This window comes from Schistocerca americana, chromosome 3, assembly GCF_021461395.2.
Source record: "Schistocerca americana isolate TAMUIC-IGC-003095 chromosome 3, iqSchAmer2.1, whole genome shotgun sequence".
NCBI lineage: Eukaryota > Metazoa > Arthropoda > Insecta > Orthoptera > Acrididae > Schistocerca > Schistocerca americana.
This window is the reverse complement of record NC_060121.1, coordinates 703,265,731-703,409,909: the sequence shown is the minus strand read 5'-3', so window position 1 is coordinate 703,409,909 and position 144,179 is coordinate 703,265,731. Positions and strand designations below refer to the sequence as shown.

General features: G+C 40.8%; 1 protein-coding gene across 2 annotated transcripts; it reads right to left on the bottom strand.

The window, feature by feature from the left end:
• Nucleotides 1–24,890: 24,890 nt before the first annotated feature.
• LOC124606660 (tumor protein p63-regulated gene 1-like protein) lies at nt 24,891–137,686 on the bottom strand. Of its 2 annotated transcripts, XM_047138665.1 has the most exons (6): nt 137,362–137,686; nt 128,479–128,689; nt 122,835–123,011; nt 93,340–93,477; nt 63,166–63,299; nt 24,891–25,437 (listed from the first exon to the last, which is right to left on the bottom strand). In XM_047138665.1, exons 1-6 carry the CDS (start codon nt 137,612–137,614, stop codon nt 25,229–25,231), a joined length of 1,122 nt encoding a protein of 373 aa, XP_046994621.1. In that variant the 5' UTR covers nt 137,615–137,686; the 3' UTR covers nt 24,891–25,228. The 2 variants fall into 2 exon arrangements, with proteins under 2 accessions (XP_046994621.1, XP_046994622.1); XM_047138666.1 differs by lacking the exon at nt 93,340–93,477.
• Between the last annotated feature and the right edge of the window lie 6,493 nt (nt 137,687–144,179).

Below are 144,179 nucleotides of genomic sequence, written 5' to 3'. Positions count from 1 at the left end.
CATTTGTGGTGTCCACTAACACATATGAATAACCACTTTTAAATTAGCACAGTTTTTTAATAGCACTTGCAATTAACATTTAGATAAAGTTGCTGGCAAAAGAGTAAACTGTTCATTAAGCAATTACTCAAATATAACGATATAAGGTATTGATGTTTTGTTCATTTGCTCTGTAATTGTGGTGGATACAATGTTCTGACAAACATTTGCATAATGAAACAGATATAAAATACTTTGTAAATCAACAAATAAAATACATACAGATACATAGCTTTCTGGGGTGACAGCTGTAAAGAAATGCTATCCTGTGAGATATCATTTGTTGAAATCACATGAAGATAATTAATAGTTGCAAACAGGCATTGATATAGATCATTGGGGACATGTTGAAACTGTGTGGCCTGGCCGGGACTGGAACCTGGGATCTCCTGCTTACATGGCAGACGCTCTATCCATCTGAGCCACCGAGGGCACAGAGGATAGTGCACCTGCAGGGACTTATCCCTTGCACACTCCACGTGAGGCCAACATTCCCAACATGACCACACCACTACATTCATAGTGTGCCTAATAGATGTTTGATCATCACACTCATTACTCGTAGCACATTAATCTACCAAGGCCCGCATGAGTTGGGGCATAGTGTGTGCTAGATGGATAGAGCATCTACCATGTAAGCAGGAGATCCTGGGTTCGAGTCCCGGTCAGGGCACACATTTTCAACATGTCCCCAATGATCTATATCAAGGCCTCTTTGCAGCTAGAGTGTCGATTTAACTATCATTCCAGTCTAGAGAAGCTGCACTGTCATCAATGGTATCTGTTCTTTTGGGAACAGTTACTACTTTCATATATAATTAAAAGCTGTTAACTCAGAGGTTCATTGTGTAAATGTTTATTCATTGTGAAATATTAACTTCTATAGTTTTAAAGATACTGTTGTGTCATTAATGCACCTTGTTTATCTGAGATTACCAATGTATTCAGATTTGCTTTAATACTTGATGTGAATTGTTATAGACTCTCAGAGTGCTGTAAGAAGCTATCTTTCAGTTTGTCCAAGACACTGATATGTCTTTGAGCATTGTCTCCTGTACAAAGGCTATATGAGTGACAGCCATCAAAATTTTATGCACTGAGATTTTCCATATTTCCGACAATGCTGCTAGTCTCTGTAACTGGACTCATTCATAATGGTTATCTCATTGGAAGTTGATACTGCTGTGGTGCCCCTGAGACCTGGTCCCACTAGCGTTCACCCGTACAGCAAATTTGTCTAACCTCGTAGCAATTGTAGGCAGCTGATTACGTCACCTATATATTCATAAGTGTTCCCTACTAGTTCAAGTCTCCATCTCACAGTGACTCATATTCTGCAGTTTCAGACAAAGATATCTTGACGATACTGGAAAGAGATATTAATGGCCATACATTAGAGGAAACAGTGTGTCTAAAATACATTGGGTTGTAGCTAGATAACAAGCTAAAATGGAGTCAACACACAGATAAATTAATAAAAAAAGATCAGTCTTGCATGTTTTGCCCTTGCAATTACAAGCAGTTGAAGATGGGTAACGGCTTATTCTGCATTTTTTTCATTCCAAGTTGTCTTATGGAATTACCTTCTTTGGCTTTTCAGCTAAGGAAAACACAATTATTTGGAAAAAGTTGTAGTAATAATGATATACAAAGCAATTAACTGAACTTCTTGCAGATATCTATTTCAAGATATACCAGTTCCTATGCTGTTCCACGTATATATATGGCTTGTTTGCATTTTATTACTGTTCATTGAAACTGTTTCAAATGAACTGAGAATGACAAAACATCAATACAAGACACAAAAAAATGAGGGGTTGTGATAAAAGATTTAATTATCTCCTCAAAAAAAAAAATAAAGCTATGTGACATGTTAGTCTTTCTCTACATAACCACTATGACACATTTTTCTGAATGATGGATGTCTTGGTGGAGACCTTCATTGTAGAAGTATGCATTGCAGCTGTTCATGAAAAGCCCCTCTTTGGAAATTACCTCTCCATCATTCAGAAAATGCCTATCACATAATGATGTCTTCATCCAAGGCTCATAAACACTCCCTGAATAGTGTCCAGCTACACTTTGTCTTGACAGTTTCCTGCCACCTCTCAGCAGATTTCAGGAGAATGAAAACTGGCATTCTACGGATGGGGGTGTGGAATTTCAGATCACTCAATTGGGTAAGTAGGTTAGAAAATTTAAAAAGGGAAATGGATAGGTTAAAGTTAGATATAGTGGGAATTAGTGAAGTTCAGTGGCAGGAGGAACAAGACTTATGATCAGGTGAATACAGGGTTATAAATACAAAATCAAATGGGGGTAATGGAGGAGTAGGTTTAGAATTAATAAAAACATAGGAGTGTGGACAAGCTACAACAGCGTAGTGAAAGCATTATTGTAGCCAAGATATACATGAAACCCATGCCTACCACAGTAGTACAAGTTTATATGCCAACTAGCTCCGCAGACAACAAAGAGATTGAAGAAGTGTATGATGAGAAAAAGAAATTATTCAGATAGTGAAGAGAGATGAAAATGTAAGAGTCATCTGGAATTCGATAGTAGGAAAAGGAAGAAAAGGAAAAGTTGCTGGTGAATATGGAATGGGGTAAGGAATGAAAGAGGAAGCTGCCTGGTAGAATTTTGCACAGAGCATAACTTAATCATAGCTAACACTTGGTTTAAAAATCATGAAAGAAGGATGTATAAGTGGAAGAGGACTGGAGACATGGGAAGGTTTGAGATAGATTATATAATGGTAAGAAAGAGATTTAGGGACCAGGTTGTAAATTGTAAGACATTTCCAGGGGCAGATGTGGACTCTGACCACAATTTATTGGTTATCAACTGTAGATTAAAACTGAAGAAACTGCAAAAAGGTGGGAATTTATGGACATGGGTTCTGGATAAACTGAAAGAAACAGAGGTTTTACAGAGTTTCAGAGAGAGCATTAGGGAATGATTGACAAGAACAGGGTAAAGAAATACAGTAGAAGTATAACGGGTAGCTTTGAGAGATGCAATAGTGAAGGCAGCAGAGGATCAAGTAGGTAAAAAGATGAGGGCTAGTAGAAATCCTTGCGTAACAGAAAAGATGTTGAATTTAATTGATGAAAGGAGAAAATATAAAAATGCAGTAAATGAAGCAGGCAAAAAGGAATATAAACATCTCAAAAAAGAGATCGACAGGAAGTGAAAAATGGCTACGCAGGGATGGCTAGAGGACATATTTAAGGATGTAGAGGCATATGCCACTACAGTCTGATTTAAAGTAGTTGTCACTTGATGTTTGTGCTGCGAAGTTGCGGTGTTGTCACATCAAGCACTGTCTGGAGGCAGCCGCCTCAGCGCATCGCTACCCCTGGCGATAGAAAATCATTTTAAATCCTGTATCTTCTACAAAAAGTAAGCAATAAATGTCAAACCCACATATGATGTATAACTCTACAATGTCTCTCAATCTGTCAAATATCTATTCTTAATTTTAATGGTTCAAATGGCTCTGAGCACTATGGGACTTAACATCTGAGATCATCAGTCCCCTAGAACTTAGAACTACTTAAACCTAACTAACCTAAGGACATCACACACATCCATGCCCGAGACAGGATTCGAACCTGCGACCATAGCGGTCGCGTGGTTCCAGACTGAAGCATCTAGACCCGCTCGGCCACTCCAGCCGGCCTTAATTTTAATTAGGACAAGAGTTACGTTAATTTGTTTGAAATCATTTAAATTCTCGATTTCGCAAACAGCTTCTAACTTATCACGTCACTACTGAATAACTATTGTTGTCATAGCAAAATATTTTTTTCCATTGATTATCAAAATAATGCACTCGGCAAAGAATCCTTAAAAGTTTTCATAGTGCATTACGTTTCCTGTATAAAAATTTCTGAAAACAGCATTTTTAAACAACCCTATCAGTACTGAACTTGAAACAAGTATGACGTTTAAAATCTCTATCTCCTGTAAATATTATGTAAATATTTTGAAATTTACGTACATTATCAGTCTCAGTGGTATCTATAAGCATATCAAATATCTTTTCTTAATTTTAATTAGGGCCGTTGTTACATTAACTATTGAAGTGTGAGAAATTTTCCTGTCCGGAAAAGTTTTCTTCTTTAGATTGCAAATCTCGAAAACTATTACACACATTGAATAACATCTTGGTGTATATACAAAATGAAATTGAATTAAAATTACGTCTAACTTACCGTAAGGAGATGACGAGAGCTGGCCAAACAGTATTTCTTAGCCTCATAACAAGAATAAGAATTAATCGAAATAAATTCACAAACACAATATTTAATGGCAGTAAGTACATTAAACACTAATCAGGCAATGTGAAAACACCACTTAATTCTGAGTCAGTCAGTGGAACTATCCGTGTCGCTCCTCATATTGACAGACATAATCAAGTCTTCGACACTTTGTTGTAAGATACCTTCATTGTTCCATACATCCTGTATTACTCCTTTCACGTGATGGACTACCTTCTGCCAGTCTTCTGATGTCACAATTTCAACTGCCTCTTTCAAAAGTCGTTCCACTTTGGTTAATGTGGATTTCTTATGTTCTGCAGCAATATGCCGTTTAACCTGAGCCCAAATTAGCTCTATTGCGTTGAAATGGCAATGGTAAGGAGTCAAGCTGAGCACTTTATACCCGTATTTTTTTGCTACTTCATCCACAATGTTAATCAGGTTCTTTAGCTTGTGTTGCGATACAAGTTCTAATAATTCTGCCCTTGTCAAATTACTGTCGAACTGTACCTTGTATTTCTGTAACCAGCTAACAATGTTGTTTTTCCTCATTGTCTTTGTGGGTGCTTTATCTTGTATTACTGAGTGATAGGGAGCGTTATCCATAACAATGATAGAGTTTTTTGTTAAGTTCTGGAGCACACAGTCTTCAAACCATTTCACAAAAGTATTGCGGTTCATCTCTTCATGGTATTCGGAGGTCTTATTTGAAATGAATAGCAGCAGACAATTTGGAATTAACCTTTTGAATTTCTGGCATGTGCTACAATTATCCTTTCTCCTCTGCCAATCGAAGCTGCCATACTACCGCTGATGGTACCGTCTGTCCAGCCTTTTTTTAAACTGTGTCCTGCATTCACCCACGTTTCATCAAGCCAAATGATATCATCAAAACTTGTCCCCACTAATTCTCTAAGAAAGCGGCATCGCCAGGCTACAATATCTTGGCGTTCCATTAGTAACTTCCTGCCAGAGATGGATTTATATCGGAATCCTAACATTTGCATGACTCGTAACAAAGACGATTTACTACCCTGAAACAGGTCAGCCACTGTGAGTGTAGCATGTAGCTTTCTGAGTGTTGGATACTCCTTCCTCGAATAAAATGCATATGTTTGACGGCGAATGGCATCTTCCTGAAAAAGAGTCAAGTTTTGTGACCCTCTTCTCTAGTCGACTCTTTTTCCCAGATGTCTCCAATTTAGACGCTTCACTTGAGCCTTCTTTCGTGAATTTCTCCTTGCATATTCTTATTACTGATCATTCGCTAACTTGCAGAGCAGCTGCAGTTCGCTCCACCACCTTATCCAAAGGAATGAGACGCCCCCCTGCATCCCTCTCCCTCTCAAAATACTCCCTTAAGGAACACACGTATTCACGCACCTGACTGCGTATAACGACGCCATGTCCGCCACTTTTTGGAGGTTTCTGAGGAGTGTGCAGCCTCGGCCTCTCTCTCTCTTGTGACTGCTTTCATCAGACATCGTAAACACGTGAAGCTACAAGTCACTCAAATCTCTCACCCGCATGCCTACAACGGCTCGCTGAGGACTGGCTGGCACAATGCCTTAGTCAGCTCAGCAGAGTGAAGTGGCAACGCAGTGGCAGCCGACAGCGCCGGCTGCCATTGGTTTATTGGTGGTGGGAGCCCTGCAGCCCATTGCCTGTCAAGTGACAACTAGTTTAAATAACAGTATAGGCATAAGATAGATACTGCCTACAGGAAAATTAAAGAGACCTTTGGAGAAAAGACAACCACTTGTATGAATATCAAGAGCTCAGATGGAAAACCAGTTCTAAGCAAAGAAGGGAAGGCAGAAAGGTGGAAGGAATATATAGAGAGTCTACACAAAGGTGACGTGTTTGAAGGCAATGTTATGGAAATGGAAGAGGATGTAGATGAAATGGGAGATATGATACTGCATGAAGAATTTCACAGAGCACTGAAAGACCTAAGTCAAAATAAGGCCTCGGAAGTAGACAACATGCCACTGGATCTACTGATAGCCTCGGGAGAGCCAGCTCTCACAAAACTCTACCATCTGCTGAGCGAGATGTATGAGACAGGCAAACTACCCTCAGACTTAAAGAAGAATGCAATAATTCCAATCCCAAGGAAAGCAGGTGTTGAAAGGTGTGAAAATTATCAAACTATCAGTTTAATAAGTCACAGCTGCAAAATACTAATACTGACACAAACCCTTTACAGACGAATGGAAAAACAGGTAGAAGCTGACCTTGGGGAGAATCAGTTTGGATTCTGAAGAAATGTTGGAACACATTAGGCAATACTGACCCTACAAATTATCTTAGAGGATAGATTAAGGAAAGGCAACCAACATTTCTAGTATTTGTAGACTTGGAGAAGGCATTTGACGATGTTGACTGGAATACTATCTTTCAAATTCTGAAGGTGGCAGGTTTCAGATACAGGGAGTGAATGGCTATTTACAATTTGTACAGAAACCAGATGGCAGTTGTAAGAGTCGAGGGACATGAAAGGGAAGCAGTGGTTGAGAAGGCAGCGAGACAGGGTTGCAGCCTATCCCCGATGTTATTCAATCTGTATATTGAGCAAGCAGTAAAGGAAACAAAAGAAAAATTCGGAGTAGGTATTAAAATCCATGGAGAAGAAATAAAAACTTTGAGGTTCGCCGATGACATTGTGATTCTGTCAGAGACAGCAAAGGACTTAGAGGAGCAGTTGAATGGAATGGACAGTGTCTTGAAAGGAGGATATAAGATGAACATCAACAAAAGCAAAACAAGGATAGTGGAATGTAGTCAAATTAAATCAGATGATGCTAAGGGAATTAGATTAGGAAATGGGACACTTAAAGTAGTATATGAGTTTTGCTATTTGAAGAGCAAAATAACTGGTGATGGTCGAAATAGAGAGGATATAAAATGTAGACTGGGAATGGCAAGGAAAGCGTTTCTGAAGAAGAGAAATTTGTGAACATCGAGTATAGATTTAAGTGGTAGGAAGTCTTTTCTGAAAGTATTTGTATGGAGTGTAGCCATGTATGGAAATGAAACATGGACGATAACTAATTTAGACAAGAAGAGAATAGAAGCTTTCGAAATGTGGTGCTACAGAAGAATTCTGAATATTAGATGGGTAGATCACATAACTAATGAGGAGGTACTGAATGGAATTGAGGAGAAGAGGAATTTGTGGCACAGTTTGACTAGAAGAAGGACTAATGAGGAGGTACTGAATAGAATTGAGGACAAGAGGAATTTGTGGCACCGTTTGATTAGAAGAAGGGATCGGTTGGTAGGACATGTTCTGAGGCATCAAAGGATCACTAATTTAATACTGGAGGGCAGCATGGAGGGTAAAAACCGTAGAGGGAGACCAAGAGATGAATACACTAAGCAGATTCAGAAGTATGTAGGTTGAAGTAGATACGGAGATGAAGACACTTGTGCAGGATAGAGTAGCATGGGGGGCTGCATCAAACCAGTCTCTGGACTGAAGACCACAACAACAACAACAATGCCCATTATGTGAAATTAAAACATCAGGTTTTGTTGAATCATGTGTTAGAAACTGTAAAAAGTGTGTCTTACTGTGATTTAGCTCTAGTTTATTTTCTACAAGCCTTGAACTTATGTAATGAAGTGCACTATTTGAAACTGAGCCAAAGTTGCACACAACATCCTTTACTACCAAACTAGCGTCATCAGCAAACAGAAATATTTTGGAGTTACTAGTAACACTAGAGGGTATATCATTTAAATAAATAAGAAACGGGAGTGGCCCCAACACTGATCCCTGGGGCACCCCCACTTGAACGTACCTCATTCAGACCCCAAATCACAGCCATTCTCATCACTGTGAATAATGGCCTTTTGCTGTCAGTTGCTAAAGTAAGAGGTGAACCAATTGTGAGCTACTCCCCGTATTACATGATGGTCCAACTTCTGGAACAATATTTTGTGATCAACACAATCAAACGTCTTAGGTAAATCAAAAATAGGCCTAGCATTCAAAATGTTTAGTTTAACCCATCCAGTAACTCACAGAGAAAAGAGAATATAGCATTTTCAGTTGATAAAGGACTTCTAGAGCTGAACTGTACACTTGATAGCAAATCGTGTGAAATAAAATGATCAATTATACTTACATAGACAGCCGGATGGCATAGAAATAGGTCTAAAATTGTCTACATTATCCCTTTGTCTCTTTTTACATAGCAGTTAGTCTCTGTACCTGGACTCACTTATATTGTTTACCTCACTGGAAGCTGATACTGCTTGTGGAATTTGCCCCTTACAAACATATTCTAATAGTATCACACAAAAATCTCTTGGCATCAACTTGTCCAATGATGGTTGTGTCTTCACTTTTTCAGCAGCTGTAAATTCACATTTATGCTGCTTGCTGTGCTCCTTTACTTCAAGTGATAGAGATAAACCTGGCACTCAGGGTGATCAAGCAGCTATGAAGCCATTATGACTGGCCTGACACAGCTGCAACATTTCCACTGTCGCCTTCATTTGGTGGGCCTTTTGAATGGATGAGGGCTGTTGCAGAACCCAGCTGATCATGGCCTTCACCATGTTCAGTATGTTACGCAAGATGCTGAAAATGGATCCATGACTGGTTTCACTTTTTCCACTATCATCACGATTATGAATACACCAGGCTATCATCGCTAGTGCTTTTCTTGTGTTTTACAGTTTTTCACAGTGAGGTGGTCTGCCAATTCTTTCTTTGGCATTCAGATTTCTTTTACCCCTCTGGAAGAGTCTGTACCATCTAACCATTATATCATATGATGAGGCATTGTTGTCATACAAATCCCTCAACTCAGCCCAGATCTCCTTAAAATCCAGAAAATGAGTGATCACATGCTACTCCACTTTATAAATGGGGTGTACAATTTTGCTTTGACACTACTATAGTCCGACCCACGAACAATGGTGGTTTGCGCATGTGGAGGCACAGACGGGGATTGCATTGTTGATGGTTCCAAGTGACAGTTGTGGTATGCGCATGCCCATGCTTTCAGCTTGAAGAAAGCGCGTATCCTGAAAATTATGTCCCTCACTTGCTTATGCAGAATTTATCACTTACCATCACAATCAGCAATGACAACTCAACAGATGGAATCAAAATTCACCAAACAACTTGCTATGATCCCATTTAATGCTCACATTAGTTATGGCACTTATAGCAGAGCATTCAGAACACTACTGGGTGATTTCAACTCAAATCATACAGGTCATGTCAGCCTGTGGTCATAAATTTCTCTTGAAAAAATATATGTTAGACCTCTATATGATAAGTGTTAAGAAATAAAGTATTTTCATTTTAGCTTAATTTCTGTAAATGGTACGGCTCTTTGAAAAATCTACATTTTGAAATAACCCTTAAAACATTAGAGAACAAAAAAAAAAAAGTAACTAATAAATCAAAAGTACTGGAGACCTGGCAGATTTTTTGCATTAAAGCTCTCTTAGTACCTTGAAATTTAGTTGACAGCCTGCACACTAATGGGCTTCTTTTAAATTACAAATTTTAGACGAAAATATGAAATTTAAGTTAATTTTTCCAATAAATTTTTTTTAATTTGGAAAGTCACAGAACGCTATTTTTTCTGTCATATTCCCAGATACTACTGATGTAATTATAAGCAGTATCTTCTCTGCTCCAGTTATCTATACTATACAAATATTTATTAGGAAAAATGTAAAAATTGCATTTTTATGAGTTTTTATTAATGATTTACTCGAAAACCCACATCCAACAACTTTTGAGAATTACATAAAATATTGTTTGGTTAATATGTTAGTAGTCAGTGCAAACACAGAGGGCAATATTTTTCTGTGTAAAGTATTAAAAATTTTTCAACATTCTGCAGATTTCACATCACTGAATTTCTAGTGTAAAATATGCATGTTGGCAACACTGTGCCCAGTGCTCTTCTGTTTATAACAAACGAGCAACTATTCTGCATCAAGTTTTGTGTTTTGTGTCTTTCTGAACTTTTCGTTAGATACAATGTCTGTGAGGAAATACAGCCAGCAGTGAAAGAGTGAGGTGTGCGGACTATGAAGAAAGACACAAGAAGGTGATGTTTAGAAAAAGTGAAAAATACTTCACAGTTGTTGGAAATCTGTCAGAGGTACTGCAGAAACATCTTGGTCCTCAAGTAACAGTATTGTGCAGGAACTGCTACACTCACTGCAAGAAGAAATTTTGTGACAAGTCACCTGAATGATCATTGTCACCCAAATGAGAAAGTGAAGAAGACAGTGCAGATATTTATATTGCTGGGTGTGAAATTGTTGATGCGTTGAATATTAGCACATCTGCAGTAGCCCCTACTATATTCCCCCTTAAACGTTCAGGAATGGTAAGAAGCACAAGAAGAAAACAGTATGTAAAAAGAAAAGTGTAAGAAATTGAAACAAGTTTTACACAAGTAGTTCTTCAAAACTTTGTGAAATACATAATGTAGACGCACTTGGTGCAGAACCTGAACATGGTAATATGTGCACGAAATGTGATGTTTGGCTTCAAAACCTAAATACGGCTATCTCGGCAGCCACTTGTACTGAGGTCGGTTACAGACACTGATACCAGGCAGCTATGCTAGGCAGCAGGTAGAGAAATACATACGCACTTCCTTATATTATTTGATTTCAAAAGCTTGTAAAATAAAGAGTGAGGAGGGTATTTGGGCATGCCCAGATTCTTACTGTGGGCATCCACTGCAGGATGGTATTCTTACTATTGCTCTGGAATATTACCTAAGTGATGACAAACATTAAAACAGCCGAAACCCTAAGTAGGTTGATGTTCTCTCTGTTAGTGAAAGGGTTAAAAAGGTAAAGAGATATACAGGGTGTTTCAAAAATGACGGGTAAATTTGAAACGACAATAAAAACTAAACAAGCAGCGATAGAAATACACTGTTTGTTGCAATATGCTTGGGACAACAGTACATTTTCAGGCAGACAAACTTTCGAAATTACAGTAGTTACAATTTTCAACAACAGATGGCGCTGTGGTCTGGGAAACTCTATAGTACGATATTTTCCACATATCCACCATGCGTAGCAATAATATGGCGTAGTCTCTGAATGAAATTACCCGAAACCTTTGACAACGTGTCTGGCGGAATGGCTTCACATGCAGATGAGATGTACTGCTTCAGCTGTTCAATTGTTTCTGGATTCTGGCGGTACACCTGGTCTTTCAAGTGTCCCCACAGAAAGAAGTCACAGGGGTTCATGTCTGGCGAATAGAGAGGCCAATCCACGCCGCCTCCTGTATGTTCCGGATAGCCCAAAGCAATCACACGATCATCGAAATATTCATTCAGTAAATTAAAGACGTCGGCCGTGCGATGTGGCCGGGCACCATCTTGCATAAACCACAAGGTGTTCGCAGTGTCGTCTAAGGCAGTTTGTACCGCCACAAATTCATGAAGAATGTCCAGATAGCGTGATGCAGTAATCGTTTCGGATCTGAAAAATGGGCCAATGATTCCTTTGGAAGAAATGGCGGCCCAGACCAGTACTTTTTGAGGATGCAGGGACGATGGGACTGCAACATGGGGCTTTTCGGTTCCCCATATGCGCCAGTTCTGTTTATTGACGAAGCCATCCAGGTAAAAATAAGCTTCGTCAGTAAACCAAATGCTGCCCACATGCATATCGCCGTCATCACTCCTGTGCACTATATCGTTAGCGAATGTCTCTCGTGCAGCAATGGTAGCGGCGCTGAGGGGTTGCCGCGTTTGAATTTTGTATGGATAGAGGTGTAAACTCTGGCGCATGAGACAATACGTGGACGTTGGCGTCATTTGGACCGCAGCTGCAACACGGCGAACGGAAACCCGAGGCCGCTGTTGGATCACCTGCTGCACTAGCTGCGCGTTGCCCTCTGTGGTTGCCGTACGCGGTCGCCCTACCTTTCCAGCACGTTCATCCGTCACGTTCCCAGTCCGTTGAAATTTTTCAAACAGATCCTTTATTGTATCGCTTTTCGGTCCTTTGGTTACATTAAACCTCCGTTGAAAACTTCGTCTTGTTGCAACAACACTGTGTTCTAGGCGGTGGAATTCCAACACCAGAAAAATCCTCTGTTCTAAGGAATAAACCATGTTGTCTACAGCACACGTGCACGTTGTGAACAGCACACGCTTACAGCTGAAAGACGACGTACAGAATGGCGCACCCACAGACTGCGTTGTCTTCTATATCTTTCACATCACTTGCAGCGCCATCTGTTGTTGAAAATTGTAACTACTGTAATTTCGAAAGTTTGTCCGCCTGAAAATGTACTGTTGTCCAAAGCATATTGCAACAAACGGTGTATTTCTATCGCTGCTCGTTTAGTTTTTATTGCCGTTTCAAATATACCGGTCATTTTTGAAACACCCTGTATGATAAGGTTAAGGTACATTATAGTCTTCCTAAAGCCTTTGCCACACTTTGCTGTTGGCAGACGCTTGTATGAGCACTGTGTTTTGTTGTTGTATATGGCGCATTTCCTTTGCAACCTAAGTTTTTTTTCCCCTCTCATTCACGTTTTGGTGCTGCAGCATTATTCTGCAATAGCGGGATACAGTAATATCCTTTGTTAGAGTATTGGTTCCTACCAGTCAAAATCACAAAAAAATTATCTGAAAACTAAAACAATGAAAAATTCCCAGAGTTCTAAACAATTCCCGGGTTTTTCCCAGATGAAAAAATTCCCAGGTTTTTCCCGGATCTTCCGCTTGTCCCGGGTCATATACACCCTGTTTATTATACCCCATGGTCCTGCCAATGCTTTCAAATGGCCATCATCAAAAGAACAGTGTGCATTTCTCATTTCCCAAGTACTGTTCTTGTTGTATCAACCTTGTCCGCATGCAAATTCAGCTCGGCTACACAAGTTCAATGAGAAGCAGATGGGAAAAAAACCTCTTTTCAACAGCGCAGTGTTCATTGATACACAGTAGGCAATTTTAATTCATAGAAAGTCATGGAGAAGTAAAATCATAGAGGAGACAATAATAATTTGTGAATAATATCATAGAAAAGAAAATGGGTATACATATTCTATATCTCATTTTTGTTATATACTGAGGGCCAAAGAAACTGGTATACCTGCCTAATATCATGTAGGCCCCGCAAGCATGCAGAAGTGCTGCAACACCATGTGACATGGACTTGACTAATGTCTGAAGTAGTGCTGGAGGGAACTGGCACCATGAATCCGTAAGAGTACGACGGGGTGGAGATCTCTTCTGAACAGCACATTCTAAGGCATCCCAGATATACTCAATAATGTTCATGTCTGAGGAGTTTGGTGCCAACAGAAGTGTTTAAACTCAAGTGTGTTCCTGGAGCCACTCTATAGCAAATCTGGACGTGTAGGATGTCAAATTGTCCTGCTGGAATTACCCAAGTCTGTCAGAAAGCACAACCAACATGTATGGATGCAGGTGATCAGACAGGATACTTACATACGTGTTACTGTCAGAGTTGTATATGGGCATATCAGAGGTCTCATATCACTACAACTGCACATGCTCCACATCATTACAGAGTCTCCACCAGCTTGAACAGCCCCCCGGCTGACATGCAGCATCCGTGGATTCATGGGCTTGTCTCCATAACCATACAAATCCATTCGCACGATACAATTTGAAACGAGACTCGTACAACCAGGTAATATGTTTCTAGTCTCAACAGTCCAATGTCGGAGTTGAAGGATCCAGGCGAGGCATAAAGCTTCATGATGTGCAGTCATCATGGATACACGAGTGGGCCTGCAGCTCCGAAAGCCCATATCGATTATGTTTTGTTGGTGGTTTGCACACTGCTACTTGTTAATGGCCCAGCATTGAAATTTGCAGCAATTTGCAGAAGCGTTGCACTTCTGTCACGTTGGACAATTCTCTTCAGTCGTCGTTGGTCCCATTCTTGCAGGATCTTTCTCCAGCCGCAGCAGTATTGGGTACTTGATACTTTACTGTGTTCCTGATATTCACAGTACACTTGTGAAATGGTCATAAAGGAAAATTCACACTTCTTCACTACCTCGGAGATGCTGTGATTGTTCATGTGCTGGCTATAACATCACATTCAAACTCACTTAAATGTTGATAACCTGCCATTGCAGCAGCAATAACAGATCTAACAACTGTGCCAGACACTGCTGACTGCAGTGCCCTCTTCTGCCTGTTTACATATCTCTGTACTTGAATATGCATGCCTATACCAGTTTCTTTGGCACTTCAGTGTAAAATGCTTTCGAACAAAATTGTAAATTGTTTTCCCACTCACTTATAATGTTGTAAAGTAACTATTTTGATTGAGAAATATCAGTTTTGCATGACATTTACTTAAAATCAGCGATTAGTTTAAATATTTAAGTGTAAATGTTTTTTAGACCTCTACCTAAAAAATTTCTCACATTTTGTACAGACAACTACTGCCCACTCTGACTGTAAATTCCCTAAGTACAAAGACCAACTAACACACCATGAAATTTTTAGAACATTTATGATGGGGTTTTGGAGAAAATAATTTCCAAAAAAACCAAAAAAATTAGATTTCTTCATCTTTATGTACTTTGACAGCTTAAGAATTTCATGTATTAATGACATAGCTGACAGTTAATAGTCCTTCCACTTTATCATTTGTCAAGACAGTTAAAATCATGTGACTAATCGTATTTTCAAAACATAATTTTGAAATTCACAAAAAGTCTATTTTCCCAAAAAAATTAAAATAAAAAAAGCCCGGAAGTGTGTATGTATTAATCATGCCTCATAGTATTGGGAACAAATTATTTACTGAAAATAAATTCAGATCTCTACCACTTTTGGTTTCTTTATCACAGTTTTTCAATTTCCCCTTTTGTTACGACGTCTTCACCAACACTCTCATTTAGAGAAGTCTGTAGGATTTCAACAAATCACCAGAAAAGCAAAATATTGTAGTTTCAGAGATGCATCATGTGGAACTTCACCATATATTTTTTTCAGCAGACTTTGAAATAGTTACATGACACAGCATATGTAAGCAAAACAAGCCTAACATGACCACCATCGTTCATGACTCCAACTATTACGGTATGCTACTGCACTGTGGCATTATACAGTATTGTGGCATGAGGATTTCAATGTGTGTCAGGACTGGAGACTTGTACCTGCAAACAAACCAAAAGTTAATTACATCACTTTATTTGGTTAAAGTGATTGTTAAAACTTTATGACTACTACTTATGATTTCAATGCAGACTTTGCCTCCCATTCTAGCATTCAGTATTCTGTTGCAAAATTGTTTCAGAAGCTCCCATTAGAGACAAGGTACAATCTTAGGAATTCCTATCAGTAAAAGAAAAGCTACTTTGCCAGCCACTTATATGCTAACATAGATTCAAGTATGGAAAAACAGTATTAGCTGCATGATAAGTAGACATGCTTATACAAGGAGTAAAGGTAACGAACATCCACATAGTGTATTTCAGCATCAGCAAAATGTAGGTGGCCACAATAAGGTACCATACAGATGTACGTCTATTCTTCACTAATTTCTCTGAAGAAGAACACCACTCACAAATTTAGCAATGTTTTCTGTTTTGTACTCCTTCAATTACTTTTGAGCCAGATATGACTTTTCATTACCATAAGTAGTTGTGTTTGTTGTAAACAAGTCTCTATTGTTACTAATGTAGGTTACTTTGGTTTTTTGTTAAATATCAAAAGTGGCTTTGTAAATATTGATCTCGCAGTAGGTGGCAAAAATTATTTACTTAATGTAAATGCAGATGCAGCAACTATTTGTGAAGAAGAGGCTTTCCTGACAAATTTACAATGTTGAATAGTGTCAGTACAGAATGAAATAGCACATATCAGTGTAGAATTGGTCACATTGTGATCTTATCAACTATTATTGTTTCTGTATGTCAGTTGTGATTGGAACAGGAAAGGAGGTAAATGAAAGTCATGATACAAATGTCCTCCATCACATATCAAAAGGTTCTGTATTTGTAATGTGACGAATCATTTCATTGGGTTCTATATCCATTGCACATAATCTACAAACAGCAACAATTACGATGCTGTACAAATGGAAGGAAAGCAGAGCATCACCCGATTCATTCAGAGGAGTGGCACTACAAAATGCTTCCTTCCAAATATTTACAAAAATGCTCAACATGACTATTTGATACAGTTGAGGCAAACATTCCAAATGTCAATTTGCCTTTATGAAGGGCAGAAGCATGGTACAGCAGTAAAACACTTAATGAATCAAATAGAAGATACACCGACACCAAAGGGGAATGTAGCACACAGTCTCTGTAGAGCTCAGGAAAGTGTTCAACTCTGTAGAGAGAGGAAAACTAATAGACAAACTGAAAAGAATGAACAAAAGTGGACCCACTTGTAAGAACAATTGAGGAATGCTTTCAATAAAACATGATCCAGATAAACAACAATGTAGAACTCTCAAAGAAAATTATCATATGAATAAGTTCTCTGAGGAAGCTCTGAGCCCTACATAGTTCAACATCTATACAACAGATGTGACAAACATAACAAAGAAGACTGTGTATGTGTGGATGGATATGTGTGTGTGTGTGTGCGCGAGTGTATACCTGTCCTTTTTTCCCCCTAAGGTAAGTCTTTCCGCTCCCGGGATTGGAATGACTCCTTACCCTCTCCCTTAAAATCCACATCCTTTCGTCTTTCCCTCACCTTCCCTCTTTCCTGATGAAGCAATCATTTGTTGCGAAAGCTTGAATTTTGTGTGTATGTTTGTGTTTGTTTGTGTGTCTATCGACCTGCCAGCACTTTTGTTTGGTAAGTCTCATCATCTTTGTTTTTATATATATTTTTCCCACGTGGATTCAACTTTCTTCATAGCACCAGAAAATCCAGTTACTTCATACCATAGGTTCTGAATTAATGAAACATTAAATTTTTGTTTGTGAATCAACTTTTTGAATTGCATGTTATACAAAAGGTTTTGGGATACTAAGAAATCAAGGAAAGGAATACTACTTTGTTAACAATTTATTTTATTAAAAATTCAAATTTGATGCAACAGTATTAAAATTATGATTCCAATTTCAACATTATATTGCACCATCAATACTGTACAATGTACCTCAAAAATTCAAGCCATGTAATTGCTTTCATATTTTCAAAATGTATATAACCTCAAGTCCAATGCTGTTGGACACCAATCCAGAGATTTGGTGCTCAGTCTCAGGCATATCAAAAATTCTAGAATTTAACAAATTCAGAGACAAACACACCTATTAAATATGTTCAGAAATTTCATAAATGGTGTACCAAATTACATTCTATTTTTATTAGTATTTCTGAATTAATTTACTTGAACAATATAGAGTTTAGCAGATGATGATGATGATAATAAGTCTTTAATTATATATTATCACAATGCCAAATATATTTTACAATATCACACTCTTTAACAGCAAACAACTTTGAATGATATGTTTCTCATGGGTTACTTGTTAAAAAGTTTCAATGAAACATTTATTTACGGATTAGGCCATGCAGTAACAAATTGTTTAGGCATGTAAGCTACTTCAGTGACCTAACATATGAGATCATAGTACATTAAAAAGGATATTAAAAAGGATAATATATTGCTTCTATCATAGCATGGTTATAGTATATGGACATTCAAAATTTGCAAAGAGAAAGTTCAGGCAGCATTTGGAATAGTCATATAAATTCACAAACACCTTTTTTTTTTTTTTTTTTTTTTTACATCCACGTAATGTTTCTTCTGCACAGTTGGGTGTCCGAAACTTTGGTTATTGCTTCAATTTAGCCTTCAAAAAGGTCATCCACAATGAAAGGTAACAGTGTACATCAGCTTTGTCCATCTGACAAAGCAGTGACAATCAGTAGTAGCAAAAGTAATTGTTAACCTAATAATTGCTTGCCTCACACTATTGCACTTAAATAAATCCTTATAAAATCAGCTACATCATCCTCTCTAATGACTCAAATAATTCCAAGTACGTGGACATATCATTTAATCTACCAAATCTAGACACTATTCCTGATGATTAATGTGACTATGACCAAAATATTCATACAAAATATTGAAAAGGTACACTTACGAGCATTCTTAAATTGAACATAAATACATCTATCTGACATCTATTGTGTATCATATAAATAATTATAATTGGTGTCAAAACTTTTATTGCACTTCTCAGTTTCATTATTATTTACAACTTCAATTCACGTCACTCACGATAGTTATAAGAAGCAGAATTCGAACTATAGCACAAAAATAATGATATTGGAGAAAGCTCAGAATGAAAGAAATCAAGTTAAAGGCTCAGTTTCCTCATTTGCGATTGCAAGTATTCAATTCAGGACCCTCAATCACATCATAGTCAGTCCACACACTTTCATTATCCTTGTTGCCAGTTATGTTTCACTATTTTAAGGTGTGGGCTCTTATTTCTGCCAGTTTTACTATCAGCTCTCACTATTACTATCAACCCACATTACAATTATATAAACATACTTATCATGTGAAGTGTGTGTACATAATATTTCACGTGAAAGAATACTACCAATTGAGTAAAGCAGCTAGTGTTTGGTGCTATCCTTTTACACATGAAAGTTCTACTCTATGCACCAAACACTACCAGTTTTTCTCATATGGAAGTAATACAGAAGTATTATTTCACACGAACACACACACACACACACACACACACACACACACACACACACACACACACACACACTTTTGTTTCAGTTGTTCCATTACGAACTGACATAATTTAGGGTTAAAGCAATGGCTTCTCTGATGTGTGCATCAATTGAGATCTAGATTCCCCTAGAGAAGTAACAGAGAATTTGCAATTCATTCGTGTATTTGATGCAGGTGACTGATGACTGATGGCATTCTAAAAAGGTATAGTTTCATACTTTAAGATATACCACGAAAAGGATGACTATTAATTTCCAGTTAAACTGTTTATTAAAAATGGTGAAAAACTTTAATTCATTTTTCAGCTTTAATAAGAACTCGTGTCTTATGAAATGTGTTTAAACTCAAGTATGGCAACACCAAAATTATTTATTTTCTTTTTTTCTCAAAAGAGATTGTGATATTACAAATCAAAGGTTAAAGACGCAATTTACAAACATGCTGATGTACATTTTGTGAAGAAACTTTGCAAACTTTCAACTTGCAGTGAAGTGGGTAATAACATTTGGAGGTTTGTAATTATATGGGAGACATATGAAAACATCAGAATTATGTTGTCATAATATTTTTCACTCCAAACCCTTCCTTTTACAAAAGCGTAATAAATAGAAGACAGTGAAGCACTGTCCACAATGCATATTGCACTTTATGTTTATTTCATTCATATTTCTCTAAAAAGCACTCAGTTTATTCAGGGTTGAAGTGTGAATCAACCAGCTTATACCTTTAATATAATAATCTTTCTTCTAAGTTTAATAAGTATTTCTCTCAAGTGCCATTCCCATTTTATTTGATATATTTACACACATGAGTATTATTATTAACTACCAATACCGAATGAGTAGAAATAATTTCAAAAACAAAAGACAAAGATAAGATAAAATTTTCTTTATTTTATGAAGAAAAAATGTCTTATTTTAGTAGTTCAGCATCAAATACTTCAAACAATTGATACTGTTGTGTTTCTCAATGAAATTACTCAAAGACCAGATAGAGCTTACTATGTGCCTTTCACCTAACTGAGTAGGTCTCAGTCTTCATTCAGCAGAATACAGTGTGTATTTCTTTATTAAGTAATTTCCTATGACATTTTAAATTTTATAAATAGAAGTGTTACTAAAATCTCAATCATCTGATGCAGTATTAGCATCAAATCTTGATTGGTGATCAGATAGCCTTCATGTATGTAATTTATTAATTTAGAATATTGTAGAAGTCTATATCATGAGACTCATTTTCCATTTGAGTAAGGGAATACTGTGTTCACAACAGGAAAGTCAAGTCTTATAAATAATAAAGAACGAAATAAAGAGGAGACAGATTTTGAGCCTGACAGGAGCAGTCACAAGGTGGCATGTAATCAGACCAAACTGACTTCAAGGCTGATCACCAGCCTGTGTGGAAATAATAGACACAGGGCTCAAACAAAAGAGGAAGGACAACATGTGAAGCTGACAATGCATAGCAAGTAAAACATGATTAGACAAAAATGCTAAAGATACCAGTCTTGAAAGGACAAAAGTATTAGATGTGTGAGAGAAAGAATGAGGTCTGGTGGTGGGGAGTCAAACATGTCACTGGTGGGCAATGAGCACTCAAGTTTTTGTATGAACTCGTCAGTTGGCTGTAAATCAAGGTCATATCTATTCCCCACCCCCAACCCTTTCTTTTCACTTAGTTTTTTGGTATGCCAACACTCACTGTGAACTAATCAGGAGACACACCCACAATTTTACAACACTACTGGGGTAGAAGATTTTAAAGGGAAGAGAGCACAAAAATTTAGCGACAGTATGTCCAGTGGAGATGATGTGGTTGGTTAGTTTGCTTCACCAGACATCGAGGCAAAGATTAAGATGTGCGCTATAAAATGCTGATATGGAGATAGTTCTCTGTTGGTTTTCTGGGGTATTGCATCTTGTGTGGGAGTTTCTGTGAACATATGGAATGATGACAAGCAGTCATCGCCACCATACAAGGTTGTGGTCTCTCTTTGGAGATACTGTGGTAAGGTCAGCAATTTCCTGTAGTTGAAACTGTAGAATAGACTTCACCGTATTTACTCGAATCTAAGCCGCACTTTTTTTCCGGTTTTTGTAATCCAAAAAACCGCCGGCGGCTTAGAATCGAGTGCAAAGCAAGCGGAAGTTCTTAAAAATGTCGGTGGGTGCGGCCACAACTTAGTTCTGCCGTCGAATATATGTAGCGCTACAAAGGCATGCTTTGTAGGCACAAAGATAAATACAGGCACCAAAACCTCTGCGTCAGTAAATAAATTAAAAAAAAAAGGTGGAAGACAAGCTTTTTTTCTCCGCGCCGAGTTTCGACCACTGCATTTTCATACATTATCCAACGAAGTAAATACAAATTCCGTATTGTTCATCTTCAAATGTAGCAGCATTTCAATGTACTAAGAAAACCCGACTGGCAAGAATGTTTAGGATGTTTGTCAATATGGCTAACTCTACGTTCTGAATTTTTTCCTATCTGTGAGAAGAGATGGTTGCTAATAGGAACTTTTATAAATTGTGAATCACATGCAGTATTCTCGTCACCATAAGAATAATATGAATATAAACATTTTGCCATGTATTGTTTCGTGTTTGCTGCTATCTCATTTAAATCCTGTCTGCGTAATAAACCACAAAACTAGAGTGAGACAACAGCAAACGCGGAAGAATATACATATCATGTCATGTTTATATTTGTATTATTCTTATGCTAAACAGTGATACAGTCAGAAATGAAGCGAAGCAATTGACTAGATTTTTAAGTCTAAGATGACTAATTTCTGTGCAGAATGTAATGTAATAAAGAGGCGCCTGCAAAGATTTTCAAACGGAGAAACATTTTCGCTAAACTCTCGTTCAGAACATCTATCATACACAGTCTATTATTTGGTTCTTGATGATCATTATCAAAGAAAGCAGCAGTGTAAGTAACAACAAGTAGCAGTCTCTTGCCATTGTTTCGCTAATGAGACGATTCCTCTCTCTCTCTTTTTTTTATTTGTAAGCGGCGGTAGCGCGCACAAAAGCAAGCCATGCCGCGATCGGCGACAGGCCGTAAACACGCAGTATCAGAGTACGACAAACAATGCATGACACAGTACAGTAATGCATTTTCAGCGTAGAGTGACGTAAACACCTATAACAAAGAAAACTGCGCTTATCAGATCAAAGAAAAATAAGCAATCAATTCAAACCAGACGAAGCACGTGAAAAAGGAAGGGTGCCCGTATAAATACGGACGGAGCGCCTGGCGCATAGCAATGGCTACCTGATAAAGCTTAACTGCTAAGCTTACGACTCAAACCAAACTACTGTAGCTGTACCGTCATTCATTCGACCTAAATTGTCTCATATTACAGTGGACCAACTTTGTTTCGATTTGGAGATGCGGCCTAAAACTTTTCTCTCACCTTGAATTTCGAGTCTCAAATTTCAGGCGCGGCTTAGATTCGGGAAATTTTTTTTTCCTTGATTTCGAGTCTCATTTTTCAGGTGCAGCTTAGATTCGAGTGTGGCTTAGACTCGAGTAAATACGGTAGTCAACTGTATCTTTTGAATCACTTATTCTAGTCATCATTAAATCACCGATAGGTACCTCAGGGAATAACATCAAGACAAGTCAAGTTTCTCTCCCATCTAGTTAAAGCAGCTGAATCCCACAACACGAACCTGCTTTCTTCAATGTCAGACATAACCACTCTTGGGATGTGACAGTACCAAAATGACATGTTTGTGTCTAAAAACAATTAATTCAGTTTGAAACTAGTTTATGGAATTTATATCCAGAATGAGATCATTGTAAGTCAGTGTCTGTGCCTTTCATCATTCTCTACACATATTATGAAATGATGCATATAAACCATGGCACCCCCTACATGCAAAAATCATTTTTTTGAGATCCATAATGGGAAGGTAAAATTTCAATCAACAATTACAGCATTACAGTTGTTTAAGAGACAGAACTGCAGAAGACATAGCAGATATAATAATTCTTTTTGGTTAAGCTGTTACAATAATGAATTACCTAAATGGCCATTTTATTTCTCTTCCTGACTAGGACATGACTAGGTACATGGTCAGCTTTTCTTCACTCTCCTCTACATACAATTTGCTTTATAAGTTTGTACAATATAATATATGTACATCTATTCAAAAATACAACTGAAGCTCATAGTGTATATCTTAAATTTCCTAAAACAGGAATTAAAAATGGGTAAACATTCTTACAATCTAGATGGAATTTTACAATAATAAACAACACACTCTCTCGAGAACACATAAGTAAACTAAAAGTAGAACTTTATGAGTTTCAAAATGTATGATGGTTTCACAATAGCATGGGCCATACAGAAGTACAGTTTAGCTAACAAAGAATTATTTGTGAAAACATCATTTTGATTTTACTCCATTTTTAAAGAAAACTGTTAATCATAGGAGTTACAGGTCATGGTTTTCCATATAGGAATCATGGACTATGAACACTAAAAGAATTAAACAGTCTGTAAATTAGGTCCTTATACTAGTTATGTCTCAGTAAATGATATCACTTAAGAGGACACTGTAGAGCACAAAATGTAGAAGACAAATCAACCGTCAATAACTACACTCCATGACAAAGCTAAACTGCAATTCTTCATGCAATTCATATTGTGAATAACACCTTCAAACATACTGTTTGATGCATTACAACACAGACATAATCTGTTACACAGATGACTTACTGCTTTTGTTTAGTTATTTTGGTAACGCAACATCTCAGACAACAGCTCAGTCCAACTAATTCTGATATTCATCAACATCATCAAGAAGTGAAAAGCATTAGAAAAAAATAAGTATTCAGAGCATTACTACTGAACTACTGATGTTAATTAAATTAAACTATGTTTAGGGACACGCCAAAAACTATTTCCTATTTCAATAGTCTTCCAATGGTTTCAAGACGTATTAATACACATGATGTACAGAAAATTCAGTATCATAAATTCAAGTCAGTGGATTTCCATAATGAACAAGGCCACTGACCTATTCCACAGTTACAGTCAGTAATTGGGTCTGGAAATCAACAATTTTTATCCCATAAACAAGATGACAGTAACACAAAATGCGTCTAACTGGTGGATTTCAACATTTACACTAGCTTCTTCAACGCGAAAATTCATGGCTTTGGCTGAAAACAATCAGGCAGTATTTTCTTTTTCAGTTCTTTTTGAATGCATTGATAAACTGCAAATATTCAATTTTACTGTCCATTTAAACACCCAATACAATTGGGCAATTTCAATTTCATTTGTAGTATAAAGTAAGTTTAAAGCAAATTTTTTGTTAAATTCAAAGTTTAAATTCATAATAAAGGACAGTATAATATTTTGGGACATCATATACTGAATGATTCTGTATATGCCTGCTGAAAGATTAAGCCTGAAATGTAAAGTGTTAACTTATTTTCAACATAAATATCACACCTCTGTATCTACTCACATATTCAAATACAATAACAAATAAATACAAACAGTGGCACATCAAATAAATATGATACTTTATAATTTTATGTGAAATTTTAAAATTGGGTTAAAGAAAAAGCGCACTACCATTCCTGGTTGTTCAGTACATTAGTCTTCACTATCTGTCATGTTAATTTGCTTTCACATCAATGTAGTGTCAAGGACTACTGTCTAATCTTAAGATTGACAAAACTATGATTTACAAAATATTTCTACAGTGCAGCATAAATAACTATCAATTGTAAACATAAACAAAATCTGTGCAAAAAAGAATGGCAATAACACCACCAAATTTTACACCTTACAGAAACAGCAGATTACTGCTAGTATATAATACAGCGTAACACCATACAAAGTATATTTAAATAACAGAAGCTACATTTCAAAATTCCAAAAACTTGTCATACATACAAATTTTTACCCACAACAACAGTCACACATGTCAAAACATAATCATGTAAAATTCGAAGGCAATGGAACCTAAAATAGTAGTACTTCTGCCATTATACTATTATACAGGTAGTTTTTCAAGGATTAGTAACACAAACAAATAACTTTACGCCTTACATGTCTGTTTTGAGGAATTTTGAACATAGGAACATATTTTTGTAAATTAATTACTGTAGATGACAGTTGCATTAGCCTGCCTGTCAGCCCCGGAGAAAGTTTCGTCCAGGAACAATTAAAAACTAAATTTTCCACGTACTTTAAAGAATCCTAAAGAATTTTTGTTGTGTATTACAGAACCCAGGCCAACATAATTCTGAAGCACGATAGACTTGTGTTCCACTCTGCATACTGGACCATCAGCCTCCTTCTGTATGTGTTCCACAGCATCCACAAGTTTACGTGCAAAGTCTTCAACATCATACATTTTATTGCTATCACCATCTGAAATTAAACGCAAAGAAAAAACTTATTTTAGTTTCGGTATTAATCCGCATAGTAATTAAAGAGTTAGCTCTATTTAAATGAACATTAACAAATAAACAGTGCTCCTTAGTATGACAAGAGAGTTAGTTATACAAGTGACAGTAAATGATAAAGGAGAGGAATGGACAAAGTGAACAATGGGAAAGGATGGACCAGCAGGACTGGCAGGATAGCAGCACACAGGCTAGGTGCCGGAAAATACAGGTATGAGTGAGGCTGGGTTAGAGGACCAGAGTGGCGGCGGTGGTGAAGACCAGTGGGTGGAGCTGAGAATGGGGATTACTTGTGTGAGGATGGGCATTTAGCAGGGCGGGGATTAGCGGGGCAGGGTGGGCATTTAGTGTGGTAGGAGTGGGGGATTTGCGGGTCGGATCGAGGTGGGGGATTAGTGGAGTGAGATTAGAGGATTAATGGGACACGGACAGGGACAGGAGATTGGCAGAGTGTGTGTGTGTGTGGGGGGGGGGGGGGGGGGATTAGTGTGGCAGTGGTTGGGGGATTAGTGGGGTGGAGCTGGTGGATTAGTGGTGGGGGACTAACAGTGTGGGGGTCAGGGATTAGTGGCACAGGGTTGGGGGGGGGGGGGGGGGGGCGTTGGTATGGAGAAAAGGTGAGGAGATGAAGACAAAGGGGAACAGACGAGGAGGGAGCATCAGGAGAGAAGAATATAAACAAGGTGAAAACAAGACTGAATGAGAGAGGATAACAAAGAACGGAGAAACAAAAAGGGAAGTGAGACGGGAGGAACAAGGAAGAGACGTGAGAAAGGGGAGCACAATGGAGGGAAGTGAGAAAGGGGGGAACAAAGAAGAGCAATATGAAAGGTAGGAGAGGGGGGAGGGGGACAAAGAAGGCGAGTGAGAAAGGGGGAACAAGGGAGAGCAACGAGAAAGGGGGACACAAGGAGGATGAGTGAGAATGGGGAACAAGGAAAGGGTGTGATAAAGGAGGGGACAAGGAAGAGGAGTGAGAAACAAGGGGGGGACTAAGGAGGGGAAATGAGAGGTAGGGGGAATGAGACAGAGTGAAAAAGAAAAGAGAATAAGAGAGTGCGGGATCAAAAAGCATAATGGGAGAAGGGGGACCAAAGATGATGAGATGGGAAGGAAATGGACACGGGGGACAGGGAGAAATGGAGACAGGAGTAATGGAAGTGCAGAGATATGGATAGGGTGGGATGGATGGATAGGGTGGGATGGATGGAGAGAGGGAGAGGGATGGAGAAAGCGATAGGGATGCAGAAAGGAGGTGGATGGAGACAGGGCAAGTAACAGTCACTAGGCAGCCAAGAGAAGGGAATATACTGTGGGGGGTGCAGTGGCTTGCGTTGGGACCCATACGGTGGCTTAGGGGCTCACAAAGGGACCCATAAGTGGGCACAGGGACACTGGACGGGACCCACATGCTGGTGCAAGGCCCTGTGAAGGGCTCTGTCTGGGGGTGTAGTGCCTCATGAAAGACCAGTGCAGGGGCAAGGTGGCCTTGTGAAGGGGTTGAATGCAGGGATGTAGGGCATCCACACAGGAGTGAAGAGCCTTGTGAGGGGACCCATGAAGGAACATACAAGTTTGACCCATGCAGGAGCATAGGAGCTAGGGAAGGGGCTCACAAAGGGACTTGTGTCGTGGCATCAATGTTAATGAATGGACACTAGAGGCTCATGAACTGACTTGTGTGGGGATGGGGATGCGTAGGGGCACACAAAGGGACCAGTGCAGGGCCATAGGGACTCATATGGCTGCGTAAGACCAAGAAACACTGCATAGGGCCATGCTAGGCTTTGTAGGCCCATGTGTGGCCAAAAAGGGCAAAGCAGGGCCACGCGAGTGTGCATCGGGTCATGTGAGTGTTTGAAGGGCCAGATGCAGGGATGTGAGGCCATGTGCGGGGGCATAGGGCCACGCCCAGGGTCATAAGGCCAAAGGCAGAGGCACTGGACATGTGTAGGCACTGGACACGTGCAGGCACATAGGTAAATGTGAAGTAGGGTAGGTGACTATGAAGGGGGTAGGCAATCATGAGAGGGCTTAGGTGATATGCTTATGTTGCCCCGTGGGGTCACAGTGTGTTTTGGGGAGGCATTAGTGAGGATGTATTTGATGGGCATAAAGGGATGCATATTTCTCGAGTAGGTGAGTGTGTTGGGTGGGTGTTCTCATGTGGTAGGCATAATGTTGTTCAGTTGGCATGATGATGTTTGGAAAACATGATGGTGTTCAGAAGGCATGATCTCTTACAGGAGGCATAATCTTGTGTGAGGAAGAGTGGTTATAATCATGGCGAGTTTATGGGGTTTGTAGGGGGTATGACATCTGTAGGGTGGTATCCACATCTACATCTACATTTATACTCCGCAAGCCACCCAACGGTGTGTGGCAGAGGGCACTTTACGTGCCACTGTCATTACCTCCCTTTCCTGTTCCAGTCGCGTATGGTTCGCGGGAAGAACGACTGTCTGAAAGCCTCCGTGCGCGCTCTAATCTCTCTAATTTTACATTCGTGATCTCCTCGGGAGGTGTAAGTATGGGGAAGCAATATATTCAATACCTCATCCAGAAACGCACCCTCTCGAAACCTGGCGAGCAAGCTACACAGAGTTGCAGAGCGCCTCTCTTGCAGAGTCTGCCACTTGAGTTTGTTAAACATCTCCGTAACACTATCACGGTTACCAAATAACCCTGTGCCGAAACGCACCACTCTTCTTTGGATCTTCTCTATCTCCTCTGTCAACTCGATCTGGTATGGATCCCACACTGATGAGCAATACTCAAGTATAGGTCGAACGAGTGTTTTGTAAGCCACCTCCTTTGTTGATGGACTACATTTTCTAAGCACTCTCCCAATGAATCTCAACCTGGTACCCGCCTTACCAACAATTAATTTTATGTGATCATTCCACTTCAAATCGTTCCGCACGCATACTCCCAGATATTTTACAGAAGTAACTGCTACCAGTGTTTGTTCCGCTATCATATAATCATACAATAAAGGATCCTTCTATCTATGTATTCACAATACATTACATTTGTCTATGTTAAGGGTCAGTTGCCACTCCCTGCACCAAGTGCCTATCCGCTGCAGATCTTCCTGCATTTCGCTACAATTTTCTAATGCTGCAACTTCTCTGTATACTACAGCATCATCCGCGAAAAGCCGCATGGAACTTCCGACACTATCTACTAGGTCATTTATATATATTGTGAAAAGCAATGGTCCCATAACACTCCCCTGTGGCACGCCAGAGGTTACTTTAATGTCTGTAGACGTCTCTCCATTGATAACAACATGCTGTGTTCTGTTTGCTAAAAACTCTTCAATCCAGCCACACAGCTGGTCTGATATTCCGTAGGCTCTTACTTTGTTTATCAGGCGACAGTGCGGAACTGTATCGAACGCCTTGCGGAAGTCAAGAAAAATAGCATCTACCTGGGAGCCTGTACCTAATATTTTCTGGGTCTCATGAACAAATAAAGCGAGTTGGGTCTCACACGATCGCTGTTTCCGGAATCCATGTTGATTCCTACATAGTAGATTCTGGGTTTCCAAAAACGACATGATACTCGAGCAAAAATATGTTCTAAAATTCTACAACAGATCGACGTCAGAGATATAGGTCTATAGTTTTGCGCATCTGCTCAATGACCCTTCTTGAAGACTGGGACTACCTGTGCTCTTTTCCAATCATTTGGAACCTTCCGTTCCTCTAGAGACTTGCGGTACAGGGCTGTTAGAAGGGGGGCAAGTTCTTTCGTGTACTCTGTGTAGAATCAAATTGGTATCCTGTCAGGTCCAGTGGACTTTCCTCTGTTGAGTGATTCCAGTTGTTTTTCTATTCCTTGGACACTTATTTCGATGTCAGCCATTTTTTCGTTTGTGCGAGGATTTAGAGAAGGAACTGCAGTGCGGTCTTCCTCTGTGAAACAGCTTTGGAAAAAGGTGTTTAGTATTTCAGATTTACGCGTATCATCCTCTGTTTCAATGCCATCATCATCCCGGAGTGTCTGGATATGCTGTTTCGAGCCACTTACTGATTTAACGTAAGATCAGAACTTCCTAGGATTTTCTGTCAAGTCGGTGCATAGAATTTTACTTTCGAATTCACTGAACACTTCACGCATAGCCCTCCTTGCGCTAACTTTGTCATCGTTTAGCTTCTGTTTGTCTGAGAGGATTTGGCTGCGTTTAAACTTGGAGTGAAGCTCTCTTTGCTTTCGCAGTAGTTTCCTAACTTTGTTGTTGTACCACGGTGGGTTTTTCCCGTCCCTCACAGTTATACTCGGCACGTACCTGTCTAAAATGTATTTTACGATTGCCTTGAACTTTTTCCATAAACACTCAACATTGTCAGTGTCGGAACAGAAATTTTCATTTTCATCTGTTAGGTAGTCTGAAATCTGCCTTCTATTACTCTTGCTAAAAAGATAAACCTTCCTCCTTTTTTTATATACCTATTAACTTTCATATTCAGGGATACTGCAACAGCCTTATGATCACTGATTCCCTGTTCTGCACATACAGAGTCGAAAAGTTCGGGTCTGTTTGTTATCAGTAGGTCCAAGATGTTATCTCCATGAGTCGGTTCTCTGTTTAATTGCTCGAGATAATTTTCGGATAGTGCACTCAGTATAATGTCACTCGATGCTCTGTCCCTACCACCCGTCCTAACCATCTGAGTGTCCCAGTCTATATCTGGTAAATTGAAATCTCCACCTAAGACTATAACATGCTGAGAAAATTTATGTGAAATGTATTCCAAATTTTCTCTCAGTTGTTCTGCCACTAATGCTGCTGAGTTGGGAGGTCGGTAAAAGGAGCCAATTATTAACCTAGTTCGGTTGTTGAGTGTAACCTCCACCCATAATAATTCACAGGAACTATCCACTTCTACTTCACTACAGGATAAACTACTACTAACAGCGACGAACACTCCACCACCGGTTGCATGCACTCTATCCTTTCTAAACACCGTCTGTACCTTTGTAAAAATTTCGGCAGAATTTATCTCTGGCTTCAGCCAGCTTTCTGTACCTATAACGATTTCAGCTTCGGTGCTTTCTATCAGTGCTTGAAGTTCCTGCCTCAATGCGGGCAGTATCTCGGGCAACCACAGTCGTAGTCCGATCGGGGAATGCGTGGGATGAGCTGGCCATCCCCGACAGACCCCCATCCGGACGCCAACAGTGATGCCCATTGGCAACAACCTCAAGCTGTGTGACCGAAGCCAACACTGCCTGAAGCTGGGAGCGAAGGGATGCCAACTCATCCTGCATCCGAATGCAGCAGTTGCAGTCCCTATCCATGCTAAAAACTGTTATGCAAAGAAAATCTGAACTAATCTACAGAGAGCGCAAACAAATCGACACAAAATTTAAACGGTTATTAAAATACAAGATTGTCTAATAAATGCAGTAATGCTGCTACTTGCGCACTGCTGACACACTGCTCGGCGGCGGAAGGAGACTACGCGATTTTACATTATTCAGGTACTAAAACATGATGCTACAACTCTCAAATACTATAATACGCCTGAAATTTATGAATTAAACAATGCAAGTACCAAAAACACGCAAAGAAATTAAGAATTAAACTATGTAACAAATGAGCTAGGAGCATACGACTTGCTGCTGCAGCTGCTTATCCAACGGCGGCAGGGAGCACATGGTGTTGGTATGGGGTATGAGGTCAGTAGGGGGGGCAAGAGGTTAGTATAGGGGGGCAAGAGGTCAGTGTATGGGGGCAAGAGGTCAGTATAGGGGGGAGGGGAGCAAGAGGTCAGTATAAGGGGGGGGGACAAGAGGTCAGTATAAGGAGGCGGGGGCAAAAGGTCAGTATAAGGGGGGGGGGGGAAGAGGTCAGTATGGGGGGAGGGGGCAAGAGGTCAGTGGGTATTTTAAGTCACTGGAGGGGAATGTGGGTTAAGTAAAGGTATGGAGCCACTGAAGGGAAGTATAGGGCGTTAGGAGGGTATTAGGTTGTTGCAAGGAGTAATGGGTCATTGAGATCGAATGGTGCAGTGGCGAGTTATTGGATCCATAGGTGAGTATGAGGGTCATAAGAGCTTTAGGGCTCACACGGGGTGTGAGTCAACAGGGAGTATTAAAAAAAATGTGTGTGACACAGATACAATACCATACTGTTCACAATCTACACACAGAAGAAGCAATGACGGAAATAAAACAAAGGTTCATAATTGGGATTATAATTCAAGATGAAAGAATAACGATGAGTAGATTCACCGATGTCATTGCTATCCTGAACAAGAATTACAGGACTTCGACTCAATAATCTAATGAGTACAGAATATGGATTGAGGGTAAACTGACGAAAGATGAAAGTTATATGGAGTAGACTAAATGAGATTCACTACAAACTTAACATCAAATTGATGACTATGAAGTACATGACATTACTCAATTCTTCTACCGCAGAGGGGAAGGTGGCTTCGAGCAGGGGGATGGCTCAACTGCAAGGACAGCACCAGGCTGAGTGTGCCTCAAGGTGGAGAGGTGTGGGAGAAGGCTGAGTGCCAGCAGATGAAAGGACCATGGTGTGCGTGCAGTGCAGACGTGGTGGTGGTGGTGGTGGTGGTGGTGGGTGGGGGGCGGGGGGGAGGTGAGGTGAAGCACTGGTGAGATAGAAGGGGGTGGGGGGCAGTGTGGCTCCAGCGGTGGAGGCAGTGGCGCTAGAGGGAGGGGGGCACGTAGGCAAGGGGGGGGGGGGGAGGGGGGCACGTAGGCAAGGGGGGGGGGGGGCACTGTGCTGGGGAAGGAGGATGTTGTACTACGGGAAGGTGGGCTGTGGTGCCACAGAGGCAGAGAAGCAACTGAGATCAGGTTGGCACAAAATCTTATCAGCCAGATCATTGGCTTCAACTTAGCAAGGCCTAGAATACTGTCATAAAATTATTGAAAGCATAGGAAAAAGTTAACATCAGGCAAGAAACAAGGAAATGAGTTCTTTACAATATTGTCACATAGAAGAAGGTGTAATTAGATGAATGACAAACACTAACTTCACTTAACAAAGGTTTATTCAGCACTTGCACATACAAGAGTGCAGACCGAACTGCCTCTGGCCAGAAAACATACCGTGTATAAACAGTTACAGAACATTCCAGTACAATGATTCTCGACATTTGTGGATATTTCTAGAATGTACTCAAACCGAATACAGAAATTAAAATTTTACAGTTCAGGTGAGTTTTGAACACATGAACCTCCATGCAACAGTCTAGTAGCATAACCACTACACCACGGTGACTGTACTACTCAGCTTCTTCTGTGACATTGCTCCCTCCTTAAGAGAACAGTGTCTCGGCGTTATGTCCTCCTGGTCTGGGAATGAGTCATCGGTCCTGCATACTCCACCTCCCGATGACTCATGCTCGCCCTGGCAGTGATCTTCTTAGAACCTCCTTTGCCGCTACACTCTTCATCACCTTTCCGCTTGTTGCCTGTCACTGGAGCTTCGAATTTACCCCGGATTGCAGGATCCTTATATGGCTTCATTCGAAGGACGTGGACCGTATCTCTGATCTTTCATCGTCTTGTGTTGGGGTCGAAATCTTCAACTTCATTAGTAACATGAGACAACTGTTTTACAACTTTGTAAGGTCCAAAGTATTGCCTGAGGAGCTTCTCAGAGAGACCATCCTTCTGAAGAGAAGTGAAGATCCAGACGAGGTCACCAGGCTGGTAGACAACAGGGCAGTGGCTTGCGTCATACCATCGGCAATAGTTTTCTTGAGCCTGCAGCATGTGGAGTCGAGCTAACTGCTGGGATTCCTCAGCTCTGGTTAACACCTCGCCAATGTAGTCATTGTCCACATCATCAGGATGTAACGGAAACACAGTGTCCATTGTTGTAGTCGCCTCACGCCCTTGCACCAAGAAAAATGGCGTAAATTCTGTGGTGTCTTGTTTGGTGGTGTAGTAGGCAAATGTCACGAAAGGTAGCACCTCATCTCAGTTGCTCTGCTCAACATTGATGAACACTGATAGCATGTTGGCCAAGGTCTTATTAAGGCGTTCAGTAACCCCGTTAGTTTGCAGGTGATAGGCAGTCATCATGTGATTAGTAATGTTGCACTGACGGTTTCTCTCTGTCACAAGATTTGATTGAAAAACTTTCCCTCGAGCCATAATTAACAACCTTGGGGAACCGTGTTTTAGTACAATTTCTTCCATGATGAATTTGGCTACGTCGAATGCTTCCGCTGTTTTCGTGGCTTTTGTAATGGCAGAACATGTCAGATAATCAGTGCAAACAATAATCCATCTACTGCCACTAGCAGATGTTGGAAATCGGACGAGGAGGTCAATCCCAACATGCTGGAAAGGCGTTTCGGCTGGTGAAATTTGTATGGGTCGGCTAGGTGGTTTCTGAGGAACTGCCTTTCTCCACTGGCACTCTCGACAGTGTGACACATAGTGACGGACACTCCTAAATAAACCTAGCCAGAAAAATCTCTTGCGGATCCTATTGTATCTTAATAAATTCTAAATGTCCGGCCTCACGCATCTCGTGGAATTTCGGTAGAACATGTAAGAGGTAGCCACCTCTTTCCAAATGGATCAAAGTTTTTCTTGCAAAGTAATCCATTAACTAACTTAAATTGTCCTTTCACATCCTCTGACCAATTTAAGGCTAGCATAATTTGTGGTGTCATCATTCTGCTCAGCAGAGAGAACCTGGAGTGCAGCGAGACAGTCACTATCTTCATCAAAGTCTTGATGGTCTTGTACAGGGTTTCTTGAGAAACATTCGGCATCTTGGTATTTTCTTCCACTTCTGTACACTATGGTAATGTCATACTCTTGAAGACACAGTGCCCACCCGGCGAGTCGTCCTGTTGGATCCTTAAGGCCTGTCAACCAATAAAGTGAATGATGGACTGTAACAACTATGAATGGCCTTCCATTAATATACTGTCGAAATTAGCACATGGCCCAGATCATATCAAGACATTCTCTTTCTATAGTTGAGTAGTTTCTCTCGGCTTTTGTAAGTGACCTAGAAGCATCCGAAATTTGCACCAGAACACCACCGATCCAATACCCACTGTCATCTGTGGGTAGCTCTGTAGGTGCTCTCTCATCATACAGACCATGTACAGGGTCAGTCATCAGAGCTTTTCGCAGCACATCGAAAGAATCTTGTTGAGCACCACCCCAGATAAATTTAGCATCAGCTTTTAACAATTCTTGGAGTGGCCTGGCTTTGATACAAAAGTCTTTGATAAAATGACAGTAATAAGAACATAATCCAAGGAAGCTTCTTACATCTCTAATACTTTTAGGAATAGGAAATTCCGTTATAGATCTCACCTTTTCTGGGTCTGGCCAAACACCTTCATTTGACACAAGGTGTCCAAGTATTTTGATTTCTTTTGCTGGATTAAGTTTCAGTCCACCTTGTTGGAGACACTTAAGAACAGCCCTCAGTATTTTTACGTGTTCATGAACTGTCTCAAAGAACTCTATAATGTCATCTAAATAACAAAGACACATTGTCCACTTCAAGTGCCTTAGAAGATTATCGATCATCTGTTCAAAAGTTTCTGGTGCATTACACAAACCAAACGATATTACCTTAAACTCGTACAGGCCCTCAGGGGTGGTGAATGCAGTTTTCTCACAATCAGCCCCATCTACTTCGATTTGCCAGTATCCCGAGTACATGTCCATGGTTGAGAAAAACTTAGCTCCCTTCAGACAATCAAGCGTATCGTCAATTTGTGGAAGGGGGTAAAAGTCCTTTTTAGTTACCTTATCAAGCTTCATGTAATCAACACAAAAGCGCCAACTGCCACCCTTCTTCCTGATGAGAACCACTGGTGATGACCATGGGCTCTGCGGAGGCTGACTGATGTCATTTTTCATCATTTTCTCTACCTCGTAGTGAATTATTCGACGTTCCGTTGCTGACACACAATATGCTCTGGCTTATTGGTTGATTGTCTCCAGTGCTAAACCATCGATTTGTCTAATTTGCTCTTCACCTGTGGATTGAAGCATTCAGAGAACTCTTGAAGAATGGCAAGTAGCTTCTTCTGTTGTTCCTTAGTGAGATCTGGTGATAGTCAAGCTAGAAGATCTTGTCTCGTAGTGGAAGCACCAATTTCCCCCACAGACTCAGCATGGGAGGTTTCTACAACGCTCAGCTGTTTGGCAATTAATGGCTCAGCATTTGCTAAGCACATGCGTCTTGGAAGAACCTGAGGTTCTCGGCGACAGTTAACTATCCACAATTCACCAAATCCGTTCTTAAATGAGATGGCAGAGGCTGGGATGACCAAATTATTCTCCAGTGGTATGCTTCTCTTACATTCCACTACAAGATCCATGGGTTGATACATGGCATGACACATGACAGTTACTTTTCTAGTGCTGACTGCAGGAATGATCACTTCATCCAGTACACACAGTCTCCACACACTCGGATGCGCATCTTCCTGTCCACAGTATCTCATCACGTCTAACATAATCTTCGCATGACCACAATCTATAATTGCCCGAGAAGCTACAAAAAAGTCCCATCCGAGAATGGCGTCATGACTACACTCTGCACTCTTGTAAGATGACGAATTCTAAGGGCTGTGTATGGCCACTTACACCCACACAAATGACACATCTTCCTGCAGGTTTTACATATTTCCCATTAGCCACCTTCAGCAGAGATGTCTTGTTGTCGACAAATACGGTTTCCTGAAACTGGCGATGGTACTTCTCCGGAATGACTGAATATGATGCTCCAGAGTCCACAAGAGCTTGGGCTCGTCGGCCATCGATGAGGCTATCGACGTAGTTTCCTATCATTTTTGTAGTGATCGATGGGAGAGGATTTTTCTCTTCGGTGGCCTCACCTCCAAGGAAGGTCGCACCCTTTAGTTTTCCGGGTTGCAGCGGCTAGGTGATCGGCTGGAGCTTCTAAACAGTGATGGAGACCTTGACTGGTGTGTTGGGGAGCGTCCTCTCCAGCGGCTAGCTTGTGGTGACGGTGACCTATGTTGTCCTGCACCCACATCTTGTTGTTCATCTTCGTCGTCCCGGAGTTGGCATTGGCTAAGATTGGTCTGCTGTCTTATGGTGCAGACACTGACAATAGCACACTACATGTCCCAGTTGTCTGCAGTGGTAACATACAGGTTGGCTATCCTGGGTCCTCCAGATGTCAGTCTTCCTTGGTGCTCAAACCGTTCCTCATCCGGCATTGTAGGAACATAACTTCGCCTGGGTCTCAACTTTTTCACCGTTTGAAAGGGAAATGAAGGACGAAAGATTGATTTCAATGTCTGTCTTGATTTTTTGGTCCCCGTGCAATCCAAGTGCCTTCTGAACTCTCTCACTACCTGACAAAGAACAGTTGTGAAATCAGTTCCTTCCTCCATCACAGACATCGATACGACATTTGGAAGCTGTTAAAACTTCTTGCGTGTAATTCTTTTTTGATGCATTGTCTCGATATAGTGGCACCATTTTACGAAGTCGTCTGCCGTTGAAACCTCCTTCAGGAGTAGAGCTTGATACATGTCCTCAGCAACACCCTTTATGAGACGTGCAACCTTACCTTCCCCCTTCACTCTAGGATCCACTATTTTACACAGCTCCAAGATGTCATGAATGTAGGATGCCGTAGTTTCTCCTGAACACTGTGACCTGCACTTCAATTTATCTTCACCTTGCACTTCTGTCATTGTGTGTCACCGAAATACTTACGCAGTTCCGCCTGGAATACTCCCCAGCTGGTGAACTTCTCCTGGTTGTTGTCATACCATTGCTTGGCAGTGCCCTCAAGTAGAAAAATATGTTCGCCAAACACACCATGTCATCCCATTTGTTAAATTTGGCTACACGCTCATATACCTTCAGCCACTTGTTAGGATCTTGGCCATTGTCACCTGAGAACCCAGAAGGATGTCTCATGTGGTGACACACAGTTGCTGTCAACATAACATCCTCTTCTTCTTCTTCTTCTTCTTCTTCTGTCTCTGATAGACTGCAATCTGCTGAATATGGCTCGAACTCAGGTTTCTCACCATGTAAATGGTGGCTCTGTCACGACCTGATGGGAGCCATTGTGTCGTCAATAATGTGCGCTATCACAAGTTCCAATACCCAGCGTCTCCACCAGAACAATGTCACGTAGAAGAAGGTGTAATTAGATGAATGACAAACACTAACTTCACTTAATGAAGGTTTATTCAGCACTTCCACATACAAGAGTGTGGAGCGAACTGCCTCTGGCCAGAACACATATGGTACATATATACAGTTACGGAACATTCCAGTACAATGATTCTTGACATTTGTGGATACTTCTAGAATGTCTCGAACCGAATGTAGAAATTAAAATTTTACAGTTCAGGTGAGTTTTGAACTCATGACCCTCCATGCACCAGTCTAGTATCATAACCACTATACCACGGTGACTGTGCTACTCAGCTTCTTCTGTGACAATATATCTACTTACTACACACTGCCTACAGGACTGAACAATGAACAAAATGCCTTTAACCATTCAGGGGCACCTGGGTAAAAATGGCACACTTAATGCCAACTGCAGAACTATAGAAAGGCAAAAGAGGGGATAATTTAAATAAGTCAAAGGAAATCCCTGATGTGTAGAATATATTAGAGAGTATACGATATGCTGACCTGTTACATTCTTATACTACTGTACAAGAGAAACCAGTACTAGTATAACCAAATGCAAACTGACTGTGCTGGTTAAGCATGAGATTATATAGGGTAATTTCTGTCTGAGATTATTAACTTCTGCTGTATATGATTCCTGACATTCTCATAGCACTGCATTCCATGTTCCACTGACTGCTGCCTGAATTCTTAATTCCTCAAACAACAGGTGCGGCTTTTTAAAGGTTTTTATTTTATTCTATGACCAGTTTCATGTAGCTACATTGGGTAGCATACGATACACACTGCCACTATAACAGCATAACTAAAACTGACTGCTCCTCATCCAAAGGGTGTGTACCCGGAACCAGGGTGCACTATCTCTTGCAGCACCACACCAAGTTTTGGCTATCGCCATGTGATCTGTCACCTGCAGCAATAAAAAGACTGACTCTGCTTGGATCTGACTTGATTGTAGGCTGGTTCATCTACAAATATTTCACATTTGCTCTATGTTTATAAAGTAACTTATTCTTTTTTTGCGATTTCTAATATTAATTTTCTGTCCTTACCATTTACCTGTCTTGTTATCAATGAAGCTTGTTTGTTTTCAGAACTTGTTCATGGCTATTCCTTGGTTTACTATTTTCTGTAACTCATATTGATCAATAATCACTATCAAAATGGTAGTTCAGTGACTAACAAGACTTGTGTATTATATACACTTGACAAAACATTAACGTTTCTGTTATTCTTAAGTTCTTAAAACAGTGGGAGCTCAGGTGCCAAAGACTGTTTCCACACCCATCGCATGTGAACCTTTCAAAGAGCAAAGAAAGAGTGAGATTTGAACAGATTTTCAGAGCGTTCTGCGTGATTGACTAGAATTTAAGATCTTTTATTCTGTATGGACAAAACAGAAAAACTTCAGCTATTTAAAAATAAACTTTGCTCCATTAAATAGTTTGGTCTCACTGTTTTTTGGTGACACTTACCTGCATCACTAACATTGCCATAGGAAATGCCACATACTTTATGTCTTGTCACACATTAAAACTAGAAGAGCCACAGCAAAATAAGTCAGTGCCACAACACCGCAATCTCCAATCACACAGGCAACACATCAAGAGATCAAGAAACAGTTCAGTAATAGCAGTGGTGCAATCTTCATCACAGCAATACACACATTAAAGGCTATCAAATTCATACAATATTTTGCACCTGCTTTCATCACCTATTTTGGTGTACCTGGATGACTAGGTTTAACCAGGAAACTCTCACCTCATGAAAATTCTCTATTATACTGTGCATAGTTGACCACTCAAATCAAATTCACACAAGTGTATCAGAACACCTTCTAAATATATATGATTCAGTTACTCGAGTTTTCCACCATTATTGCCAACACACTATCACCCTGATACAATAATCAAGCAAATCCAGACATGCAATTAACTACCGAAGCTATTCATAAGCAAATAAATCATCGAATCACATCCGTTTGCAAATGAAACCACTACAGAATTTATACTAATTTCTGGTGACTTTCATGGCATCACAATTAAAGATGCTGTTGACACAGAATCCAACACAAACTGCTTGAAGCACTGGACAAAGGTCTCCTTCCAGGATTAGATTGTGTTTCAGATTATTCATTCCCTCATTCATTCATTCTTTCTTTCACTCACCAATAAAGTGATGAAGAGCCTTCATGAATGTAATACGAACCAACAAGTAACAAGCAATCACAAAAATTTAATTTGCACACTGTAGTGCAAATAAACAATCACCATACTGGTTAAAGATATTTGTGTTTATGCCAGCTTAACTCAACCATGTAAATGAAAGAAAGTTGCTACTATAGGAAAAAGTCTGCTGCTTTTTCATAATATTAAATAACAGCTATGTATTTGCTTTCATAGTTTAATATTTACTTGATTAGAGTGGTAGTTTTCAGAGAAAACAATTACCTATATCTGTAAATACAGAGTTTGGTTTACAGTTCACTATTACCTGTCATGCAGTTTTAGACTGAATGCCACTACCTGCCAGGAATATTAAATTCTTGAATCCAGATAATAAGATAATATATAGAAGGTGTTGCTAATGAGATATTTTTTAATTTACTTTTGAGTGTTTTTAATTTTCTTTTGAATGGATAAAAATTCACAATGCCATGCTAAATGGGAGCTGGTTGAACACTTTTGCATTAGAGTACATAACTCCTCTCCCAAATCTAGACAAAAATAACAAAATCTACAAGAAAATAATTTGTGTCTCATTCTATAATTGTGTAGCTGAAAGTGATTTTTATCAACAACAATAAAAATCATTAAGGAATAAATCTATTGGGAGAATAGCGCGAGAATTCTAAGATGTTTAATAATGCTTCACTTCCAACTACATCAAGTGGTATAAAATCCACAAGATTTGGCCAAATACCCCTCGGCTAATGCCGACTGGTGACTGTCTTCAGTTGCTGCTCCTGTCCTTATACAACCGCATTGCCATCTGTGACATCACTGATTCTCGTCCCAGTGCCATATAGGGTAAGGTTTGTGTTGTGTGTCCACCATATCTTCTTCTTCAACCTTCTGATGGCAAGCTCCAGGCCACCATCTATACTGATAGTGTTGCCACAAATTTTTAACTCTGTCACTTCTTTTATGATACTATCCCAGAAACCATTAGTCCGTGTAATAGCATATGTCTTGTCAAATGCATTATGATGTCTGTTTTCTAGAACTTACTCTGCTACTGCTGATTTGTCACAGTTCTGTGCAGTAGTATGCAGTCTATATAACACAGAAGTGTCCACACCCACAAGGTATTTTATATACTCCTACCATCCTGAGGCTTACACTGTCTTTCACAAGCCTCATGAAATTTTGCTGAAGTCCTGAAGACCGAATCAATTTTATGTTTCTTTAGGAGCCAGCTCATCTTTCCTGTTACTGTGCCACAAAATGGTAAAAATGTAAGCTCCTTCAAGTCCTCCTCAGGGTCCTTCAGCTTGTGTGTTTTCAGAAAGGTGGCTTGTCGAATCCAATGGTTGTTGTAGCCATTATCCACGAGTACTTTCTGTAAGTGGCTCAATTCCTTTGACAGGTTTTTTAACATCTGAGACGATTTTGCTCGATATACAAACGTCCTCAGAACAGACGTTTCTGTGACTGAAGGTGACAGCTGTTAGCATGCATATTTTGGTCTGTGTGGGTGGATTTCTGGTAAACACTGTGGATGAGACACCTATTTGTTTTATGGCAGAGAAGGATGTCAAGGAATGGCATGGCACCATCTCTCTCTACATCCATCATAAACCTGATGTTGTCATGGATATTGCAGATGTGGTCCAAGAACTCTCCCAGCTTTTCATGTCCATTAGACCAGACAACAAATGTGTTATCAACATAATGATAAAAGCTACTACGCGTTGCAAGAGCCTTGTCCAGAGCCATGTGCTCAGTGTACTTCATAAATGGGTTGGCTATAACTGGAGCTAATGGGCTCCCCATTGCGAATCTGTATGTGGTTAAAATATTCTTCATCACATAAAATATAGGATCCCATCAGAGTGTACTTAAATAAATGGACAACAGTGTCATCAAATAACTGGGGGAACAGATCTACAGCATCTTCGATGGGAGTGTGTGTTAATGACACAACTTCAAAGCTGACTATAATATTTCCTACTCCAAGATTTGCAAGCACTTAATTCAACTGATGAAGTCAGATGTATTCTTGATGTGGTGCACGCAGTGATCTATGGGTGGAGTAAGGAGGCTGTATAGATGTCTTGCGAGTCTATAAGTCAGTGATTCAACAGTGCTCACAATGGGACATAGAAATGTGTTGCTCTTGAAAACTTTTGGAAGGCCATGCAATGTAACTGGTGGAGGTTCCCGAGGAAGGAGATTTTTAATGAAATTCTTTTTCAGTGAAGGCCTCTTGGGAAGCTCTGACATCTTCCTCATTGTTCTGTATGTTTGGCCCCTCGATAATTTTGGACATGCATCCTCCTCCTCCAGTATCAAACGAATCTTCACGTTATAGTCGGTTCATTCCCTAATGATGGCTGCATCGTCCTTGTCAGCTGGCAGGACTATGGAGAGAGGATCACTGCAGAGTTTGTTAAGACCATTATGTCCAGCTCTTGCCATGTTCGAGGATGGAAGCTTAGCTGTGGAAAGAATGTGGCTCGTTTCTCAATGAATTTATTCCGCAGTTTCACTGTGCACCTTGTGAACTGTTGGTTCCATACCACTTATTATCGTCAGCAAAAGTGATACTCCATGGTGAAGTTGCAAAATGAAGTTCTTTCTTAAGAGTCAACATGCCACCCACATCAAGCTTCTTGTAATCATGTTGATAATGGTGCATTCTGTTGTTTTCCATAATGCTCCATGCTATTGCTATCAAACTGGGCTGAATTCCCCTTTCTGCCTATACATGAAATTTTTTGTGCTACTGTGGTTGTATTAATCCATACCCAATTCAAAGCTGAGAATGACTCGGCCAGCCACCGGTGGACGGCCATTACCTCGTGGCCATTTGTGTCCAACTGCTTCCTGGTGTGAACTACCCTCTCTGACAGCAGGTTGAATCTGACATGATAAAGTAGTCTCTCGGCTGCAGCAGTGTGATATGGTGACTCATGAAGGCAAAACATGGAACTGTCTTCTCTTCACGGCAGCATAGTAGGAAGGCTAGAGAGATCAATGAATTAGCCTTCTTTAACCTGCAGCTTACCCAGGTGATGCTGCATCACGTTTCCTCTCCGTACAGGTAGGTAATATACAAATGCATAGATTCACTGTGAAATGTACAGATAAAATTCTCTTGAGCTTCCAGCTGGTTTAAAATTCACAAACCTTGGGCCAAATACTCATCAGCCATTGTCAAGTGGTGACTATCTTTTGATTGCTGCTACCATCCTTATATAGCTGTGCTGCCTTCTGTGACACCACTGGTTCTCTTCCAGTGCCATATAAGGCATGGCTACAAGAACCACCAGATTTCGCAAGCCATCTTTCTGAAAACACCTGAGCAGAAGGACCCCAATGAGGATGCACGAAGCTAGTATTGTTGCCATTCTGTGACTCACTAACAAGAAAGAACTGCCGGCTCCTAAAGGAGCATAAAATCAATTCAGTATTCAGGGCTTCAGCAGAAATATGAGAACTCATGAGGCCTCTGAAAGATGATGTAGGTGTCAGAATGCTAGGAGTATATAAAATACTGTGTGGGTGTGGATAGTTTTATGTTGGGCTGACTGTGTATACTACTGAACAGCAATGTGCAGAACACAAGAGTGACTTTTGCCTTTGATGCCCTGAGAAATCAGCAGCAGCGGAGCCTGCTCTAGAAAATGGATATTGTACTGCATTCAGCAGACATCTGTTATTACACAGACTAATAGTTTCTGAGATAGTATCATAAAAGAAGTGACTGAGATAAAAATTTGTGACAACACCCTCAATAAAGATGGTGGCTTGCAGGTAAGTGTGGCTTGGGACCTGGCCATTAGAATGTTGAAGTGGGTGCGGTGGGCATGCAATACAAACTTTACCTTATATGATGCTGGAATGAGCAGCAGTGATGTCACAGAAGGTGGTGTGGCTATGTAAGTACGGTAGCAGCAACCAAAAGACAGTCGCCACTTGATAAAGGCTGAGGAGTATTTAGCTGAAAGCTCGAGGATTTTAAACTTGTGATGCAGCTGATTCATGGATTTTAAACCCTTGATGCGGCTGAAAGGTCAAGAGAGTTTTATCAGTACATATCACCATGAAACAATGCATTCATATATTCTTAATGCTTGTTTCTCCTGAAAAAACACTTTGTTTGCTTTGTCCTGTAAGACAATTCAATTAGTAACAAAGTGCACCTTGGCTTTAGGTCAACACCATTATATGTGTTGATGGCGACAGACCTAGAGTCATTCATAGAAAGTCTACAGTAAATAGTGTGTAAATACTCAGATCTTGCAATACTAACTGGAGGTGACTTTAGCCCACTGAGTACAGACTGGAACATCTATGGATTCATAGCAGGGTTACAGACAGTCAGTCTTGCGAAGTATTTTTGAGTATGTTTACTGGCACCTGTTTTGAGCAGCTAGTTCGGGAGCCCACAAACAATGCACTTATCTGAAAACCATTTAGCTACAAATAGGCCGGACCTTATCAACAGCTTCAGTATAAAGATGGGGATTATCACTACAAAAGTTAATAAATCAGTCAACAAGGATAGGAGAGTTTCTGCTACGTGTAATGACTACACTCTTGTAAGACGACAAATTCTAAGGGCTGTGTATGGCCACTTACACCCACATGAATGACTCATCTTCCTGTAGGATTTACATATTTCCCATCAGTCACCTCCAGCAGGGATGTCTGCCTAGTAAGAGGATTAAGGACAGAAAAGACCCTAAGTGCTTTAACAATGAAATCTGCAAAATGATGAGGGAGCAAAGGCTGTTGCACTATAAGTTCAAAAGAGAAAACAAATGAACGGCATAGAGACAGAAGTGATGACACTTTCTGCAGGGCCTGACCATCATTCTGCAGGACAATGCTCAAGCAGGTACAGTGCAAGCTGTTACTGATTTTTTGACTGATGGGGTTGCTGAGTGCTGTACCACCTACTGCACTTCCCTGACTTAAGCCCTTGTGAGTTCAACTCAATTTCTAAACTGAAGGAAACACTTCATGGCATTCGCTTCAGAACTGCTACAAATTTGTCGGGCAACAGACCATGCCACTCGAACTGTCAACACAACTGGCTCTGCTAAGAGTATCCTACAACTTCCACATCACTGGCAATGGGTTATACACAATGCTGGTGACTACTTTGAAGGTCAGTAAAACTTTGAAACACGTATCTATTTTGTACGAGTTGTAAATCCATAGTTGCCACTATTAGAGTTCCAACTCTTATATAATAGATTTGCTTGAGACAAAAGCTTATACTCCTGAATAAGCACAGTTTTAGTAAGCATCACTCGTGTGAAACTCAGCTTGCTCTTTTCTCACATGACATACTGCAAACTATGGAAGAAAAGCAAGAGGGAGATCTCATATTTCTAGATTTTCAAAAAGCCCCACTGCAGACTTTTAATAAAGATATAAGCGCATGGAATGGATTCCCTGATATACGAGTGGCTCAAAGATTTCTTAAGTAATCTAAACCAGAATGTTATCCTTAACGGTGAATGTTTATCAGAGACAAGGGTACTGTCAGGAGTGGCCAAGAGGTCCTCGATGGTGAGTGTTTATCAGAGACCAGGATATCGTCAGTAGCGTCCCTGGAAAGAGTGATAAGACTGCTATTATTTTCTATATACATAAATGATCTGGTGGACATACAGGGCAGCAATCTGCACTTGCTTGCTGATGATACTGAGAAGGTGTCATAGTTGAGTGACTCTAGGAGGATACAAAGTGACTTAGACAAAATTTCTAGTGGGTGTGATGAAAGGCAGATAGTTCTAAATGCAGAAAAGTGTAAGTTAATGTAGATGAGTACAAAAAGCAAGCCCATACTGTTTGGATACAACATTAGTAGTGTTCTGATACAGTCGCATCACTTAAATTTATGAGTGGAACATTGCAAAGCGAGGTGAGTATTGCGGTAGGGAAGGCGAACGGTTGAGTTCGAATTATTGGGAGGATTTTGGGAAAGTGTGCTTCATCTATAAAGCAGACCACTTATAAGAAACTGGTGCAAACCATCCTTAAGTACTTCTCAAGTGTTTGGGATCTGCACCAGGTCGGATTAAAGGCAGATATCAAAGAAATTCAGAAACAGACTGCAAGATTTGTTACTGGAAGGTTTGAAGAACATGCAAGTATTATGGAGATACTTGAGGAACTGAAATGGAAATCCCTGGAGCAAGGCAATGTTAACATTATTGAGAAAATTTAGAGAACCAATATCTGAAGATGATTGTAGAACGATTCTACTGCCGCTGACTCACATTTTAAGTAAGGACTACAAAGATAGGAGACGAGAAATTAGGGTTCATACAGAAGCATATAGGCAGTAGTTTTTCCCTTACTCTTTTTGTGGGTGAACAGGAAAGAAAATACAATTAATGGTACAGGATACCCTCTGCCACACACCGTACAATGGGTTGTGGAGTATGTAAGTTCAGTGAAACCCCTATTTTACGTTTTCTTATGGTTCAGACTCAAAAAACGCAAAATTTTGGAAAATGCAGAATCAAGGAAAATGTTCAAACACCAAAAAATATGAGCAAAAACAAATGAAACAGGGATATATAATTAGAAATTGCAATCCTTTTCAACACTTTGTATAAAACTGTCTAGTGAAGGAAACTAAATGTTCAGTACAATGTTTATACAGTAATTTGTGGTAATAAATTTCATCAGTTCTTAAAATATAACAGATGTGTAACAACTGTAAAAACTCACCAAAAAAATTGAAATTGGTATCTGGGTAAAAGGCAAACAAACTGTTTTCCAACATGCTATGACCACAAATTATACGTTCACAACACGTGTTTTTGAGAGATCATCCTTTGTGCTCACCAAGAAAAAAGCAAAAATTGATGAACATATTGAATTAAACCAGAAACATCACCCCAGCTAAGTTGTTGAACCATAAGCATAAATGTGGACATCCACTTAAGGACATACTTTGTCACCATTGCTGCTATAATGTCAACTGGGGAAGTATAGTTATGGAGATTGAGAAAATTACTTAAATGTCCTAAAACCGAAACTTATGTTTCAAAACTCAGTTAGCAATAATAACTAAATGTCTTTTATTATCATCTGAAGTCATAGCAAAGCTCACAGTATGTAAAATCACTTAATTGGAATTTTCTTTCCAAAACTTTAATTACTCTATGTTAATAGTATAAAAAAAATCATTATTCAAAATTATTATTTGCTTATTATTTTGTTGTGTGAACACATGGGAATGTATGAGAGAGTGTATGTGGGACATACGTTAATACTTAATGTCATTTTATGTAAAACCTTATAAAATTGGACCGTGGGAAAATTGTATTGCAAACACGATGTAGACGATGTATGTCAGTGTATGCTTGCTTTTGTAAGAGGGCAGCCAGAATAAAAGTTGGAAGCGGGGTAAGTTTCTATATTAATTTAAAGATCATTTTGCATTTCGTTTTATTTTATTAAACAATATATTAGAAATTGGAATTATAATGACGTAAGTGACTATCTGATTAGTGGTTGGCTAAGGCAAGTTTTGCCGTGAGAATGATCTGGAAGGATCATTCTGATTAGTCACTCAGATCAACAGCCAATTAGAACTAAGCTGTTCCCAGGTGCAGATAGTTATGTAGGCAGAGAGGAGAGGAGCATCGAGAGAGTCTTTCACTAGCCTGCTTCTGGGTATCACCATGATAGATGTCCCCGTGAAAATAATATGTAAAATTAAGAACTAGTGAGTTCATTGCATTTAAAACGTGTCATGACTAAGGTGGCTTAAGTTATGAAGATTTTGAGGAAATTTTGATGTTTATGAACAAGTTAGTTAAAGTTTTATAAGCGTGTGATCTTTTGGTCCTAGAGACAATTCCGCGTGGCATATTCCATGTTCTTTATGGAATACTTTGGCGAGCACTTCTGATATAGAAGACCACTGAAATGACCGAATGTTCAACTCGCTAACCGGGTCGGACTTGCAGGAAATCTGGCTGCTTTTACATGTGTAATATGTTGGACAGACAGTGAACTTTGTATGATAGAGTATTAACATAGTAAGTACGGACTTGATAGCCATTCACGTGCTTCCTTATGAATAAAAAGACGTTAATAGAATTTTCAAATGCTTACTGCAATTAAACTGCAATCTCTTACCACCCGAAATTTGTGAAAATGAACTTACAGGAAATGATTTGCAACTTGAGTTACGTGGCCTCTGTGTGGTAGGTATTAGGTAGTGGTTTCACCAACACTGCTTTACACTGCCTAGCGTGTATCTACTACTGCAGAGTGGAGGGACGTCAGAAGGAAGAAATATGGAGGTAGGTGAACTGTTCGATGAAAATGACAGAGAGAGAGTAAGGAGATGACAGAACGACAGACTGACCCTGCCCCACTGCACTATGTTGGGTGCATTCTCAGTGATGCCACAATGAAGCATAATCTATATACGAAAATACACACACTGACATCCGCAAAACTCAATAACTTTAATGTTTAAAGACTTCTGAGTGATTTCTGTAACCCAAATTAATGAACATTTTAATTAAACTGTGTTGTGATAAACAAGTGGCGAGGAAAGTCATTCTCATCGAAACAAGTGTTTATTGGAAACGTTGGTGCTCATTGTGGACTGAATTAGTCAAATTACTTCACTGTATTCTGCTCTGATAAACTGTTACAGTATTGATTGTGAACTGTGACATTTCCATGTAAATGTGAACTTTGTTTTTTTGCCACATTTAAATATTAATTTGGTGCATTAGTTCGTTGAATGTTTGTATTGTATGCTGGTATTCTGGTTGCTATAGATTTATTTATCGATTGTCATTTTTTTCTACTTTTAGTTCACTGTTGCGGTCTGAGTTTACACATTGTTATTCTGTCCCTTGGAGACAGTAAGTAGAGCTGTGGAGACTAAAGAATGGAATGCCAGGTGGAGAAATCAGAACATTTCCGATATATCTTTCTGTTTGAGTTCAACAAAGGGGTCACAGCAGTGGAGGCAGCCAGAAACGTTTGCATCATTTTTGGGGATAATGCCATTGGACAGAGTACAACAAGAAAATGGTTTCCGCATTTTAAGGAAGATCATTTTGACAGATTCTGCATGCTCAGGAAGACCTTTGGAGGTCTATGAAGATTGTTTACACACATTAATCCACAATGATCTGCATCAGTGTACTCAAGAACTGGCTAACGTGGTGTGGTCATACCACCATTATGTGATGTCTGTATGCAATGGGGTAGGTCCAAAAATTTGGTGTACGGGTACCGTATGCTTTAAGTCAAAATCACTAAAATCTGTGGGTGTCCACGTGTGTACCTTTGCTTGCTCATCATCAACGGGCTCACGAACAACACCGACCATTCCTACCCTGTATCGTTACTGGTGACGAGAAATGGTGTCATTATGATAACACAAGGAAAAGAAAGGAGCGGCTGAGCCCAAATAAAGCAGCAACTTCTTGTACTAACACCTGCAAGCACCCACAAAAGATAATGTTATGGATCTGGTGGAACAGCAATGTGTGGTGTGATATAAATTGCTTCCCCGAGATGTAACCATCTCTGCTGACATTTATTGTCAACAACTGAGACATCTTGCAGACACAGTCCAAGAACACAGCCAGGAAGACTGTGTGAGGTGACGCTGTTCCACAATAACACCTGCTCACTGTCTGCTACTGACAAAAAACACTATACAGGAGTTAGATTGGCAAGTCATTCCGTATCCACTTTATTCACCTGATCCTGCTCCCTCAAATTTTCACCTTTTCTACTCTGTATGAAACAACTTTCAAGAAACTTCATTTCTGAATGAAAATGGCTCGAATAGTTCTTTCCCTCAAAACCACATGATTTCTACAGTTGTGGAATTGAAATGTTACCCCAGCTTTGGCAGACTGTTGTAAATAGTGAAGGAGTGTGGATTACTGATGGCTTAAGTTTCTGTCATGTGTATCTGTTACATTTATCCAGCAACCCAATAGATTAAATTCGCCCCCGGACTTTGATTGTTAGATATTGTAGGTGATAATCTGGTTCAGTGCATTAATATATTTTCATGGTTGACAAATGGTCACTATTAATAATAATCAAACTTCATAAAGAATAAATGCACGAGTTAATGCAGTCTTATGTACATTTCTGAGCAAACATCAGCCTGCACTCATTCAGACTCAAAGCACTGAGGTGAAATGGTGTTAATGAGGAGAGGCTATGAAAACCAGATCAGTACTGCTAAAAATGGATGACCACCCAGCTCTGTGCCTCTGGTGAAGTGCCATCACCTGCCGTAGTGCTGCAGCCTATAGTTCAGGGTTCATCTCTCTGTGCACCACTGTCTGTCCTCAGGTCACTACGTCACTGCCATCTACAATGTAAGCTACCTTTGCTGTTGCTTGCCACTGGCTGCCTGCTCCGTTGAGGTCCACATCTGCTGCTGCTGGCTCAATACCCAGTGTGTCAGCAATGTTGAGCTCAGCAAGCCATAGCCTGGACAGCATGTGTATGCTGAAGGCTTTATGTTATGCCTACCTCACCTGCTACACCAAGAGGAAATGACAAGCCAAGCCATTAGTTGTCCAAATCAGATGGAATAATAAAGAACTGTTTTGGTCATTCATTGCTTCTCTGCAATTTGCTGCAACATCCTCCCCATTTGCACAAACCTGAGATGTCACAGATGGGAGACGAATGCCTCCTGAAAAGCACCAACATGGATCCCACAACCCAGCAACAGTCATCACACTACCAACGACTACAGTAGATAACGAACAAGAGCTAAAGGTCACACTGCACTGATACAGGTAACCACTCCTCTATTTTGCACGCTAGTCTAATGTTATTCACATAAATTCTTGAAGTAAAGGCAGAATTATGAGGGCGAGCTGAAAAGCAATGCCTCCAAATTTTTTTATGGGAAAAGTCTTAAAGATTTTCAAATAAAACAAGTGTAATTAACAGTGTCCATCTTTGTTCTTCATGGCTACATATTAATTTCTCAACATAGTCACCCTGGGGATGAATAAATTCTCCTAAGGAGGGCCCAGTTTCTTGATACAGCAATTGCAGAATGTCTGACTTAATTGACGAAGCCACAACCTCACCTCCGCTTGCAAGACTTCATCACCATCAAAGTGAAGTCCTCAAAGGTGCTCTTTAATTATTGGAAACAAATGGAAATCAGATGATGCCAAGTTAGAATTATATTGGGTAGGATCAATGACAATGAACTCAATGCATCAGATTCTTGCAGATGTCATAGCGCTTGTGTGAGGTCTGGGATTGTCATGCTGAAAGAGAGGGTGCTCCATGTATCGACAAACTCTTCAAACTTGAAACTTGATTACAGCATGCTCTTTTTTTATTATTATTTATTTTATGGCCTTCATTGGACCACTGTAGTCAAAAATACAAAGTTCTAAACAAGTTGTTACACATAGATACAATTTGGTTTGACAATAACTTAATATATTTAGGTAATATGATTATTAGAGGCTATTCTTATATGAAAGGTGTTTTGCTCTTCTGTCTGCCCAATATTTCTTCATTCTTTCAGATATTTTCTTTCTTTCTTCATCTGAGACAACTCTTCCTGCATTCCTTTTCTTGATTTTCATTTGTAGTCTGGTTTGCGGGTCTTGCAGTATTCTGGTTTTCTCTGTCTTGTTTTTTTAGGTCATCTACTGTAATTTGAAGTTCTTTTATATCTTCCTTAATTTCTGTGATCCATTTAATGTCGCTCTTGCTATTCCACAATTTTTGTATTATTTTTTACTAATTCTGTTTTCTGGAGTTCTCATCAGATGTCCAAAGAATGAGATGCGTTTCTTCCTGATTGTGCTCATGACTGGTTCTATTTTCTTATATACTGTTTCATTTGATGCTATTCTCCAATGTCCATTTATTTTATACTGTTTATTTATACATGTCCTAATTATTCTTCTTTCTATTTTTAGTATTCTGTCAATTTCTGCTGTATTAGTTGTTTTGAAGATAGTTTCAGCTGCATACGTTATTTCTGGCTGTGCAACTGTTTTATAGTGTTTTAATTTTGCATCTATAGATAGGCTTTTTTTGTTGTATGTGGTTTTGGTAATGTAATTTGCATAATTCAGTTTTTTTATTCTATTTTGCCATGGTGGCTTCTCATTTAGATTGTATGTTATTATTTCACCTAAATATTTAAATTTATCAACAATTTTGATTTCGTGTTCTCCTATCGTAATTTTGTTTGCAAGTGGTGGATCAGTTAGCATAATGTCCGTTTTTTCAAATGATATTCTAAGCCCTACTTTCTCTGCTATTTCTTGTAGTGGTTTCACTTGTTGCCTGGCTTCTTGAACGGTGTTGGCTAGGAGAGCAAGATCATCAGCGAATCCCAAGCAGTTTAAGCTAATATCATCTTTTGCACTTCCAATTCTTATCCTCTTTTGGATTGTCCTTGTACCATTCTCTCATTATGTATTACAGTGCACAGTTGAAAAGTAATGGTGATATGCAGTCACCTTGTCTTAAGCCTGTTTTTATGAGGAATGGTTCCAAAATTTCTCCTCTAAACTTCACTTTTGATTAGGTGTTGGTTAGAGTGAGTTGTATTATTTTAATTAGTTTTGGATGAGTCCTAGATCTCTTAAAATTTTTAATACTGAAGGTCTGTGGAGACAGTCATATGCCTTCTTAAAATCTACAAATGTTATTGCCAGAGGTTTGTTCCATTTCTTGTAGTATGCCATAATCAATTTTAAACTAATTATCTGCTCTGCACAGCTTCTCCATGGTCTGAAACCTCCCTGATATTCCCCTAACTCCTGTTCTAATTGCTCCTTGATTCTTTCATATAGGATCTTGGATAGAATTTTATATGTGAAATCTAGGAGAGAGATTCCTCTGTAGTTGTCTGGGTTGCTCTTATCTCCCTTTTTGTGTAGTAGGTGGATGATAGCTGTGGTCCAATGTTCGGGAAATTGTTCTGTTACCCAAATTTTTGTTAGAGCCATGTGTAAGGAGGTCTTGACTGTGTCACTTGCATATTTCCACATTTCAACAAAAACCTGATCTTCTCCACATGCCTTATAATTTTTTTGTTCTTTAAGAATTTCTTCTACTTCTTGGAAAGTTGGAGGGTCTAGTTTGTTAGGTTTGGTTTTTATTGGGGTATTTATGTTGACTTGTAAGGGTTCTTTGGTTTCCTCACAATTCAGAAGTTTGTAAAATGCTTTTGCCATGATTTCTACATTTTCCTTGTTACTGTGTGTCATTCTTCCATCTTCATCTTTCAGCATTAGTGTAGGGGCCTCATATTGTTGTAGTTGTTTCCCAAAGGTTTTGTAGTAGTTCCTGGAGTTGGTTTTATGATAATTACCTTCTATAGACTTTATAATATCTTTATGAAATCCTCTCTTGATTCTTCTAATATTTTGAGTGAATTTTTTTCTTTCATTTTTTAGGTTGATGGCATTTTCTTCAGTTTTATGTGTTTGAAACTTTAACCATGCTTGGTGTCTATCTTCATGGAATTTGTCACATTCTGATGTCCACCATGCATGTTTCCTTCGTGGGTTCAAGGGAGCTAGATTCTCTGCTTCTTTTTTAAGATTAGGCACTAGTTGTTCTAGATCACCTGTTAATTTGATGGTTTGTGTTATTTGTTGGTACTTATTATTTTTAATTAGCTGATGTGGGTCAAACCTCCTTTTTATTTTATTAGTTTTTCCGGTCCTCTTCTTTAACGGTGTGAATTTGATTTTAATTTTAACCATATAATGGTCTGAGCCTGTGTCTACTCCTCTCAGTACTTTAACATTGTGGATCTCCTTATGAAAATTTTTGTCCATACAGACATGGTCTAGCTGCCACTCGCCCTTCCTCCAGTCTGGATGTTTCCATGTTTTAAGTTTACTTGGCTTCCTCTTAAAGTATGTCGATTTAGATATAAGGTTGTGTTCTCTGCAAAGTTCTACAAGTCTTCGACCGTTTTTGTTTGTAAATTTATGTGGACTCCATTTTCCAATTATATCTTTATATTTCCTTTATATTCCCAACTGAGTATTGAAATCTCCCAATAAGATTTTTACATTCTTTTTATTTACTCTGTTCACAGTTTGTTCTAGAAGGTCCCAAAACTTATCTACCTCTTCTTTTGTTTTTGTTAGACAATTTTTTTCATTTGTTGGGGCATGAGCATTTATTATTGTATAGGTTTTATTCATTGTTTTAAAGCTTAGAGTCGCAATTCTTGGTGATACTGCTTGGAAATCCGTTACTGAATCTATTATTTTTATGTTTACTAAAAACCCTGTTCCAAACTGGGGACATTGTTTCATTGCCCTCGGTCCTGGTTTCTCATTATAAATTCTGTATCCTTGTGATTCGAATGGGTCCTCTGTGGTGTTTCTCATTTCTTGGATCCCTGTTATTAAAATTTTTTGTTTATTTAGTTCATCTGTGAGCTCCTTGAGTTTTCCGGTCTGAAGTAGTGAGTTTATGTTGTGTGTTGCTATATAATTTATTTGCTCATGTTTAATCTTCTTTTTGTGTTTTAGTGTGCATTTGGATGGTTGCAAACGCTCCGATTCGTTGCTGTCTTCTAGTTGACTACCCACCGAATCCGATGTAGCCTTTTCCTGCCTTTTTGAGCAGGACGGTGGAATTTTTTTCCTAAAAGACCTTTCCATTTTTGACTGTCGAAGGTTGTCAACCTTAGTTGGAGCAAGCTCCGATTTACAACTCCGGTTGTTAACCGCAGAGGGTGTGTTTGGTCTGTGAGAGCTATTTTATTTCACTCAAGTCCGCCAGTAAACCGGTGAGGACTTCCCTATGCGCCACCTGGGACGCGCCACGTAGGAGAATCACCTCTCCTCCTACTATGACAGCATATTAAAAATGGTTCAAATGGCTCTAAGCACTATGGGACTTAATATCTGAGGTCATCAGTCTCCTAGACTTATAACTACTTAAGCCTAACTAACCTAAGGACATCACACACATCTATGCCCGAGGCAGAATTTGAACCTGCAGCAGCAGCAGCAGCAGCGCAGTTCTGGACTGAAGCAACTAGAACCGCTTGGCCACAGCAGCCGGCGCTCTTTCTTACACACCAACACAGTTATGGTAAGCATTGTCATATTACATGCTACAATTCGGAGCCTTCTAGCAGCAGAGGGGCACAAATACGTAGGTATTAAGAATAAATATGTCGAATATGTCATTTAAAAAGCTCTAAGTTTTCACATAAAAAATTCGAAAGCATTACTTTTTAGCACACCCTCATCCATAGATGGTGAAGCAGAACCTACAGTGCATAAACAGTTAGCAAGCCCCACATTACCATTTGTAACTCAAAGAAAGTTCTGTGAATGTGAAGATTTCCAATTTACAAATATCACGTAGTTAACAATAGATACCTATTTCATTCCCAAGCTTAAGGGATTGTCAATGAAACTTACAACTGCATACTTGCAATTATCAGTTGATGAAACACCCACGAACATAATGATAAGAGACATAGAACTAGGCCGGCATTGCTACAAGCATCAATCTTTAGGCATAAATAATGCAACCACAATTTTTTTTAAGCATTTAGGCATCAACAACTACATCATACTTCGCAAGCCACCTAATAGTGCGCGATGGAGTGTACTTTTTGTACCACTAACTGAGCTCCCCAACCCTGTTCCACTAACGAATAGCACGTGGAAAGAATGATTGTCAATAAATCTCTGTATTGGCTCTAATATTTCAAATTTTCTCTTCTTGGTTATTACGCGAGACATGTGGGAGGGGGCAGGAAGTAATATGTTGTTCGACTCTTCCTGGAAAGTGCTCTCTCAAAATTTCAATAGCAAATCTCTTCTTGGTGCACATTGCCTCTCTTTTAACATCTGAGAATGGAGTTTGTTGAGCACCTCCGTAAAGCCTCTGTACCAGCTGAACAATCCTGTGATGAAGCACCCTGCTCTCCGTTGAATCTTCTCTCTCTCTCTCTCTCTCTCTCTCTCTCTCTCTCTCTCTTGTATCAGTCCTACCTGGTAAGGATCCCAGATAGATGAACATCACTCAAGAATCAGTCAAACAAAGCACCTTACAAGTCACTTCCTTCATGAATGAGTTATGTTTCCCTAAGAATCTCCCTATGAATTTGGGTCTGGCATTTGCTTTTCCCACTATTTGTTTTATGTATTCATTCCATTTAAGGTCATTCTGGATAGTTACTCCTAGACACTTTACAGTAGATACTGTTTCCTGCAGTTTGTTATTAATAGTGTAGCTGCACAGTAGTGGGTTTCTATTCCTATGTATGCGCAATATGTTACACTTATTTACATTCAGGGAAAACTGCCATAGCCTGCACCATTCTCACTTCTCTGTAGACCATTCTGTAAATTGTTACTATCTTCTAGCATTGCTACTTTGTTATAGACAACCACATCATCTGTGAACAGCCTTGAAGGGCATCCAACACTTTCTATTAGATAAGTTATATATATCGTAAACAATAAAAGTTCTATCACACTTCCTTGGGGTACTCCGGAAATTACCTTTACATCAGTCAATTTGCTCCAGTAAGGGCGACATGTTGAGTTCTATCTGCTAGGAAGTCTTGAATCTAGTCACAAATCTGCTCTGATATTTTATAAACTCATAATTTTTTTCACTAGACGGTAGTGCAGGATGGTTCAAATTGAGATGAAGCAGCTGGGATTTTTTTTACTTCCCCTCTTGTTTTGCCATCTGTGTCCTTAAAATTCATTTTTTCACTTCTAACTAATTACTATTAACATACATGAGTATAATCTGTATTTTCATACAAGAGAAAGGTTGGCCCTCAGTTTTAAAGAATATAACACCAGATCTAATTTTGTGCTTAGATTTATGTAGGTAATTGATTTTCTAATTTATTTTGGCTATTCCAAGTTAAAACTTTCATTACAGAGTGAAATCAGTAATTGTTTCGTAACTTAAACTCTATTGTTGACATATAAACAAATATAAATTCTGCACTAATGATAAACATTTGGAAGACGAAATGCTAGTAATATTAAAATTATCTATTTGGCTCTATTCAAAAACATGTTAGCAAAGCCAGCTCTTCATTAATTCCAAAGTAATTAACAGTTTTCTCAAAAGTATTGTTTGCATAACTATATTTGTTAATTTTACAATTTAAACAAATAATTCGGTCTAACTCTTGAAGCAGAAGAAACAGTTAAAAAGACACAATTTTTCACTGTATTCAGTTAATTTAATGAGTTAAGTTTTAATTGTAATTTCCATAAATTTAACTTCAAACAATGTGTAGTTTCAGTATATATTATTGTGATGACACATAAGAGCTCTATTTTTGGTCACGAGACAGTCAGTCCATGGCTGAGTTTCAGACAAGGAACCTGTGTTGGTTAGAACTACAACAATGCATCAACTTAACAGTGAGATAAGTGTTACACCAATAGGCCGTGTGTTAAACCAATGACAGTGTCTGCTCCATATGTACCTGATTATTATGAAAGAACTGTGGATTATGTGGTTATGTTTTTTACTGCTCCTAATGTTCAACAGTAAACTATTCCAGAATGAGATTTTCACTCTGCAGTGGAGAGTGCGCTGGTATGAAACTTCCTGGCATATTAAAACTGTGTGCCCGACCGAGACTCGAACTCGGGATCTTTGCCTTTCGCAGGCAAGTGCCCTACCAACTGAGCTACCGAAGCACGACTCACGCCCGGTGTGAGTCGTGCTTCGGTAGCTTAGCTCAGTTGGTAGAGCTCTTGCCCGCGAAAGGCAAAGGTCCCAAGTTCGAGTCTCGGTCGAGCACACAGTTTTAATCTGCCAGGAAGTTTCAGTAAACTATTGTAGCAGTATGTGGATGTTTGCCTAAAACCTATTAATGAGGCTTATGAAAAGTTAAAGCAATAGCACATTGGCCATATAACTGGGTAATATTGGGGGGTTGTGAACAGTGAAAGTAAAAGACAGTGAAATGCAAATGTGCATCTGTTGGTTACATCATTTACAGCAGGCAGTAGTTGTACTTCCATAACCCATTTTTCAGCCAGTGTAGCAGCCAGTACGTTGACACGGAGGACAACAAATGAAGAAAACAAAGTAGGCAAACTGCTACAAAATGCCTTCATGGAGTCAAGGAACACGAGTTCAACCTAAGTGCTGTTGTCTATGGCACTGTGGATCTGACGGAGGAACAGAGTGAGCTGAGTTTCGCAGGCTCTCTGTTTGCGGAATCCACTTTGATTTTTATAGAGGAGATTTATATTCTCCAAAAACATCAAAATTTTTAGCATAAGACATGTTCCATAATTCTACATCAAACTGATGTCAACTAGACAGGTCTATAATTGTGTGCACCTACTTAGCAATGGGAATGACCTGCACTTTCTTCCACTCATTAGGGACCCTTTAATGCTGCGGCAATCTATGGTAAATTACTGCTAGAAGGGGAGCAAGTTCTTTTGCATAATCTTTGTAGAATCTTATAGGTATTTTATCTGCTCCTGATGTCTTACCATTACCAAGTGATTGTAGTTGTTTTCCTATTCCGCAATTGGTTATCTCAATATCTGCCATTTCAATGTTCACACAATTACTGAAAGGAGGGACTGTGTTACGATCTTATGCGATGAAGCAATTTCAGAAGACGAAATTCTGTATTTTGGCCTTATCCCTGTTGTCTTCTGTTTCGGTGCCAGTATGGTTACTGAGTGAATGAATAGATGGTTTTGACACACTTACTGATTTTACATACAACCAAAGCCTCTTAGGGTTTTTACTCAGATTGGTTGACAAAGTTTTAATTTCACAATCATTGAACACTTCTCTCATTGCTCTCCATACGCTCATTTTTGCTTTGTTCAGATTTTGTTTGTCAGGTAGGTTTTTACTTCTCTTGAATCCGATACAAAAGTTCTCTTTGTTTATGGAGCAGTTTTCTAACAAGGCTGTTACACCATGGTGGGTCTTTCCCATCCCTTAAGACCTTATTCGGAGCATGCTTGTCTAGGGCATATTGCACGATGCCTTTGAATTTTTTCCATTTGTTCTCCAGATCTTCATCCTCATCACTGAATATTTGATGCCGACTGCCCAGATACTCTGAAATTTGTATCTTGCTTGCTTGCTAGTTGTGCACGCATCACCTACAGCAGTGCATCAATCACAGAACTATTCCTCAGAAACACTTTCCTTGCCATAGCCAGTCTACATTTTATGTCCTCTCTACTTAGACTATCATCAGTTATTTTGCATCCCAAGTAGGAAAACTCACTCACTGCCTCACGTGTTTTATTTCCTCATCTAATTCCCTCGGCATCAACGGATTTAATCTGCATCAACTGATACATTCCAGTATTCTTCTTTTGCTTTTGTTGTTGTTCATCTTATACACTCCTTTCAAGACACTGTCCATTCTGTTCAACAGCTCTTCCAAGTCCTTTGCTGTCTCTGACAGAATTACAATGTCACCGGCAAACCTCAAAGTTTTTATTTCTTCTCCCTGGATTTTAATTTCTACTCCAGTTTTGTCTTTTGTTTCCTTTACTGCTTGCCCCATATACAGACTGAACAACATCAGGGATAGGCTAAAACACTGTCTCACTCCCTTCCCAACCACTGCTTCCCTTTTGTGCCCTTTGACTCTTGTAACTGCCCTATGGTTCCGTGCAAATTATAAATAGCCTTTCACTCCCTATATTTTACTCCTGCCACCTTCAGAATTTGAAAAAGGGTATTCCAGTTAACACTGTCAAACGCTTTCTCTAAGTCTACAATTGCTATAAATGTATGTTTGTCTTTTCTTAACCTGTCTTCTAAGAAAAGTCGTAGGGTTAGAATTGCCTCGCGTATTCCTACGTCTCTAAGGAATCGAAACTGATCTTCCCCGAGGTTGGCTTCTACCAGTTTTTCCATTCGTCTGTATAGATTTTGTGTTAGTACTTTGCAATCATGACTTATTAAACCGATAGTTTGGTAATTCTTACATCTGTCAGCACCTGCTTTCTTTGGGATTGGAATTATTATATTTTTCTTGAAGTCTGAGGGTAGTTCACCTATCTCATATATCTTGCTCACCAATGGGAGAATTTTCACATGGCTGGCTTTTCTAGGGCTATCAGTAGTTCTAATTGAATGTTGTCTACTCCCAGAGCCTTGTTTCCACTTAGGTCTTTCAGTGCTCTGTCAAATTCTTCAGGCAATATCATATCTCCCACATCATTTTCATCTATGTCCTCTTCCATTTCCATTACATTGCCCTTAAGTACATCTCCCTTGTATAGACCCTCTGTATGTTTCTACCACCTTTCTGCATTCCCTTCTTCACTTAGTACTGGTTTTCCCTCTGAGCTCTTCATATTCATACAGGTGGTTCTCTTTTCTCCAAAGGTCTCTTTAATTTTCCTGTATGGAGTATCTATCTCATCCCTAGTGATATATGCTTCTACATCCTTACATTTGTTCTCTAGCCATTCCTGCTGAGCTATTTTGCACTTCTTGTTGATCTCACTGTTGAGACATTTGTATTCCTGTTTGCCTACTTCATTTACTCCATTTTTATATTTTCTCCTTTCATCAATTAAGTTCAACATCTTTTCTGTTACCCAAGGATTTCTACTAGCCCTCATCTTTTTATACACTTGATCCTCTGCTACCTTTTCTATTGCATCTCTCAAAGCTACCCATTATACTTCTACTGTATTCCTTTCCCCTGTTCTTGTCAATTGTTCCCTAACGCTGCCTTTTTGCAATTTCTTCAGTTTTAATCTACAGTCCATAACCAAAAAATTGAGGTCAGAGTCTACATCTGCCTCTAGAAATGTTTTACAACTTAAAACCTGGTTCCTAAATCTCTGTCTTACCATTATATACTCCACCTGAAAACTTCCAGTATCTCCATGTTCCTTCCATGTGCACAGCCATCTTTCACGATTCTTAAACCAAGTGTTAGCTATGATTAAGCTCTGCTTTGTGCAAAATTCTACCGGGTGGCTTCTTCTTCCATTCCTTGAGCCCAGTTCATATTCACCTACTACTTTTCCTTCTCCTCCGTTTTCTACAATCGAATTCCAGTCCCCCATTAAATTATCATCTCCCTTAACTATCTGGATAATTTCTTTTATCTCATCATACATTTTTTCAATCTCATCATCATCTGCAGAGCTAGTTGGCATATAAACTTGTACTACTGTGGTAGATGTGGGCTTCGAGTCTAATATTGCTACAATAATGCGTTCACTGTGCTGTTCGTAGTAGGTTATCCATGTTCCTACTATTTTATTCATTATTAAACCTACTCCTGCATTACCTGTATTTCATTTTGTATTTATAACCTTATATTCACCAGACCAGAAGTCTTGTTCCTCCTGCCATCAAACATCCCTAATTCCCACTGTAACTTTAACCTGTCCATTTCACTTTTTAAGTTTTCTAATCTACCTGCACGATTAAGGGATCTCATATTCCATGCTCTGATCCGTAGAAATGCCAGTTTTGTTTCTCCTGGTAACGATGTCCACCTGAGTAGTCCCCACCCGGAGATCCGAATGGGCGACTATTTTACCTCCGGAATATTTTACCCAAGAGGACGCTATCATCATTGAACCACACGGTAAAGCTGCATGCCCTTGGGAAAAATTATGGTGGTAGTTTCCCCGTGCTTTCAGCTGTTCGCAGTACTAGCTCAGGCAAGGCTGTTTTGATTGATATTACAAGGCCAGATCAGTCAATCACCCAGACTGTTGCACCTGCTGCTACTGAAAAGGCTGCTGCCGCTCTTCAGGAACCACACATTTGTCTGGCCTCTCAACAGATACACTGCCATTGTGGTTCCACTTATGGTACGGCTATCTGGCCCACCAATGGCAAAGTCCATGGTTCATGGGGGGCCCCACTGTGTTATGTCTATTATTTTACAGGTGTTGTGTGATTTTTCTTTCAAGAAATGCATGAACAAAATTGTGGCAGTCACTGTCAGTTTGAATGCTATGTACGTTCAAAGTGCCAGTGATGGCCACAATTTTCTTCTTCTTATCGTCCACACTTTCCAACATATAAACTACTTTCGAAGTGCCAAAATGTACTAGAATAAATAAAATATCTATAAAAATGTTGCACTGTACAATGTAATTGTGGTGAGACAGTTGCAATTCCTGAAATCCAACACCCGGAGCCTCTGGTCTGCCAAGAAGCACCACAGTACTGGGTCCATGGATAAACCACGGAAATCTGCTGCATTACGCCACAAACAAACAGTCCTGGCCTGTGGGCAGATCGCTGAGACTAGATCCTACAGGCAGGGCCCACACATTAGTGGGAAACTATAGGCTTCAGATTGTCAGGCCCAAACTGTTAGAGGTAAGCACAGCAATGGCATACAGTTTTGGCCCATCATGAAAGTCAGCTCATGTGGCCAGCTGTTCACTTGTCGTGGACAACATGTTGATGAAATGAGACCATAGTAATCAATCCATGCAACAGATTACTTGCACAAATACTCTGAGAATCAATACTAATGAGGACAGGTAGCGACTCACCGAAAAGATCATCACTGAGCCATAGACAGACACATAGAAAAGACACACTCTCATAACTAAATTTTTCGCCATAGCCTTTGTCAGAAAATGCGGGTGCACACACATTCACACAATCATTTGGATACAACTCATGCACACATGACTGCCATCTCTGGCCACTGCTTCAACGACCTCTGAGAATCAGATCCAAACAAACCACTTCTCATTGGCAGCTGCTAGGCTAGCTGCATGAAGTGGTGGCAGCACTGACTCCAAGCTGAGGGGAGTGGTAGGAAGGGGAGAAGCAGTAAGAATGAGGGAGTAGGGAAGCATTGCATGTACTCAGCTGCGCCCAGCTAGCGACGATGCATGACATCTCAGTAAACAAACCATTTCATCTATCGAGACAAAAATGAGGTGTTTCCAATGTTGTTTTTTTTTCTGGTATTTCCCTGATACATTTGAAATTCCCTGATTACCCTGATTTCCAGAACTTGTGGCAACCCTGAATGTAGTTCATAGGCACCCAATGACCATGAGAAAGAGGGCTGTCTGTATATACATACAGTTTCAATGTTTTATTTGCAATATTTGAACAGAGGCCTTGAAAGTAAATGCCATTGTAACAAACATGAAAGTATTACATCAGCGACATTTTAAAAATCTGAGTTTCCTGAAGTTAAAGTGGTTCCATACTTTGAAACTGAGTGAACAAGCATGATGTTCACTTTGTATAGGGGTTTGCGTACTTCAGATCAGAAGCACTGAAAGCTATGCAACACACATACATGAACCATGCTGACAAAGTATAGTCTATATTAAACTTACCTTTGTGCCACAGAAGTGGGTGAGATGTATATGTTGTAAAAGGTATATCACTATTAAATGGATTCCATCTCTTGGTAAATGTTAATGGTTCCCCTCGATTCCACATTGCACGTAATCCACGTACATTGCGTGACCTGAAATTTAATTTGGACTATTGGACTCATACAGAAGCTTCTTTCCACATAATAGTCTTAAATACAACACATGTGAAGGTACTGACAAAATATTATATTACAGAATGATCTTAATTCAAAATAACATTGGTTGACTTCACTGCCATGTTCTACTGTAATTAAAAATTAATTTGCATAAAATCTGAAATTGCACTAACTAAATTTAAAGTTCCTTAAATAAGCAATAAAATTCATTCATTACATTTATCTGGTCAACTACATATCATGGAATGTTGACAGTTAAACTTGGATTTAAGTATCAGCAGAAACAGCTCTAACAATTGTCAGTAATAGTAATAGCTGTAGAAATGCAAGTAATATAAATTATTAATAATATACTAGTGCCTACAGTACAGGTCAACAAAATTAAGTTATATACTTCCAAAACAAAGGTTATTCAGTGTGCCCACTATTTATTAAATCCATTTCTTACAAGTATTGTCAACAAGGCAACACAGTGTTGCACAGGTTGCATTGATATGAGACATTTAATCAATACTGTGGCAAAAATCATTTATTAGCTTGTTGACAGAACAGAACAGAAGTAATGCAACAGTTCTAATAGCTTTGGGGTATTTGCAGGACACCATAGTTCAGTTCAGATTTCGCAACCCTGAAAAACTAAAATAAGATGATCATTATTAACACCCCCACCACCACTAGTCATGGAACATTCACTGGTAGATACATGCTACCTTTAGACTTTTCCATGCAATTAAAGACACAAATACACAAATCTATACCGCTCTTGCATCTTATCTAATGTCATTCTCGTCAGGACACATTTTACATCTTGTCACAGGACACAGTCTAGGTTTTGCCTTATTTCTTCGAATATGGGGGGGAAACAAATTTGAAGGTCCAACTAACACCCATCTGGTGGCTATTTATCTCACTCAATTCCACTTAATTTTCATCATAATCACATCTTCCACTCCACTCCACTCCACTTGCTGATACTTTTCACATCTACATCGATACAATGCAAATTACACTTACGCGTCTGCCATAGGGTTCATCGAGATACTTTAACAGTAATTCTCTGTTGTTCCATTCTCAACCAGTGCGCAGAAAAAATGAACACCCATATCTTTCCAACTGTGCTCTGGTTTCCCTTTTTTGTTATCATGATTGTTTATCCTTATGTAGGCCAGCGCCAATGAAATATTTTTGCTTGCAGAGGAGAAAGTTGGTGATTGAAATTTCGCAAGAAGATCCCGCCACAATGAGGAACACCTTGGTTTTAATGATGTCCACCCCCAAATCCTGTATTGTGTCCGATACTCTTTCCCCTCTTTCTCAGTAATGCAAAATGTGTTGCTCTTCTTTCAACTCCATTTGTTTTCCTGTCTCTTCTGGTAATTTTTAACAAGCATCTCCTCATTTTTCACTGTGTATCCCTCAGTTTTTCAATATTTCTGTATTACAAGCACAGGTCTCATTACCACTAGTCAAGATAAGCGAAAAACACCAACTGTAAACTTACCATGTTGGGCACACCATAATCTTCACTTTGAAAAATCCATTTACTTTCTCAAAATAGCCACAGTCACTTTCAATCTTCTGTTTGTTTCATTTGTCTTCCATTCAGATGTTATCAACTGCTTCTATGACTCAGTTGTTAATTTGTGTGATTTTCTTTCTGACATAGCCATCGTAAATTATTTCAGTCTTATTATAAAGTTTTTTCCTTATTTTCATTTATATTTACACAGAAACCTGCTATTTTAAGTTGTTCTATTTGTTGTTTATTGGCCCTTAAGGCAAACAATACAATGCCATCCACAAAATGAAGGTGGTTCAGATGTGTTCCATTAAACAAGTACTACTACTTCATTTTACCAGTTTAGTGTTCTGAAAATGGGCTCTCAGATTCCTAGTACATCCCATTTAATTACCCTGGAATTGAATCTCTCCACTTCAGTCTTCAACCTGCAAAGGGTTCTTCAGGCAACCTAGCCATGCCAATGTCTTGAAACAATTTTGGGAAAAATTGCGCATACTGAATCCCCTATCAGTACCATACTTTGCTCTGTGTTTGATAGAGCAATGGCGAGATAAATTTTTTCCAATGGTGTGGATTAAAGGCAACTATTGATAATACTGGAAGAATTGTTTATTAAAATATTAATCTTCTTTGCACAGTCTGAGTGAGCTCAACAGATGTTACACAACTGAATACTCACAAAAAAAAAAAGCCACAAATACTTATCTCTGATTCCACAGTGGCACTCCTCAGTCGACCAGAAAACAGGCTGCCTGCTACACAGTCTGAGGGTATTGCCAGAAAGGAGGATCTCTCTAGTGATGCAGTACCACCAGTCTTTTACATTCAAAACAGACAGCTTTGCAAAGTTTAGTTTCCCAGGCTAAATACTCATCTGCACAACTTTCTTTCAGGCACTGATCACCGAAGTGCAAAATTGTCAACAACGAACAGTGTTTGTGAGGTCAGGAGAGCAGAATGACACATAATTGGCACCTCTTCTTTTCCCTTCAAGAAAAGACATTTTAAATTACATGACATCCATTTGCTAATGTGTCATGGTTTCCACAGGAAGCACAACAGCTTTAGGTAGAAAGAGCCATCTGTGTAGGTGATGTATAATACTCCTTCCATCTCCCTCTTGCTATCAATGCACATGCAGAACTTACAACAACACAAGTTTATCAAAAGAGAACAGTAGTTTCCTCCTTCAGACCTTCTTAATAATCAGCTGACTAAGTGACTCATATTAACCTCATCACACAGCTGTTCTGTCCATTCTTCCTTAATCTTCAGTAGACAGTGAGGAGAGAAGCATTGGCCATGAGACTCTTACAGTATCAATGCCCACAGGAGTTAAAGGGGACCTTAAAATATTTCTGATTAGCAATTGCGACAAGAAACAAACAGCAAGCACGTAGTCAGTATTAAACATTCATTTCTGGGGCTGAAAATGTTGAGTATCAATGGGTAAATTCATAAGTGATGTACAATGAAATTTAGACAGATACATACCAGAGTAACAAGGGTTGGGAAAGACCCAATGTAGTTAAATAGCAAAGTCCTATAGCTGCAATGAAAGCAAACAGATTCATAATAATCAAAGTTTACTTGACAAGCAAATGCTGAACAAAGCCAAACTGAGTAACATAAAATCAAATAAGACATCTTCAGTAAAAACTTCCGGGCTCAGAGGCTGTGGTCGAAATATAAAATTTCCACCTAACGTTTCGTCTCCATCTGCAGGAGACATCTTCTGAAGTCGTCCAGCTACTGCCACTGAGGCTCCAGGTACTCTCGCATTTATAGAGCGCGTAGAGGGCACCACCATTCATCATGTGATACCGACATTATACCTATCTTTGGAAGGCGTCATCATTCTTGATTAAGAGTAATCAATTGTCATTCTGCTGGCGCAATGTTGACATCCATATTTTGTCCAACTTTAAAACTTCATCTTTTCTTTTAAAATTATTATGGTGTTTGTGAATCTCTATTGCTTCTCTATACATGTGTGCATGATAATGGAATATTCATACTAAAACGCTTGTCTCATTAAATTTAATTTCGTGGTTCTCATCGGCCGTTGCTGAGCATGTTTTTTGAGATGGGAACCACGACATTAAATTTAATGAGACAAGCGTTATAGCATGAACATTCCATTATCATTCCCGCATGTATCGAGAAGCAATAGAGATTCACAAACACTACAATAATTTTATTAGAAAAGACGAAGTTTTAAAGTTGGACAAAATATGGATGTCGACGTTGCGCCAGCAGAATGACAATCGATTACTCTTAATCGAGAATGATGACGCCTTCCAAAGATAGGCCTAACGTCAGGATCACATGACGAATGGTCATGTCCTCTATGTGCTCTATAAATGCGAGAGTACCTGGAGCCTCAGTGGCAGCAGCCGAATGACTTCAGAAGATGTCTCCCGCAGATGGAGACAAAACGTTAGGTGGAAATTTTATACATCGACCGTGACCTCTCAGCCCGGAAGTTTTAACTGAAGACAACACCGGCCGTGAAAGCCTATATTGTATGATCGATTATGACTTGTTGGTCTTGACTTTAAAAAATTCAAAAGTCAAATTTCTATTTGCCAACCTGATGAAATATCTTAAGACATTCTGATCTGATACAAATTCAGGAAATGGACTTAAGATATTTAATTTTCACTCAATTATTACACCAGCACTGAAATTGAGGATGAACACAGAGAAGGTCAAAATTATGAATTCAGATTTTGAAACTGTTTCACTAAATAAGACTACTTTCAAACATTATGTGAAGACTGTTAGTGGCACCAAAGTTAGTGTCTAGTCCCTAGTGAATGAGGCAGGAACTGAAACTGAGGGTAGCAAAGCAAAAGCTGAGATGCTTAACTCTGTTCTTAAATGTTCCTTTACATAGGAAAACCCAAGAGAATTGCCCTGATTTAATCCTCGTACCACTGAAAAGTTGGATGAACTAAGGGTTAGTGTCAGTGGGTTGAGAAACTGCTGAAATCATTAAAGTTGTACAAAGCTCCAAGGCCTTATGGAATCCCTATCAGATTCTATACTGAATTTGCAGCTGAGTTAGCCCCTCTTATAACTATACTCTATTGTAGATACCTCGGACAAAAAACTGTGCCCAGTTCTTGGAGAAAAGCACAAGTCACACCTGTCTACAAGGATAGCAGAAGTGATCCACGAAACTACCATCCCATAGCCTTGACATCTATTTGTTGTAGAAATTTATAACATATTCTGTGCTCAAACTTCATGAGGTCTCTTGAACAGAACAACCTCCTCAATCCCAACCAGCACAGATTCCAAAAACATCATTCTTGTGAAAACTACCTCACACTTTCCTGCAGTCAAGTAGATGCAGTATTTCTTGATTTTCAAAAAGCATTTGACTCAGTACCACACCTACGCTTATTGTCAAAAATACAATCATATGGAGTATCAAGTGAAATTTGCGACAAGACTGAGGACTTTTAGGTAGGGAGGACAAAGCATGTTAGCTGGATGTAAAGTCATCGTCAGATGTAGAAGTAACTTCAGGTGTGTCCTAGGAAAATGCGTTGGGACCATTGCTTTCATGTTGTACATTACTGATCTTGCAGACAGTATTAATAGTGACACCAGGCTTTTTGCAGATGATGCAGTTATCTATAATTAAGTACTATCTGAACGAAGCTGCATAAATATTTTGTCAGATCTTAAAAAGATTTCAAAGTGGTGCAAAGACTGGCAACTTGCTCTCAATGTTCAGAAATGTAAAACTGCTCCTCACAAAATAAAAAAATAAAAATATAGTATCCTATGACTATAATATCAAAGAGTCACTGTTGGTATCGGCCAACTCATACAAATACCTGGGTATAACACTTCGTAGGGATATGAAATGGAATGATCACGTAGGTCCAGTCGTGGTTAAAGTAGGTGGCAGACTTCATTTTATTGATGGAATACTGGGGAAATGCAATCAGTCTACAAAGGAGATTGCTTACAAATCACTCTTGCCACCCATCCTAGAATATTGCTCAAATGTGTGGGTCCTGTACAAAATAGGACTAACAGGGGATATTGAAAGAAAACAGAGAAGGGCAGCACAAATGGTCACAGGTTTGTTTAATCCATGGGTGAGTGCACAGAGGTACTGAACGAACTGAACAGGTGGACTACCGAAGACACATGTAAACTATCTCGAGAAAGTCTATTAGGAAAGTTTCAAGAACCAGCTTTAAATGATGACTCTAGGAATATACTACAATCTCCTACATGTCGCTCATGCAGGGATCTTGAATATATGATCAGAATAATTATTGCACGTGCGAATGGAATGGGAAGAAATCCTAATAACTAGTACAATGGGAGATGCCCTCCACCATGCACCTCACGGTGGTTTGCAGAGTGTAGATGTAGATTCTGAAATGACAAATACTGAGATAAATAATTGCGGAATAAATAATCAACTAAAATAGTTCAACAGAGAGCACTGGAATAATGAAATATTCTAAACAATTGGATAAAGTCACTGTTCACTCTCATTTCAAAAAAGAGGCACTGAAGAGACATTTTGTGGCTTTTGGTTATTTACTTGAGATTACACTCTTTCAAAAATATTTATTTTGTCACAAGCACTTCAAGCCATTTTCACATTTCAGTTTATTTCTTTTCCCATTCATCTGCTGATTCTGTAACTATGGTGTTAGTTTTTGGAGTTTACTTTTTGATGTGTGGATTACAAATTCTCGGCTTAGTTTAATGACTTTCAGAACTGAAGAATTACTTTCATACCTACTTTTAAATATGCTATATTAAGTTCTTCCATTATTCATTGAAATGTATTTGCACTACAGTGTACAGTGCCGTCAGCACACTGAAGTGATTCTTGTTATACTCCAGTAACACATGTTCATTCTTTGTTTCCCTGCTTTATAGAACTAAAATTACAGCATCTTTTGCTGTTTAAGTAAATACTATTTTGGTCTATGTCCAGATAATCTTAATTTCTGAAGATGCTTAAAGTGCTGTGTGATGTAATCTGGTAGACCAAACTATGCTTCAATACATTCTTATAACACCCATTTTTGTTTCTTGTCTTACAAGTTTTTCTTCCCTTCTATCTGTGCATATATTTTTACTATGCACTTTACAAGTCCGTGATAAGTGCAATTCAAAAGTGGTTTAGAACTTTTACATTCTGCACAATTCATTTATTCTAATATTAAAAGGGGAGAAGAGAAGTTTGTGGCACAACTTCACTAGAAGAAGGGATCGGTTGGTAGGACATGTCCTGAGGCATCAAGGGATCACAAATTTAGCATTGGAGGGCAGCGTGGAGGGTAAAAATGGTAGAGGGAGACCAAGAGATGAATACACTAAGCAGATTCAGAAGGATGTAGGTTGCAGTAGGTACTGGGAGATGAAGGAGCTTGCACAGGATAGATTAGCATGGAGAGCTGCATCAAACCAGTCTCAGGACTGAAGACCACAACAACAACAATGTTAAAAGGAAATAGAATGTCTGGCTAGGTGGTGTCAGAGAGGATAGAAAAACAAAGATAAAGGAGGAAGTGTCAGAGAAAGCTACCCCTCCACCTGTATCTCCCCTCCTCCTCACAATACATGGATCCATCTCAATCTGGGACTTGAGTAAGCTATCCCTCCTTTAAGACTACCACAACCTAGGCACCTTTCCACACAGAAGAAGGAATTAACAGTTCCAAAAGCTGGGTATAATGTTTTTTTCCTACTTTTAATTGTTCTATCTGCAGTTCTTTTATTGTCATCTCCTGAAAGCAAGTATTCAATAAAACCACCTTTTTATACTTATCAGCAGTCTGACTCAAAAAAGTATAAAACACAGGAAAGAGTAAAATACAGGGAAGCGCAGGAGACACAACAAGCTGTAGACTTTGTGCCTATCATTTTCTGTTTATGAAGACTGCCAACTTTAGTGTTTTAACCAGTATTTTGTTACAACTTTAATTTACCATAATTTTATATTGTTTATGAACTCTAAGTCTCACATTATAACACAAATATCTTTTTTGTGTGGTTTCACATAAGACTTTTGCTTCCATTTTTTGCTTACACCACTGGACACAATCGGAATAAAGAAGGAAATGTGTGTTTGTGTGGACTACTGCCTTTGTGATAATCACAAAGGCACTGCCCGAGTGCTGACATGTACAAATGCACATGCACGTTTCCCTCTTCATTCTGATTATGTCCAATGGTGTAAATAGAACACAGAAGCAAAAGTCTTTCATCAAACCACATTAAAAAGATGTAGTTTCCTAATGTGAGAGATAAAATTGCAGTAAATGAAACTGAACAACAAAAACAATCAATTATTGACAAAATTATTTAATTGGATAGATAAAAAAGCTACTCATCAAGCAGCGGCAGAACACACACATAAAAGACGGCTGTAATTTGCAAGCTTTCGGAGCCAGTGGCTCCTTCTTCAGGCAGACGGGTTGAACAGGAAGGAAGAGGGGAGAAGGAAAAGGACAGGAGAGGTCTACAGAAAGGGGTTGATATCAGGAAAGCCACTCAGAGCTGCAGGTCAGGGGTGACTTACCGTATGGGATGAGGAGGAAAGATTGATTGCTGGGGACTGCATTGGATGAGATTTGAAAACCTAAGAGCTTAAAGTTGGAAGACAGGGTAATATGCAGACAGAGATTACTACTTAAACATCTTGCATGAGTTAATAAGAGTGAAAAGCTAAGTGCATTGTACGTAATAGGGGTGGGAGGAGGATGGTGAAAAACAGACGGGAAAGGCAATGAAAGGTGTAGAAAACTAAAACAGAGTGAAGCAAAGAGTAGTTACAGTGAAGAAATGCAGAGACGGAAGAAATTAATGTAAATTAAGGCCAGGTGGGCTGCGAGAACCAAGGAGATGTTGTTGTGCTAGTTCCCATCTGCTGAGTTCTGGGGGAAGAATCCAGATGGCGCATGTAGTGAAACATGCGCCGAGCTCACAAATGTCACGCTGTAGAGCATGCTCTGCAAGAGGATATTGCGAGTTGCCAGTATACACCCTCTGCCTATGCCCATTCATCCTAATTGATAATTTGGTGGTAGTCATGCCGATGTAGAAGGCTGAACAGTATTTACATAACAGTTGGTATATGACATGTCGTTTCACTGGTAGCTATCCCTTTGATAATATATGTTTTGCCAGTTACAGGGCTATTATAGGTGGTGGTAGGAGGGTGCATAGGACAATGGCTCCTATCCATGTGACTGTCTCTGCTGCAAACTTGCCCTCTTCACCCACATACCACCACCTATGATAGACCTGTAACTGGCAAAACATATACTATCAAAGGGAGAGCCAACTGCAAAACAACACTTCATATACCAACTGTTATGTAAACACTGTTTAGCCTTCTACATCAGCAGGACTACCACCAAATTATCAATTAGGATGAATGGGCATAGACAGAGGGTGTATACTGGCAACTTGCAATATACTGTCGCAGAGCATGCTCTACAACATGACATTCGTGACCTCGGTGCCTGTTTTATCACACACGTCATCTGGTTTCTTCCCCCAGTCACCGGTTTCTCAGAACTCCACAGGTGAGAACTAACACTACATGTCCTTGGTTCTCCCCACCCAACTGGCCTTAACTTAGATTAATTTTTTTCCATCTCAGCATTACTTCACTGTAACTACTCTTTGCTTCATTCTGTTTTAATTTTCTACATCTTTCATTGTCTTTCCCATCTATTTTTCACCACCCCACTAGCACCTCCATTACATACAATGCACTTAACTTTTCACTCTTATTAACTCATGCATTATGTTTAAGCAATAATCTCTGTCTACATATTATCCTGTCTTCCTCTTTTAAGTTCTCAGGTTTTCAAATCTCATCCGATGCAGTCCCCAGCAATCAGTCTTTCCTTCTCATACCTTACCGTAAGTCTCCACTGACCTGCGGTTCTGTGTGACTTTCCTGAATTCTATCCCATTTCCTAGACCTCTTCAGTCCTTTTCCTTCACTCCTCCTCCTTCCCCTTCAACCCTTCTGCATGAAGGAGCCACTGGTTCTGAAAGCTTGCCAATTACAACTGTCTTTTATGTGTGTATTCTGCCACCACCTGGTGAGTAGATTTTTTATCTATCCAATTAAGTAAATGAAACTTGTAACACAATATTGGTTAAAACACTATAGCTGGCAGTCTTTGTAAAAAGAGAATAGTAGGAATGAAATCTATGGCTTGTTGCCAACAAGACAGTCACTCAGTTCAGGGATGTCCTGGATAATACATCATGTTAGAGAGCATCTTGAGAGGAAGTTTATGTTTGACATCAAGTCGTGCCAACCTAAGACTTTGCACCTAATACGGATGAGCGTATTTCACTTAGAAGAAAAAACAATTCATGAAAGTCTTCAAAAGCGGTGTTTTTCATAAAATGACTGAGAAATTAATTAAAGCTGTTGTAATATAATGTAATAAGCTGAAGGAAGAGAGCTGTCAGAGTCACTATCATCAGATCGTGATTATCATTAAGGCTGAGACTCAGCACATTTCCCCACCCTTCCAAACACTGTGAACCTGTAATATAAGCGGCCATGACCTAATATGCAGACAATGAAAGTCTTACTTACCGCACTAACACTATGTTACACAATCAATAGCTTTGCATACAGTCTGCTTTTCCTGCTTTGTTCCAAGGCTGACTTTAGCAAGAATATAATGCACTTTTTGCAGAAATCTGCATGAAAGTCAGTGTTAAAGGTTGTGATATTGTCAAAGAAAACTTAAAATGAGGGAAATGTAACACGGAATCACTGATGTTGGGCAAGCACCGATGCAGAGAATAGGAATTCTGTTAGGCCCAACAAAAATGAATGTAAAATGCGGGAAAATATAAAATGTGGGAATGTAAAAATGGGGTTTTTCTGTAATAGACAACATTCTACCTCTCTGTAATACTACAGCATTCACAAGCGAATTTTCATTTTGATGCAATTTATTTATTGCTTGATAAAGTACTAGAGATTTCATTTTTTGTTACATTTTCTTCCTGCCAAATTCATTTTTTATTTGCTTTCTTTTGGAAGAATGTGTCAAGAACAAATATGTAGTTCTTCTCGGAAATTTCTATTACTGTAGAACTCTGTCAATTCTGGTGTCATATGCATAATATTCTATTACAACATTGTTCTTCAGTCTTTATTCAGTTTTAGTATCTACCTCTATAATCTTGAACAGACATTTACTGGCACTTAACATTTCCGTACCTCTTTGCAGATGTTTATATTTCGCTGTTAAAATGTGAGTACGTTTGTGCATATACTTTAATAGTTTCAGTGGAATACCTTCTATTTATTTTTAAAACAATCTACACTAATAAACGACTATCCTAGAACCATTACCAGTTGCAGGCTGCCTGTCTAAAGGCTTCCAGGAGCAACAAAAAGTTCATTTTGAATATTTCGTGTAATTATTGTCCAAATTCGAAAATTTAAAATGCTGTCATAGTGTACTCACCCAGAGTTGTAATCTTATGGTAGGTTTAACACAATAAGACAATAATTACAGACAGAACTGTGTTTCTTGAGGTAGCATGACTGATGGTATGGAGATAGACTTCATTCATCATCAACACCAGACGGGGTCTCTCAGTCAAAAATGCCATATGCTCATTTCATTTCATTTTATACAGTGTGTGAGAATGAGAGCACATAGCAACTTCCAGCAAACTTTACACTAATTTCAAATCTTTATGAAACTTTTTCTCACTAACATCCCCCCCCCCCCCCCCCACACACACACACAAAATGTTGAAGAAAAAAAAGTTTATTGTCTACTACAATTGTACTGTTCATGTGGTAAAACTTCAGCATCACACATGATGTTTTAATTTATTACTTATTCACTACCCACTCTATTTGTAATATAGTTTGCAGACAATATTTAAATATTTCACTGACTGTATATGCAATATTTTATCACTGTACAACACATAGTTCACAAGATATGACATCTGAAACACTGAGATGCATGAAAAACTTGATTTTGTTTAAAATGGAGTGCAAAACTCTCAGATTATATTAGATATTGGGTTACATCACCATTTATGTCATACTTTTCTTTTCAGTGCTAAATTAGTGGTATTATTATCCGACATCAGTATTTGCCTAATATGATGCTGTAAATGGTTTTATGTAAGGGTAAGATTTTATTATGTATGTGCTGTTGTTAACATTTACATCAGTTAACAGATCTGTGGCAGTTTAACTTTGTAATGCTATTTATGTTTTGTTTCAATTTGGTGTACAGGATCCTGATGATGATCAGATGAAAGAAACTGACTCTTTGAATATAGATTTTCTCAGCAGTGCAAGATGATGATCCTGACACTTTTCAAATATCTATGAGCCGTGGGGCACCACTTACTGAAAATAGACCACATTCAGCAAGTGTTTCATAAAGGGAGCACACAGTGACTTCCAACAAACTTCAAGCATAATTTGAAACCTTTCTTAAACTTTTTCTTGCTTATGTGCACTTTCGGAGAAAAGGAGACACTCACTAAGAAGCAGAAGTGTTGAGTTGTCAATAAGCACCCACAAAAGAGAGAAATAAATAAAGAAATAATAATAAAGACAACTCCATGTTGCTGCTTTTAGGTGAGTAGTCTCCTTTAATTGAAAAGTACTGACATTCTATAAGAACTTTCCTACAACATTTTCCTTGCTTACATGCTTCAAGTCAAATATTTATTTTGTTAATTATAGTAGGGCCAAAAGCGTTAGAATTTCCTGATTTTAATTACAGATGGTCTGTATTTTATTGTCACACTTGCGACTTTCTTACTGCATTGTCTATGAGCCACAGGATACCTCTGCACATGTCAGTGAACAGGCAAGAAATGATGACAAGGCAAGGCAGGAAGACCGCCTGCAGACAGGACTCAAACCCATGCTGTAGAGGGCGACAGAGCAGATGAACAGTGGACCCGACACAATAAGTGCAAAACAATCTACGCTACAACAAAGTACGTCGAACTTTTGACACAATGCTGTCAAAAGATCAAGTACAACCACAATTCAAATCAAGAGCAGAGAGAAAAACCAAAAACAAAACGAAGTCATTGGTGAGTAGTCAGTAGTATGGAGGAGATAGAAAACGAACCTATCAGAGGAAGTAGATGACTGAGTGAGTGGTATTTATGCTGGCTGCAAGGGACACCATGGGCTGATGTATTCACATGGTGAGATGGTGGAGCACCACTAGGCGAATGCAGTGCTGCGGCAACACTGCCCTCTATTGGCCATCGAGATCCATTTGTACTTGTGGGCATTCAACATCCACGCGGCCTGATACCTGTTCCCTCCTCCCCAAAACTGGTGCTTAGTGGCGTAAATGCCCTGGAAGGTGAAATGCAGGTGCCTGTGAAGGTGCAGCTGCATTGACTGTAGGCTGTATGGAGAAAGTGCAGTCAGCGGTGCCCCTCGGAACATCGCTGGAGATGGGCATTCCGAGGGGAACCACTGATCCACAGAAAGCCAGAGGGCAGAGTGGGGTGGCAATGGGACATCTACAGTAGCCGCCCAAGATACTGGTCATTGTGGCACATCGGCACCAGAAGGCAGTGGAAGAGGGGCTGCAAAGGGGATGCTTGTGTCTGCAGCCTAAGCTGATTGTGGTGATGGTGCTCAAGCCCCTTCTGTGTGTGGACCAACATAACTCATCACCTGTGATTGGGCACTACTGTTGCTGGCGACCAAGTCACAGCACTCCCCTAGGAGTGTGCCCGCATGGCCATGCCAGAGGTGTAACATCTGGGGGATGCAAGCAAGGTTCCGATGGCAATGGAGACAGCAGATGAAGCAAGATCTGAGGCTGGAGACCAAGGAAGAGCGCTGCAGGGCTATGGTTGTTAATCAGTGTGGTGCGATAAGTCCTTAAAAAGAAAGTAAAAGCTGTCATAGCGGCAGAGGATTCTAAAGCCTTCTCCATGTGCTGCTTACATGTCTGGACGAGACTGGACAAGACTTCACCACTGGCGGAATGGAACGGAGAGCTACGTATGTGTTTGATGCCATTGGTGGCATAGAAGTCCTCAAAGGTAGAGGCCGTGAATTGTGGGCCATTGTCAGAGGCCAAGGTGCAAGGGAGCTCTTCAAAAAATGGATGTGGTCCCAAGGGAGGCGAGGATAGGCCAAGGGGCAAAGGACCGATGGGACGCTGCATGGTGACAGGTGCATGCTGCGCAACTAAGGACCATTTTTTCAATGTCGCCATTGATACCTGTCCAGTACACATGGTAGCACGCGAGTGTCTTCAAACTGGACATGCCCCAATGAACCCGATGGAACAAACTCAAAACCCAGCGATGTAATTCTGTCAGAATAGCCACTCAATGTGCATATGTCTCAGTATCCAAAAGGATGACACCACCCACAACCAAGAGTCAGTGAGAAAGTTGTCTCCAAAGGCAGAGCCCTGTCATCAAACTACGAGTGAGATAATGGGGCCAGTCATGGATTACATAACGAAGGACCTGTCGCAGGGTGGGGTCTTGGCGTGTTGGAGCAGTAACACACTTGCCAGTAAGGGGATAACGGCCCAATGTATGTTGATGTTCAGCATCAATGTGGAAGCAGAAGACCTCCTGTTGAAGGGTCCATCCAGTCGGTAGATGGGGCAAAGCATCATCACTAGAATGCTGGGCTGTCAGCTTGTACCGGTTAGTATAACTGTAGGTGCTGAGGAACAATGACCAGCACTAGAGACATTGTGCTGTTCATTCTGGGAGACTGACACGCAGCACAAATAATGCCACCAACGGCTTGTGATCAATTATTACAGAGAATTGTATCCCAAAAAGGTAGACATGAAATTTCTTCACTGCAAACACTATTGCCAAGGCCTCCTTTTTGATCTGTGAATAGTTGTACTGTGTTGGGGCCAGGGTCTTGGATGCATATGCAATAGGCTGTTCCGAACCATCCCTATTCCTTTGTGCCATGACTGCTCCTATACCATAGGTGGTCGCATCAGTGACCACAAGAAATGGGCAGTTGGAAGAAAAGGGAGTGAGGCAGGGTGTGGATGTCAACACAGTTTTCAATTTGACAAAAGGTCGCATGCAGGGGTCAAGGTATAGGAGACCCACTTTTTATGCAACTGATTGAAAGGTTGTGCAATGTGGGCTGCCTGAGATAAGATTTTAGCATAATAGTTGAGCTTGTCCCCTCCCAGGGGACACCACCTTATCGAAGGCACCTTCAATGCCGGGGGGAGGGGGGGGGGGGGGGGTTGCGTGCTCCGATGAAGTCAAGAGCTGGGTCGGTGGTAGCGTAACTACTGACAGGGTTACCCAAGCTGGAGTGGTCTTGACAAAGGAGCCAGACAAAGTGTGTCCCACAACATAGGGCAGGGAGGGATCTATAGGTGTAATGAAGCCAGCTTCCCTAAAGGAGTAAACCTCCTACAAATCCTGGTCCTCTTAGTTGGGGGTTGGGCAAGCGGCTAACAACCCCTCTCTGTAAAAAAATTCTTGTTCAGGAACCTCAAAGTAAAGAAGCCGGACAGTTTTACGGAAGATGACATGGCACTGTTAAAGGCAAATGAAAAAAAATAAAAAATAAAAATGTGTTTATTGGAACCTGGAACATACAATCACTACATAGGGTGCGAGCCCTGAGGTCGCCGCAAGATCAATTCGATAAAACCAAGGCAGGCGTAATTGCCCTACAAGAACTGTGATGGACTGGACATAGAGTGCTTGATATGGGAAGCTGGATAATTTTCTACCATGGTCCAGGGAGCCACCATGAATTTGGTACAGCACCTAGTGAGTGGATTCACTGGAATAACACCTAGAATTTCACATATGAGATTGAACGCCCGATTCTCAAACTACTCATTGATCAATGTACAAACACACACAGAAGTATAAGATGACCAAGATAAAGACACCTTCTTTGAGAACCTCAAGAGAATTTATGACAGATGCCCTGCATATGACACTAAAACAATTATTGGAGACCTCAATGCACAGATCTGTAAAGAAGACCATTATCTCCCAGCACAATGAAAGCACAGCCTCCATGAATATACAAATGACAGTGGCTACTGAGTCATTCAGTTCGCACTGTCACATAACATGGCTGTAGGTCCCACTATGTTTCCCACACAAAATAATTCATAAAACAACATGGTTTAGCCCTGATCAGTGTACCTTCAACCAAACTGATCATGTAATTACTGATGGGAGGTATTCCTCAAACTTACTAGATGTACATACATCAGAGAAGTTAATGTAGATTCAAACCACTACATTGCAATTGCAAACCTAAGAGCTCGAATATCCAATACAAGAAAAGTCAAAGGAACACCTCAAAGTAAGTGTATGGTATTGAAGCTAAAAAATGAAGACATCTCTAAGACATACTTTGAGAAGGTTGCTGAGAATCTTGCATTATAAACCCCTAGTGTAAGTGAAAATCTGGATCAGGAATGGAATGCTTGTAGGGGCGCAGTCATTAAGCCAGCAGCAGAAGTACTAGGGAAACAAGGAAAACAACAGAGGAATTCCTGGTTTGAAAATTTTATCAGAACATTAATAGTGAAAGAAGAGCTTTCAAGCAGTGTACCAACCTGTGTAAAAGTAAAAATGGGACACTACTAACTAATGATCAAGAGGTGTTGGAGCATTGGGTAGAGTATTTCAGTGGACTGTTGGATGCTTCAGAGTCCCCTACTGAAGATATCCCAGTCCCTCAAGAGAAGATGATGCCATAGAAGTGAACAAAGCAATTGCCCGACTGAAGAACAATAAAGCACCAGGGACTGATAATATAACATATGACCTATTGAAAGCCAGAGGAGTTGAGCTAAAACGTAGGATCTACAAGATTGTGTGCCTCATCTGGGAAAAGGAAGAGTTACCAGAAGAATGGAATGTAGGGATAGTGTGTCTGGTGCATTAGAAAGGATATCTATTTGAATGCAGCAACAACAGAGCCATAACACTCTTAAATATTATACATACAGTGCTATCAAATATCCTGTTTAGCAGCCTTTCACCTATAGCGGAAGACATTATTGGAAGCTATCAATGCACGATCAGACCAAAAAAGTCAACTGTAAACTAGATATTTACTTTCCAACAAATAGTAGAAAAGACCAATGAATTCAATGTTGGTGTGCATCATCTTTTCACTGACTTTAAACATGCAAGTGACACAATAAATTGGGCCAAACATTATGAGGCAATGCAGGAATTTTGAGTGCCTGGAAAATTGGTGCATTTAATAGATGTCACCCTAAAGTACCCTCAGTGTACCATACAAGTGCAGTCCAGACTATCACCTCAGTTTCCCACCCGAACTGGGCTAAGGCAAGGAGATGGGCTTTCCTGCCTCTACATTTCAGCCTGGCACTTGAAAAAGAGCATGTGAATCGGGTAGTGAGACAAGAGGTACTATCTGATATAAGTCTGTACAATTTCTGGGATATGCAGATGACTCGGATTTAATGAGCAGAACACTTACAGATCTACAAAATGTATTTTCAGCTCTAAAACTGAATGCAGAGAAGATGGGTGTGAGAATTTATGAAGGAAAGACGAAGTTTACGTATAATGGCACTAACCCACCCTTACAGCGCATGATAACCCTTGATGGAATGACATTTGAGCAAGTGGAATGTTCCACCTATCTGGGCTCAAGATAGAGGCATATGGCACCAACTTTGCTGAAATTACGGCTGGCATAAGTGCTTCTAATCGATGCTACTTTGGAATGTTGCAACATTTTAAATCCAAGCTTCAATAACAAGGGACTAAGTGCCGGCTTTACAAAATGCTGATATGCCCAGTGATTACTTATGGCTCAGCAACATGGACAATTACAAAGCAGGGAGGAAACAAACTGGGATCACATGAAAGAAATACATTGAGGAGGATTTTTGGATGTGCCACAATGTCCTACAATATGCCCTAAAACAAGCACACATTGTACAGTAAGAAAAAACTAATTGTATTCATGAGCCCCCAAATATGGGCAGTTACAATATCCAAACCTACAGTCAGCCAGTCTTGACCACACCACTTGTGTGCTAACCTTCCTGCATTACTAAGGAAGGCCTAGAGAGTACAAGTATAGAACAGAGGTATGTAGATATCAGAAATAATAGTAGTAACAGTCTGCAAAGTACATCTGCATTTCAATCAGTTGTCAATTTTGCATCCTTACAGTCAAAGAAAAATGTGAAAACATTATTGTGCATAATCAAATTTATGAACTGGTGCATTCCTTATTGTATTTTCTGAATGCAATTCACTTATTTAAGAACATAAATATACAAAACTAATGTAAATGTCACAGGAGGTATAAAAACACCGTCTACTTACCAACAACAAAAAAAAGGACAGCTCTAGAAGGGCTAAAGAGAGACAAATCAAAACAGGAAGGCCAAAAACCTATTTTTCAATATTTAAGGTTTTCTTCTGACAAGGGAAGAAAGAGAGGAAGTGCTGAAGAGATCAGAAAAATTTGTTGATTTCTCAACCAGCAGAGAAATTTGGAGTGTAAATACAGCAACAACCACACTTTTTCTCCCTGTTTCTATCAACAGTTCAATGAAAATTCCTATACTACAAATTGTTGTTACTTCAAACTAATAAATTAAAAGTTCTTTTTCAACAATGAAAGTACATAAATTACAGAGCATGCACTATGAATTGAATGAATCAAATTTTGAAAAAGCAGCGAAAATACCATCACTATTTGGAATTGCTAGAAACAATAAAACAGTAATCCACATTCACATAAGTAAGCTCAGATTGTAATAAAGACTATACACACAAAGCACGGCATAAGGAAAAAAAAACTAAAGCCTATTTCACTATCATATCCAATGATGAAGTTTATTACATTCATTAAAGAAGTTTACTACATTCAGTAATGCAAACCGATGGTCATTATAATCGTAACACCTTGAAAAGAGCATGCAACAAATGTTGAGGAGTGTACAACATGCTTGGATACGTAAATGATTAGCATATCAGTACAACTGGACACAGCAGGGATGTGTAACATCATCTACATTTTGTATATAAGATTACACAATGAGTCTGACATTCAGAAATTGCATTTGAATGTTGATTATTTGTGAGAAGATCATGTTATGTCCTATGTAAGGAGGAGCTACATCTATCAACAGTGGCAGGATACTTGCACTGTCATTTATCCATTTGCGATATTGCTGCTTGCTTTTATCGGGATCCCATCACTGTCATGTGAAGTGGACTCAATGGTTTTAGAAGCACCATACTCAACACCACGCAGAATCTTAACAACCTTTTGTGACCATGCATGGTCATACAGCCAAGTCACATACCCTGACTCACGAAATGCACTTGTTTGCAGCTTGACAAGTATCCACAGGGGCAGTGTGATGGCATCTAGAGCACTACGAACTATCAGCATAGTGACTATTGTTGTGGCAGAGGGGCGCTTACTGACAGAAGTACAACCATGACAACACTGGGCACAAGAGTGGCATCCTGTTCTCTTTTCAGACAAATCATTGTTCTGCTCACAGCATCATGATGGATGTCTCCACTTGTTTAGGTTCCCAGGAGAACAAATCCCACCAGACTGGATCTGTTGTTGCCACAGAGGTCCAGAACCTGGTGTGATGGTGTGGGATGCCATTGGATACATGCCATAATCACCTTCAGTTCACTCAGCTGGTAATTTAAGCAGCAGATATATTAAGGCCAGTGGCTGTGCCCTATCTTCGGGGTTTTCATGACATTATCTTTGCACAAGAAACAAAAGATCCTAAATTGCCTATGCTGTCCTGGCAAGCCATTCTCCAGATTTCTCATCCATTAAAAACATCAGATCATGGGTTGCTGAGAGACAGGCATGCCAAAATTCGCCTGGCACTATGATTGAAGAACACTACCACAGTGGACACAGCATAGAATGATGAAATCGTATATTAGCTCAGTTTGATTCTGTGTCCAGTTGGGTTAAAGCCACTACTGCTGGCAGAGGTGGCAGCTCTATCTACGGAGTTACACCCTATATACCCTCAAATTACCTACAAATGTTTTGAAGAAAAACAGTCTTAATTGCAAAAATTATTGTTTAATGGTGCATTTCACCTTTTTAAGATATCATTAGATTTTCTACAACAAAGAAGACAGTAAAATATAAACAGCTTGTTCCTATCATACACACCTTGAAATAAAAATGTAAATGAAGCACCTACAAAACCACTAGAAAGAAAACTTCCATTTGATGTTATGCTATGAAATAAGCAAACATCAAGATCATGCAACACAGTGCATGTCCCTATACAGTAAATATGAAGTAATAAGATCTTTAAAAAATGAAACAAGTACTGTAGCAGAGGCAAAATTGAAAAGTGCAAACATTCCCTTCGATACGTGCATAACGGCAGGCAAAGCAGTGCAGTAAAATGACTACCCTTACAGACGTAAAGTTTCATTTCCACACAGATGGTGTGCATGAGCAATTTCAAATAAAATTTTTAATTAAAATCACATAACAGATATTAAAAATTAGGCTACTGAACAAAACATTGATGTTGTTGTGGTCTTCAGTCCAGAGACTGGTTTGATGTAGCTCTCCATGCTATTCTATCCTGTGCAAGCTTCCTCATCTCCTAGTACCTACTGCAACCTACATCCTTCTGAATCTGCTTAGTGTATTCATCTCTTGGTCTCCCTCTACGATTTTTACCCTCCACGCTGCCCTCCAATACTAAATTAGTGATCCCTTGATGTCTCAGAACATGTACTACCAACCCGTCCCTTCTTCTTGTCAAGTTGTGCCACAAATTCCTCTTCTCCCCAATTCTATTCAATACCTCCTCATTAGTTATGTGATCTACCCATCTAATCTTCAGTATTCTTCTGTAGCACCACATTTCAAAAGCATCTATTCTCTATACTCGATGCTAACAAATTTCTCTTCTTCAGAAACGATTTCCTTGCCATTGCCAGTCTACATTGAATATCTTCTCTACTTCGACTATCATCAGTGATTTTGCTCCCCAAATAGCAAAACCCCTTTACTACTTTAAGTGTCTCATTTCCTAATCTAGTTCCCTCAGCATCACCAGACTTAATTCGACTACATTCCATTATCCTCGTTTTGCTTTTGTAGATATTCGTCTTATATCCTCCTTTCAAGACACTGTCTATCCCGTTCAACTACTCTTCCAGCTCCTTTGCTGTCTCTGACAGAATTACAATGTCATCGGCAAACCTCAAAGTTTTTACTACTTCTCCATGGATTTTAATACCTACTCCGAATTTTTCTTTTGTTTCCTTTACTGCCTGCTCAATATACAGATTGAATAACATCGGGGAGAGGCTACAACCCTGTCTCACTCCCTTCCCAACCACTGCTTCCCTTTCATGTCCCTCGACTCTTATAACTGCCATCTGGTTTCTGTACAAATTGTAAATAGCCTTTCGCTCCCTGTGTTTTACCCCTGCCACCTTCAGAATTTGAAAGAGAGTATTCCAGTCAACATTGTCAAAAGCTTTCTCTAAGTCGACAAATGCTAGAAACGTAGGTTTGCCTTTCCTTAATCTAGCTTCTAAGATAAGTCGTAGGGTCAGTATTGTCTCACGTGTTCTAATATTTCTACGGAATCCAAACTGATTTTCCCCTAGGTCTGCTTCTACCAGTTTTTCCATTCATCTGTAAAGAATTCGCGTAAGTATTTTGCAGCCGTGACTTATTAAACTGATAGTTCTGTAATTTTCACATCTATCAACACCCGCTTTCTTTGGGATTGGAATTATCATATTCTCCTTGAAGTCTGACGGCATTTCGCCGGTCTCATACATCTTGCTCACCAGATGATAGAGTTTTGTCAGGACTGTCTCTCCCAATTGTTGTTGTTGTGGTCTTCAGTCCTGAGACTGGTTTGATGCAGCTCTCCATGCTACTCTATCCTGTGCAAGCTCCCAATTATAATGATCAAATATATTAAAATAATAAACAAACATAATGGGATATGCCATATAAATATTAGAACAACATTTCCATAGATGACCAACAGCAATCTTTAGAATGCTTTGTCCAGTAGCCCTATTTTTAATTCCTATGATATCCTTTTAATCATAATTTTTATGCCAAATTACTCATGCACACTTGTGTTAGTTTACGCCACAACATTTCATGACATCCCTTGTCCAATGCTTACCCGTTTACATGCCGGACGTCTTCAACTCTGCTGGTCAGTTTCACTATTAAAAAACTAAACTCTAAACTCCATCCGAACAGGCCCTGGAAAGCCTAATGGTGGTGACTGACCACTGTGTCATCCTCAGGCGATAGGTATCACTGTCTTTCAGTGCACTGTATTCAAATAAAGCTGCATATCTGCAATTTTGTAAGGCTGGTCTATCGCTGTGTACTGCTTGCCTCCTGGACCAGACACTTGTCCCATAAACTTTCATCAAAGTGAACTTTATTTATCATGAAAAATTTTGTTATGAATTATAAAGCATAAAGAACTGATAATGACAAACTTTCTTCACAAAAATATTATGAAAAACATTAATTAAATATGTCATGATCTACAAAGAACAGTCATATGGGAAACTAATATCTATGATCATTGTCATTGTAATAACAAATGCTCTGATGATTTGTTTTGTTCTCACTTCTTCTTCTTTGATTGCTGATGATGTATCTTGAGCGTGCTGGAGGACAGATGTGATTGTTGTAAGTGTAATTTGGTAACTTCAAACAATAGATGAAATTTATCTAATTTTGTACTCTCTTATTGAAATATTTGGTAACCCCACCAGCCTATGCTTTAAGAAGTGTCTGTGAATACTTTGAATAACGTGCAAGAAGCGCAGATGTTATTCATATTGTTGTTGCCCATCTTAAGACCGATAATGTTATTTCACTATATTTCTGAACTGATTAATAATATTCAACTCAGACTTGTTAAGAAAAAATACTAATAATACTCCTTCAGAGTGGACAGGTAATTTTCTTAATTTCAAGGAATTTTACGTAAATCATCGATCTTGTATGTCCTCATAGAATCTGTGGCAAAGACGATGTTTTATCAATACCTCAAGACAGCAAATATTTATCGAGAGAAGTTTCAAATATCATGAGATGGTACATACAGTTGTTCGTGCTGGAACGTAATCCACGATAGCTGGATATTTTACTAAGGAACTATATTTGGTATTTAATAAAAAGATAGCCCTGAGAGTTTACTAGCTGGAACTTATAGCTCTACCAACCAAAGGCAGTTTAATACCGTGTGGTTGTAGTTTGTGCGTGTAGGTGAGATGTATTTTCTGATAAAACAGATGAACAATTAATAGAACCTTACCACCAGAGAGAACTGCTATTACATATGTGCATGCTGCTTCAATTTAAAGGAAGTTTCAGAGGTAAGCTAACAACATGCATTTTAATACATCAAGATCCCTGCAAATTGTTCTCAGTGTATATTTTGATAGTTCCATTAAAATACTGCGCAAACAGTATTAAACTAGGCCTACATCCAAAGATTTATTGTACACAAACAAGCTTCATCACACTCGTACGATACATTACACAATGTGTGCATGTCTTTACAATGCATTAACACAATAAAACGATTCATACAGACAGACATTCTACATGCCACAACACGGTACACACCACAGCTGCACTGCCATGCCTGCCACTGTATGTGTAGTGAAGGTAATGTTTGCTCTTTTCACTTTTGCCTCTGCAAAAGTATGAGGGTTGCCCAGAAAGTAATGCACCACATTTTTTTTCTTCAAAAATTCTTTATTGAACATAATGAGAATTACACACACGAAAGAATGATGTTTTATCTACACACCCTATTTTTCCATGTAATCTCCATTCTGTGCTATGGTCTTCCTCCAGGGCAAACAAGGGTGTGTATGCCCTGTTGGTACCAACCCTTGTCCTGGTGGTGGAGCCATTGCTTCACTCTGTGAATCATCTCCTCATTGTCCTCAAAATGTCTTCCATGAATGGCATCCTTTAATGGCCCAAAGAAGTGGAGGTCCAAGGGGGTTAGGTCAGGGCTGTAGGGTGGATGGGATAACACTGTCCAACCCTGTTTTGCAATGTGTTCAGTAGTTCTCAGACTTGCAGAGAGCTATCATGTTGCAGCAAAAAATCTCACCAAAGTCACTGGAAGCGTGTCTTTAGTTTTGTTGACATATGCTTCTGAATTACTGGTACCGCCTCTTGGCATCACATCAATGAGAATCACACCTTCACAGTCCCGGAACACGGTGATCATGACCTTATTGGCAGAAGCAGTTGTTTTGAATTTTTCATCTGTAGGGATTGAGAATGGCACAATCCCATCGACTGTCATTTTGTTTCAGGCTCAAAAATGGTGAACCCAAGTTTCATCACTTGTCACAATCTGAGACAAGAAGGCCGCCTCCTCTGCTTCAAAATGTTGCAACAAATCAAGACAAATGTTTTTTCTGTGCAATTTGTGATCCACTGTTAAACACCAGGGGACTCATTTTGCACTAACATTTTAATATCCAAGAGTACAGATAACTGCATCCACACTTCCTTTGCTGATTAACAGATGCAGCGCCAACTGCCAAGTCGTAATGCATCTGTCCTCACAAATTATATCAGCAGCTTGCTGCAACATGTCAGGTGTGACAGTCGTGGATAGTCCCCCTGACCACTGCAAATCGTGGAGCTCCGCCGAACCGCACTTCTGATGACCTCACCCTCCATGACCAACAACTAACTGTACTTCGTCAACAGCAGATGCGCCATAGACTTAGCACAAGCATTTGTGAATGTCCCCCACAGTTTCTCTCTCTCTGCAGTGAGAAATTCAATGATAGCATGTCGCTTGTAACGTCCATCACCTATAGACACCATTTTGAAACTGTCCTGTAGCTGCGCTACCTGTCAGAAGTGACGGAAACTTGGTGTGTTCATTCAAGAGACTTCAAATAATACATATGTAACATTTAACATTTGTAGCATTCGTTTTGGCTGAGAAAAAATATGCAGAGCTTTACTTTCTGGGCAACCCTCATACTTCCTTTTCATTTTTTAAAGATTTCACAGCATAACATCAAACAAAAGTTTTCTAATGGTTTGTAGTCATTTCTTTGATATTTTCATTTTGAGCTGTGCTATTTTCTTTCTTTTTCTTTTTTAGGAAAAAATGTTTTACCTACAAGTGTAATAATATATTCTTTCTACCATACAGTTTATTCACAATAAATACGAGGGTCGGTCAAAAAGTAATGCCTCCCATTTTTTTTCTACTTAAAGAAATTAAGTTAAGTGAAAAATTTGAATTTGGCGCCATTCCTCAAACCTTCTTCTGCAATCCACTGCAGTAGTAATTTTCTGTGTCAACAGGTGGCAGCACAGCAGAAGTTTGTAAGATGGCCGACATCGATGTTTGTTTGAGACAGCGTTGTGTGATTGAATTCTTGAATGCAGAAGGTGAAACGCCCATACGCATTCATGAAAGACTGAAGAAGGTGTATGGTGTTGTGACAGTGGATGTCAGCACTGTTAGACGATGGGTTCGTCGTTGTAAGGAAGCTGAAGGGCAAACACCGTTGACTGACGAAAAGCGGAGTGGCAGGCCGGTGAGTGCAGTGACTCCACACAACATTCAGCAAGTTGATGACATCATTCGTGGTGACCGTCGGGTGACTGCAGATGAAGCACAAACTTAAAGCACGTCTTCAGCGAGTTCGCCCAACAAAATCAATGGCAGATGTTCTTCTTTTGCATGACAATGCAAGACCACACACCAGTCGTCACACCTCTGACGAGATTGTCAAAATTGGATGGGAAGTTTTGCCTCATCCCCCATACAGCCCTGACCTGGCACCATCAGACTTCCATCTGTTCGGGCCACTAAAAGAAGCTCATCGTGGGATTCATTTTGAAGATGAGGAGGCCGTCAAAACATCCGTGCGTCAATGGCTTAGGAAGCAGAGCTGTGATTTTTACCGTGCTGGGATACATGCCCTTGTTCAAAGATGGACCAAAACTGTAGAGATGGGCGGAGATTACATTGAAAAATGACAAAATGATCCTCAATGTTGTGGTTTTCAACCTATGTAATTACATTTAAATTTCCTGACAATTAAATGTAGAAAAAAAAATAGGAGGCATTACTTTTTGACTGACCCTCGTAAAATTTCATTATTTGCCCTCATTTCTAGTGTTAGTTGTCATGGCTAACAGAATCTATAAAACTATCATCAGCAACAGCAACTGAAAATATATGGTTTGCAGACTATTACAGACATCTAATAAATAAGTGTCACTGCAGTGGTCCAATGGCTGCAATAGGGAGTTATTACGAAAACAAAGAGAGCCCCATCACAGATTTAAGCAAACTCAAAGCCTAGGTGACAAACAAAACATGAATGAAGTGAAAAAGAGCATAATGAGAGCAAAATGAGAAGCTTTCATGAACCTGAAATACAGTTTTGTATGTCCGCCTCTGTAGCTGAGGGGTCAGAGGAGCTGACTGCCAAGCAGGTGGACCGGGTTCAATTCCCTGTACTGCCAGGGATTTTTTGCTGGTGGAAGGACTGGTACGGGATCCAGTCAGTCTCCCAAGACCATCCAAGGAGCTACTCGACTGATCAGTAGAGGTTCAAAGGTCAAGGAACCCGAATATGACTGGGAAAGCAGTGTGCTGACTACATGTCCCTCCATACTGCATCCAATAATGCTACTGGCAGAGGATTACATGGCAGTCAATCGGGTTTGATCGGCCAATCTAGGGCCACAACACAGATCTATACCTTACCTTTACTTTACTCAAGGAAGTATGATAGGACCATTACTGTTTAGCATATACAGGGTGATTGAAAAAAAAGTTTGCGAACTGTCAGGGCACATCGGACCTACACCAAGGATCAGTAATCAAATAGGAACTGGTGGCCACAAATGCCATGAAAATGTGCTACAGTCATGAGAAGGTATTGCTATACCAACAAAGGTGGAGCACAAGGAGACTGTCGCCATTCACGCCGTGGAATTGTTGGGAGTAACATGATTAGCTACATGTACCACAAAATGGCTAAGCTGCATTTGATTTATGGTGTGACCAACTGGTATCTACGAGAAGCCGTATGACTGTATCATGCAAAATATCCCGACACAAAGGTGCTGCATTGCCGATTATGTGAGGCCGGCTCATTCCATGCGCACAAGCCAATGCTGGTTGCCAATGAACAACCTGGACAGTTGCAGTGGAAGAAAGTGTTCCCAAAAGGGTGCAGGCCGAAGTTTCACAGTATGTGTCCTCTTCACTGATGAGGCTGCGTTCCCACTCGAGGGTGTGATGACCGTTCAAAACCTGTATACACGGGCAGGTATGAACCCTCATGCTACATACAGGCATGCCTCACAATGCAAAATTTATCCCTAACATGTGGGCTGGCACCTTTGGAGACCATTTGACTGGGCCGTACTTTCTCCTGCATTGACTTGATAGTTGCAAGTGTCTCATAGTCCTCCGAGAAGTTCTTCTGGACATGCTGAATGATGTACCATACTTATTTGTATCCGCATTAGATTTCAGTATGACAGAGCCCCGGATTTTCAGCAGACAAGTGAGGGCACATCTGCAGGCAACCTTTCCCGGACACTGGATTTGTCACGGTATGTCAGTCACATGGCCACCAGAATCACCCGATCTGTCCCCAATTGTTTTTTTGCTTTGGGGGAGTCTGAAGTGCCCTATGTATTGAACACTTGTTACAATACCAATGGACCTAGTGGGATGGATTGTTGTGGCAGCAGAATGTCTTTGAGATAGACCAGCTATCTTTCAGAGGGTGCACCGTTCAATGCAGCGTCAATGTCAGGCATGTCTCAATGCATCTAGACAAACTTTGAGCATCTCCTGCAGTAGGCGTCCGTTTGAAGCATGCGATTAAATAACTGCAACACCATTTACTCGCCTCATAGTGCGGAAGGCCTTTGCAACCCCCAGTTCCTATGTTTTTTGAATCAACTTGTATATGCATTCCAATTAGATTAATGTGACCACCTGTCAAAAGCCTGAATAACCATTTTTTTGCCCTGCTGACATGCAGGAAGAGAGTAAAGGAGGTTCTGGAAAGTACCATTAGGAATTTTGAGCCATGCTCACTCCAGTGCTGTGGCAGGCTGCACTAGGCTGCTCAGTTGATGACCCATGTGTGAACAGCCCGACTGAGGTGGCTGCACAGAGTCTTATTTGATGTAAATCTGGGGAGTGTGGTAAACTCATCCTTGTGCTCTTTAAACCATGCATGTACTCTGCAAGCTGCCCGACACACTCCACAAACCTGCTGGCAGGTGCCATCGTGCCAAATAAAAAACAAATTGCATTTCACGATGGATGTGATTTCCGAGGATAGGAGCATACTTGTGTTGATCTACTTTGCCTTCCAGAATGAGCCACAAAATCATTCCCCGGGCCATAATGCTCCCTCCTCCAGCCTGGCCTCTTCTGACAATTGTATATACCAACAGCCATCTGTCAGATGGAGCAGAAGATGTGATTCATCTGAAAAGGCCACCCATCGCCACTCAGCCCGCTGGACATCAAATTCTGGTATTGGCATGCAGATTCCAGCCTTCATTGCCGATGAGCACCTGCTGTGAAGGCTCACACACAGCAACGTCTGCTGAATGGTCATAGAGGAAACACTGTTGGTAGCCCCTGGGCGATCAGTTGCTCAACAGTTGCATGTCTATTTGTTTGTACACAACTCCACAGCCATTGTTCACCCATCATCTATGCCTGTTGGCGCACCACAGTTACCCCAGTGCTGGGATTGGATAGTGCCATGTTGCTGTCCACAATAACCATGGCAGCATGTAAACAGTTTACGAACTTAGCCATTTTGGAAATGCTTCCTAACTTGGCCTGAAAGCCAATAATCTTGCTCTTATCGATGTCGGATAAATTTTTCTGTTTCCACATTACAACAACAACTGCACTGTTTCCCGCATCCCTCCTCCATTGGTAGTGCTGCCACCTGCTGTCTGTGAGTAGTTATAGCACAGTGATGTTGAATACAGGCAGGTGCCACATTAATGTGACTGGACTGTGTATAATGATCTAGTGGATAATCTCAGAAGTTCCATGAGGCCATCTCAAAGATTGTGGTAAATTGCAAGACGACCTGCAGAGGATCAATAACTGGTACAAGGACTGTCAGTCGACCCTGAATGTAAATAAATGTAACATATTGTGCATAAACAGATGAAAAAAAAAGATCATCAACCATATGATTACATTACTGACGAGAAATCACTGAAAACTGTAGCTGCTGTAAATTACCTCAGAGTAACAATTGAGAGTGACCTAAACATGGAGTGACCATGTAAAACAAAAAGTAGGAAAAGCAGATCCACAGCTGAAAAACATTTTAAGACTCTTAAGGAAATGTAATTTATCTATGAAATAAGAGTCTTCTAAGACATTTGGTCAACTGATTCTTGAATATTGCTAATCAGTCTGGAACTCTTAGCAGGTCGTATATAGAAGAGAGAAAGATGAGCAGCATATTTTAGACAGTGCGAAAGCCTTACAGAGATAGTCAACAAACTCTGGTGTCTAAAACTACAATATAGGGGTTGTGTGAGAGAATTTAAAGTCCAAGACAGAACATTTCAAGAACAGTTGGGCAGCATATTACTTCCTCTGACATACATCTTGCAAAATGACCCCAACAAGTACATGTAAGAAATTGAGTTAAAACTCAGATTTACCAACAACCATTCTTCCTGTCCTCAGAGTCTTTCGTAGTGGCATGGTTCAATAAAATCTTCTTGGTTTACAAGCCATGTCATTTCAAATAAAACATTTGAGCTATCAAAAGCTAACACTTGAGCTTTCGATAACTGTCACCACTATCATCAGGACTTAAAATCAGTCGCTGAACACTGAGAAGATTTTATTGAACCATTCTTCTCTCTTGTCATTCACAAATGGAAGAGGGAAGTGGACAAAAGATAATGATACTACAAGTATCCTTTCCCAAACACTTGGAGTGGCTTGCAACATACAGGTGTAACAGCAGATATAAATGGGTGGTTGAGTTTGGTATGTCTGTGGATGTTTGTGTGGGAGAGTTCACTTAAACTGGAGAAAGGTCAGTAGCTCAAACACTAGTGAAATTCTCTGCACTATTAGATGTCCCTCACAGGCCACGCATCAATCAACTGCAAGTGAATGAATGCCGATCCTCATATTTGCTTATTGCTGACATCCTAAAATTTTCAGAATCATAAAACAGCTAATGCAGCTGCACGCCAACTACAGACTACAGCACTTACATAAATCTTAGAGCTTGATTTTCTTTTTTTCCATGCAAAATAAGAGTCTAAAGCTTTCTATGTAATTGCAAGCAGTTAGCAGTAACAAATGTCATCACACTATCTACGAAAAACAAGTGCCCAAGCACGAAGAGTGGTACCTGGGCTCAAAATTACGGATGTCAAATGGATTAGCACAGAACTCTGCAGATGCTGTGTGTGACCAGCGTTCCTGCAGAGGTCGCAGCAGACAGCCCTTCACGACTGTGACAACCCCCGTTGCTAGACCATTCAGCCTCCTACACACATGCACCACGTATTATAAACACAATGTAAGCCAGAAACATAACACAACGTATACATTTTAGCCACACAGTTACAGTAAGGCAAAGTACAATCCAGCCACACCAGAAATTTGACAGGCAGACAGATAGCAACAGTCACTAAAAGATGGAGTTACCTATTCTGTAACAGTCAACTTTCTGAATGAAATTTTATGTAGGTGAAAAAGTAATATTTCAGATAACCCTCTGGTATTAACATGAATGTTTACCTAGCAGACAACTGCTACATCATTTCCAGTTTTACCTCGTGTAGGATACTGACTCCAATTACAGACAAACTTATCGTTGAATTTTTACAACAAGAATACAATCATTATACAAAACATACAAAAGAAATATTAGTCTTTGGTAAAACATAAATAACAGAAGGAGTAAGAGGTAGCAAATCCCAAACTGCTGAAGGTTCAAGATGTCAACAAGGGTACAAACAAGACTAAAAGATTGCTAGCTTTCAGATAAATCCTTCTTCAGAGCTACAAAATACACATACACTCACAAACTTATAAGCACAAACACCTGCTTGGCTACATGTCACGGGAAATCACATATAACCCTATTCTGCCAACCTGTTTATGGACCATCTAGAGCAAATGTTCCTAGCTGCTCAAAATCCCAAATTACTTCGTTGACTCAGGCTCATTAATGACACCTTCATGATTTAGATCCCTTGCACTACAGTCTCAGCACCTTCTCTCTCGTCAGCCTCACCTGTTTCTCCTCGGCCCACTGTGTCACCTTCCTGGACTTGGGCCTTCACTTCTTCAATGGCACCATAAAACCCCAGTTCACATCAAGCCCACTAACCATCAACTGTACACGCATTTTGATGACTGCCTTACCTTCCGCACTAAAACATCTAACATAGTGTGGCCGCTTGTGGATGGCACAACTACAGTGACAAGCAATCCCTCAACTATTATGCTGAAGGCTTTACCAAGGTGTCCACAGAACACACTGTACCCCAAAAGCTAGTGCATAAACAGATTCCTGTGTCATACACTCTCAGGAATACCTGTAAAAGAGCATCACCATCATCCTGAATTGGAGCACTGTAACCATATCCGCTGCTGGACTTCGACAACTTGCCTGTATGGAAATGGCGACCATCCTACTCATAATCATCCCTCAACTACCACAGTGGTATTCCATCACCCACACAATACATGAAATTTCCTAGTCCATCCTTATGCCATATCTGGTCTCAACCATTATCCAGAGGTCATACCTCTTTGGAACACACAGGTGCAACACCTGTCCAATGCAACCACCAGCAAATCCTAATACCCAGCCCTGTCACAGACTTATCCTACCCTGTACCAGAGACAGAGCTGCCTGTGAAAGCAGCCAAGCCATATATCAGCTCTATTGTCAACTTCTGAGCAGTATTGCATGGGGGTATGAACACCAACGAGCTGTCTACCCAAATGAATGGTCAAATCCAAACTGTGGCCAAAAGAAGAGTTGATTAGACTTGGCCACTCTTTCTATGTTTTGATACAGTGTATCGATACGTGGAACTGTTTCAGTGTTTCAGAGCGGCTGTGGTTCACTGTTTGAAAACAGTGGTGTTTCATTCCGCCCCTGTCTCGGATAACCGGACCAGATTCAATCTCGAGCAAGCCAGACACAGAAACTGTATCGTTGTTTCAAAATAAGGCTGTTTCAGTCCACCTGTGCTTGGAACGGACTAATTGTATCGAAACAGTGACGTTTCATTCCACTCTGTGTCGCATGAGATTCGGGCTTGGCACAGGTACTGAAACACAACATACCACATCGTGAAACACTTTCAAGAGTGTCGAAATCTTTTTGACAAGCAATAGCATGAAGCTTAAGATATCCGAAAATAAAGCTTCGTTTCTAGCTGACTGTCCTATTCCGAAATGGCGTAACATCTGCTTTACAAACACTAACCAAACAATAAAATAACACACACTATTCACATTCAAAATAATAAATATGTGAAAATCATTCAGTCAAATTACACTTTTTTTATAATATATGCTTCTCTGTTCATGTACAGTAGTCATAAGAAACGCAAGTAAGCCTACAACATTTTGAATAAAAAAAGGCGTAGAGTGACAGTTATTTGACATATACATAAATTTGATGTAGGTATAATTGCAAGCAATCTGTTTGACATTATCACTGATAGTGTAATGGTGAATGGGAAGGGCTGGGAAGCATGGTGAATTTATAGTAACGGTTCGAAACACCTTGAAAGACAAAATTTTTTTCTGTTATATTTTGTTATTTATTCGAATTATTTGGCATTATTTGTGAGTCTATAGTCACTGTGCCTATTATCCGCAATGATTCCCCTTGTGTGCATGGAAAGTAGCAGGATGTGTATATTACCCATACTAATGGAATATGGGAATCCCAGTAGCATATCCGTTGTTTCTGCAGTTTGCTCCCCATTTCCGTTCGTGGTGGTTCTTCTATCTTCACCTATGGCTGTCCTCAGCCAATTGAAAAGTATGAACGTCTCACGACACGAAAGCAGTGCATTTGCTGCAGGAAATGCAAAACTGCCAAGACGCCTAAGTGATAGTTTCATACTTTCTGCGATATGATTAGCGCTCTCGCACCTCATTTGTGTTTATATGGATATACTTATATAGTAGACATTCAAGATGATAAAATGAGTAGGTTTATTAGATTACAAAACACAAACTGTTTCACTGTTTCGAAACAGCGTATCGAAACATTACATTGTACTGTTTCATTTGTATCGAAACAGTTACGTGTTTCAGTTTGTCCATCTCTAGAGTCGATCACCCAATGGCAGAACATATTGCTGAGCGCAATACACTCATCTTCAATGGCTGCTTCACAGCCTCTACCATCTTGACCGTTCTTGACAATGCCAGCTTCTCTGAATTGTATAGATGAGAACTGTCCTTGCAGCACATCTGTTGATCCCATAGTCCTCCTGCCTCAATGTTTACCAGCCTGTCCCACATCCACCCCCATCTCTGGTCTCATGACCCTCCCACTTCACTCATCTTGAACTCACACCCTGCAGTCTCTTTCTTGCAGTCTTTGCACTACCTCTCTTTTCCATTTCACTCCTTCACATCATTATGCACTATAAACAACCATAGTCTTTCAACACCAAAGAAAATTTACTGGTAAATATCAACAAATAAGTGACTCAACAATCCAGCAAGTTGTTACTCTTATGTCTTTTATTATCCAAAAACAGTATTACAATTTCTTCTCCCCCAGTTAATAGTAACATACTGCCTTTGCTTGACTCTTGAGAGCCATAAGTTTTACTAATTTGTTTTCATGGCACAGACCAATATCAGTGTAAACTAGCACTATGGTTCCCATCAGCATTATGATTTTCAAGGAATCATTTTATCAAGGAGATAACAAGTGCTTTAAAATATACAGCCTAATTTTGCATATTAAGTAACTTTTTTAATGCTTCATTCATCAGGAAACATATTACCCACAGGATAAACATACCATTAAAAGCTACACAATGTTACATGAGACAGAAGGCTCCAAGTTTAGCTTTGAAAAATAACACATTTATTTGTCAATGTACTGTGAACATTTGACATACGAGTTACACCACATAATAAGTAATGATGTATTAAATATGTTAATTATATTCAGCTGAAAGATATACATTTTTTAGTTAGTTTATGGACTACTCCTTACACAGCTCCACATTATAAGTATTTATTCAATTAAAGTGCTTTAAACTGTTTGTTCCATGCAGTGCATAGTCAAACAATGAGAGACATTCAATAACTTTTTTTCTCAGACAACTTCTGTTGAAAAAAATGTGGTATTTGCTGTGGGCCTTCATGGAATATTCCTACTTCAGTTCCTATAGTTTCACGAAGTTTCAACAAGTAGCGGTGCTATACGTAGGCTTCAAAATGGCTTCTGTAATAGAGGGGTGTTACAAGCAGAGAGTTGTCAATGAGTTTCTTTTGGTGGAACTCCAGAGCATCACAGCTATTCATAGGCACTTGCAGAATGTCTACAGAGACCTGCCAATGAACAAAAGCATGGTAAATCACTTGGCGAGGCATCTCTCATTATCGCAACAAGGGCATGCAAACCTACCCAATCACCTTTGTGCTGGCCAACCGCAAACAGCTATGACTCCTGGAACATTGGGACATGCGGACACACTCATCTGAAGTCACTTACGGATCACAATCTAAAACCTCACTGCTCAACTGGATGTCTCTGCTGGTTGTGCTGATACAATCGTCCACCAGTTGGAGTACTCAAACATGTGTGCCCACTGGCTTCTTTGCTACCTAACAGGAGACCACAAAGAACAATGAAACACTTTGTGTGTGGAACTGTTTATACGTTATGAGGCTGAATGTTAAAATTTTTTGTCAAACATCTTCACACGTGATGAAACATGGGTTCATCAGTTCAAACTGAAAACGAAACAACAATCCATGGAATGGCGCCAAACGACCTCTTCTCCAAAGAAAAAGTTCAAAGTCGCATCCTCAGTCAGTAAGTGACTGTGGTGGTCTTCTGGGACTCTGAAGGATTTATTCTGTTTGATGTCCTCCCTCAAGGTGCAGTAATCAACTCTGAAGTGTATTGTATTGTGCCACCCTCAGGAAATTAAAGAAATGATGTCAGTGTGCTTGTCACCACAAAAATGCAAATGAAGTTCTCCTTCACTATGATGATGCAAGGCCTCATTCAAGTCTGCCCACATGAGAGGAGCTCACAAAACTTCAACTGACTGTCCTCCCTCATCTTACATCTTCTGACTTCCCTCTATTTGGCCCAATGAAGGAGGCACTCCACGGTAAGCACTTGGTGGATGATGGGGAAGTTACTAATGCAGCAAGATTTTGGCTGATTTCAAGCAGTAGAGTTGTACCATGTGGGCATACAAGCTCTCCCAGTAAGGTGGTGTAAGGCCATCACACTGAATGGAGATTATGTCGAAAAATAGGATTTTGTGGCCTGAAGAGTGGAGAATAATATGGTTTATTGGAATCCTCAGTAAAACCAACTTGTTTTCAGAAAAAAAGTGTTGCATTAGTTATTGAATGCCCCTGGTATACATTTTATGGTGTGTTAATTATTTCATATATTACACACGAATGGGAAAAACAGACCCATGATAAAATTCAGCTGGAAATAAAGCAACTCAATTAAAATGAATTTATTGTGCAGAAAAATCATGTTGAAAACTTTTGTACAACTTTTTGCTAATAAACTGGCAGAAATTTAGCCAACTCTATCCACATCAATATGTGGATAAGTAGAATGGATGGAGTTTAAACTTATGTCAGTCTATGATTTTCTTCTCTCAACTCTTTAAATGCAACACAAACTCCGTGAACAACTTTTCTGTAAGTGGTACAGGTACACTATGTGAAAACAGCTTTGCTTCTCTTTTCTCCCGCCCTCTCACATTATTGACGATGTTGGGACAAACAATGAAGTTAAAAGACACTTCCAATTATGTGAAATGTCTCCAAATATTAGCCAGTTTTACATGAACAAAGCCCTTTCATCAATGTAATACAGTAATACAAGAATGTCTACTGTAAGCACACTAATAATTGCCGTATTGAGGATGGCATTGCTATAAGCCATTACAATTGGCTTAAATGTTCATACTAAACTGGCTTTCATACACAACGAAGCACAATCTCAGTTACATTTACAAAAAAAAAGAAAAAAAAAATATCAATCATAAATGAAGTCTAATGATGAAAAATCCATGATGGAAAAACAACAATATGAAATGGATAAACTGCTACTCATAACGCAGAAAACACATTGAGTGGCAGACAGGTTCATTGAAAGGAGACTGCTAGATGTTATCAGCTATCGGAATATGTCCTTCCTCGGATGTAGACAATACACACACACACATTCACACATGAATAACTCACACACATGAGGTTACTGTTGTTTATGGGCACTAAGGCCCAGCCAGTCAGCCCTTTGTGGCCGCGGACACAATGGTCATATGTATGTGTTTTACGCAAGAGTGAATGTGCACGTGTTTTGTCTACATTTGATGAAGGACTTCGTCCGATACCTAATAATATCTAGAAGTCTTCTTTCAATGTGCCTGTCTGCACTCATCACCTCCTCCTCATCTACATGGTAAGTCGCAATCTTTCTATTTCATACAAGAATTTGGATGGTTCATAAAGCACAGAATGAAAAAGCCCTCACACAACTAACTTTTATATGTTGAACTCTTGGAAGGAATCATACATTGAAAAAAATTTAAGATCTGTAATTAAAGAGTTCTAAACGCATGCAACATTTACGTAATATATTTGAAATAAGGATGTTGAGAGTAGCATGCAGACCAAGCCATTTAATGTTTGAAAACTCAAATATTTTATTTACTATTATTAATTAATAGCCTCACATATACACTGATGAAAGGAACAATTATGACCACCTTCTTAATACGAGGGTTGTTTTTTAAGTAAGGGCCGTTTGCGCGTATAGTCCCGTAGTTCGCGCGGACGCCGCAACAAGCCACCGCGCCACTTGTCGGCATCCTTCCCGTTCAGACTGATGCAAGTTGCAGCTCTGTAGCTGACGTGTACGCATCGCTGTGCTACTTTATAATGTTTACGATTATTCAATCGCCCGCCGCGTGTGAGATACGGTCAGTGATACGTTTTTTGACCGCGAGAAGCCTATCAGCAGCAGAAATTCATCGTCAGTTAACAGAAGTTTATGGCTTGAATGCAATGAGTGAAGGTAAAGTGCGTCAATGGGTTAGAGAGTTTAAAAATGGCCGTCAAAACGTCGATGACGAAGAACGCTCAGGGCGGCCCTCTGTGATCACTGATGATTTGGTGGCTGCAGTTGAAACAAAGATTCGTGAGGACAGAAGATTCAGAATTTCCACTCTTTCTTTGGAATTTCCACAAGTTTCAAGATCGGTTTAGTACAAAATTGTGTCTGAAAACCAAAACTTTAAGAAACTGTGTTCTCGGTGGGTACCCAGACTCCTCACAGAGGACCACAAAGGGAAGAGATTTGCCACTTCATTGGACTTTTTGATTCGTGACGAGGAAGAAGGGGATGACATGTTGAGTCAAATTGTCACTGGAGATGAAACATGGGTATCCCATATCACTCCCGAAAGCAAGCGACAATCGATGGAATGGCGACACACCACCTCACCCGTCAAGGTGAAAGCCAAACAGACGCTGTCAAAGCGCAAGATTATGCCAACTGTGTTCTGGGACCGGCGCGGTGTTTTGCTAGTGGACTTTATGCCACGAGGAACAACAGTCAACTCAGATGCCTACTGTGCAACTCTATAAGAAGCTCCGCAGAGCAATTTAAAACAAAAGGCGCAGCATGCTGACAAAAGGAGTTTTGCTCCTGCATGATAACGCTAGGCCTCATACCTCTCAAGACTCGGGATTTGATTGATTCTTTTGGTTGGGAAGTTTTGGACCATGCACCATACAGCCCCGACCTTGCTCCTAGCGATTTTCACCTTTTCCGGTACCTGAAACACCATCTTGGCGGGCAGTGCTTCAATGATGACGATGAAGTGAAAGCGGCTGTGAACTGTTGGCTGTCGGAGCAGGTGGCCAAATTCTTTGAAGAGGGAATTAAAAACTTAGTTGTACGGTATGACAAGTGCTTAAATAAACAAGGCAACTATGTAGAAAAATAGGTAAAAGTGTGTAGAATCAGAAAATAAAAGTTTTTTTACAAAAGTATTTATTTCTTTAAAAAAAAATAAAAACGGCCCTTACTTAAAAAACAACCCTCGTAGTTTGTTCATACACACACACATCAAATAAAGTTTTGCATCAGCTCGGTTCCCAGAACTCCTGAAGATAGATATCGACAGTGGATATTGTATCACAGACACATTCCCTTCAACTGTTCACAGATGTCACTAAACCCGCCCATAGATGTAAACAACCACACATGAGCAGCGCCTATTAGACAGAGGGGGGTCCGACAGCTGATCAGTTCCAGTCATTCCACCAGGAACGAGGTACACAGCTCATGTTGTCTGTAGTTCAACCATGCCTAGACAGTCAATACTGCGGTTAAATCGCATCTGCATTGCTACAACAAGAGAAGTGTCCGGGAGCCTTGGAATGAAGGAAAGCGATGTTGTTCGGACATGGAGGAGATACAGAGAAACAAGAACTGTCGATGACGTGCCTCGCTCAGGCTGCCCAAGGGCTACTACTACTGCATTGGATGACCTCTATCTAAGATTATGTTTCGGAGGAACCCCGACAGCAACACCACCATGTTGAATAATGGTTTTCGTGCAGTCGTGTTACGACTCAAACTGTGCGCAATAGGCTGCATGATGTGCAACTTCACTCCTGATATCCATGGCGAGGTCCACCTTTGCAACCACGACACCATGCAGCACAGTACAGATGGTCCCAACATGCTGAATGGACCGCTCAGGATTGGCATCACGTTCTCATGAACAACCAGACAATCGTCGGAGACGTGTTTGGAGGCAACCTGGTCAGGCTGAACGCCTTAGACACACTGTCCAGCAAGTGCAGCAAGGTGGAGGTTCCCTGCTGTTTTGGGGTGGCATTATATGGGGTCGACATACACCACTGGTGGTCATGGAAGGCGCCGTAATGACTGTACGATACATGAATGCCATCCTCCGATCGATAGTGCAACCGTATTGGCAGCATATTGGCGAGGCATTCATCTTCATGGATGACAATTTGTGCCCCCATTGTACACGTCTTGTGAATGACTTCCTTCGGGATAATGACAACACTCGACTAGAGTGGCCAGCATGTTCTCCAGACACGAACCCTATCGAACATGCCTGGGATACATTGAAAAGGGCTGTTTATAGACAGCATGACCCACCAACCACTCTAATGGATCTACGGCAAATTGCCATTGAGGAGTGGGACAATCTGGACCAACAGTGCCTTGATGAACTTGAAAGTAGTATGCCATGACGAATACAGGCATGCATCAATGCAAGAGGATGTGCTACTGGGTATCAGAGGTACCGGCGTGTACAGCAATCTGGACCACCACCTCTGAAAGTCACGCTGTATGGTAGTACAACATGCAATGTGTGGTTCTCATGAGCAATAGAAGGGGCGGAAATGATGTTTATGTTGATCTCTACTCCAATTTTCTGTATAGGTTCCGGAACTTCGGAACCGAGGTGATGCAAAACTTTTTTTTATGTGTGTACTTTTAGAATGAAAAACCACAGCAGATGCCTATGTATAGGTCTTGTAATTCCCTTAAATTATGGGGCAGTGTTTTGCAGTCACAGAACACTTGCACCCAATAGCATACCAGATGTGTTCCATCAGGTTCAAATCGGGAAAATTTGGTGGCCAAGACAACAATGTGAGTTCACTGTCATGCTCCTCAAACCACTGTATCATCATTCCAGCGTCGTGATATGGTCATTTATCCTGCTGGTATATGCCACTGCCATCGGGGGAGACTTCAAACAAGAAGAAATGTGGTCCATAAGAAATTTCACGTGGTCCATAGCTGACATGTGCCTTTGAGTCCTACCATAGGCTCCATGGAATACTAGGTGAATGTCCCCCATAACATAATACTGTCCTAAACTAGCCTATGTCTGTGGCATGGTAAATGTACATGCATCTATTCCGCCTGGATGACAGCATACCTGAACATGACCATAAACTTTTTGTAACAAGAAACATGATTCACCTGACCACGTGACACCTTTCCATAGGTCCACAGTCCAATCTTAATAATCCTATGATCACTGCAATCATAATTTAAGATGTCATCGGGCCAACATAGAAACACTTAGGTGTTTTTTTTACTCTGTCGTCAAATCCGGCACAGAATGCCATCTATCCCGTTTTGCAGAGTGGATGAGCCTCCGAGCTCCGCACTATGTGATGAGCTGTGGACATCCAACACCTTCTCGCCTACTAATGGTTTCACTATCCTTCAATTACTTTTCGTAGATGCTCATAGCGGTAGCATATGAACATCCAACCAGAGATACTCTTCCAAGCACCAGGCCATAACAATCTGCCCTTTGTGGAAGTCTCTTACCTCAGTAGATTTACCCATTTGAGACCTGTATCATCACTAGAATAATTACTCATTTGCCTCTGCTCTGATTATACTACCACATGAAATGCCTGCAACACCACCACCAGGCAGCATTTAACTTCCCAGTAGAAGTGGTCATCATGTTTCCACTTGTATTTGTGTGTGTGTGTGTGTGTGTGTGTGTGTGTGTGTGTGTGTGTGTGTGTGTGTGTGGTCTTTTTGTATTAGTTAGGTCTGAGGACATACACTGCCTGTAAGCTTTGCTGTGTTTTTAATGTTATTTATGTAACTATAGGCTACTCAATGCTTCAGCTACAAGGTGAATAGCTTGCTTTACTCCTTCCACTGTATTCCAATCAGAAATTTCGATTATCATAACAAAGTAACAGCATGTGCTTGGATCAAGCAGCACCCACAGAATGTCAACACGAAGAGTTTAGAGGAGAATGGGGTATGTACACTCCTGGAAATTGAAATAAGAACACCGTGAATTCATTGTCCCAGGAAGGGGAAACTTTATTGACACATTCCTGGGGTCAGATACATCACATGATCACACTGACAGAACCACAGGCACATAGACACAGGCAACAGAGCATGCACAATGTCGGCACTAGTACAGTGTATATCCACCTTTCGCAGCAATGCAGGCTGCTATTCTCCCATGGAGACGATCGTAGAGATGCTGGATGTAGTCCTGTGGAACGGCTTGCCATGCCATTTCCACCTGGCGCCTCAGTTGGACCAGCGTTCGTGCTGGACGTGCAGACCGCGTGAGACGACGCTTCATCCAGTCCCAAACATGCTCAATGGGGGACAGATCCGGAGATCTTGCTGGCCAGGGTAGTTGACTTACACCTTCTAGAGGACGTTGGGTGGCACGGGATACATGCGGACGTGCATTGTCCTGTTGGAACAGCAAGTTCCCTTGCCGGTCTAGGAATGGTAGAACGATGGGTTCGATGACGGTTTGGATGTACCGTGCACTATTCAGTGTCCCCTCGACGATCACCAGTGGTGTACAGCCAGTGTAGGAGATCGCTCCCTACACCATGATGCCGGGTGTTGGCCCTGTGTGCCTCGGTCGTATGCAGTCCTGATTGTGGCGCTCACCTGCACGGCGCCAAACACGTATACGACTATCATTGGCAGCAAGGCAGAAGCGACTCTCATCGCTGAAGACGACACGTCTCCATTCGTCCCTCCATTCACGCCTGTCGCGACACCACTGGAGGCGGGCTGCACGATGTTGGGGCGTGAGCGGAAGACGGCCTAACGGTGTGCGGGACCGTAGCCCAGCTTCATGGAGACGGTTGCGAATGGTCCTCGCAGATACCCCAGGAGCAACAGTGTCCCTAATTTGCTGGGAAGTGGCGGTGCGGTCCCCTACGGCACTGCGTAGGATCCTACGGTCTTGGCGTGCATCTGTGCGTCGCTGCGGTCCGGTCCCAGGTCGACGGGCACGTGCACCTTCCGCCGACCACTGGCGACAACATCGATGTACTGTGGAGACCTCACGCCCCACGTGTTGAGCAATTCGGCGGTACGTCCACCCGGCCTCCCGCATGCCCACTATACGCCCTCGCTCAAAGTCCGTCAACTGAACATACGGTTCACGTCCACGCTGTCGCGGCATGCTACCAGTGTTAAAGACTGCGATGGAGCTCCGTATGCCACGGCAAACTGGCTGACACTGACGGCGGCGGTGCACAAATGCTGCGCAACTAGCGCCATTCGACGGCCAACACCGCGGTTCCTGGTGTGTCCGCTGTGCCGTGCGTGTGATCTTTGCTTGTACAGCCCTCTGCTTGGGTCTGACACACCGGTGTCAATGTGTTCTTTTTTCCATTTCCAGGAGTGTATTATTACCTAACAGAATTAACTGTTGCAAAATAGATCATTATGCCTAGGTAGTACCAAAGGGAATCATGTAGTGAATAGATGACTGGATTTTTGGGGAATCTGAAAGGGACTAAATATCAATGTTAAAGCTCATTTCTTCCTTCAATACTTAAAGCCTTTCCAGGTGAATAAAAGAATGAACTGCCAGTTTGACTTTTGTGGTATCATCTGAGGCAGGGAGCCAGGTAAACAGCAGAGGGAAAGAAAGAAAATATCAAAAGTTATGGAAATGCAATGAAGTGGGAAAGGTGTGCTGGTCTGAAGCCGTCAGAGACCGTCCGGGGCCTAGTCTGCAGCAGGAATATAGAATACAGGCTTAATGCTCAAGTTACAGATGGTTAAAAGGGAAAAGTAATACTGAGAGCAAAAATGCCATAGATTGAGTCAATCTGTTGATCAGGAGCAGTTATAAAGCTAGTCAAAGATGAAGCAGAGGTAAAGTCCACCAGAACTGAAACAAATGCTGAAACACAGAAGAGCATTTTCTTTGATCCACAGAAAAGGTCCTACCAAGTCTTTGGATGAGGTATACACCATTGGGAGAGGGGGGGAGGGGGAGGGAGAGGATGTCATGAAAGTAATCTGATGAGCAGGTTCAATGGAGGAGAGCAGTGGTCAGAGCGAAATGACTCCAGATGAACTGATACTGGAACATCAGACCTGGGTAACAGTTGTGGAAGGCAAATTGCCCACCAGGAAAAAGGATATGGAGATCTGGGTGTTCGGGTTAACTCAGGACATGAACAACTTAGTAGTAATAGGTGATATCTGCTACATACAGGAGGAAACTCAGCTACCAGGAGGCTGTCCACAAGGCTTGTCCAAAAGGTGCCAGTCGTACACCTGATCCTGCAGTGGTGACGAAGGTCCAGTAGCTGTAATGTTGAGAGGTCACTGATCCATAAGCCAGGCACGCCTAATCTAGTCAGCATAGGACTAGTGCTTCATACAGACATATGAGGGTGGAGCAGCTCATACTACAGGAGGTATGACTGAAGCAGCAGGGCGTGCCGAGTTTCAACTGTAACAACACAAGCCTTCACAGATGGGCTTGAAGCCTCACTTCAGGTCACTTACAACAACATTCATCACTACATTCACAGGGCACCAGCACTTTGGCACACAGCATATGCGACTTATACAGTCATAACACTTCAAGAAACCCATTTTGGTATGACTAAATTCTGGCCATCCAACTGGGATGGGCAAGAATTAAAGCAGGTAGTCATTGAATAGTTAATTGTCGTAGTGTTGGCCTCTGCCAGCCAGGACTCAAGTGTCCTGCTGTCAGCAGCCATTTCAGCCATGGCTGGGACCACTGACTACACAAGGCTACATCACACCTGACTGAGCACAGTCACAGCAGTTCTACCCCAACACCTCACTGGTGGAGTCAGTTGGTCAAGGCCTACCTTCCAGCAATGCAAGATGTAGATTTAAGTTTGTAGTAAATTAATACAAGGACTCTTACCTCTGAGTAGCATTTGACTCACCCCGACCCACCATCCTCCACCACAGCACACCCACAAACTCTACAAGCAGTGTCAGAAGTGTTAATGGCAACTGCAATGGTGGTTCGATATTTGCAGCACAAAGAGCAATGCAAGAAAGTAGCAGCATGTGCCTTCTATAATCGCTGTGTGGTATTGCAACTACTGTTCAGGGATTTTTTCCTCTTCCTACTGTCCACTGTCCAATTTTAAATTATGTCAGGCACAGTTTCAATTGCAATTCTTGGGAAGGATCCACAGAATGAACCAATTGTGTGTACATATTGTAACCTAACAGGTCATGTGACCAGTGAACCAACTCACACAACATGGTAAGCTGGGCATACTGGCAAAGAGGACATTACACCATCCAGTGTAGGGAGAATATTTGGTTGAGGTGTGGAAGACATGGGTACCAGCGAACTTGAGCTGAACATAGACAGTAGGCGACTGAAGTCATAGTCTGTTGTAAGTAATGTTATTTGAATTAGGAATTTAAGAGTTCTCCAGGAGGCTACACTAGTAAGTAAGTGGTTTGACGAGTTCCCAAGACATATGCAGACCTTCTTCTTTTCCATTTCTGTAATAAGACTCCTACTATTCATTCTATTTCTAGTGAAGTAACAGTACACATTGCTGTAGAGCTGACATAGTAAAATGTAAATCAGTGTCTGATCAGTACCTTATGGTTTGGGTTTTTTGTCCTTACATCACATGATGCTCGCTCACAGCAGCGCAGTAAGGCATTGAGATACTGCGGATGTGAGATGGGTCATTAACCATGGCGTCATCAATACAGCTCCAGGTCCCTCGAAGTTCAATCGACATGATAGCAGAAAATCTGCCTTGGGTAAATATCTGAACCAGTGTATGGAATAATGGGATACATATCAGATATTAGAGAATTATGACAAAATAAATATTATACAGTTGTATTAGAGGCACAGGCTTGTAGCCGTTAAAGCACCTGTGGCTTAATAAGTGAATCAGTGGTACCAAAGAGCTCTGGAAGCACCACCTACCTAATTGACTGCATTATATGCTCAACAGGGATTGGGGTGAAGTTTAAGATTTAAGAGATAGTTCCTGACCATTACAGTCAAAAATGTGACTGTAATAAAACTTTATCATTAATTTCTTTTTGTAAATAGTTCAGGTTGAGCCCTTCTTACTGAATGTGTGAGCTAGTCCCTCATGACACAGTGATAAGCACACAGGGCTATTACAAATGATTAAAACGATTTCATAAATTCACTGTAGCTCCATTCATTGGCATATGGTCACGACACACTACAGATACGTAGAAAAACTCAAAGTTTTGTTCGGCTGAAGCCGCACTTCAGGTTTCTGCCGCCAGTGCGCTCGAGAGCGCAGTGAGACAAAATGGCGACAGGAGCAGAGAAAGCGTATGTCAAGCTTGAAATACACTCACATCAGTCAGTCATAACAGTGAAACGACACTTCAGGACGAAGTTCAACAAAGATCCACCAACTGCTAACTCCATTCGGCGATGGTATGCACAGTTTAAAGCTTCTGGATGCCTCTGTAAGGGGAAATCAACGGGTCGGCCTGCAGTGAGCGAAGAAACGGTTGAACGCGTGCAGGCAAGTTTCACGCGTAGCCCGCGGAAGTCGACGAATAAAGCAGAAGTCGACGAATAAAGCAAGCAGGGAGCTAAACGTACCACAGCCGACGGTTTGGAAAATCTTACGGAAAAGGCTAAAGCAGAAGTCTTACCGTTTACAATTGCTACAAGCCCTGACACCCGATAACAAAGTCAAATGCTTTGAATTTTCGGCGCGGTTGCAACAGCTCATGGAAGAGGATGCATTCAGTGCGAAACTTGTTTTCAGTGATGAAGCAACATTTTTTCTTAATGGTGAAGTGAACAGACACAATGTGCGAATCTGGGCGGTAGAGAATCCTCACGCATTCGTGCAGCAAATTCGCAATTCACCAAAAGTTAACGTGTTTTGTGCAATCTCACGGTTTAAAGTTCACGGCCCGTTTTTCTTCTGCGAAAAAAAAAAACGTTACAGGACATGCGTATCTGGACATGCTGGAGACCGACAGCGCCGACTTCATCTTTCAACAGGATGGTGCTCCACTGCACTTCCATCATGATGTTCGGCATTTCTTAAACAGGAGATTGGAAAACCGATGGATCGGTCGTGGTGGAGATCATGATCAGCAATTCATGTCATGGCCTCCACGCTCTCCCAACTTAACACCATGCGATTTCTTTCTGTGGGGTTATGTGAAAGATTCAGTGTTTAAACCTCCTCTACCAAGAAACGTGCCAGAACTGCGAGCTCGCATCGACGATGCTGTCAAACTCATTGATGGGGACATGCTGCGCCGAGTGTGGGAGGAACTTGATTATCGGCTTGATGTCTGCCGAATCACTAAAGGGCCACATATCGAACATTTATGAATGCCTAAAAAAACTTTTTGAGTTTTTGTATGTTTGTGCAAAGCATTGTGAAAATATCTCAAATAATAAAGTTATCGTAGAGCTGTGAAATCGCTTCAATCATTTGTAATAACCCTGTAATAAGCTTTTGGATAGTGTGTTACCTGAAGGATAGAATAAGTCAAAGAAGATAAGTGATATGTTGTTCAGGCTAAATCGAGAGTCGAGGAAGATCATACAGGGAAAGGGGGGTATATGAAGGTTTGCAATGTTGGTGGGAGTACTGCAGTAGGATGTCTCCCTGATTCCCAAACCCCTGTTTGCTGCCAAATAGATAGTGGGCTCCTTAGACAGACAGCTTGGAGAAGGTTACAGGAAGCTGTGTGTGTACCACTAAAGTGAACATATGTGTAGTGTAAATGTGACAACACAGCCCTGGTATTTGTTCTCAGGACTAGTGTGATTTTCAGTGGCAGTCACTTGGTTGGAACCATGTATACTGTGGAGAGATTTTAAATGTGGTTGGATCTTAGCTGTCAAAGTGTCACAGATGGACTCATATATATGTTGTGAGCCAAAGACTGACCAGATGTGTCCACAATAAACCATAAAAAATAAACTAGTTTGAGGTGCAGCAACAGGGAGAAATCAGTGGGTCAAATTCTTCAAAGAGGGAAAGAGTGTAATGACACAAGCCTAGCAGATAGACTTTGTGTTGTAAGATGGCCAATTTTAGAAATATGATGACCCACCATTGCATCACAGGGACCACAGGGTATTACTGTCTCGTGTAAAGCGTTACGATGTTTATCATTATCAGGGGCACTTTGGCAAGGGACATACGTAACTCCTGCAGCCACAACACCACAACAACTGCATTTTAGCATGTACAAATACTGGTCGTCCAGCCAGGCTGGACCTGCACTGCAGCAGCAAGTCTGAGTAGTCAACTGTCATAGCGTCAGCCTTGGCCATGAGTTCACCACTGCTCTGTCTTCATCTAGCCACCACTAATGGGCTGAGGGTTGAACTGAGGTCCTCCTATCCAATGCCAGTTGTCACGAGTGTGCTGCCAGTCCAAAGTTTGCTCCCCCGACATCTCTACCCACCATCTGCCATGGCCTGTGTGGCACTCAACAGTTTTTTTTTTTTTTTTTTTTTTTTGGTGGGGTTTAAGGGCGCTCAACTACTGAGGTCATTAGCGCCCAGTCACTGTTGTTAGAGCACATGGAATCTAGTAAAACTCAAGGGGAGGGGGACACCAGAAAGACCTGACAAAGATGGAGATAAAATAGGTAAAATGGTTAGATGTCTTTGGACAAGCCAGTCAAAGTTATAAAACGCAGAACACGAGCAGCTGCTCGAGCGACATCAGCTAAAATATCCGGTAAAGTAGATGGCAGGGACAGGACAACAAGAGATTGACTAAAGCGGGGACACGACAACATGGCGCACTGTTACTGCCTGACCACAAGGGCACTGCGGGGCTGGGTCACTGAAGAGCAGGTAGCGGTGGCTAAACCGGCAATGCCCAATCCGCAACCTGGTCAGAAGGACCTCCTCTCGCTGAGATGGTCGGGAGGAGGTTGTCCAAGCAGTTGCGAGCGGTTTTACTGCCCGGAGCTTGTTTCCTTGGAGGGATGACCAAGCATCCCACCACAACGACACAAGCCTCTGACAAACATCCCCACGAACATCAGATGACGGGACACAATGGGAGGCTGGTCGAGGCAGGAGGGCTACAGCCTTGGCTGCAGCATCCGCAGCCTCATTCCCAGGCACTCCTACATGTCCGGGAACCCACAGAAAGCTGACAGGAGAACCATTATCAGCGAAAGAATGGAGGGACTGCTGTATCCATTGAACCGAGGTTTGGACCGGATAGGGAGCTCCAAGGCTCTGAAGAGCACTGAGTGAGTCAGAGCAGAGTACATACGATGAATGGCGGTGGCGGCGGGCATACTGAACGGCCTGATGGAGAGCAAAAAGCTCAGCCGTAAAGCTGGAACATTGGTCGAGGAGCCGGTATTTAAAGGCGGCGGCCCCGACGACAAAGGCACAGCCAACACCATCGTCAGTTTTGGAGCCATCGGTGTAAATAAAGGTGTGGCCGGCAAGTCGAGCACGAAGTTCGACAAACCGTGAGCAATACACTGCAGCCGGAGTACCCTCATTCGGGAGTGAGCGGAGGTCGAGATAAATATGAACCGGAGCCTGGAGCCAAGGTGGTGTCGGGCTCTCACCCTCTCTGAAGGTGGTTGTTGTTGTTGGTCTTCAGTCCTGAGACTGGTTTGATGCAGCTCTCCATGCTACTCTATCCTGTGCAAGCTTCTTCATCTCCCAGTACCTACTGCAACCACATCCTTCTGAATCTGCTTAGTGTATTGATCTCTTGGTCTCCCTCTACGATTTTTACCCTCCACGCTGCCCTCCAATGCTAAATTTGTGATCCCTTGATACCTCAAAGCATGTCCTACCAACCGATCCCTTCTTCTAGTCAAGTTGTGCCACAAACTTCTCTTCTCCCCAATCCTATTCAATACCTCCTCATTAGTTACGTGATCTACCCACCTTATCTTCAGCATTCTTCTGTAGCACCACATTTCGAAAGGTTCTATTCTCTTCTTGTCCAAACTGGTTATCGGCCATGTTTCACTTCCATACATGGCTACACTCCATACAAATACTTTCAGAAAAGACTTCCTGACACTTAAATCTATACTCAATGTTAACAAATTTCTCTTCTTCAGAAACGATTTCCTTGCCATTGCCAATCTACATTTTATATCCTTTCTACTTCGACCATCATCAGTTATTTTACTCCCTAAATAGCAAAACTCCTTTACTCCCTTAAGTGTCTCATTTCCTAATCTAATCCCCTCAGCATCACCCGATTTAATTTGACTACATTCCATTATCCTCGTTTTGCTTTTGTTGATGTAATCTTATATCCTCTTTTCAAGACACTGTCCATTCCGTTCAACTGCTCTTCCAAGTCCTTTGCTGTCTCCGACGGAATTACAATGTCATCGGCAAACCTCAAAGTTTTTACTACTTCTCCATGAATTTTAATACCTACTCCGAATTTTTCTTTTGTTTCCTTTACTGCTTGCTCAATATACAGATTGAATAACATCGGGGAGAGGCTACAACCCTGTCTCACTCCTTTCCCAACCACTGCTTCCCTTTCATGTCCCTTGACTCTTATAACTGCCATCTGGTTTCTGTACAAATTGTAAATAGCCTTTCGCTCCTTGTATTTTAACCCTGCCACCTTCAGAATTTGAAAGAGAGTATTCCAGTTAACGTTGTCAAAAGTTTTCTCTAAGTTTACAAATGCTAGAAATGTAGGTTTGCCTTTTCTTAATCTTTCTTCTAAGATAAGTCGTAAGGTTAGTACTGCCTCACGTGTTCCAACATTTCTACGGAATCCAAACTGATCTTCCCCGAGGTCCGCTTCTACCAGTTTTTCCATTCGTCTGTAAAGAATTCGCGTCAGTATTTTGCAGCTGTGACTTATTAAACTGATAGTTGGTAATTTTCACATCTGTCAACACCTGCTTTCTTTGGGATTGGAATTATTATATTCTTCTTGAAGTCTGTGGGTATTTCGCCTGTCTCATACATCTTGCTCACCAGATGGTAGAGTTTTGTCATGACTGGCTCTCCCAAGGCCATCAGTAGTTCCAATGGAATGTTGTCTACTCCCGGGGCCTTGTTTCGACTCAGGTCTTTCAGTGCTCTGTCAAACTCTTCACGCAGTATCTTATTTCCCATTTCATCTTCATCTACATCCTCTTCCATTTCCATAATATTGTCCTCAAGTACATCGCCCTTGTATAAACCCTCTATATACTCCTTCCACCTTTCTGCCTTCCCTTCTTTGCGTAGAACTGGGTTGCCATCTGAGCTCTTGATATTCATACAAGTGGTTCTCTTCTCTCCAAAGGTTTCTTTAATTTTCCTGTAGGCAGTATCTATCTACTCCTAGTGAGACAAGCCTCTACATCCTTACATTTGTCCTCTAGCCATCCCTGCTTAGCCATTCTGCACTTCCTGTCGATCTCATTTTTGAGACGTTTGTATTCCTTTTTGCCTGCTTCATTTACTGCATTTTTATATTTTCTCCTTTCATCAATTAAATTCAATATTTCTTCTGTTACCTAAGGATTTCTATTAGCCCTCGTAGTTTTACCTACTTGATCCTCTGCTGCCTTCACTACTTCATCCCTCAGAGCTACCCATTCTTCTTCTACTGTATTTCTTTCCCCCATTCCTGTCAATTGTTCCCTTATGCTCTCCCTGAAACTCTCTACAACCTCTGGTTCTTTCAGTTTATCCAGGTCCCATCTCCTTAAATTCCCACCTTTTTGCAGTTTCTTCAGTTTCAATCTGCAGTTCATAACCAATAGATTGTGGTCAGAATCCACATCTGCCCCTGGAAATGTCTTACAATTTAAAACCTGGTTCCTAAATCTCTGTCTTACCATTATATAATCTATCTGATACCTTTTAGTGTCTCCAGGATTCTTCCAGGTATACAACCTTTTTTTTAGGATTCTTGAACCAAGTGTTAGCTATGATTAAGTTATGCTCTGTGCAAAATTCTACAAGGCGGCTTCCTCTTTCATTTCTTCCCCCCAATCCATATTCACCTACTGTGTTTCTTTCTCTCCTTTTTCCTACTAACGAATTCCAGTCACCCATGACTATTAAATTTTTGTCTCCCTTCACTACCTGAATAATTTCTTTTATCTCGTCATACATTTCATCTATTTCTTCATCATCTGCAGAGCTAGTTGGCATATAAACTTGGACTACTGTAGTAGGCATGGGCTTTGTGTCTACCTTGGCCACAATAATGCGTTCACTATGCTGTTTTAGTAGCTAACCCGCACTCCTATTTTTTTATTCATTATTAAACCTACTCCTGCATTACCCCTATTTGATTTTGTATTTATAACCCGGTAATCACCTGACCAAAAGTTATGTTCCTCCTGCCACCGAACTTCACTAATTCCCACTATATCTAACTTTAACCTATCCATTTCCCCTTTTTAAATTTTCTAACCTACCTGCCCGATTAAGGGATCTGACATTCCACGCTCCGATCCATAGAATGCCAGTTTTCTTTCTCCTGATAACGACGTCCTCTTGAGTAGTCCCCGCCCGGAGATCCGAATGGGGGACTATTTTACCTCCGGAATATTTTACTCAAGAGGACACCATCCTCATTTAATCATACAGTAAAGCTGCATGTCCTCGGGAAAAATTACGGCTGTAGTTTCCCCTTGCTTTCAGCCGTTCGCAGTACCAGCACAGCAAGGCCGTTTTGGTTAATGTTACAAGGCCAGATCAGTCAATCATCCAGACTGTTGCCCCTGCAACTACTGAAAAGGCTGCTGCCCCTCTTCAGGAACCACATGTTTGTCTGGCCTCTCAACAGATACCCCTCCGTTGTGGTTGCACCTACGGTACGGCCATCTGTATCGCTGAGGCACGCAAGTCTCCCCACCAACGGCAAGGTCCATGGTTCATGGGGGAAGTCTGAAGGTGGTAGGGAGGGCAAAATCCAATTGTCGAAGCAGGCGACGGAAGCGGACTCCGGGGGGCAGCAGGGCAGACACATACAACCCGTACTGACGGTCGAGAGAATCGGCGAACAAGGACTGGTAAGAGGGGTGGTCGGGCATAGACAACAGCCGGCAGGCATACCGACACAGCAGTACGTCGCGCCGGTAGGTCAATGGTAATTCGGCAGCTTCAGCATAAAGACTCTCGACAGGACTAGTGTAGAAGGCTCCGGGCGCAAGACGTAACCCCCGATGGTGGATGGAGTTGAGACAGCGTAAGAGGGATGGCCGAGCAGACGAGTAGACAAAGCTCCCATAATCCAGCTTCGATCGGACTATGGACCGATACAAGCGAAGCAGGACAGTGTGATCCGCTGCCCAAGATGAACCACTAAGAACTCTGAGGACATTAAGGGAACGTGTACAACAGGCCGCCAAATAAGAGACATGCGGAGACCAACACAGTTTCCTGTCAAATGTGAGCCCTAGAAACTTAGTTGTTTCCATGAATGGGAGAACAACGGGACCGAGATGTAAGGATGGCAGAAGGAACGCTTTATATCGCCAAAAGTTGATACAAACCGTCTTCTCTTCAGAGAACCGGAAGCCATTTGCCACGCTCCATGAGTATAGGCTGTCTAGACAACGCTGAAGGCAGCGCTCCAGGAGGCATGTTCTCTGGGCACTGCAGTAGATCGCGAAGTCATCGACAAAGAGAGAGCCTGAGACATTAGGTGGAATGCAATCCATAATTGGATTGATCGCGATGGCAAAAAGGGCTACGCTCAAGACGGAGCCCTGAGGCACACCGTTCTCCTGGAGGAAGACGTCTGACAATACGGAACCCACACGTACCCTAAACTTTCGATCCATTAAAAATGAATCAATAAAAAGGGGCAGGCGACCGCGTAGGTCCCACCTGTGCATAGTGCGGAGGATACCTCCTCTCCAATAGGTATCATAAGCCTTCTCCAAATCGAAGAACACGGCTACTGTTTGGCGCCTTCGCAAAAAGTTGTTCATGATGAATGTCGACAAGGTCACAAGGTGGTCAACAGCGGAGCGGCGGCGACGAAAGCCGCATTGGACATTGGTAAGTAGCCGTCGAGATTCAAGAATCCAAACTAACCACGCATGAACCATGCGCTCCATCACCTTACAGACACAGCTTGTAAGAGAAATGGGGCGGTAACTAGAAGGAAGGTGTCTATCCTTCCCGGGTTTGGGTATAGGAACAACGACGGCGTCACGCCAACGCATGGGGACCTGATCTTCGGTCCAGACGCGATTGTAGGTACGAAGAAGGAAGCTTTTGCCCGCCGGAGAAAGGTGTGCCAGCATCTGAACGTGAATGGCATCTGGCCCCGGAGGAGAGGACCGCGACAGTGCAAGCGCACGTTCGAGTTCCCGCATAGTAAAGGGGGCATTATAAGTTTCCAGATTCAGCGAGTGGAGGGAAGGTCGCCGAGCCTCTTCTGCCTCTTTCCTGGGAAGGAAGGCAGGGTGGTAATGGGTGGAGCTTGAAACCTCTGCGAAAAACTGGCCGAAGGTGTTGGAGACAGCCACAGGATCAACGAGGACCTCATTACCTGAGGTCAGGCCAGGTACCGAGGAGTGGGCCTTAATGCCCGACAGCCGGCGCAGGCCACCCCATACGACAGAAGAGGGAGTAAAACTGTTAAAGGAACTGGTGAAAGAGGCCCAACAAGCTTTTTTGCTGTCTTTGATGACTCTACGGCATTGCGCTCGGAGTCGTTTGTATCCAATACAATTCGCCAACGTAGGATGGCGGCGAAAGGTGCGTAAAGCACGTCGTCGAGCACGGATAGCGTCTCTACAAGCCTCGTTCCACCAGGGGACGGAAACGCGACGTGAAGAAGAGATAGTACGAGGAATGGAACGTTCGGCAGCATTGATGATAACAGCCGTGAGGTATTCGACCTGACTGTCACAACTGAGAAAATCGTGGTCCAGAAAGGTCGCCAGGGAGGAGTAAAGTCCCCAGTCAGCTTTCGGTATGTTCCAGCTCGAAAGACGTGGGGATGGGGTGTGGTGCAGGAGACGAACGACACAGAGGAAGTGGTCGCTCGAATAGGTGTCAGAAAGGACATACCACTCAAACCGACGAGCAAGAGTGGTAGAACAGATTGAGAGGTCCAAGTGGGAGTAGGTATGAGTAGAGTCCGAGAGGAAAGTTGGGGCGCCAGTATTGAGGCAGACAAGATTGAGATGGTTGAAGACATCCGCCAAGAGTGAGCCTCTTTGACAGGATGTAGGAGAGCCCCAAAGGGGATGATGGGCATTGAAGTCGCCAAACAATAAAAACGGCGGGGGAAGCTGAACAATCAGGTGCATCATGTCAGCCCGACTAACAGCGGATGACGATGGAGTGTAGATGGTACAAACTGAAAAAGTAAAAGCAGAAAGAACAATACGGACAGCTATTGCTTGGAGTGGGGTGGTCAATGGGATGGGATGGTAATAGACATCGTCCCGAACGAGCAACATGACCCCGACATGAGCTGGGATACCGTCCACAGGGGTGAGGTCATACTGCTCCGAGGTATAGTGGGTAAAGGCAATATGGTCAGTCGGGCGCAACTTGGTTTCCTGGAGACCAAGAACGAGCGGACAGTGCAGGCGGAGGAGCAGTTGTAATTCCTCCCGATTAGATCGAACCTCTTATGTTCCTATGTAACAAGGCCATTGCTAGTCAAAAAAGAGGGGGAACGAGACGGGGGAAGAGCTGGTCACCTCGACGGCCGCGGAGGGCCAGGTTTCGAGGGAACAACGCTACAACCGGCGGGAGGCGGATCCTGTTCCATCGAGTTGTCGCCAGCTGCGGCCGCTGTCCCTGGTGGTGTAGGAGGGGCAGCATCATTTGCCGACGAGAGGCCAGCTGAGCGCCTGGCAGCAGAGCGTCCCGGCGAAACTGAGGACAGCCGGGAGCAGCGACTCACGGATGGAGCGTCAGACGAAACGCGCCGGGGTGGAGAGGGGGATAGAGACTTCTTCTTGGAAGTCCAAGGAGGCACAGGGGTGGTGGGCTGGACCCGAAGAAGGTCCTCACGCGCGGGGTCCGTTTTGGAACGCCAGACCTCGGAAGCTGGGGTCCGGAACGTTTCCCCGATGGACGCCTGAGAAGAGGATCGCTTCTCAGGCGGCGAGAGGGGGGGGGGGGGGGGGGAGGAAGGGTGGCCCCTGTGGCAGAGGGGGCGGGGGCCACGGGGGAGGAGGGGAGGAGGATTTGGAAGGGAGGGATTTGGGAGGCAGAGGCGGAGGCAGAGACCCGGATGGGGGGAGAAGGCGGAGGGGGGACAGGATAGGGGTGAGGATACCGCGGAAGGAGGGGACACAACTGAGGCAAACGAAGTGGTCAACGGCACGGGATGGAGGCGGTCATACTTCTTCCTGGCCTCAGAATAAGAGAGACGATCCAAAGTTTTGAGTTCTTGTATCTTCTTCTCCTTCTGATATGCGGGGCAGTCTGAGGTTCTAGGCGAGTGGATGCCAGGACAATTAACGCACCGAGGTGGTGGGGTGCATGTATGTTCCTCACGAAGAGGACGTCCACAATCGCCACAGAGGGGCTCAGCCTCACACCGTGACGACATGTGCCCAAAGCGCAAACACTGAAAACAGCGCATAGGAGGCGGGACGTAAGGTCGCACGTCGCACCGGTAGCACATCACCTTTACCTTCTCCGGGAGAACGTCCCCCTCGAAGCCAAGGATAAAGGCCCCGGTGTCGAAGCGACGGTCTTTGGGGCCGCGCTGGACTCACCGGACGAAATGCACGCCTCGGCGCTCCAGGTTGGCCCTGAGCTCCTCATGAGATTGCAGCAGGAGGTCCCGATGAAAAATAACCCCCTGCGTCCTACTTAGTGCCAGATGTGGGACAATGGACACTGGGATGTCCCCTAGGCGGTCGCACGCCTGGAGCGCCGCCGACTGTGTGGCGGAGGTGGTCTTTATAAGAACGGACCCCGAACGCATCTTACTGAGAGCCTCGATTTCCCCGAAAATTGTCCTCAATGTACTGAACAAAGAACATGGGCTTGGAGGTGGCGAACGTCCCCCCATCGGTTCGCCCCAAGCCGGCAGGCCTGTCCCTCCTCCCAGGGAGTGACCAAGGGGGAAAGGGCAGGAGAACCAGAACTAGAGACAGTACCTTTCCTTTTGAAAGACTCGGCCGCAGAGCGACCTGATACGTGTTGACGTTTCATCTGCGAAACGTCCGCCCCGATACCACCCACTTCGACCAGGGGCTCTCCCCACGGGCGCCACCCAGCCTCAGCAAGGGCCACCTGGCAGGATGACCGTTGCCGGGAGTCCTGATGCCCCAAGGAGACGGGCATCTACTCCTTGGCGGACGTGGGGAGGGTGCAGCTCAGGTATCGGCAGTACGATCCCTGTGTTGTCAGGGGGCTACAACCTAGAGGGTACAAGACGACCCCACCACAACGGGCTGGCTACCGTGCTGGATTTCTGGTGCCATGGAAAGTCCATCAGAATCGTAGGTGCAGATGGGGACGGACTATGGGCGTAACTTGTACAACCCATCAGGTGTTTAGGCCCAATTTGAGGAATAGTGGGTATTGTTACAACGCCGGTACAATGCTGAGTGCCAAGGTCTTAGTGCACTGAGGACCAGTGGTACACGACGTAAGGCGTCCTTCCCCAAAAGGCTCGTACTTCTGTAGAATTTTGAAAAATGGAGGTCAAACCCCAAGGGGGACCATCGCATGGAAGGCCGAAACGGTTGAAACTCCTTTTAGTCGCCTCTTACGACAGGCAGGAATACCTCGGGCCTATTCTTACCCCGGACCCACAGGGGGTGCACTCAACAGTCTATGACTACACCTGGGTTCGCACCTCTACTACAATGCTTTGCAGCAGGTGCATGAGATAAGGCCTGTCTTCCAGCACCATCTGATGTGGGCCCAAGTTGAACTACAAGATGTAAAAGGTCACATTTGACTCATCCTGACCCACCACCCTCTAGCAGAGCACATCTAAGCTATCTGCAGAATGGGTACCTCTTTTTATGCTGATAAATACTGGGTATCTGTGTCAACTAAGCATCAAATAAAAGTGCCAAAAAAACTATATAACTCTAAAAAACTGAGCAGTAATCCAGGAGGTATGGGTGGCTTACTAAGTGGCCTTGACATGGCAAGCATTAACATCCCCCCTCCCCCTGACCCTTTTTTCAGATGTACAAGATTGCACAAAAGCAAGATCATTGAGAGACAGTGGACATAATTCTGACACCAACTTAATGCCATATTTAGAAAGGAAACTTTTCAAAACACAGGGTGTATACATGGACAAGAAAAAAAAAAATTCCCAGATTTCCCGGGTGAAAATACACTTTTTCCGTGTTAAGTGACAGTGTACTTTTCCTCGGCACTGTAAAACTTATCAATCTTTAGAATGTTTATGGTTTTCTACACAGACATAGAATTTGCCGGCACTTTACAAAACAAAACCTGGGAGGGGGGGGAGTAATCACGTTTTGGAAAGATCTTTAATGTGCAGCAACATGTACACTACATTTTTTCGTGTTACGGAGGTATAAATTTGAATTCCACCACAAACACTACATGTTACTTTCCGAAGCAATGAAATCAAGATTGTGACATGCTTTTGTAAGCCAGCTACAGCTCCTGTCACGTGATCTCGCCAGCTGATGACAGCATAGGACATTTGATGTAGTCAATCAATAGCAAGATCACTCTTAAGTATCATGAACACACAAAAAAGAAAAGTTAATGGTTTAAATTAAGATACATAGTACTGCTAAAAAAAAAAACAAATAATACTGGTCATGAAGATTAATAAGCTGCAAGAGAAGCTAAGCTTCCACATATATTGCTGATCTTTTTGCGCGCGTTACACTTTAAGGTAAAAAAAATGGCTCTGAGCACTATGGGACTCAACTTCTGAGGTCTTCAGTCCCCTAGAACTTAGAACTACTTAAACCTAACTAACCTAAGGACATCACACACATCCACGCCCGAGGCAGGATTTGAACCAGCGACCGTAGCGGTCTCGCGGTTCCAGACTGTAGTGCCTAGAACCGCATGGCCACTCCGGCCAGCACACTTTAAGAAACATCACACAAATGTGCCAGTAAAATTTGTAATAACGACATAAATGTCTGACCTTACGGGCTCGAAATTCTTCTAGCTGGTCGTCCTCAAAGAGTTGATTTTTAAATGAGAATCATTCGCTCTGTGATTTAAGAAATTCATCGTACAATCTCACACATAGTTCGTCTTGCGTAAAAGGAAATTTACTTTGAAAGTAATACTTTTCGAACCACCATTCGCAATATTTGCCCGTGACTTGTTAGAAATTGGTTCGTTTCAGCAGTTACCAGAGAGCGCCAGATAACAGGCGTCACTGCGCCTGCGCAGCTACGATGACGCAGGAAGCCCGCATGTTCGTACGTGTAAAACAATGAAAGATCATACATTATGTCATAAAAGAAACAAGACCTCAAAACATACTTCAAGAGCATTGGAATTTCGTAAACCATACTAAAATGCATAATTCGCCTTAATGTGCACAATTGTGTGTCCACATTCGGATGTAAATTTTCTTGAGTTCCAGTACCGCATTATCTCATGTTTGGTTCTTTATTATGGCATAATGCCATACGAGCTAGAAGATGGAAAACGTGCACTTGAAATGCAGTGAACAGTTGAAACTAGCCAACAGTGTGAAATTAAACACTTCGTTTCAAATAAACTGACTGCCTCAGGACAAAAGACTAATAAAAGCCTAATCTCTTTAGCAAACCGACAAAAATAACTTCATTGTTCTGCAAGGTGATTAATGCTTGACTGTCCGAAAGGTGGAAATAAAACCAGAAACTAACAACATATTTTAGCCTTCCGTAATTATGCAAACATATTTTAATTCATTTGGTAGTCCCCGGCTACAGAAATTCGTTTTGTTTTCATTTAATGTGAGAGCAATAAACGAAGAGGAAACAGCAAAATAACTAAACATAAACACAGGTCACGTGGAGACTACCCACCTCCCCACTACAACTCAGACTGTTCTGTGCATCAGCCCTGGATCTGTGACATTTCCAAACCGGGACAATACTAGATAGTGGCACCCAGCCACACTTCTGTAGCCAGAAGCGGGAGAAGGTACTACTCAGATGCGACTCAACTGCGCATGCGCAAGAGCTCGCCCGCAACTGCTCAAATGAATCTAATGAAAAAACAGCTGTCACATCACGCTCATCGGAGGCAATTTGTTGTTAGGAAGCACTGCATATTCTTCCCAAAGCCTTTGACACACTTGGGTTGTCAGACGCTTGTATGAGCACTGTGTTTTGTTGTTGTATATGGTGCATTTCCTTTGCGACTTAAGTTTGATTTTCTTTTTTTTCTTTCTCTCGTTCATGTTTTGTTGGTGCAGTATTATTCTGCAGAAGCGGGATACAGTAATATCCTTCGTTAGAGTATTGGTTATTACCAGTCAAAATCACAAAAATTTAACTGGTAACTAAACAATGAAAAATTCCTGGAATTCTAAGAAATTCCCGGGTTTTTCCCAGTTTTCTCCTGTACAAAAAAATTCCCAGGTTTTTCCCGGATCTCCTGGGTCATATACACCCTGAAAACATCAGTCTTGTTAATCACTCTGAGGTGTTCGTGACATGCTAGATTTTAGAATCACAGATTCCTTCATCTGTCATAAAAGGAAAAGGGGTTTCAAGAAAACAATGTTAAACAAGTATTAAATAGGAATAATCATACAAATATTCAGTCCCAGGAGAGATATAATAAGACTTAACTCTAGTCTCATTTGTGACGCATCTTAGTTAATGAAATCAACTCAATCTTTAATACTCACGGAACAAGAGATCCTGGTGGATAGATAAGATCGCCGATAACGAGAGTATCAAGAAGATCTAGAGGAACTTTGCGGTATTCTAGCTGTTTCAGGGCAATAAAGTCATATTTTACAGTGGTTAATGTAGCACTTGAAAGAAGAACTAGTCTCTCTTTCTCATTATCCCAAAAACTTATCCTGTGGAAAAAAAACAGAGTAAAAAAATAATGGTATTATAATAATTCACAAAAAACATACGAGGGGGAAACCATTTATTACTAGCAATATTACACTCTGTAGTAATGCAGGATTCAGCAGACTCTTAAGTCATTGAACCATAAATTTGTTATTCACACAGAACAGAGCACAAGGAAAAAAGATGCACACAACTGATATAGGAGGTAAGTTCGAATTCTTTCCCTTCTTAAACATGCACGTGAAACAGAAAAATGTCTCCCCTTCTTATCTCACTTCCATTTTACTCAGAGTCCTCCCCCCTCCCCATTCCCCTACAATTACATTACACACAGTAATAAAATAGCACATATGAAATACTTTATCACTGCTGTTCATAGATAACTCATCTTTCTACTTTTTGTTTTGATATTTCTGGCTCACATGACCCAGTCGTACAATTACATTTATCCACAATGGTTTTGATACAGACGAATGTGCTCCATCTTATCATAACATTATGTCTATACATAAAAGGAAATGTCCTGACTGACTGACTGACTCACTCACTCACTCACTCACCAATGCACAGCCAAAACTGTTAAGGAAAGAAACTTGAAATTTGGGGAGGGTGTTGATCTTCTACTGGTAGGCATCATTTACGAAGAGATTTTTCAAAATTCCATCCCTAAGGGGGTGAAACAGTGGACGAAAAGATTTCTGAAAATATGTTGCTATTAAGGTAATTTTGAAGCTAAACTACAAAAATTGGTATTTAGTTTTACATCTACATCTATATCTACATTTATACTCCACAAGCCACCCAACGGTGTGTGGCGGAGGGCACTTTACGTGCCACTGTCATTACCTCCCTTTCCTGTTCCAGTCGCGTATGGTTCGCGGGAAGAACGACTGTCTGAAAGCCTCCGTGCGCGCTCTAATCTCTCTAATTTTACATTCGTGATCTCCTCGGGAGGTATAAGTAGGGGGAAGCAATATATTCGATACCTCATCCAGAAACGCACCCTCTCGAAACCTGGCGAGCAATCTACACCGCGATGCAGAGCGCCTCTCTTGCAGAGTCTGCCACTTGAGTTTATTAAACATCTCCGTAACGCTATCACGGTTACCAAATAACCCTGTGACGAAACGCGCCGCTCTTCTTTGGATCTTCTCTATCTCCTCCGTCAAACCGATCTGGTACGGATCCCACACTGATGAGCAATACTCAAGTATAGGTCGAACGAGTGTTTTGTAAGCCACCTCCTTTGTTGATGGACTACATTTTCTAAGCACTCTCCCAATGAATCTCAACCTGGTACCCGCATTACCAACAATTAATTTTATATGATCATTCCACTTCAAATCGTTCCGCACGCATACTCCCAGATATTTTACGGAAGTAACTGCTACCACTGTTTGTTCCGCTATCATATAATCATACAATAAAGGATCCTTCTTTCTATGTATTCGCAATACATTACGTTTGTCTATGTTAAGGGTCAGTTGCCACTCCCTGCACCAAGTGCCTATCCGCTGCAGATCTTCCTGCATTTCGCTACAATTTTCTAATGCTGCAACTTCTCTGTATACTACAGCATCATCTGCGAAAAGCCGCATGGAACTTCCGACACTATCTGCTAGGTCATTTATATATATTGTGAAAAGCAATGGTCCCATAACACTCCCCTGTGGCACGCCAGAGGTTACTTTAATGTCTGTAGACGTCTCTCCATTGATAACAACATGCTGTGTTCTGTTTGCTAAAAACTCTTCAATCCAGCCACACAGCTGGTCTGATATTCCGTAGGCTCTTACTTTGTTTATCAGGCGACAGTGCGGAACTGTATCGAACACCTTCCGGAAGTCAAGAAAAATAGCATCTACCTGGGAGCCTGTATCTAATATTTTCTGGGTCTCATGAACAAATAAAGCGAGTTGGGTCTCACACGATCGCTGTTTCCGGAATCCATGTTGATTCCTACATAGTAGATTCTGTGTTTCCAAAAACGACATGATACTCCAGCAAAAAACATGTTCTAAAATTCTACAACAGATCGACGTCAGAGATATAGGTCTATAGTTTTGCGCATCTGCTCGACGACCCTTCTTGAAGACTGGGACTACCTGTGCTCTTTTCCAATCATTTGGAACCCTCCGTTCCTCTAGAGACTTGCGGTACACGGCTGTTAGAAGGGGGGCAAGTTCTTTCGCGTACTCTGTGTACAATCGAATTGGTATCCTGTCAGGTCCAGTGGACTTTCCTCTATTGAGTGATTCCAGTTGCTTTTCTATTCCTTGGACACTTATTTCGATGTCAGCCATTTTTTTCGTTTGTGCGAGGATTTAGAGAAGGAACTGCAGTGCGGTCTTCCTCTGTGAAACAGCTTTGGAAAAAGGTGTTTAATATTTCAGCTTTACGCGTGTCATCCTCTGTTTCAATGCCATCATCATCCCGGAGTGTCTGGATATGCTGTTTCAAGCCACTTACTGATTTAACGTAAGACCAGAACTTCCTAGGATTTTCTGTCAAGTCGGTACATAGAATTTTACTTTCGAATTCACTGAACGCTTCACGCATAGCCCTCCTTATGCCAACTTTGACATCGTTTAGCTTCTGTTTGCCTGAGAGGTTTTGGCTGCATTTAAACTTAGAGTGAAGCTCTCTTTGCTTTCGCAGTAGTTTCCTAACTTTGTTGTTGTACCACGGTGGGTTTTTCCCATCCCTCACAGTTTTACTCGGCACGTACCTGTCTAAAACGCATTTTACGATTGCCTTGAACTTTTTTCATAAACACTCAACATTGTCAGTGTCGGAACAGAAATTTTCGTTTTGATCTGTTAGGTAGTCTGAAATCTGCCTTCTATTACTCTTGCTAAACAGATAAACCTTCCTCCCTTTTTTTATATTCCTATTAACTTCCATATTCAGGGATGCTGCAACGGCCTTATGATCACTGATTCCCTGTTCTGCACTTAAAGAGTCGAAAAGTTGGGGTCTGTTTGTTATCAGTAGGTCCAAGATGTTATCTCCACAAGTCGTTTCTCTGTTTAATTGCTCGAGGTAATTTTCGGATAGTGCACTCAGTATAATGTCACTCGATGCTCTGTCCCTACCACCCGTCCTAACCATCTGAGTGTCCCAGTCTATATCTGGTAAATTGAAATCTCCACCTAAGACTATAACATGCTTAGAAAATTTATGTGAAATGTATTCCAAATTTTCTCTCAGTTGTTCTGCCACTAATGCTGCTGAGTTGGGAGGTCGGTAAAAGGAGCCAATTATTAACCTAGCTCGGTTGTTGAGTGTAACCTCCACCCATAATAAATCACAGGAACCATCCACTTCTACTTCACTACAGGATAAACTACTACTAACAGCGACGAACACTCCACCACCGGTTGCATGCAATCTATCCTATCTAAACACCGTCTGTACCTTTGTAAAAATTTCAGCAGAATTTATCTCTGGCTTAAGCCAGCTTTCTGTACCTATAACGATTTCAGCTTCGGTGCTTTCTATCAGCGCTTGAAGTTCTGGTACTTTACCAACGCAGCTTCGACAGTTGACAATTACAATACCGATTGCTGCTTGGTCCCCGCATGTACTGACTTTACCCTGCACCCGTTGAGGCTGTTGCCCTTTCTGTACTTGCCCAAGGCCATCTAACCTAAAAAACCGCCCAGCCCACGCCACACAACCCCTGCTACCCGTGTAGCCGCTTGTTGCGTGTAGTGGACTACTGACCTATCCAGCGGAACCCGAAACCCCACCACCCTGTGGCGCAAGTCGAGGAATCTGCAGCCCACACGGAGGCAGAACCGCCTCAGCCTCTGATTCAGACCCTCCACTCGGCTCTGTACCAAAGGTCCGCAGTCAGTCCTGTCGACAATGCTGCAGATGGTGAGCTCTGCTTTCATCCCGCTAGCGAGACTGGCAGTCTTCACCAAATCAGATAGCCGCCGGAAGCCAGAGAGGATTTCCTCCGATCCATAGCGACACACATCATTGGTGCCGACATGAGCGACCACCTGCAGATGGGTGCACCCTGTACCCTTCATGGCATCCGGAAGGACCCTTTCCACATCTGGAATGACTCCCTCCGGTATGCACACGGAGTGCACATTGGTTTTCTTCCCCTCTCTTGCTGCCATTTCCCTAAGGGGCCCCATTACGCGCCTGACGTTGGAGCTCCCAACTACCAGTAAGCCCACCCTCTGCGACCGCCCGGATCTAGCAGACTGAGGGGCAACCTCTGGAACAGGACAAGCAGCCATGTCAGGCCGAAGATCAGTATCAGCCTGAGACAGAGCCTGAAACCGGTTTGTCAGACAAACTGGAGAGGCCTTCCGTTCAGCCCTCCGGAATGTCTTTCGCCCTCTGCCACACCTTGAGACGACCTCCCACTCTACCACAGGTGAGGGATCAGCCTCAATGCCGGCAGTATCCCGGGCAACCACAGTCGTAGTCCAATCGGGGGATGCGTGTGACGAGCTGGCCGTCCCCAACAAACCCCCATCCGGACCCCCACAGTGATGCCCATTGGCAACAGCCTCAAGCTGTGTGACCGAAGCCAACACTGCCTGAAGCTGGGAGCGAAGGGATGCCAACTCAGCCTGCATCCGAACACAGCAGTTGCAGTCCCTATCCATGCTAAAAACTGTTTTGCAAAGAATGTCTGAACTAATCTACAGAGAGCACAAACAAATCAACAAAATTTAAACGGTTATTAAAATACAAGATTGCCTAGTAAATGCAGTAATGCTGCTACTTGCACACTGCTGACACTGCTCGGCGGCGGAAGGAGACTACGCGAATTTACACTATTCAGGTACTAAAATGCGATGCTACAACTCTCAAATACTATAATACGCCCGAAATTTATGAATTAAACAATGCAAGTACCAAAAACACGCAAAGAAATTAAGAATTTCTTGGTCGGAAAAAAAAAAAAAAAAAAAAAAAAAAAAAAAAAAATGTGGTTCAGGAGTTTAGGAAATTGAATCACTTATTAAAGAATTAATAAAGCATTTTAAAGTTACATTTACTTCTTGGCAAAAAATGTTTCAGTGTTTTTGCAAATTCAGCCCCTAAGTGGGTGAAATAATGGCCGAAAATTTTTAAGAAGATATTTCATTGCATTGCAACATTTTTAAAGCTGAATCAGTGAAAATTGGTACTTGGCTTTTTGTTTCAAAATAAAGAAATATGTGTTAGGAGATGAAAGTTTCTATGAAAATATCACAAGAACTCAAAAGGCAGAATTAACAGTGACTCCAGCTATCACAATCGCTTTTTGGTCAGAAGTAAATTTGGAAAAGGCCATGCATCTATGGCCTAAATTAGCATGAAATGTTTAGAACTCCTTGCAATTTGTAAACAACATAAAAATTTAATTAAAGGAAAACAAAACAAAAAATCTATACAGACCATACAGTCTACACAAGCAAAGGAGCAGGTGCTAAGCTAGTATGTTATATAAATACTTACTCTGTCATAAGCCAAGATCCAATAAATTCTCCATCTTTTTCTGGAACTAGTATTTTTTCAACACATTCCTTTACTGCATTTTCTACTATGCCATCCCTATATGTAAAATAATCTTTGGCGTTATCATGTTCCAGAGCACTATTCTGGCAAATTGCATCACTTTGCACAGCAGAACCTTCTTTTGAATGAGATTTCTTCAGATGTTCTGAAACTGGTAAATAATGTACTGTTATCATATGGCTCATCACATAATGAGCCTTGCAAAGAATCAAGGCATGGTGCATTACATTATTGCTATTACCATTACGAGCAATTTGTTCAGAGTCAAATTATTACATTTAACTGAAGAACCATTGTGAGAAGAAGCAAAATTGGAAGTTTACATCTCGAACATTGTCTTTATAATACACTCATACACAGCACACCATACTAAAGTTTCATACATATGATAACGGAACAAGCAAAATCTAAATTAAGCTAACTGATCAATACCAACAACCAACAGAAATTCACAGCAGTAAACGTTGAAGCTCTAGGTTTCTGAACAGGTTTTCTTCTACTTTGCAAATAGAGAGAGATCAGTTAGGAAAGAAACTTAATTGGCAGGAAGATTAAATACTTTTTACATCAATTTTTGTCTTCTGTACTCTGTGGGCGATTTAAAAAATGTGTACTTTCCTTTTTAAAGGTCTTTAGCTTCTACTACTTTTTCCACTAAAGCCATAGCCCAAAATTTCCAATTTCTTTCTTTTGTAGATCCATTATGATTCAACGTCCTGTCAGCAATGAAATTATTTTACCCACAAGGAGAAAATTTTTCCCTCTGACAGTGAAGTGTTTTCTACATTCAAAGAAAATTTATTTTAGGTAAATGTATTTTAGGTAAATGTATTTTAGGTAAATGCTGACCTCTGTTTTATGGTGACTTATATCCAAATGTTTGAACTTAAAAAGTTAGTAAATACTATGGTTGTCATAACCTGTGCAGTACACTCAAAACAGATTCCACAAATTTATTTAAAGTGGGAATGTGGGGCCTGGTAAAGCCTTGGAAAGAAATTGAATCTCTACATGTATTAATTTCCATAAAGCATGAAAAACATTAGCCATGCCCTTAACCACAAGTATGTGGCAATATCAGTCATTTTCAGCAGCACTAATGACAAGGAACAGCTGAAATTCCTAAAAATGAACAAAGCTGCAGGGTATGATTGAATTACTACCAGATCCTTTGCAGATTTAGTCCCACTTTCAAGCATTATATGGAATTGTGTCCAGTAGTTGTAAGAAAGTACAGGTCGCAGCTGTCTACAAACTGGATGGCAGAAGTGATTCACAAAACTACCACCCAATATCTCCATCATTCACCTGCTGTAGAATCTTATAACATATTCTGAGTTGTATGAGAACAAAGTTTTTCATGACGCCACTGTTGTAAAATACATTCTCAGACTTCTTGCTGCATCCAGGGTGAAACCTCGATCTTTTGACGATATCCACCATCATCATTGTCAGCAACAACCGATTGTCAAAACTGCTGCTGTTGTGGTCTTATAAAGCCCATGGTTTCTAATTGGTCAGTAGTTACATCATGCTGTCAACGTCTGTGCTTGCGACACCATTGCTCCCACCGCAACGCAAACATTGCGATGAATATCTGTGGATTTACTCTGCGTCGAGAGCTCACTTCCACGCATTGCTAAGACTATATCTGCTGTCATGGCTGAAGGTTTTCTCACACATTCTTAATTCTTTAGAATCTTCAATTATACAATTCCTCTATGTGTGATCCCAGTACACAAATTATTTTGTCAAAACAGTATTTTATGTTTGTTTGCGAGGCTGTGCTCAGCAACTGCATGTTTTCCAGCTCACAATTTTTAATATGCTGTTGATATTCTGCATAGCGGTCAGATGCAGTAGGATGGACTGACTGATGTAATTGTTTCTGCATTCACATGGGATGTTGTAAATTCCAGGAATCCTGAAGCTGAGCCTGTCCTTAACAGGGTGTAGCATCTGCTTTATCTTCTTAGCAGGGCAGAAAACAGATCTGATGCCTCATCTTCCCAGGACCCTGCATATTTTTCTGGCTGTAATGCCACAGAAGAGAGGGGATGCAGTCGGTGGCTCATCACTTGAATGTTTAACTTTTCATATTTCCTTTTCTTGGTGAATGCTGACTTGATATCACATGACCCGTAGTCATTCTTCTGGAACTTCAGATGACTGATTTTGGAATTCAAGTAGTCTTCATCAGAAATGGTTTTTGCTGTGTGTACCAGTGCATTTTAAGCCGCTCTCTTCTTTACTGGATGAGGTTCATCAAGCACATGCATATCAATTCCCACCATGCCCGGCCGCCAACTGTGCAGTTTGTACATTCTAACATAAACCGTTCACAAGTTATGATGATTTTATTTTATTTTATATAGTTCAATAATTGTCACCCTGTTACATATGCTACATTTAAATGGAATGCAGTACACACTCAGCTTTAAGAGGTCTTTATCATCGTTAACAGTACAAAGAAGACTTTCTGTTTTAGTTAATAACAGCAAAATACAATGGATGCAATGTTTCTGTATCAGTCTACTGATCTTCCTGGAGTTTATACCAGCACAAGGCAGACAAACAACTCTTGGCATTACTATCTCTTTTTCTCTCTCAGCTCCTTCTGCAGGCATAGTCTATCTTGACTACATGACTGTAATGTCTTTCTAATTTGTTGATCTGAGTATCTATTCCTTTAGAATACTGCTCATAGGTGTTGTTGTTCTTTGGTGATGATCTTATTGTCCAAGAGCATTCCAGCTCTATGGACTCTATTCCCATCAACCATAGATCTCTCTCTCTCTCTCTCTCTCTCTCTCTCTCTCTCCCCCTAATTCTACTTCATTTACTCTGCTTTGAATGATTTGTCTTTCTTGGAACATTAGCCTTGAAATTTTATTTACTCATCTGTTTTAATTTTATTTTGAATTTCATGGAATTATGATGTGAAGCTATCACTAGGACTGGGAGAGTTGTCTTTGTTCAAAGACCAAAGACAGGTTTTCAGTGCATTAGTATTATCCTAAGTGCTTTCTAATACAAACCGAGCTTTTATGTATTGTCTGTTGGCTTCAGTCAAAGGGTCATCAGCCTACATTTGTTTATTGATTTTCCTGATGCTTTTCCAGAGCAAGAGGCTGTTACAGACGAAGATTCACAAAGCGCTCAGACATTAGTATGACAGTTACATATAATCTCAGGCCATGGGCTCGATTTTAGGCCACCACCGGCAATGCCAGCCACTCATACCAGTGAAACGTGAGGAAAATTGTTAAGTACAGAGGATACTTTTACAGCTTCATACTTTGTGGAAATCAACACCTATTTCTTTCGTACACCATTTCTTTTGCATACGTTTCACAGTTTCGTAGTTTATCTATCTACACAATTTACAAGTAGTTTGAACAATTTAGGATGCATTAGTATTTATAGAAAGAAACAATAACTGAAAAAGTGATGCACGTGATTTTCTAAAATATTTCTTCAAATTCAGGTACCTTTTAATCTAATAATAAAAATATGAAGGAAACCAAATTTTTACCAGACATGTACGATATGTTGACCGAAATGCTAATGTATTTACTTTGATGCAGTAATTACACTAACCAGAGTAAAAATTATTATATGTTACATTTTAACTTATAGAATATTAAAAAAGCAAATAAATTTGCAAAAGTAAATAAATAAATAAAATAGTTCAACAGTTTATAGATAAGTGTACCTAAATTTTGAAAAGCACTACTTCAGGAAAATTTTGAATTAAAATTTCAGTCATATTAAAAGGTTTTTATTAATTTCCAGGATTCTGGAAGGCATGACATCAGCGACTGTGTGGTTTACCAAATTATACAATAAATTGCAAAAAACCACCTAAGTTGCATTATTAATTTTCTTTATTGAAGATTAGTTTTGAGCCCTAAGCTCATTATCAAATCATCCACTAAGTTATGCAATACTATCCATTATGACAGCCATATGACTGCTCATTTTAGTTAAACATATCATCATGAAGTTATGCATGACTCAACACATTAGGTGAATGAAGTTCAATCCAGCATCACTTTACACAATGATGTGTTCAATTAAAATGAGCAGTCATGTGGCTGTCATAATGGATAGTATTGCATAGCTTAGTGGATGATTTGATAATGAGCTTAGGGCTGAAAACTAGTCATCAATGAAGAAAATTAATACTGCAATTTCGATTTCTTTGCAAGTTATTGTATAATTTCGTATTAAAATGTGCCTCAGAACACAACTGATGCACGGTCTTCAATCTGCTGCATGTCTTCATCTTCCAGCTTTTTCTAGGAATTCTTTTTTTTCTTGTTGTGCCATTTGTGAATGTAAATTAATTATGTTTATATCAACATATCTCAGCAAAAATAACTGCTAGTTCTTTTTGCTGTACCTAATCAAAACTGACTAAACACAATGTTTGTGTTATATATGTTTTTCATCTACAGCTTTATTTATATTACTAAGTTTACATTTAGGACACTGTGTTTAAAACCTTTATACAATGTCCTAAGTGTAAGCTAAATAGTATAAACAAAAATATGTACATATTATAGACCACATTATATGCCATGCAAAGAATAAAGATGAAATGCATATGACATAAAAATTGTGTTTTATTCAGTTGCGATCAGAATGTTCCAAAGTAACAATTAACAACGTACCACAAAATTATATGCAACGGATGACAGGACTACAAAAATTGAAGAAATTATATTGCCTAGTAGCAGAATTCTACATATCATTATGTGGGGGTATTGCAATGTACTTTCATACCGGTATTCAGTTACTGTTTACTAATTCATCTTCTTTCATAAAAGAAGTAGCAAAACGTAAACAATGTAATAGTGTACATTGCCTGAACCTAACTGAATGACAAACTAGTAGGAAGAGTTAAGGGTGAAAGACAAGCAGTGCCACTGCTGACACAAAAATTTGATCGTCCCTCAAGAACTGATACTTTAGTTCGGAAATACGGAAGCGGCCGATCCCGCCCCTCCGCTTTGACCCATGACGTCACAAATATGGCGGAAATGACCATAAACCACGATTCCAATATGGCGCATATAGAGTCGGTTCGTACACATTATGAGGACGAAAATACATCGAAAAACAAACACACACACTTTCCACAAAAAGCCTAATGACACTAACGGGACAAGCGCGGGAAATGGGGTGTTTTTGGGTGGGGGCAAACTAAATATAAACAAATTTAGACACCCACCAATATACACACACACACAAAAAAGAACGGCATCACAAAACTCCCCAAATACCACTAACCACAATATCATCTCGAATCGGACACTTCCCTTGACCTATATAGCTCAACAGCAGCTCACGATCCCATAAATTAGGATCAAACACTTCCCTTGGCCTATATAGCTCAAAAACATCTCCTAATACCAATATCAACATACACAGCCACACATTGGGATCAAACACTTCCCTTGACCTGCGCACTGTTAATTTTATCCGTCGTATCCATTCCTGAAGAAAAACAACAACCGACTAATTTTACTAAAATTACCACACAATGTACAGTGAACAACACTACATTAACCTTCACACAAAATCATTAACTCACTGAAATGAAGTCCACTGCAAACACAGCCGACACTCGAACAATTCTGGATAATGAGCAAAAGCAAACTGAGCCCATTACACCACACAAACAAAAACCCTGCACATACCACCAGAGAGCACAACAAACCAAAACAGAATGACATCTACAAACACACCACACTCACAAACCAAACTCCGCGCCATCATGACGTCACACACGACAGCACCCTTACGTCACGGGTCAAAGTCAACGCGTGGGATCGGACGCTTCTGTCGACCCCTTTAGTTCTCCTCAGTAGTATGGACTGCTTTGTTTTTTGTTAGTACCCTTGAATTTTCTTTTATTGAATTTCTTGATGTGTGGCATTATTAGTATTTATTGCACACTAATGGACATCTAGATTCACAAAAATCTGTAGTACTTTGGCAGCAAACTTTCAAAGGACATAAACAAAGCACTTCACCAACACAAAAAATCAAGAAGAGCAAAGCTGATCATTTACAGATTCTTTAAACTATCTGTGTTACTAACACAAACAATACATCCCAAACAGAAACACTGCAAGCAAAAATTTTCCAAGTGTTTTGTGGAATGCAAATGGTTTGTAATAATTTAGGTAATGGCAGTGGGAGGGCAGCAAGGAAGCATATATGGCCATGAGTTTAAAATACAGTGGCTATTTGTCATTCTAAACAAAGTAATAAAAAATCAAATTTTCCATCATTAAAAAGTGCCCTGCATCCTTCAACAAATCCTCGAGACAGACACCAAATGGCAATTCATCAACAAGTGGTCACAAAAACCTCAAAAATTTAGAGCATTTAGCTTATTTTATTATTTCAGTTATGAAATTCAATACTAACTGTAAACAATGTTGAATATAAAGGACATAAAAGGATAGAATAAAAAGTAAAGTCAATGGAAGACAGGACATAAAAATAGGCCTACATATACGAGCTACAGGAACTGTAGAGGAAAAAGATGGATGAATGTCAAATCATGTAAGAGAACATCAATGAGCATTTATCAGGGTACTGATGGGAAGAGACTAATAGAAAAATCAGGAAAGTTATCAATAGTGTAACTGAAGCACAAGCACATAAGTAGAGTAGTAAGGTCTTCAATACTAGGCTGCAAAAGCCATACTATTTTACAAGGATAAAATATTTGTCTAGATCTAATACAAAAGAAAAAAAAAACATGCCATTTAAAATTACAAGAAGACTTACACTCAGGAAGCAAAATTCCAGTTCTGCCAACAGATACTTTAAAATTAAAAAGCATAGAATGCATGTTTGACCATTAGATGCTTTCTTATTTAAAACCCAAATAAGACAGGTTTCAGTCACAGACCATCTTCACAGTTCAGGGTTAAAACTGACAGACCAGTAATGCTCTGTTTAGCCTACACATGTTATTTATATGTTTGCCTTTAAAGCCCTGTGTGATGTACGGGAATTCATGCCGTGCTCTACATATTTGACATGACCAGTATTCAAGTTTTAACCCTACTCTGTGAAAATGGCCTGTGACTGAAACCAGTTTACATTGGGTTTTAAATGAAAAAGCAGCTTATGGTCAAACATGCATTTTATGCATCACTTGATACCTTCCAAAAATGTTTCAAAAAATTATTCCTAGCTTTCGGAACTGTTAGTTGCTTCATCAGGCAGGAAAGAGGGATAGGTTTCAGAAGTTTTCTTGGCTGTGGTAGCAACAGATGTGTGGTATAATGTAGAAATATGATGTTTAGTTTAGCTTGGTAGGTGACAATTTGGCTGTAAGGTAATGAAGGCTATGAATCTGAAATTGAAATAAAAGGCTGCAGTAACAGATTGTTCTACAGCATATCCTAATGTCAATGGGCAATAATTAATGCATTTTTCATTGTGAAAATTAAACTTGATTGATAAAATCAGAAAATCTGTATTACATAAAAGACAAATCTCTGATGAGTATTTTGGTTCATATTATGTACAGATATCATATATCAGTAACAAAAATTGCAAGGGGTGGGACTGCACAACTCTCACCCATATCAATACCTACATAACAATGGAGCCCTGTTACATTTGTTCCACTACACCTGTCCATTCCTTTGAATAATACTTACTTTGAGAATTTTGACATACTGCCTGTTAGCTCTCTTTTGGGTTTTTTGTCCAACATTTGTTTTACCTTTTTTTCTGACATTTTGCCTGCATGAATGGCTGGCTTTGTCAAAGCTTTGCTCTTCATTGCTGGCAGTACACAAAGCCACAAAAATGCCTACCACTCGTGGTGGCATCAAGCATCAGCCAAAGAATCTGAGACAGAAGCCTACAGGCAATATGTCAACAAGGGGTCAAGAAAGTCTGGTCCATTTTGAGAATTTTGATGAAGAATTATGTACGTTTTCCTTACCATTGACTGATAACTTCATAGAATTTTCTAAAAGCATACAATTGTTCCTGCTAGCCATATAAACTGCTTCTATGAATGGTCATTTTCTTACAGCATATTAACAAGGTTTGACAAGTATTCAGCTTTCCGGCAGCAAAAAAACTCCACGAGATTCTGTCCTAGAATGCGTAATCACCAGATTAATATGTTTACAGCCAAGTGGATATTATGTGTTTCGTGGTAAACTCTCTTCCCCCCCCCCCCCTCCTTCCCCTCCCCAATCGCCAATGTTTATGAGCCATGTGCCTGACTGCAAACTTCACATAATTTCAACAGCAACTGTAGTATTCATCTCACACAATTCTTAGACACTGCAGAAAAACTACTTGCTGTCATAGTTGCATGTCGGCTGTCATATATTCCTTCGTCAAAAATTTTGAACAACAAAACCTGAGCACCAAGTTATCTGTCTTTGACGCTATAAATAACAAAACAGAAGAAATATGACCAAGTGAAACCAAAGGTGGGAAGGAAGAAAGAATGTTAACATCCCGACAATGAAGGCATTTGAGTCAGGGCTGAGAAGGAATTCAAATCTACCTACATTATTAGGAAACCGAAAGACGTTAAATATATGGTAATTTTCCATCTCACTGTGGTAAGGACGAATTGATAACAGTGAATGTTTAATAACAGACATCAATCTTTAACTTCAGTACTGTTCCACGACTATACGTATGACAGCATAAACAAATAAAGTGGTACAGATGCTACATTTAAGACTGTATATATTGCGCGCGTCAGCTGAGCTGAAATAGTTAATAGCTAACTGAAAGTAAGCATAGAAGTGCTTTTAAACTCACTTTTCCTTGGTATTGACGTTATTGGAGATATAACATCTGTGCCGCTTGAAATTGCTGGCTTTAGATCACCACTTTCTTTATTAGCCCTGTTTTGCTCATTTCCCGTGTCAGGAGACAATGACAGCTTTGCAACTGAATCACTGTCTCCCTGACTACTTGGACTTCTACTTTGGTCAGCATCGTGCTGTATCTGCAGCGTTACACCTCGAAAATCAACATTTGGTCCATCTTCTAATAACTGTTCTTCGTTCATCTCCACGCAAAACCTGACTAACAACAATCATACGTCAAAAGCAGTGATAGTCAACAAACCAACTCCCCACGTCATGATTATATCGTCTGCCGCAAAGAACTTCTGTCACAATCGGCAGATGTGCTAATACTGAACTTGCATCTTGTGACTCGAGGAGGTTGGAATCTAACCAGTTTGTTGGGAGTATGTAAACAAAATGTATCTTCGTATTAAATATGTGAGCTTCCGAAAGGTTGAAAAAACTTTTACTTTTAAAAATCACTGGGAATCTGGGAGACGAGACGATGTATTTCAGAAAGTTTATCGGTTTCATGCTTAACTTTTAATTCTTATTAACGAAGCAGCATCTTGATAACACCGTACCATAAAAGTAACTGTAGGAATTTAGGGTTTTGACGTACATTCGGAGGCAATATTTCGTTGACATTCTTGTATAATGTAATTATATTACCTCTGTAACAACGATAAAGAAGTAAGTTATTATCATGATTTACACTCTCTGGCGTTTGTTACGGAAAACATTATTACTGGTTGAATAGTAGCACAATTAACTGCCTAAATAATTCGTTGTGATGGTTGGTAGTTGTATGTAATACAGTCATTTCTAGGTCTTTGATAACATTAGCGCAAGTCAGTCATGAAAAAGTCAACTTTAATTATAGTATGTTATCTGTTTACTTTTCACTGTGCCACACGACTAATTGATAAAACTATTAACCCACGGTTGCTGAACAGATCAGTTAATAGGACATTCTATACAAAAAATCAGTTACTCCACATTGATTACGAAATACTTATGGAATACCATGGAAATACATCAGCAGTTGGTTTCATCTTTTCTGTGGAAAGTATATTAGCAAACAATGTCGTGCATCTGGAGGCAGTGCAGTTGGATTCTTTCACGGAATCAAAGCTGAGAATACAAGAGGTAAATGTTGAGAATTTGAGTGGAGTATACTGGTTTATAGGTTTCAAGCACCCACTGTTGAATCGTCAGTCAGTTCGCGTTAAAACGAGCGCAGTACTTGCACGATGCCTTCGCCCGTTACCAGCCTACATAAATCAAGAAGAAGCGCAGTTAGTTGTATTGCATGCTAGCCATTATTTTTATAGTGCTTACTGCACTGATCAACAGGTTACAGTTGTTAAACTTCCCAGTTTCAATGTAGAAAGTTATTCAATTATTCAGCCAACAAAAAAATATTTAAACACCATTTCGTATGGGCCTTACAGAGGCATCTCAGCATTCAATACAAGTGACATGCGGATTCATTTTGAGTCCAATGCGGCACTTTTAACTGTAAAAAGTCTCAAACGTGTTATAAAAATATCTCCTTGGGGTAACATTGCTGTAGCAGAGAGAATCAGATTACAGAACACTGGAGCTGCCTTAAAAGGGCCGTTCTCCAGATACGTTTATATGATGCACCATGGAATGTCTGATACAGCTAGTGCTAACAACATTACACCAGTTCTGCCGAAGAGTGCAAACAATATTTATTACATTGATGACCTTGGGAATATTTCAACTTCTCATGTTCTAAACACAGAAGATTCAATTAATCTCACATTAGAGTTTAGATATCCACTACTTGGTGGCTGGAATATTAGTTTAATAATTGGCTATGATGTACCAGCTAGTGAATATGTCTTCCACATTGAAGATGACTATGTCTTACATATGCCTCTCATTAATAATTTATATGAAGGTATGTTTATAGAAACTTTGGAAACTGTGGTAATAATTCCTGAAGGTGCAGTAGGTGGAGAATTAGTTATTCCATTCCCTGTTGACAGGAAAGATACAAGCAAATATTATATGCTACTGGACACTGTAGGAAGGACTGCTGTAAGCTTCCATATAAACAATTTGGTTGACAAACATATTCAATGTTTCCAAGTGCATTACCATGTACCAAAAACAGTGTTGATTTACAAACCAGTGCTATTAATTGTTCTGATATTTATATTGATTGTTCTGCTCTGGACCATAAAAAATTACGAAATATTGTCAGATTTTGTTTCAGTGAATTACTGGAATTGAATGCCTGGAAGAGATGCAACGTCTGAAGACAGCAGCTGTAAAAATGGAAACGAAATAAAATGAATTTATAGCCATCATTTACCCAAAGCATAAACATGTTTTACTAGTGTATTATACAGGCTGTTATCTAAATCCAGTCTTTCATATGTTTGCTGTGAAATGTAAGATACATTATTAATTAATGATTGGCAGTATTCAGTTTCATTGCTAGTAAAATTGCTTTTAATTCTTGAATATATTATATTACACTTTCTAAGCATTTACATGTGCCAAATGATTACTTTTGTTTCTGTAACATCTATTTGTTGTTTGCCACTCCAAAATTGAGCATCAATTCAGGTGTTAAAATTTTTCCTGGAAACTTATTTTTACTTCTAATTCACATCTGTATTCTGTGTGCCACAGTTTGTGAATAGTACACAGTATACAAGTACAATTTTTTGTTACTCCTATTCATTTCGTAGAGCGTGCATGGAAAGATAAGTTAGTAAGTATCAGTAACATAATATTCTCCCCAAAAGATCTCCCACAAAACCCAAAGAAATTTTGTACCATATATTTAGGTTGCCAGTGAGGCCAAAGTTAATGTCTAGACACTTAACGATAATACAGAGAGTGAAACTGACGGTAGGAAAGCCAAAGCAGAAGTGCCGAGCTCTGTCTTCAAACATTTCTTTACAAAGTAAGATTCAGGAGTACCACTCCAGTTTAATTGTCGTGCCACTGCTAAGATGAATTACATAGCTATCATCAATGCCCATGGCGTGACTCTTCAAGCTTTCCCAGCAAATGTGTTGTAAATAGTCTTCACGTCTTTTTGGCAAACCCATGAAGACTATTTACAATGCCCATGGATTTCAGGAACACTTGAAACTGCAATAATTGTACTAAATGCTGAGGCCTCATTGAATCACTCTCAGATTCTATACAGGATTTTGCAGTTGGTTTTAACTTCCCTTTCACCCATAACTTATCACAGATTCCTCGAACAGAAACTGTACCTAATGCCTGATGAAAGTACTGATAACATCTGCCTGCAGAAAGATTAGTAGAAGTGGTCAACAAGACTACTATCCATTATCACTGTTGTAGAATTTAGAACGTAATTGGAACTCAGATATAATATAGTTATTGAACAGAACGACGTCCTCCATGACAGTGAGTGTAGATTTCAAAAATACTGGTCACGTGAAACCCAACTTACGATTATTTTACATGACATCCTGAAAACCATGAATCAAGACAGTCAGTCAATGCAGTATTTCCTTACCTCCAAAAAGCAACATTTCTTAATGAAAGTGTGCTCATATGAAGAACCATATTAAGTTTGTGGCTAGGTTGAGGATTTTTTGAGAGGGAGGATACAGAATGTTATCTTCACTGGAGAGTCATTGACAAAAGTGGAAAGAACTTGAGATCCCAGGGAAGTGCATTGGAACACTTGCTGTTAATGCTACAAATTAATGATGTGGACGTCAATAGTAGCCGCACACATTTTGAAAACTATGGACTAGTTATAATGAATACTATCTGAGTAAAGCTGCAAAAATACACTGTGTTCAAAACTAGAGCAACAAACAGAAATTTTGCAACAAAATGGTGTAAACTGGTGATAGTAAAGTAGAAACAATGTAAAGAACACAGAACATAAACATCTGCAATATGCATAATGGTAGACAAAGATGTTCTTCATTCTTTCCAACTTAACAGATTTGCACATGCATTCCAGCAACTGGTTAATGTGCTCAGCATGGTGTGTTACCGTGTCTGGCTGCAGTACAGGCCTGAAAATGAGAGAGCATGCTGTGAGTAATGTCATCAGTCTCATGTTGAGGTAATAATGCCCATTCTTCCTGCAGATCTGCTTGCAAGTCTTGGAGAGTGGTTGGTGGATGCTGTTGTGATGCAACCTGTCTCCCTAGTGCAGCCCAGACATGTTCTACGGGATTCAATTAGAGAGTGAGCAGGCCACACCATGCGTGCAGTATCTCCCATCTCCAAGAAAATGTCAACCACTCGTACTCTATGAGGTTGAGCATTATTGTCCATCAAGATGAAGTCTGGTCTCCACATCACTTTGCAACAATCACTTGAGGTCTTGTCGTGATACCTGACAGCAGTTAAACCTTGCTGATTCACCCATACAATTTCATGAAGAGGTGTTTGAGTGATCAACATAATCCCTGCCCACACCATTAAGGATCCTCCTCGATATCAGTCTCTTTCCACAATGTTTTTATTCTGAAATTGTGTTCCCTCCAGATGCAAATGCATTGAGAATCACTGTCCAGATCAAATAGGGACTCATGTGCGACAAGAACAGTGGCTCACTGTTCTACCATCCAGGTGGCATGTTGATGACTCCGATCTAGATGTTCCCTTATTTCAAATCGCATAAGAGGTACACATACAGAAGGTCTCCAACAATAAAGGCTACTATGCTGAAGCCTTCTGTACGCTGTTTGCCTTGATACAACCCATCCAATGGATGCTTCAAGTTCAGATGCCAGTTGCCCACCCACCCACCCACACTTACACACACACACACGCATAACCACTCTGTCCGATTGCAGCGGCCGGACTATCCACAGCATCTGTGGGTGATGGGTGATGAGAGTGGGGAGATTGCTGGAGTGGTGAGGGGTAGCAGCGTAGGGGGAGTGGTGAAAGTCTGTTGCTGCTGTTGTATATGCAGGGACTTGGTGGGGACAGGGGAGGGCTGCTAGATGCAGTCGGGAAGTTTCAAGGGGGAGGGGCAAGCAAGAAGTGGGGAGCACTACACAGCCTTCTATTCCACCAACGCACTCACCAGTCTTTTTCTGCACCTCCTCTTCTCCCCATTCCCATCCCCCCCCCCCCCCCCCCCCTTCCAGTGTCCTTATGTACCTAACAGCCTCACCCTGTCCCCACCATGTTCCTGCATGCTACTAAAAGCAGCCCTTCACCTTCCTCCACCCTTACCCTGCTCTCTCTCCCCCTCCCCTCCCTGCATTCCTCTTTACCCCCTCCAATCACATATTGCTTCTCCCGTCAGCACAGTCTGGCCTCAGTGGCCAGAGACACTGGCCATATGTGTGTGTTGTGCTTGTGGGAATGCGTGTGTTTTCTACTATAGAAAAAGCCATTTTGGCCAAAAGCTTAAATGTGGAGCAGTGTTTTTCTTGAGCCTGTCTGCGACTCGAATTCTCCTCTGTGTGGTGAGAAGCAATCTATCCTTTTCATAATTTTGTTGAAAAACTATATGAAAGGTCTTAGGGGCCAGTTTAATAGAGGAATCTGAGAAATAATATTGCCCTCTATGTATCATTCCCACAGAGAATACGGAGGCAAGATTACACTACTTGCAATGCATACACAGGTATTTAAGCAGTCATTCATCACATGTTCCTGATGTGAATGGAGCAAAAGAAACCCTAACGTCTCATTCAAAAAGATGTAACCTCTACTATGTTCTTCACAATGGACTGCTGAGTATGCATGAAAATTATAAGAGGAGATTTGCCCAAATTAATTAACGTGATTTTTTGAGTGAGTTATATTTATGCTCTTGTAATATGAAGAATAAGTATATCGTAGGCAACATGCCTTCCACAGCCTGTCTCATGGACCCTGTTGAATACTTCTCTGAAGACCTTGTTATGAGAAACAAATCTTCGACAAAGCACATACCTCTCTTTATCTATCATTAATCCAACTTGGTACTACCCATACTCAAATTTTTCAGAAGAATCTTTTGTAAGCTATTGTTTTCATCAATAAAGTACAGTTCCTCAGGATTCTTCCATTGGAACTGCTCCACCCATACCGTACATCACGATTTCTCCTTAAATTGCTCGAGGTAAATACCCACAGCATTCAGTAGTTGTTATTTGACTGTTTGAAATGATTGATCAGCTGACCATCGAGTTCGCCACAACATCTGGAGACAAGAAGAACCGCATACCAGTTAAGAGTGTTGCTGCTACTGCACTTGTCGACGGACCTTGTGTTTTCTGTGGTTGTAGACTTAATTTTAGTATTGACATTAATGATACTTTCGACCATGGTAATGGTTAGATCACTGTAGCCGTAGTACGTGGAGGTACGGGAGTTCCTAACGTACCTGGACTTGAAAGTTTTGTTGATAGAGACATTATTGCCTATCGTACCTACCACATGGCAGAACTTGCTAATAAAGACTTCGGTAAGTCTGCTTATATGTCGCCTTCTGCATCGTCTTTGTATACTCGTAATAAGAGAAAAATATCTCTAAATGAGTCTGTATTCATTTGGGTTAAAGGTAAAGGAGTATGTGAATATGTAAAGTTTGTTGGTGACTGTTCTTTGTATTTTCATAAATAAAATCATCTTTATGCAAACTGATCTGTAGCGTCAGCCATTAACCGGACAAGGGTACATCACGAACTGGGGGGCTCAAGGATGCAACAGTTTTGTTCTATTAATAGACTTATTGCTTGACCTGGCTGACCTCCCGCAGCCGCGTCTGGCTTACGCAATTGTGGCGGTGCGCCAGCTTAAATG

Excerpts from the sequence above, each read along its gene's own strand:
- LOC124606660 (XM_047138665.1), bottom strand. The coding sequence starts at position 137,614 with ATGAACGAAGAACAGTTATTAGAAGATGGACCAAATGTTGATTTTCGA. Across the intron at positions 128,690-137,361 it reads AACGTCAATACCAAGGAAAA|TTTCAGAACATCTGAAGAAA; the intron begins GTGAGTTTAAAA and ends ATTATTTACCAG. Across the intron at positions 25,438-63,165 it reads CCCACTTCTGTGGCACAAAG|ATGGTGATAGCAATAAAATG; the intron begins GTAAGTTTAATA and ends GTTTAATTTCAG.